Here is a 124,423-nt window from a genome sequence, read left to right as displayed (position 1 = left end):
TTGAGCGGGGCGAAGGGGGCTAAATCAGGGAGGGTTCCTCAAGGAGACGTTTTTCAAAGGGGCATTCTCTCCCCAGCACACTCAGGAGGACCCTCCAAACTGGATCAATGGTCTAGGGTTTTGAGAATTGTTCGGGAAAGTGCTCTATAAATGTAGAAATCTCCTAGCCACTAATGCATTTCTCAAGCACTTCTTCTGCCCAAGTGTGGAACCCTCCTGATGTGCTTTAAAGGAAAGCTGGGGGGGCGTGGACAGAGGGAATCACATAGTGGGGGAGGTTCTAATCCTGGCTCTAAGACTCGCTTTGTCTGCGACCTTGGGCTCCACACCCTACCTCTCTGGGCCCGTTTCTTCATCTGTGAAATGTGTGTGTCTCCTTAGAATTCTCTGGGCTGTGAAGAGTGATGAGCAGCGAGGCAGCGGGGACGCGGAGGGCACCGGGGACACTGGCCCCTTTTCTGGTCGCCAGGATCTAAAGATATCCAGAGAGCTCTGTCCCCTCTCCTCCCCCTTCTCTGGGCAGGGGTCACTTTCCTTCCCTTTGGCTCACCTCCTCCCTCACCTCAGCCTCCTGTTCTGAGAAACATGACCCCTGCTGTAAAAATAAAGTGGGCAGCTTTGATGCCCGCCCTGCTGCTCTAGTGTCCAGAATCTCCGGTGGGGAGGAGAGGGTGAGGTGAGCCTGGAGATGGGAAGAGACCGAGCATTTTTGGGTCACAGACCCCTTTGAGAATAATACGAACGCAAAGGTACTGTGCGCTCACCCTCTGTCTAGCACTGTGCTAAGCACTTTTTGCATAAAAGAATATCTCATTCAGTCTTCATCGTCAGGTCCGCTTCTGACGTTTGTAAGGCCCGGAGCAAGTGGACGAATGGAAATCACGTCTATGCCTAACTAGAAGTTAGAAGTCAAGATGCCAAGGTGTTAAAGTTTATCTGTTATCCTCCGAATGGATTAATTTTCCTTGGCCTTAATTCGAGGACCAGGTCCAAAAAGGATTCCCTGGGCTGCTTCTCGGCTCCTGCAGGGGTGGGGGCTCTCACGTCTGCCTGGCAACGTTCCACCCTGCATGTCAGGTTCTGTCCACTCCCCGGCCCCTGCAAACAGCTGGCCCTTGCCCACTCTCTGGGCCTACGGGTGCATCTGGCACGGTCGGCTCCTGAGGGGATGCGCCTGGGGACGAGGCTGGCCCCGGGTTGAGTCATCTGAGCAGGGAATTCTAGGATCCCGGATACCCGGAGCACGGTCTAGAAGAGGAGGTGCGTGGACCACCCTCCTTTCTGACACGCGAACTCCTTTTCCAGTGAGGAGATTAGGGCCACAGGAGGGCCAGAGCGAGTTCCTGAGGCCCCTCCCAGTGGCTCTGTCTCGGTAGCACTGCTCTTAACCATCCCACGAGGTAACTATCACAAAGTACAGACGAGGCTTCTGCAGGAGATTGCATAACTTGCTCAAGGTCGCGCAGCAGTGTGTGCTGGAGCTGGGATTGGAGTCCCCAGCGCCTAACCCCAGGGCCACCACAACACTGTCACGGCGACACGGAGGAAAGGCAGTGGGCCTCTCTCCTGGAAACACAGAGCATCTTCCCGACAACCTCAAGGAGCCCAGGATCTCTTTAAAGCCCGGCCGGGGACCCCCAGGTTAAGAAAGTGGGGGCACTGATGGGGCTGTTGCAGGGCTCAGGCCGTGACATGGGAGCAGGCTTCCAAATCTGAACCGGTGTCCAGACCTGCAAGGACTGGAGGGTCAGGGAGGCCGACAGCATCTGTGGTGGAGGGAGGGGGTCTGGGTGGCCGGCAAATAGCCCTACTCGCTTGTCCCTCCAGGTTGGATAAGGCTCCCTCCTCTGCCCTGGCACCTCAGCCCTCTGACCTGGCTGTAACCCCAAGCCGGGAGGCCTGCCCTGGGCTCCTTTACTCCCCACCCCCAAAAGGGAGACTCAGGGAATCCCTTGGAGGAGGGTGACAGAGCAGGTTCCGGGGGGACAGCCTGGGTGGGCAAAATGAGAAGTAGGGTGCAGCGGGCGCACATAGGGAGTGTCTGGCCTGATTCCCCAGCCAGGAGCATCACGATTTCGGGAGAGGTCTGTGGGCGTGGGGGCGGGGGCCGTTTGCAACTGGAGGCTCGGTTCTCCGGGCCCTGAGCGGCGGGGGCGCGGGCGGCGGGCGGCAGGCGCAGGGGGTCCGCAGTGGGCCAGCCCGCGCGCGCACTCACCCGCTGCGGCAGTGCCGGCCGCGGACGTTCGAGTGGTCCTTTTGCGGCCCCGGGAGAGGGAGCCGCCGCCCGACTCGCGTTCCCCAAAGCAGAGCAACACAGCCTTCCAACACCCGAAAGGCTCCACATCTACCCCCACCCCCAACTATCCTCCTAATTGGCAGCTCGGCGCACGGGATGATGCGGGCGGCTGCGGGTGGCCCTGCAGTGCTGAGCCGCAGCCGCCCAGCCCGCGCTGGGGAGGAAGCGGGGTGCCCGGCCCGCTCCCGGGGCTCCCGGCCCGCGAGGCGGGGCAGGGTGCGCAGCGGGCGGGGGCGCCCGGGGTTCCGCGGCGGCCGCCGCCCCTCCTGCGGCTGGAGCGCGTCCAGAGCCGAGGCGCAGCGCCGCTCCCCTCTGCGCCCGGTCGGCGATCCTCCTGCCCGTCCTCCTCCTCCTCCTCCTCCTCCTCCTCTTGCTCCTCCTTCTCCTCCCGGTGCCCTCAGCAGCGGCTCCAGCAGCCGGCCCCTCCTCTCCCTCCCTCCCCCTGCTCTTGCGCTCTCCCCGCTAACTTTCCCGAGCCCCGACCGGCGGCGCAGAGCTCGCGGCGGCTCGGCGGCCCACTGCAGACCGCGGGCCGCGAGCGGCTGTGCCCTGTAGCCCGTCCCCGCGCCCCTGGCGCGCTCCGGAGACCACAGGACGATGCCCGGGGCCAGGGACCGAGGCGCGGCCCCGGCGAGATGGCTGGGCACTGGGCTTTTGGGTAAGGCAGCCCCAGCTTGATCTCTTCTCCTCTTTCTCCACCCTGTTTCCCCAGGGGAGGGGACACTTAGAAGAGAAGTGCGGTGGACCGGGTGGGCTTTGGAGTGCGGCGGCACGGAAGGAGCAGCGCCGCCACCAGTTTCGTGCCGGCCGCCCGGCTCGCGCGGCTGGGCTCTCTGGGGACGGTGCGTGTCCCCCGCCCCAACGGCCGCCAGCCCCGTGATTAGCTCTTTGCTGTCCCTGGCGCCTTCAGCTCCGGGCTTCTGGAGCTGCATCTTGGCGCTGCAGCAGGGGTCTCTCGACTCCTGAGGTTTAGGCTTGCTGGGGGAGGGTGTCTGTGCCCCGGGCGTAGGGGGGATGCCAGGCGGGCTGCACCTGTGACTGTCGGGATGGTGGTTTCTCCCCCTACCCAGAGCTGTTTGCAACTTGGAGGCTTGATGCCCAGGCATCGGGATGCACCAGTTGGAGGGGGTGGAGGGGGGCTCCCCTTCCTGCTGGCCCTTTTCCCGCTTGTCTCTGCCCTCTCTCGCCTCAGTGCCCACTGTCTTTCCCGCAGCCCCACACTAGGGACTGGGGAGGGTTGGAAGGACTTGGAGAACCGTTCAAGCCCCCTTTTAGGAAAGATCTTTTCCTTCTCCTTACAAAGAGACACCACAGGGAGGACCTGTGTCACCTGCTCCCGGGCTCTTCGTCTTGGGATGAGTATGAAGACGGAGGAGACAGATCCAGGGGACCCCGAAGGAAGACAGTATTAATATCTATTAATATCCACGTGACAGTTTTGAGTGGCGAGCTCCAAGAGATTAGAGAATGGTATCAGTCCAGAATCTAATTCCCTCGTAAATCATAGCTGGATTCCAATGCACCTGCCCTTCTTCCTGTTTATATTTGTCAGATTTGGCTTTTGGCGGCTCCCCTCGTCAGGCTGGGTACACGATGTAGGCGTTTGTGCCGGCAACAGGGAGACCGAAGCTTTTAAGGGCGGCCGCTGCTGTGCGTGCAAATGTAAATAAACTGTATGCGGACCTGTGTGGCCACGTGTATGCACGTGGTGCGGAGGAGGGTAGAGTATTTCTTTCGCTCAGGAGCCACTGATTTACTTACATCCCTACAGCTGGCGAGAAGACACGGGTGTTGTCTCTCGTCCCTTGGGCGCAGGTTTGTGCTGCTTTCGCCGTGACCCTGATGAGGTTGGCGTCTGCGAGGCCTGAGGCTCCCTCTTCATCGGGTGGGCGCAGGGCCGCTGTGTGCCAGCTCTCCCCACGCCCATCTTGCCTCTGATCAGCCCGGGTGCCCACTGTGGCCACGGCAGGGGTAAGGGGTCCCTGGGGAAGTCAAACTCCTACAGTCAGTAAACCAGCCCACTTATCAATACCTCTGCCCTGCCTTCTGCCTGCGGTGGGCAGAGTCCTGGTACTTTGCTCCAGGTGGAAAACGTCCCCTCCGCCCTTCCCCCAAGGACTGTTCAGCTGGGTAGACTTAGGACCACCAGGGTCCCTCCTCGGACCCGGCCCAGGCGGCCGCTACTGAGCCCTCACAGAGGGCATTGCTTTGAGCTTGGGACACAGATGCCATCTTTGCTCCCAGTCCAGCGGGGGAGATGCAGGGGCAATTGGACAGCCAACTTGAGAAGCTCCCTGGCAGCATCCGAGGTGGCAGGAAGTTTGAAAACCGTATCACAGAGTTCCCTTAAGGATGAGGAAGCCAGGGTCCAGAGAGGGAAGGTGACTCACCCAACATGGCCAATTGATGGCCAAGTGGGACAGAATCCAGTTCTCTTGGGCTCTGTCAGCCCAACTTGCCTCCCAGTTGACTAAAGTCCGGTGAGAGGGAAGGTCAGCACGATTGTGTTCTTGAGCTGAAGAAGGGGCGAGGCCGGTAGGGATACAGGCTTGGGGGCCCAGACACCTGCAGAGACTGGGCACAAAGCAGTAAGCTCCCCGGGGTCCCCACCCCCCACCCCATGTCAAACTCAGTTTCACTTATTGAGACCACAGATTTCTCATAACCCCACAACATATCCCTCTCTTAAACAGAGAAGCAGTTTCCAAGGTCGTATTGTTGCGGCTGGGGTTTACGTGGGTGCCAGTCCCTTCCTGAGCTTGTAACTGGTAATATGTCTGTCCTGCCCGCCCCTTCCTTGTTCCCCGATTTGCTTAATTGCTGTGATCTGTGTTTAATTATCACTTGTGAGGGTGCTATGTTGCACAACCCTCTTTCCCTTGGTATGTATTTATTAAGGGCTTGTTTAATGAGAACACAATTAAGGAGAAGGTGCTCAGACCCGCTCAGAGAAAAGGAAAGGAAAGGGTGAGGTAAGGAGTTCACGGAGAAGAGGTCGGGAAAGAGGAGGAGTGGAGAGATGCCCTTGGTTTTGAGCTGGACTGGGTGATGGGCTGTTTTTCTGGAGATGCGGGCCGTGGGGGGTATCCCAAAGCCCTCCCTCCCCTCCCCCCCTAGTGCTAGGATCAGTGCGAAAGGTAGGCCCTGGGCACAGGTACTCCCACCCCTTGCTGAGAGTGCGGGGATCTCTGCATAAGCGCCGGCCGGTTGTGCCCACACACCCATTCCGTGGCTGCAAGGGGGAGGGGGGGCAGGCTCGCTGTTTGGACTTGTTGGCAAAGCTGGTTTTGCTGAGCATCCAGTACTCTCTCGGGGGCACACTTCTGTCTCAGCAAAGCTCCTGGGGGTGGGCAGGAAGTAGGCAGGTTGCCTAGGGAGAGGGAGCTGAAATCTTTCCTTTGTCTCTGGGCCCAGGGGCCTTGGTTGGCCCAGCCCTGCCTCCCACGGTCCCCAGGGCCCTGCTCCCCAGGAGGGGTCTTGTCCTGCTGCCTCGGCCCACTTTCTGCTACTCAGCTCTAACTTTGAGCCTGTCTCTGTCTGACTCCCCGGGGGCCAGGGACCGGAGCGTATCAGCTTCCCTGTTACAGTCAGCCCGCTTCCGCCTCCCATGCTGCCAGGCCAGCCCTTGGAGCTAAACTTAGAGCCCATGCCACCTTGCCCCCCTTTGCTCCCTCCCCTCTGGCGGTGTGTGTGTGTGTGTGTGTGTGTGTGAGTGATTGATCCTCGGGGAGAGGTGGCGGACCATTTCCTGCCTTGGCATTTGCCTTGGAATGTTTGACCGTGACCGTAAGATTCCCGCTGGTGTGAATATTTAATGATTACATCTGCATGCACCAAGGACTTAAAAAAATTTTTTTAATGTTTATTTATTTTTGAGAGAGAGAGAGAGAGAGAGAGAGACAGACAGACAGAGCATCAACAGGGGAGGAGCAGAGAGAGAGGGAGACACAGAATTGGAAGCAGGCTCTAGGCTCCGAGCTGTCAGCACAGAGCCCATCGCGGGGCTCGAACTCATACACCGCGAGATCGTGACCTGAGTCAAAGTCGGACGCTTCACCCACTGAGCCACCCAGGCGCCCCTAGGGCTTTTTTTTACTTTACTAAAACTTGGGCAGCTCGAGTGACTCCTCAGACAATACCCGCAGCACCCAGATGAGAGTGGAGGGGCCGAAGGCTTCCCAGAGGGCAAAGAAAATGGAGGCTCTGAGAGTCGCTGGGTAGTCAGGCCCTTTCAGGGAGCAAAGGCAAAGATTTGGGGCTCAGGGTGGTATTCCACAGGGTGAGACCTTGTTCATCGACCCCTGAGGCCAGAAAGAGGCCCCCAGTCCCAAATACAGGCACACACTGAAATTCTCAACAGTTGAAATTCTAAGCAACGTCTTCACTCCGGGGAAATGGCCGCACAGACACAATCACCTCCACGTGGTGATATAGGGCACGAGTACAAACTAGTGTGCGAACGGCCTGGGGGCATTTTCGGCTGACACCGGCCATTGACCTAGAGGTCCCCTGGTCGCGTCCAGACCTGTGATGGGGGCGAGCCCTGTCCCCCTCCCTCCTTTCAAATACCATCCTCCTCTCCCTGCGAGGTGCCTAGGTCAGAGGGGTGGCCTCACTGAGGCCCTTCTTGGGCTTTGTGAGCTCATGTTTTGTCTTTATACCAAGCTCAGGAGGTAGGAAAGACAGGCGTCCCTGGTCTGGGGTGTGCATGCGGGCTGTGGCGTCTCTGACTTTATCAAGGTCGGCAGGCAGCGTGGGGCCTGCTTGGCACCTGCTGACCAGTCCGCTCCTGGCTTGGTCATCCTACTGAAGCATTCTTCCGGGCGCCTCTAGTGGACCAACATCTGCCCTGGTTCCCTCCTGTCCCCCCAGTAGAGCATTGGCAATGGGAGAACACGGGAGACAGGCCCCTGGCTTTTCTGTGCACGAGCCTCCCAGGAATAGCGGCCAGGACTTCCAGACCGCTGGGAGGCTGTGCGGTGCAGAGCCCAGGCTTGCCCGCCGTCTCTGATGCCTGAACTTGGGCAGGGCTTTGGACTTTTCCGTGGAAGCCTCTCTGCCTTTCCTTTGTCCCCTCCAGGCTATGCTGGGAATGGCAGTGTTTCACTGTGGGAGTCCTGAGTGTATTAGAGTTAAGTCATCCACATAGGCACACGCTAATCAGGCAGAAATATGCATTGTCATGAGCTAGACCTTAAAGAAATAGCCTGTCCTCCGTTCTGGACTCTTCTTTGGCCCTTTTTGGCCTCTCCCTATTTAAAGCAGTCAGAAAGATTTTGCTTTCGATGCGTATTTTTGGTGTTCTTGGATATCCCATTCTGGCGGGGGTTGGGGAGGGGATGTGACCCTTGACTTGAGATCCCCCCCATCTGCCTCAGGATCTGGGTTCCTGGCCAGACGTGCCAGTGAGCACTGGAGGCTGGAGCTCTGGCTGTCCTTGGAGCTTGGGCACCGAGGGAGGCCTGTGGTTATTAGGAAGCTTCTGAAGGCTTCCCCGTCATAGTTCCGCACTCTGTTCCTTGGTGTGGGGGAGCGATGGGGGTCAGAAGCAGAGCTCGTGTTGCCTACAGAAGGGCCATCTTTAACAAAAAAATTTTTTTTAATGTTTCTTTGCATTAGAGAGAGAGAAAGAGTAGGAGAAGGGCAGAGAGAGACACAGAATCGGAAGCAGGCTCCAGGCTCCGAGCTGTCAGCACAGAGCCCGGTGCGGGGCTCGAACTCACAAACCGTGAGATCGTGACCTGAGCCGAAGCCGGACGCTTGCTCCTGTCTGGCTGCTGTCCCCAGACCTCTAGGGGAGGTGTGTTGCAGGGCAGGGGCAGAGGGAAAAAGGAAACCAGGAGCAGTGAGCCGAGCTAGCCTTGAGAATGCCGCTTACTGCACTCACCGGGTGTGTGGCCTTGAGCAAGTGATTTTCTCTGAGCCTGTTCCTTTCATTTTGTATATTAAGGATAAAAATAACTACCTCGTAGGATTATTATGAGGATTAAATGAGACAGGGCATATAACATGCCCTGGGCTCAGTCCCAGATTCACCAGTTACTATGTGGCCCTGGGCAAGTTATGTAAGCTCTCTGAACCTCAGTTTCACCATCTGTAAAATGAGAAAAATTATACCTACCTTATGGTGTTCAAATAAAAGCTGGCATTAATATGGATAAACCCTCTAGGACAGTGGTTTTCAAAGTGTTGTTGCTGACCAGAGTATTCCCTGAGAACATGAAGAAATGCAAATTTCTTTTTTTAAAAGTGTTTATTTATTTTGGGAGAGAGAGAGAGAGAGAGAGACTCCCCAGCAGGCTCTGCACTGTCAGCACCGAGCCCAATGCGGGGCTCGAACCCAGGAACCATGAGATCATGACCTGAGCCGAAATCAAGCATCAGAAGCTTAACCCACCGAGCCCCCCGGGCGCCCCTAGAAATGCAAATTTCTAATTTCCAGTAGGGTCTCTGGACTGAATCAGAAACTCCAGAGGTGGGGCCAAGCCATCTGTAAGTGTCCTCCAGGTGATCCCGATGCTGTCTCAAGTTGGAAAGCCACATTCTAGAACAATTCCTGGCACGTAAGAGCCGATCGAAGAATGAGGGCTAACTTCTCAACACTCAAGGGAACCTTGGCGGGCAAACCCTTCTCTACTAGGATGTGAGAAAGGAGTTTCTTGCTTTGGGGCTTTGGAATGCTGGAAATGTTTCTTGTTGACCAAAAGGCGAGCCACTTAACCTCTCTGTGCTAGTTGTCTCATCTATAATATGGACTTATCATAGCACGTCGCTCACAGGATGGGTATAGATCCGATGTGCCTGGCACATAGTACATGCACAGTAAGTATCGGCTGTGATCGACACTGGCAGGGGCCGCGATGGGTTCCTGGACCATTGCGTGTTCCTTCTGACCTTCGAGGCGAGAGCCCTCCACGTTGCCTTCAGCAGCTGAGGGGACGTGAAGAAGCTGAGTGGAGCCCTGAGTGCAGGAAGCGGGGCCGTTGGCTCTCCTTGGAGCCCTTCGCTGTCATTTAAAAAGCACTGCTTAGGTGCGTCACTACCTCCGGTGAGCAAAGCAAGGGGAAACTGATTAGGGACCATGAAGGCATCACGGTAGACAAAAGAGGTCCTTGCGAGTCAGGATGGGACAAAGAGAGAGGTTGGTGACCCCCAAGACAAGGACTGACCCTGGCTGTCTTGGGAACAACACCCATCCACGGACTGTCTGCAGAGCGGATCTGGGCTGAGGGGGAGGGGGGGTCTCAGGGGGCCCAGCCGTCACGCCCGGTCAGTGCAGCCAAGTCACTTCCCATGTGGGGCCTTGCTGTCCCGTCTCTAAGATGGGCAGTGAGAGTAACGGATCAGCCTGGGGCACTCTGGGAACGCCAGGCCGGAGGTCCAAGCAGCTGGGAGGAGCTGCAGTCTGGGAAGAAAACTCAGGGAAACTTCGGGACAGGAGTCAGTGCAGCCACAGGGCTGCTCCCTCCTGCCCGCTAGCTCTTCAGCCAGACCTGGGTTCACGTTTCCAGAAGCCCACGAGTTGTACAACTTTGGGCAACACGCTTTGCTTTTCGGAGTCTCACTTTTCCCGTCTGTAAAGTGTAGGATTGCGAATACCCACCTTTTTATTTGTAACGCTTATTTTTATTTTTGAGAGGGTGAGACAGAGCGAGAGCGGGGGAGGGGCAGAGCGAGAGGGAGACCCAGAATCGGAAGCAGGCTCCGGGTTCCGAGCCCTCAGCTCGGCGCCGGAGGCAGGGGTGGAACCCACAGTGAGATCCTGACCTGAGCCGGAAGTCCGGGCCCCTGAGTGGCTCAGTCTTACAGAAATACCCATCTTCCAGGTGTGAGTTGGGAATGAAATGGGATCACCCACGTGCGGCCTGTAGCAGAGCTCTGGGCCCAGGAAAAAGGGTCATTATTCCGGGGATGGCTGGGAACCTGAGTAGGACCCTCTCTGAGACCTCGCTCAGGGCGACCCCAGGTGCCCCTTTCACTTAGGGGCAAGGACAGCTAGGCATCTTATTCTGACGCCCCTCCTCCCCACGCCCCCTATCGCGGGGTCTCCTCAAAGGGCTCTGTAGGACAGGAGGAGGGCCAGGGCCACGAGGTGGGTCCCAGAGGCGAGTGGAGACTGGTGGTTCCCAGGCCCGGTGATGTCCTGAGTAGTGGGTGTGAGGTTGGGAGAAAGAGACCTGCGGCGGGGGTGGGGGGGGTAGGGGGGGGTGGTGGTGCTCGAGGAACGTTCCCGGAACGAGGGCCGAGAGGGGCCCCGGGGTGTGGGGAACAGTCCGGGCTACTCCGGGCCGGGAGGGGACAGCGGTCCGGCACCCTCCACACCGCCCGTATCCCGTGCATCCCTGTCGTCCGGACTCTGCCTCCAGCGGGGTCTGCCCGCTCCCTTTCTCTCCTACATTCGCCTGACCCGAGCCTCCGAGCCACCCCACCCCCTCTCCCGGTCCCCCGGTCCCCCCCCCCCCCCGTGGGTCCTGGCCCGGGGGGGGGGGGGTCGCCTTCCTCCTGTTCTCAGGATCCGGCAGGTGTCCAGGGGCCGTGGGACCGGGCCCGGCAGGCACGGTCCGGCGGGAGGTGGCCCTCAGCCTCTCAGCCCCTGGGGGCCGGTGCGAGGGTCCAGGGCTCAGGACGAAGAGGCCGCTGCGCGGTGTCGGGGACTGGGTTTGCCCATTTTCCCTTCTTCCCCGCGCGGGACCTCGCCTCGTCCCCACCCCCCAGTCCGGGAAATGTAACGAGGGGGCCGGGGGCCGCGCAGCGTCCCAGGGGCCATTCTCACCGCCAATAGGCCGAGCCCGTCCGGCACTGCGGGGTGCCGGGAATGGCACTTTCAGGGACTGCCCCGCGGGTTAGGGGGCGCCGACTCGCGGCGAGGGCCCCTTTTTCTTGGGTTGGGGTGACCCCTGGTGGTCATTCCGTGTGCCACAGGGGCGGCTCACCGGCCCGGCCAGGCGGGAGAAATGAATGAGGGCGGGTGGCTCAGGCAGCGTGAGCTGCAGTGAAGAGGACCGTCCTCCCCAAGTTGATACCGAGGGTGACAGAGACCTCCCTGCCCGGCCAAGCCACTCCTCCTTGCCCGAGTGTCCTCTTCCAGAGCTCCAGGCTGGGGATTCCCGTGGGGGTTTATTAAGGGGGGTGGTGTCTCTCACACAGGTCTCTTCCTGCTCCCCATGTCCCTGTCGCTGGAGGTGTCCGTGGGAAAAGCCACCACCATCTACGCCGTCAACGGCACGGAGATCTTGCTGCCCTGCACGTTCTCCAGCTGTTTTGGCTTCCAGGACCTCTACTTCTGGTGGTCGTACAACAGCAGTGACACATTCAGGATTGTAAGTCGTGGGGGGGGAGGGGAGGGGACAGCTCAGCTCCCTGTGCCTTACCCCTGCCTCCCGTTCCCCTGGTCTGGTCCCTTCTGGACTGACATCGCTGCAATGGTCCCCAGAATCCACCTTCTGTCACCCTTGCTCCTAGCATTCTTCCCAGAGCTGTCCCGAAGGATCCAAGTGGGAGGAATGCTTAGACCGTGTTTCCAGAATTGGGGGATTTGTTGGAATTCTTGGCTAGAGTCCTTGTCTGGTCTGAAGGAATACCTGAAACTTGGGTTGCTTGTGTGAAAATAATTTAAAACACGGGAGACAGAAAAGACCTCTGGAAGGCTTGGAGAGAGGAAATGAGAAGAGGCCAAGGGGAGAAGGGCTGGGGAGCTGTACCTGGAGGGAGGGAAGAGGAAGCTCTCCAGGAGTATCTGGCAGGGCTCTGGGCTGCGGGTGGGGTGGATCAGTCAACAGGGGCTTAGGGAGGAGTCACCGCGTGGTCCGGTAGGGGTCCCAAGGTGTAAGTAAGGAAGCCACAAGAGACCAACTCTGGATGCAATTAAACGCCGAACTCAGAGGCTGTTGATGGACGGTGCCGTAGGATTGGGACTGATCCAGGTCTTGACGGAGGGCCGGCATTCAGATGGACAGGGGACAAGGTGTCAGCAAAGGCCGGGGTGGGGGCTGTTGACAGAGGGAAATGAGTGTGGGATTCGCCGGAGTCATCATGTAAAAGGCTTTTAAGAAGAAAGCAGTAAGCGCTGTGCTGCGTTCCAGGGAGACCTTAATGACAGAAAATGGGTTTAGCGTGAAGCAAGCAAAATTCAGGTTAGACAGGCAGAGTCATCGATATTGGGAGGAAACCAAGTGGGGGCAGCATCTCTGGCGGCAGGCTCTTTCTGGACGTGGGCAGGGAGGCACCTAAGGGATGGGCTTGAAGTGATGCCATGACTTCTGAGGACTCTGATTCTTTCTCGGCCATCTCTTCCCCACCTCCTTCCCCCTATAGATCATAGATGGGACAGTGAAGAATGAGAAGTCTGACCCCAAGGTGAAGTCAAAAGACGATGACCGCATCACTCTGGAGGGCTCCACTAAGGAGAAGATGAACAACATTTCCATTCTGCTGAGGAACCTAGAATTCAGCGACACGGGCAAATACACCTGCCATGTGAGGAACCCCAAGGAGAATAATATTCATCACCAGGCCACCATCACCCTCCAAGTCGTCGATAAACGTAAGCAGTGGGGGCTGGGACAAGGGATACCCCACTCAGTGTCACGGTGAAATGGCAAAATGGACCCCACTGGTGTTTTCTGTTGTTTTATGCTCTCGAGAGTTACTGGAGTCACATCTGGGAGCTCAAATAACTGAGCAGGAACACTGAATTCTGCTGTTGAATAGCTCGTGGTATACATTTCGCTCCTCTGAGCCTGTTTTCCTCATCTGTAAAATCTGCATTCTCCTAGGGTACCTGTGACGAGTAGAGACGCGAGCTAGGAATGTTTCGTGGTGGGGAGGTTCTCTGGGTGTGCTGATTATTACTGCTCTTGTGGATTCCCTTAGCAACTGTTGATCGCACGCCAGGTAGCCAACCAAAAGGGCTATGAGTGATCCACGGTGTTGTTCCTTGAGGAATTTACAGTTCAGGGTAGGACAGAAGACAGGTAAGCAGAGAACTGAAAGAGGGGTGGGGCCTGCAGAGAGAGATGCCCGTGGGTTCACTGTTGGCCGTGTCAGGGGCAGAGCCAGCGGCCATCCAGGCAGCTCGCCATGAGCCTGGAGCCATCTGAGTCAACGCCGTGTATAGCATCACCTCTTCTACTACGTTTGGATGTCATCCCGCTTTGTGCGCAGCCTTTCCACGAGGGAAGAGGAGAGGCAGGGAAGCCACATTTTTGGAGCATTTCTGGGTGCCAGACCCTGAGTTAGGCACTGTGTCTTACCTTCTCTCCTTTGATCCTCACACATCCCTTTGAAGGGATCTTTTCTCCATTTTTATAGACTCCTTCATTCACCAGATAGTTGTCGAGTACCTACCGTGTGGTAGACGTTGTTCTAGGTGCCGGAGATACAGCACGAACAAGGTAGACAAAGTTCTGCCCTTCTGGAGATTTCCTTCCAGTCAGGGGAGATATACGGTAAACAAAATAAAGAAGAAAATGATGTTGTCGAAGAGAACATAGCTGGTGTTGTGAAGAAAAAGCAAAATGGGGAGGGAAAGAGGGGAAGGCCTCACCAAAAAGGCAACAGAGAAGAAGGACCTTTGAGGAAGCAATGGGGATATCTTTGGGAAGATAGTCTAGGCAGAGGGAACAGCAAGTGCAAAGGCCCTGAGGCAGATACTTGAACATCAAAGAGACCACTGTGGCTGGGAAGGAAAAAAAAAAGAGAGAGAGAGAGAGGCCACTGTGGCTGGAGCAGGGCAAATAGAAACGAGTCAGATTAAGACATATTGTGTGGGGCCTTACAAGCCTGAGGGAGATGGGAGCCACTAAAGAGCTCTGAGCAGAAGAGTTAACCCGGAACAAGCTCTCTGCGGGGCCAAGAATAGATGATGAAGTAACGAGTCCAGTTAGGAGGCTCCTGTAAACATCCGGGCCAGTGTGGCACTGAGAGGTCAGATTCTGGAATTTTTAAGTTAGGGCCGTCAGGATTCTCAGGTGAATGGGACGTGGGGTTTGGAGAAAGGAGGGGTCGAGGATGACCCCAAGCATTTTGGTCAAAACAACTGGAAGGGTGGAATTTTCTCGACGGAGGTCGGGGCACGGTGAGTGGCGGGGGTTCCGGAAGTCAGGAGTTCAGATGAGGCAACCGAGGTAGAAGCGTTAAGTGACCAGCTCCAGTTACCAGCTCGTTAGTGACTGTGGAAATCCGGTGGTTGAAATCCGGACGACCTGACCCTGAAGACTTCCTGCCGCATAGAAGTCGTTAGAGGGAGATGCTTCATCTTTCCTGCACGGACAAAAGAGGCCCAGAAAGAAGCAATGACATTCGATGTGGCAATTTGGGGGGTCGAAAGCCGCTGTGGCCCCGCGTCTGGATTATTCCAGAACGGTGTGTGTGTCTGTGAGAGGGTGTGTGCACGGAGGGGGCCGGGGGAGGGCCCCCTTCGTGTCGGGCCTTAGCCTGGTGGACGCCATGTTCCAGCTTCTACTTCCCGCTGCAAGGCCTGGGGAGGGCCGCGGACCCGGGGTCGGAGGGCTGTAGCCGCCGGGCTGCCCTAATGCCAGGCTCCAGGTGACTCCTGCTCCCCTCACCCACGCCCTCCTCTCCCCGCTCTGGCCGCGCAGTGGAAGAAGTGGACAACACAGTGACCCTCATCATCTTGGGCGTCGTGGGCGGGGTCATCGGGCTCCTCATCTGCATTCTGTTGCTCAAGAAATTCATCGCCTTCGTCATCAAGAAGACTCAGGAGAAAAAGTGAGTTGGCTCCTGTCCCCCCCACGGGCCCACCACCCCGTCCCGTCCTCTCTTGTGGGTGTGCCCGGCGTCGTCTCCTCCCACTGCCATCTGCCCCCGTCCGCCTGCATCCTTCCACGTGTCCCCTCACCCCGTCCTCGCTTCCCACTCCTACCCCTCCTTCCCATCCCTGCGCCTCTCCTCCCGCCTCCCAGCCCCTCTTCCTCTCCCTCCTGGAGGAATTTGTTGAGTTCCCTGAGTACATGAATACAACCTGCCCACTCTTTCTCTAGCTGTCTTCCTGTCCGTCCCGTTAGCTCCTCTCCTTCCATGTGCACCTCCCCAGCCTAAGTCCTACCAGAGGACTGAGGACGCCTGCTTTTTTGCATCACAGAAAATGCGCGATTCCGTGTACAGAAACTCTAAAATGGGAAGACCCTCATTCTGAAAGTTCACACGGGGGGAGACTAAAATCTAAAAAGGCCGAGCTCAGGTTTAAGACGGGTGGGAAGGGAGAGAGGGTACGAGCCCAGCCCCGGGCCCGGGGCCCGAAACTGTCAGAACCGCATCGGGCTCACGAACAGCAGGAGGAGAATGTAAAAGGGCCTTTGGAATGTGGGGCTCGAACCCATGGACCGAGAGGTCACGACGTGAGCTGAAGTTGGATGCTTAACCGTCTGAGCCACGCAGGCGCCCCAGAACTGCTCTGTTTCTCTTCCCGTCATTCCGCTTTGTTGAGAAGAGGGAGTTGGGCTGGAAAGGGCAGAAGCTGTACCGGAGAGAAGGGAGGGAGGCTGAAGGCAGGGGGGGACATTAAGGGAACGGCGCTGGGGGTGGAGAGCGGGAGGCTCGGGGTATCACCTCCAGCACTGGCTGGGATGAAGAAATCTTGGATTGTCTCCCTGCATCACGGCCGGGGTTTTGGAGAGTTTGGAGAGGGACCAGGAGCATGGAGTTGGACCAAATTTTGTTTTTAATAACCGGTCTTGCTATCGATGGTTAGCAAAATTGGAGAACGGACTGTTCAGCATACGGTTCAAAAGCATTTAAGCCCTGGGGAGGGTCAGGAGAAGGGCGTTCCAGAACTGCTGAGAGCAGAGGAGGACAGTCTGGGAGGAGGGACGTGTTTGAAGAACAAGGCATTTTGTTTGTTGGGAGAGCGGGGCGTGTGGTCGGGGCGGGGGGGGGGGGGGAAGGAGAGAAAAAGCCTGCAGAGGGGGCTGCGGGGAGACCCCTGGGGACCTGGGAGTCCAGGTTGAGCTCGGTTGTCCTTCTGGCTGCATTCGAGCCTGTGAGAGCTCTCAGGGCCTGGCATGATCAGAGAGCTTTGGAAGAACGGGTCTGGCCTCGGTGAGCACAGGGACTGGGGGTGGGGGGGGGCTGGAGGTGAGAGACAGACCCCGGGGAAGCCTGCAAGGGGTCCTCTGAGTGCAGGAAAGCCTGCGTTAACAGCAGAGATGGGGTGGCTTCCCGAGCAGGAGGGAGACGCCGGACGGCATCTCGGGATCAATTTTGGGCTTCTCCTCGAAGGCGCGGTTCCCTTTGCCTGGAATGTCTCCTCCCTCATCTTTGTGGGACTCAACTTCTGGGACACGTCCAAAGAGCCCTCCCTGACCCCTAGAAGGAGGCTTCCTCAGGGGATCCCTCCTTGGCACGCCCTTCATCCTATCGCTGTGTTGAGGTCGTGTGTTTAGTGTCACAGTCTCGGGAAGACTGCACATTTTCCGAGAGCAGGCACTCCGCTCCCTCTGGCCTGACACGATGCTCGGTACCGAGTAGATTTTCAGTAAAGAAATCGGGGGTGCTTGGGAGTACAATTAGGTAGATTGTGGTTGTCTGGGCTGTCTGTACCTTACGTGTAGGGATAGGTAGGTAGGCAGGCAGGTAGGTAGACAGACAGACGGATAGACAGACAGGTAGACAGCTAGATCCATCTGCATAGGGGTCTTTAGTGGTATGCCCCCGGGCCCTGCTTATTCATGGTTACTAGGACTTGAGTGACACCAGGAGTATCACATTTCCAGGAACCCAGTGACTGTTAGAGAACAGAATTGGGATCTAGGAGGAGCTCGATAGGCCGGAGCTGTGGAGTAAATTTTGCAAGACAGAATCGATGAGGACAAAATAGCAAGTCCTTCCCGAAGGCCTCGAAGCCGGCTGCACAAGTCCGGGGTGAGGCGAAGATAGTCTGTGGCCACAAGCAGCCATGAAAAAGCCTCGGAAGCTTTCACAAGCAGAGAGCTCGGAGTGATGTAGCGGTCAGGCCTTCTCTGGAGAGCCGTAGGCAGCCTGGGTACGGGCATTGAGGTGGGGCATTCTTTCTTTCTTTCTTTTTTTTTTTTTTTTTAGTGTTTATTTAGTTTTGAGAGAGAGGGAGAGAGAGCACGAGCGGGGGAGGGGCAGAGAGAGAGAGAGAGGGAGTCACCGAATCAGAAGCAGGCCCCAGGCTCTGAGCTGTCAGCACAGAGCATTCCTCCGCCTCTGGTCACAGCCGACGCAGGGAGCCTTGAAGGGCCCGCCGGGGGCCTGGGGAGGAGCTCTTTGTCCTTGACGTACTGCCCGCTGGCCTGGACCCTTCCCCTGGGCTGGGCCAGCCTGGGAATTAACCTGGCTTGGCTTCCCCTGAGCCCTGACCCCTGGGAACAGTGCCTGGTGCTCTTTCTTGCCTTTTGCCACGTTGGGGCGACTAGGTGACGGTGAGCCTTACTGGGTCCTGTCCGCGTGCCAGGCACCGTTCCAGGTGCTCGCCGATGCCTTGTGGCACCCCCCCCACGAAGAAGCTGTCATCGTTACGTCCATTTTATAGACGAGGAAACTGAGGCCCAGAGAGGTTAGGTGGCTTGACCTCTCGCCACCTTTGCCCTCCAGAAGGCCAGAGAGAGGGCCTGGGGCGGGTTGTGGGGCCCACCGCTCCTCTCCAGAGCTGACCCCTTACTCTTGCTCCTGCCCTCACCACCTCACCGGTGCCCTCTCCTGCTCTCTCCCTCTCCAGGAAGGAGTGCCTCGTGAGCTCCTCAGGGAATGATAACACAGAGAATGGCTTGCCTGGCTCCAAGGCGGAAGAGAAAGCACCAACCAAAGTGTGAGCCCTTGCTGGGGGCCGAGCAGCCGCCGGGGGCCTCACTTTCTGATGATGGAACTGATGCTTGAGCCGTGTCCGTGAACCCACGTGCCTGAGACACCTGCTGCTTGGCTCCAGCTGTAGTCTTTCTGGGGAGAAACCGGGGTCCTGGCCAGCCTGCCTGCCCCCTCCCAGCCAGGGCTCCCCAGGGATGAGGGCCGGCCAGGGGAGGGGGCTTGTGTGGAAAGTTCAGGAAAGGAAAGGAGGGCTCGGCGGTGTGGAAGGTGGGTCCCCCGACACCTGGATACACGCGGTCTTCTTCAGTCTCCCCACCCTGTATGAGCAACACCTTGGTTTTCCTCCAGATTTCTCTTTAAGAGAGGCTTGGGGGGCCATCAGTGAGGGCTGCCCCGGTAGCTGGACCCAAGTGAACAATAACGTGGAGATCTGGCCCTTTCTGCGGTGGCTGTGGCCTACAGGCCTCTGTTCAGGGTCGGGGGTGGGAGCCTGCTGGCGGGGGGGGGGGGGGCGGGGGGGCTACCGTGAGTGGCTTTGATGGACACCTGACCCACCAGGTCCCTCTGGGAGGCGCTTCCTCCCCTCCACAGGGTGTCCCACAGCCCCTGCCCCATCTCCACCCCCCCCAGACCCCCCCCCCCGTCCCCCACTGCTGCTTGGAGTCTGTGAACCTTCCCAACTGGGGCTGACCATCTTGGTCTTGGAGGGGGGGGGGTCCCGGCCTTCCTGGAGCACTGGGGGTGCCACTGAAGCCTTTCCTAGCATTTCTTCTCGGGGAACCAGCACTGTGGACGTGGGCGAGCCGGTGTCCAGGGCCCCTCGGCCACTGGGATGCCCACCCCGGCCCCACCAGTGCTGGCTGCCCCTTCTCCTCGGCATGGCGGGACCATGGCCGCCCCTGGAACTCCCGAGCTTGGCTCCCCTCTGCTCCTCTTTCCCTGATGCGTCAGGTGGCATCATCTTGCTTGAGGTGTTGCACTCTCAGAGCCTCCCCTCCCGTGGGCTCACTCCCCCACTCGTGCCCATCCATCACACCTTCTCCCCTGGCCCCGGGTTGTTCACCTCCAACCTGGGGTCAAGGCTTGCTTTCACCTCAGGGATCCTCTCGCTTTGGAAGAGAGGGCCCTTGGGTTTCCTGGCTGCTTCCCGTTCAGCTGTGCCACCCTCCCCCCTCGCCCCCCGAGGGTGGGGGAGGAGCAGGGAGAGAGTTCTCGCAGTCTTCTCTGCTTTTCTAAGAACTGGTTTGCACACCCCTGTGTGTGGGGCTGGACTGTGCCTTAGCTCCTCACGTCCTGGCTCGTCCCCTCTGTCCCGTCTCCAGCCTGGATGCGATGGCCATCTCTGGTGTAGTGCTGCCTCCTCCCAAGACCATGCTGGGGACCGGGGAGCTGGGGGGGCCCACCAGTGGCCCCTTGGACAGTGATGGGATCGTGGAACCGTCGGCGTCCCTGACAGGGAATTCAGCGGTGGTGTCCCCATGGGGCGGGAGGAGGGGTGAAGAGAGCCGTGTGCGGTTAGGGGAGGCCTCCACAATCTGTTCCCGCTCGCCCCCTCTCTGGCGCTCTGTCCTCTGGGCCTGGGAGGGATAGGAAGGGAGTAGCCCCCTTCCCCAGGGGTTAGGGGGCTGCCACCAGATTCTCCCTATCCAAAAGCGGCCGCGGGCTTCCCCCAGGGTGGAGGTGGGGGGCGCTGAATAACAGGTGCCTGGCTGTGACCCGTGGCCCTCACCCCGCCTGACGGGTTTACAGGGTCCCACTCTGATCTGCCTCTAGGGCTCCCATCCTTGGCCCCCCAGAACTCTAGGCTCGGGCTCAGATTTTTGCGGCTTTGCGAACACACAGACTGCCAGCCTTTTGGAAAACTTCTTGTGGCCACCTTCGTGAAAGCTGCTTGCTTCTCCTTCCCGGTTTCAACATTTGAACGAGCTGAATCCGAATCGGTTGGGCTCCTCTTACTCTCTTCAGAGGAGGCCAGGGTTTCCAGAGCAGGGGGGTGGTGGGGGGAGAGCATCCTGTCCGCTCCGGGGTCTACTGCTGACTGATAGGTGGTCACGCATCTGCTCTGGGCTCCGCTTTTCCCGTCTATAAAGTGGGTGTAATAATACTTACCTACCTCCCAGGACTGTTGTGAGGCTTGACGGGTTTTTGTTTAAAAAAAATCTCTTTGGCTTGGAAAGGGATCTAGGAGGCCAGGCCTTATCATTGGAGGAGTCGTTCCAAGTCTGTCCTGTCCTCACCTCTGTGTCCCTTCCCCACGAGACAGACACAGACCCACATCGATGCACACGCACGCATGCACTTTCTCTTTCTCACCCACTCTCGCTCTCTTCCCACTCCTCCCCCTGGGAATTATTTTAGTCTCTGCAATATTAGAAACCTTGGCTCTGATGCTTGAAGCTTCTTATCCACGGCTTCTGTTTGGGAGTTTTCAATAGAGGGGGTAGAATGGGGACCCGAGGGGGACACTTTGGGTTGCCCCGGTGCCTGGGGGCACCACGGGCATTGAGCGAGTGGGGACTAAGAATGCTCAGCTTTGTCCCCGCAACAGAGAATGTTCTGCCCCAGCGCTGGGAGGGCACCCGGGAGGCACACTGGCATGGGTTTGCCATAGAATGTAGACGGGCAAAGCCATGTTCCCAGGCCGTCCGTCAGTGCGCGCAGATCTCAGAGGGTGATGCGCAGGGGCTGGTGAGGGTGTCTCCAGGGCTCTTGGGCTAGAGAGAGCCATTCACAGAGTTAAGGTTGGGAGCCCTGGAGGCACGCAGCTGTGACCACAGTAAAGTCCGCGAGACCCAACACGAGGGTCTCTTCCAATTCCCCATCCTTGGCCTCAAACGAGGACGTCAGCATTCTAGGCCTTGCGTCTCTCCCTGGGCCGGAATTGAGCAAAAGGCCGCCAGAATGAACCTGTAAGGCTAGAGTGGTCTGGGAGAGGGGCCGACGGAGCGCAGGCTTTTCCCTCCCGGCTGGCTGACCAGAGCTGGGGTGTGAAGGGAGGGGTGTGAAAGCGTGCTCCTGAGATGGTGGCAGGTGAGGGTGTGCCCGTGGAGTTGGGGGGGCAGGAGGGGCTGTGCACGGAAGCGCGGTTGTGTAGGAGGCGTGTGTGAAGGCTGAGTGTGCCTGAGATGGGGGGAGACTCGGCACATTTGGGGAGTCATCTTTCCTGGCCTGGGCTATAGCTGTTGGGCCACCGGGAGGCTGAGAGAGGATAAGAGACAGAGGGGAAGAGCGGCCATGCTTCTGGGCCCCATTACCCCATGACTCCCTCCCACGGTCGCAGGCAGCTGCCATGAGTGCTGGGAGTGGGGGGTGGGGTGGGTGGGGAGGGCAAGGAGGGGAACTTCTCGAGAAAATCCTACAGCTTGCTTCACCTTACTCTGTCCCGGGTTGGAGTCCCTCCCCTCCCACCTGATATTCAGAGCTTTTGACTATCTTATGCATGGTTTATTCCTCTGGCTTGGATGGCAATACCCATAGTCAACTCTTTAAATATAACTATAGATCAAAACAGTGCCGCAATGGGTCCGGGAGGCCTCTGGTCCGTGGGTGCCTCTGGGAGGCACGGATATGCACACCCCCAGCCATGACTTGTGTTCAAGCACAGAATGATGGATGCAATCAACTCTCTTGCCTTTATACCACGTTTGGCATTGTAGAACTTTATTTAGCTTTGCCTTGGATGAAATAAAAATTATGTTTAATAGAAACGGCTTGGGGCTTCCATTTTTGGCTTTTGGGGAGTTGGGTTCCGGTTTTATTACCTGCCAGCTGTAATGGGGACAGGTTCCTTTACCTCCCGAGCCCCGGTCTCCCGGTCTGAAATGTCACCTGCCCTGGTATGATCATACGTGGAAAATGTCTAAGAACGCGGGGCACGTTCATTCACAGGGAAGTTGGGAAGCTGGCCCTTTAACACTGGAATCACTGCCAGGGCCCTCCCTGTACTGATGACCTTGGTGATGGTTCTGGTCGGGCTTTGCTTGGCTGGTCCCTCCAGCTGCCTGTTCCAGGGGACAGGATCTCTAGCGGTGGAGAGGAAGGGAGCTGTGGCTTATACCTCTGCCCATGCACATTCCATATTGTTGATCTGGAACTATCCTGAACATGGATGGATTACCCAAGCGTTCCTGACTTTAGAAGAGTTTCTGCTGGGCATAAGGCCAGGCTGGGAAGGAATTGGGGGTCGTGTGTGTGTGTGTGTGTGTGTTTGGACCCAACAGAGTAGAGTCTACTATGACTCCGTGCTTTTTTTTTTCTCACACCTGAAACCCTTTTATCAGCAGATCTCATCAGCTCTATGTTCAGAATACATCCTGAACTCAATTGCCTGTCACCACAGCCACCTGTGCAATCCGGGACCAGGCCACCGTTGCCTCTCACCTGCATCACTACAGTACCTTCCTCACCGCTCTTCCTCCTTCCGCCCTTGCTTGTCCTTGATCTGCCCTCTCGAGTGGTCCTTTCGGCACAAATTGAGATAATGTCATCTGTGCTTCCAGACAAGATAGAGACCTGGGGACCCTGTACCTTTGGACCTCAAACGGCTGCAACACTGGAAAGAGTTTATGATATGGTGGTTTTCAGAGGTAGGACAACAGAGGTTTCAGAGGGATTGGAAGACGGTGACTCCCGAGAGGGACAGACAGGCGAGGCGGCCCTACTATTTATTGGCCAAGCTTACAGCCTGGAGAGGATTTCCAGGCTGCAGTGCAGGGAGGGGAATTTCGGCCAAGCCCGGTGTTTCTCTGAGTTGATGAGAGGCGCTGAGAAACTGGAAGGTGAAGGCAATTAGGATTCACAGGGCCGAGTACCTGCCCACGGTCCTCTTGAGTCCTCAGCTGATACTCATGGTGGGGTGTGGGAGCAGACCACGTGAAGCCAGGGCGAGAACCACCAGAAAGGCAGGGGGGTGAGGACCCTGGGGCTGACGGGGCAGCCTTTCATCTTGGGGTGATCTCGCCCCACTACTGAGGCAGTAGCCTTTCAATACCCTTCCCATCTCCCATGAATTACAAAGTTTTCCCCTGCCAGTTGGTGGCAATGTTTCTATTCTGGGCCGGTGTGAGCTCCAGATCATTCTCGCCACCCCTCTCTGGTGGGTCTTTCTCAGTCCCAGGTGATATCCTCACACACGCGGCCCCCATTAGAAGCCAAAGACCCCCAGGGGACCCTCTGTGGGTCTCCAGAGTTCTCGCCGTGAAGCTCCCTCTGCTCCAGGACTTTCCGAGGTGAGCCCTACCTGCTTCCTACCCCCATCTCCTTGACTCCTGGAGGTTGCCAGGCTGTGCCCGGGCCCCCCTCCTGTACCGTAGGGTCCACCTCTCTCAGGGCTCACTGTCCTGTGTTGCCTCGTGTCCCACGTCTGAAAGCCGTTCCGTGTATCACTTCCCCAGCTTTTGAGTCGTTTCAGAGGGGAGAGTGAATTTACTCCCCGTCTTTGTCAGAAGAAATTTGTGAAAGGTTATGGGCGTGTAAAAACCTGTACGCAAATGTCTGTAGAAGCTTTATTTGAGATCGCCCAAAATGGGAACAACGCCAATGTTCCTCAGCTGGTGAACGGGTGGACAAACCATCGTACGTCCGTATGTGGCGTGCTCGTCAGCAATAAAGAGTTCCGTGTGCCAGTGTGGATGAATCTCTAATGCATTATGCTAAGTGAAAGACTTCAGCCTCAAGAAAGCGCCTACTATATTGTTCCAGTTCTACGCCATCCTGGGAGAAGCAAAACTGTGGGGACAGAAACAGATTAGGTGGGTGTGGGGAAGGCTGTAAATAGCAAGAGAGTCTTTTGGGGGGTGATGGGGCTATGATCGTTTGTTTGTACACAGTTGTCAAAATTGGCAGGCCTCTAGACTAACAAGGATGAATTCTGTGGTACGTAAAGGACGTCTTAAAAAAAAACCACAAAAAATTAGATCTTCTTTTGCTCAGAACTTTCTGGTATATTTTACCCCTCACAACTGCCTAGAAGGCTTTATTGTTCTGCCCCTGTTGCCTCTTTGATATCTTTTTCCAATACTCTCCTTCTGCTGACTCATAGCCTCATCGTTCTCGTTGCTGTGCCTCAAACATCAGGTCCTCTTGTCTCAGGGCCTTTGCACATGCTGTTCCTCTGCTGGAACGCTCTTCCCCCACATACCCACAGGAGTCATTCTCTTGTTTCAATCAGGTCTCTGCTCAAATGTCCTCTCCTTAGAGATTTCTCTGGCCATCGTATCTACAATCATACCTCCCACCAGCTCAGACACTTGCTCCTTAACCCGTTTGATTTTACTTCAAAGCATTTATCTCTAGGAGGCCTATGTTTGTTTACTTGTTTATTATTAGTGTCTTCTCTAACTAGGATGTGAATTCCATGGGAGCAAGAGCTATGTCCATTCTCTGGGGGAAATCTAGATTCCTCCCCCTGCCCTTTCCTTGAAGGGATGGGATCTGCAGAGAGGCCTGCGGAGTCTAACAGCGTGTCTTATCTGCTCCGAGGGAAGGCAGCCCTTTGAGGCCAGAATGGACTGTGAGGTCCGTTGTTCGAGCCCTCGACGTTGCAAGGCAGAGCATCTGGACATGGCTTTCAGGTGGGCCATGGGAGGGGCAGGGGTCCTGGACCCTGGCTTCTTAAAGTATGGTCTGGGGACCCACAGTCCGCTTGTTAGAAAGGATTTCAGGCCCCACCTCAAATCCACTGAAGCAGAATTTGCCTCGTAACAAGTTTCCCGGGTGACTTGTGCGCACATTTGAGAAGTACTAGTTGAAACTACAGGTGTGGGGGGGCGCCTGGGTGGCGCAGTCGGTTAAGCGTCCGACTTCAGCCAGGTCACGATCTCGCGGTCCGTGAGTTCGAGCCCCGCGTCGGGCTCTGGGCTGATGGCTCAGAGCCTGGAGCCTGTTTCCGATTCTGTGTCTCCCTCTCTCTCTGCCCCTCCCCCGTTCATGCTCTGTCTCTCTCTGTCCCAAAAATAAATAAACGTAGAAAAAAAATTAAAAAAAAAAAAAAAAAAGAAACTACAGGTGTGGGTCCCTGGCCCAAACCTGTCTCTCACCCTGGGCACTGCCTTTCCAGAGGCTTAGAAAAGCGGGGGGGGGGGGGGAGGGGGGGGCGCCTGGGTGGCTCGGTCGGTTAAGCGTCCGACTTCGGCTCAGGTCATGATCTTGTGGTTCGTGAGTTCGAGCCCCGCGTCGGGCTCTGTGCTGACAGCTCAGAGCCTGGAGCCTGTTTCAGATTCTGTGTCTGCCTCTCTCTCTGCCCCTCCCCTGTTCATGCTCTGTCTCTCTCTGTCTCAAAAATAAACGTTAAAAAAAAATTAAAAAAAAAAGAAAAGCGGGGGGTTTGTCCTGCCCAGTGTTCTCTTCTCCTTTGGCCCTAAACGGTAAGCACGGAGGCCTCTGGGAGCAAGCTGGAGAGACCTCGACCCTGTGTGGTAATGACAAAGGCAAATATGGATCGAATCCCTAGGGTCCCAAGTGCCCTTCCTACAGCATATTGAAGTGTCCTTGTATTCCTGGAAGGCAAGTGTAATTATCCCCATTTTACCCGTGATAGAAGCCAAGCACTGAGACGTTAAAAAGAAAACCAAAAACAAAAAAACAAACACCCTTCCCGAAGATGTAACTCTTGTGTAGCAGAACTGGAATTTAAAGCCAGTGCGTTTTGTAGAACAAGCAGACAGCCATTTACAGGAGTCTGTAAGTAATAACGACATGATCGTCACTGACCTACACTGAGCCCCTGCTGGACCAGGGGCTTCTCTGAGTACCTGACACGGATCTGGTTATTTAACTCTGATGGCGAAACCCTACGAGGGGAGCACCAGTGCTATTGGCCCCATTTTACAGAGGAGGAAATGGAAACCCAGAGAGGCTCAGTATTTGTACAGAGTCTGGAAAGATACGCATCCAACTGAGGTCAGTGGCTGCCTCTGAGGAGGGAGGTCGGGGATTGAAGGGGGAACTTTTTCTCTTTACTTGAACCCTTCAGCTTTATTTAGAACTGGGTAATCCATTCACAATACGCACACAGGGACGGAGGCAGGAGTTAGAGGGAAAGGGCTGGGAGGCAGGGAGGGAGAGAAAGCAAACGCAAGGTGAGGTGTTCTTGAGCTGACCACAGCTCCATAAGCTGACTCACAGGAGCGTCCCTGGGGAGCTAGGCTTCTCTGAATAGTTCCATCCTGGGAAGAAGGAGGAGTAATTTATCTGCTGGCTCCCTCCTGTCTCATCTTCCATTATTCAACATTTGTCCTGTAGATGATAATTTCCGTGTTTCGTTACTCAGCCTTTCCGGGCAGGCCTGGGGGAAGCCAGTGGGGACACAGTCTGCTGGCTCTGGGTGCTAAAGCTGCCCGTGGCTCCCAGCATGGTGGGCGCCACGAAGACCGACCAAGCCAAAGCCCGGCCCTGGCCCTGGCCCCAGCGAGGGGGTGGGGAGCCTGGTGCGGTGTTGGAAATGAGGGCAGTGCCCAGGTATCTAGAGCCGTGGACACGAAAGAGCCGGGTCCACGCGAGGCAGGAAGGTGGGGCCTAGAGGTGGGAGGGTGGGGGACGCAGGCAAGGCTGGGTGGGGATTGATGGCACAAAACGGGGTGTGGGGTGCCCATACTACTTCGGAAATGTGTCGAGACTTTGTGGCCTAGGACACGGTTAACTTTGTGCAAATGCGCTTGAGAAGGATGTTTATTTTCTAAGGTTGAGTGGTAGGTTCTACCCTTGTCTGTGAAGCCTGCTAATCGGATTATTTCATCTTCTATGCTGATACTGTGCCCGCCTGACCCATCAATAATTGAGAGAAGTATACTGCAGGCTTCCTCTGCGATGGTGCATTTATCGACCTTTCTTTGGAGTTGTATCACTTTTGGGGCTATTTTTATTCTGTTTATATAACTAAAAAAAAATCTATTTGCTGAGAAACATTTCAAACGTACAGAAAAGTAGAATAGTAAGTATCACTTCGATTTCACTCGATGACGTTTTGTCATAACTGTGTCAACTGTTACTTTTCCCCCAAAGTAAATGACAACTTCATGTTATTTTATCTTCTGCATGCGTGTCTACACATGAAGAATGTTTTTGTAAAGTATAATGTCATTGTCACACATAACGAACAATCCCTTCCTGTCCTCTAATCCCCGGATCCTATTCACGTTGCCCCAGTTACCCCTTTGCACAAATGTCCTTTGCTGCTGGTTGTTACGCCTCTTAAGAGCCTTTCGTGACATTGTCTTATTGAAGAGATTGGGCCACCTATGTGGTAGAATGTCCCTCCTTCTGGGTTTGTCTTCGAGCTTGCAAGTGGTATCATTTGTTCTTCCAACTTTTATATTTCCTAGAAGCTGGAAATTAGATGTGAAGGTGTAGGTTAAGCATTTTTGATAAGGTGCCTTTAGGTGATGCCACCTGCATAATTCATGCTCCTATTGGGAGGCGCATAATAGCTGGTTATTCCGCTGGGCGGTGTGATGGCAGCCTGATTCCTTGATTTAAAAAAAAATTTTGTTCATTTATTTTTGAGAGAGAGAGAATGTGAGCGGGGGGAGGGACAGAGAGTGAGGGAGATACAGAATCCAAAGCACACTCTAGGCTCTGAGCTGTCAGCACAGAGCCTGACGTGGGGCTTGAACTCCTGGACCGCGAGATCATGACCTGACCCCAAGTCGGATGTTTAACCGACTGAGCCACCCAGGAGCCCCTCCTTAATTTTTAAAGTTAGGTTTTCCTCTTGAGATCAGCAAGGCATCTGTGGGGTGACACTTGGGCGTTAAGCAAATATCCAGGTCTCCATAAACCTTTCATTTAATGGGTTTCGCCTCCACTGAGGATTCTTGCCTGAGTCCATTATTTCATTAGAAGTTGCAAATTTTCTATCATTCACTTACATTGATAAGCTACATTTTTCTGTAAAGAGCTTCCCCTCGCCACCTTGAGCCACCATGCTACCTGAAGGTAGATATCTTCTTTCTAAAGTACATACTTGAATTTACCCAAAGGATGCAAAAACACGAATTCAAAGGGATACATGCATCCCAATGTTTATAGCAATGTTGTTGACAATAGCCAAATTATGGCGACAGCCCATGGCTCCATCTACTGATGAATGGGTAAAGAAGATGGGGTGTGTGTGTGTGTGTGTATATATATATATATATATACACACAATAGGATATTATTCAGCCATCAAAACGAGTGAAACCTTGTTATTTGCAATGATGTGGAGCTAGAGAGTATTATGCTAAGGGAAATAAATTACAGAAAGACAAATATGATTTCACTTCTAATGTGGGAAACAAAATTTTTTTAAGAGCGCGAGCACGAGCAGGAGGGGGCGGTGGGAGAGAGAGGGGATCTTAAGCAGGCTCCACACTATGGGCACAGAGGCTGATATGGGGCTGACCCTGGGATCCTGACCTGAGCCGAAATGAAAAGTTGAATGCTCAACCACCCAGGCGCCCCTCGTATGTACTAAGAAACAAAACAAATGAGCGGGGCGGGGGGAGAGGGAGAGACAAACCAAGAAACAGTCTCTTAACCATATAGAACAAAACCGATGGTTACCAGAGCGGTGGGGGGGGGGGGGGTGGGGTGCTGGGTGCAGCAGGTGGTGGGGGTTAAGGAGGGCACTTGCGATGAGCGCCAGGTATTGTATGGAAGTGTTGAATCGCTACATTGTACACCTGAAACTAATACACACGGGATGTTAACTACCTGGAATTTAAATGAAAACTTAGAGTACATACTTTAGATTTTCCTTCAGAGAAGGCCTGTCGGGGGCAAACTCGCGGTTGTCATTTTCCTGAACATGTCTTTATTCTTGAAGGATAGTTTTGTAGGGTTCACCATTCTCGACGGACCTCTACTGTCTTGGCATACTGGAGACAGAATCTTCTCTTACGGCCGTGGGGGAAGTCTGCGGGCAGTCTAACTGGCGTCTTTATGGTGCTATAGACAGTCTGGCCTGTTTCCCTGGCTGCTCTAAAGAGTTTCTGTTCATCTTTGGTGTTTTGAAGCTTCACTACCCTCACTAGGTGAGGGTTTATTGGCATGTTTCTACCTTGTATGTGTATGCGCTATGGTAGCTAATGGGGTACATGTAGATTCACACCTTTTATTGGGTTCTGGACAGTCTCCGCTATTATCTCTTTAGATATTATTTCTCTTTAATACTTACATTCTCTGCCTCTGAGGGTTTAGCTGGATACGTTAGACTTTATTATTCTAGCCTCCACTGTCCCTAGCCTTGTTTTTGTATACATGTATATTTTATCTCCTTATCTCTTTCTGCAACAACCTTAGTGACTTCAATCTACCTTCCAGAGTCTTTGTCTCCATCTTAAACGCTATTTACCCCCAACATTCTGTTTTTCATTTTAATAATTATAGTTCTTCTTTCTAAGGGCTCCATTTAGTTCTTCTTCAAATCTGCTTGTCACATTTGCTTGATTATTAAAATACCTACTTTCTTTTTTTTTTAACAGGAAGTAAGCGTTGGTGAGGATGTGGAGAAATTGGAACCTTGTGCACGGTGGGTGGGAACGTAAAATGGTGTGATCCTTAGGGAAAGCAATGAATGATTAAAAGCCGATACCATATGATCCAGCAATTCTGCTTCTGGGTGTACACCCAAGGAATCGAAAGCAGGATCTTGAGACACGCATACACCCATGTTTAGCCCAGCTTATTCACAATAGCCAAGAGGTAGATGCAACCCAGATGTTCGTCAATAAATGGATGGAGGAACAGAATGTGGTATAAATAATGGCATATTATTGACCCTTAAAAAGGAAGGAAAATCTGGGGCGTCTGGGTGGCTCAGTCGGTTGAGCGTCCGACTTCGGCTCAGGTCATGATCTTCCGGCTCACGGGTTCGAGCCCTGCATCTGGCTCTGCGCTGACACCTCAAGAGCCTGGAGCCTGCTTCAGATGATTTGTCTCCTCCTCTCTCTGCCCCTCCCCTGCTCATGCTCTCTCTCTCTCTGTCTCTCAATAAACAAACATTAAAAAAATTTTTTAAATAAAAAAAATTTTTTTAAAAAAGAAGGAAAATCTGATACATGGCTATAACCATGGGTAAACCTCAAAGACCGTGTGCTAGCTGAAATGAGCCAGGCTCAAAAAGGCAAATACTATATAATTTCACTTACATGAGGGACCTAGAGTCGCCAAATTTATAGAGACAGAAGGTAGGAGGGTGGCTTCCGATATCTGGGGGGAGGAAAAGACCGGGAGTTATTGTTTAAGGAGATATGGAGTTCTGGAAGGGAAAAACAGTTCTGGAGATGGACGGGATTGATGGCCACACAACAGTGCGAATGGACTTAAAATCATTGAACCATATCCTTAAAACGTGGTTAAGATGGTAAATTTTATGTATGTTTTAAAAGTGTTTAAAAAATATTTTAAAATGTGGAAAAGTGCCCTTTTTTTTTAAAATTTTTTTTTCAACGTTTATTTATTTTTGGGACAGAGAGAGACAGAGCATGAACGGGGGAGGGGCAGAGAGAGAGGGCGACACAGAATCGGAAACAGGCTCCAGGCTCCGAGCCATCAGCCCAGAGCCCGACGCGGGGCTCGAACTCACGGACCGCGAGATCGTGACCTGGCTGAAGTCGGACGCTCCACTGCCTGAGCCGCCCAGGTACCCTATGGGTTATTATGATCTGATAATGCGAACATGTAAAGTGCTTGGTTTTCTGATGATTTGTTGTTTTTGATGATTCCCACCGTGAGGTTAAAAAAAAATTTTTTTTTAATGTGTATTTTTGAGAGAGAGAGACAGAGCACGAGTCGGGGAGTTGCTCTGAGCTGTCAGCACAGAGCCTGATGCAGGGCTCGACCATGAGGAACGGTGAGATCTTGACCTAGGCTGCAGACCGATGGAGCCACCCGGGCGTCCCTCATGGGGTTTTCTTTTTGATAAATCTTGGCTGATCGTTGATTCTGAGCACTGGCTCTGGGTTTTGAGTTCTTGTCTCAACTTTCATATAGGTCTTGGTCTCCAGGACAACCCAAGATTTTAGTTAGCTCTTGCTCCCAATCTCTACCTTCGTTTCAGCTCGTGATTCTGATACTTTTGTTCATTTATTTATGTATTTATTTGCCTTTGAAGATTTTTATTATTCCTGAGAGCCTAGTAAAGCATCAACAAGTGTATTTATCTACAATCCGACCGAGAGGGTCCTCAGAACGCCTGGGCCTCCACACAGTGGCCCGAGAAGTCCATGGGGCTTAGTTCTGTGACCATTTGAGTGCTTATGGTCATGCTTATGTCCCCAGAAACCCACTTGGTGACCATCTCAGACTTTGCAGGTGATAAATGTCTTTTCTTTAAAGGAAGCAAGCCAACTACGCCCTGGGCTCTCCAGGCAGGACTCAGAGGTGCAGTACCTCTTTGCAGCCACTGGGGGAGCCATGATTGACTTCAGCCTTGAATGCCTAAATTACCTCCCTCCCAAATCCTAGGTGTTCTCTCTGGCCCACGGCTGGTAGGGCAGGCAGGAGAACCCGGGAGGAGGGCAGTGGGAGATGGCCTTGTGTGGGAAGGAGCCGTGCTCACCCTGGCTCCCCCAGTCCGCAAGTTCACTGTTGCCCTCGCTCAGCACCTCCAGTCTTGGGTCTCCTTTCTCCTTTGAGAATCATTGGGCTCCCCAGGACCTTTCCCTGCCCAGGCCCAAGGATGATGCAGTAGCGGTGCAGTAGTCCTCGCTCAGTTCTTACCATGCAGCCCGGTCAGCCTGTGTCAAAGGCTTCGCAGGCCTTTTGAATAGCAGCAGCCACGGGCCTGACAATGACAACAGTAACATTAGTTGTGTTAACAGCAGGACAGTGCATCCTACGTTACGTTTGGTTTCTTGCTCTGAGTGTGCTTGGGGATGCGTGGAGGAGGGGAGGGCTGGCTCAGACCTCTCCTCCTTCCGCTCCGGCCCTTGGTGATCTGGGTTCTCACCAGAGAGCCTACTTCCGTTCAGTAGAGGAGGAAAATTTCTTGGCTTGGCAATGCCTTCTGAGACCTTGGCGGGAAGGCTGGCCTGTTCAGTCTTTCTCCTTGGGGTGCCTGGAGCCCCAGGGGTGGCCGGGCTGGGGCTGCTGTCTTTCTTCTGGGGGCCTGTGGCCTGTGAGGTCTTTGACAGGAATGGAGGCCCTTTACTGCACCAAGAAATTCTGGGGCTGTGGGCAGAGAGGTGCGCCCGAGGGGGCTCTTGCTCCGTCTGACTTCTGGGGGATCCCCAGGGAGGCAGGACACGGGGGAAGGAGCTCCCAGCAGTACGGAGGGGCGGAAGCATCATAGTGTAGACTGCAACAAAAGACCAACAGAGAGGCAGGTGATTTGAAACTGGACAAGGTGGTGACGTGTGCAAAAATAGCCTGCCTTTTCTGAAGCGCTTTGCTCCTCTCCCTATTTTCGAGGAAAGTTTCTTAAGCCTTTGCACCCTCCTTCTCAACAGAATCTGTTCTCTGGAAACTCGCTGATAGTCGCATTCTGCCAGGGAATAGAGAGTGATAAAGCCGGGTGTGTTCCGTACCCTAAGCCATTTGCACTGAAGGGGAATCTCTGATCCTAGGGACTTTCAGTTCTTCACGGTGGAATCTCAGGCTGTCACTGGTAGGGAAAATTACTTAGGATGCAAGGCGTTATCTCGGAGCCATTTGAATCAAACCTGAGGATGGTTTGATACCTTGAGGGTAGAGGAAGGGAAGGAGGACACGACAGGGAGGCTCACCTTCCGGACACTGTAGATCCAGTCGAGATAGCTTGTGACCTTGGTGTACACTCCCGGGGTACTCGGACCTCCACAGCCATGGCCCCAGCTCACGATGCCCACCACTTGCCACAGGTCAGAGTGATACATCAGGGGCCCGCCGCTGTCACCCTGTGAGACACCAGGACAGGGGCTGCTGGAGAGGGCAGGCAGGGGTGGGGTGGAAGGGTGGGCTTCTCTTTCCCGCTCTCCACCCCCACCCCCTGGCCTTGACCCATCTGTTCTCTGCTTCCCAGTGCTCTGTGCTGTTCTGCCCTCACTGACTTTGCTCATGCTGTTCCTGCAGCCTGGAATGGCCTTCCAGTTGGGGCAAAAGGGTCTGTTTGTGGTCCAGTAAGTTGTCGGCTGCTGTTAGCCTTCTCGCAGGCATTCACGACACACACTAGCAAACTGAAGGCTCTAAGGGGTTCTGCGGCGAGAAGCCTGATTATCTTTGCTTAACCTAGCGTTTCCCAAATTTATTTAGCTACTCTTGGGGTGCCTGCTGTGTGGCACCTACTGTTCTAGACAACTGGGATTCGATCAATGAAAAGAACAAAGATCCCTGTCCTTGGGGAGCTTAGAGTCAAGCGGAGAAGAGAGAGAGAGAGAGAGAGAGAGAGAAAACACAACAAAACAGATTATGAACATGGCAGTGAAAAGTGTGCTTATTTGGGTGTCTGTCCCAGCTCCTAGAGCCCCCGAGACTTCCTCCCCCCAAAAACACCATAGCCTGACTGCTCCTTCCCCCACCACTGTGAGCTCCCTGAGGGAAGAAGACACTGTCCCCCAAACCTATTTACCTGGCATTCAAGAGATGACCAAGAGATCCCTCTTGAGTGGAGGAATTGAATGACCGAGAATGGGGGCGGAAATAGGGCTCGGGGCTTTAATGCAAATGGATCGGGAGATCCTCTGGGAACATGTATTCAGGGACCCATCGGTGGGGTCGGTGGGGGGAGTTGTGCCAGGGCTTATCCAGCATCAGATGGTTTTCTCTAGGGTAGTTAAGCATCTTGACGGTTCTGGAGAACATAGACCCGGTGTTCCTGCCCTCGAGTGACAGGAAGTAAGATGAAGGGAAGTAAGAGCAGGTGAGGCGGGTGACGCCATCTTTGTATGCGAAATACACATTGGAAATCTTTCTGCTTGTTTCCATCCTCCCATCCTTGCCTTCTCTCTGTCCCCCTTCCTCGCACATTGAGTGCCCACCGCACGCAAGGCCTCAGGCGGGGCAGTCCGCCTCTGGACTTTGTCTCTCCAAGACTAACATCCCATCCAAGGAACTCCCTCGGGATCCCACCTGGCAGGTGTCCACGCCGCCCTCCAGGATGCCCGCGCACAGCATCTTCTCGGTCACCTCCCCCTGGTAGGCGTCCTCTGCGTTGCACCGAGCGTGGTCAATTACCTGCACTGACGCCTGCAGCAACGTGTCAGACATCTTTCCTAGGAAGTTGAAAACACACTCACGTTCCCATTTTTGCCTTCTACCCCCAGCCCAGGACAATTCTCTGGGTTGCCTGGCACCTTGGTGCCTGGGCTTCCAGGATGATTTTTCTGAAGCACGGCGCTCCTTCCCATCACTTCCAAGAGCTGCTCCCTCAGCCCTGTGGTCCCGAGCCCAGGACTCACCTCCATCCTGCTCCGTAAAGCCCCATCCAATGACCCAGAGTGGGGTGGCTGGAGGGAGCTCCTCATCAAAGAAGGGAAGGCAGATGGGCCTGACTGTGCCTGCCAGGAGCAGAGAAAGAGGGGGAGAGCCTGGTGGCTAAGCCCTCTGAAAAGGTTGACAGCAGGGTTTCTAGGACATATGTTCCAGAGGACGTTAACAAAAATGGCACGAGAAAAAAAGTTCTGTGGTCAAATAAGTTGAGGAGATAGGGGTTAGACATAATAAAGCAAATTAAATATTAAAAAAAAACATATCTTTAATACACTAGTATGGCCCAAGAAGAGAGCTCTACTATAAAAACGTTTCCCAAACTTACTTGGGGCATAGAGCCCTCTTTTCTCCCAAGGGACGAGTGTCCTGTGGGAATGACATTTAGAAGTGCTGATATAAATACTGTGCAAGCATGAGTCATCTACCAAGCTGTTCAAAGATTCCACGGGCTGCCCTAAAGGTAATGAGCTCCCCATCCCTGGGGGAGACCAGATGGGCACAACCCCTTGGCAGAGATATCGTGCGGGCTCTTGGCATTGGTTGGGGTGGCGGATGGACTAGATGATCTGTTAGGTCCCTCACGACTCCGAGATCGGATGAATCTACGGTTCCCACTTGAGGTGCTGCACATGGAGAAAACAGACCCCAAAAGAACCCAGCAGGAGCTGACGGCTTGAGGGGGCCTCAGGGCATCACTGACGTTAGGCTGGTATATTCACGGGAAACAAATGCGCAGCTGAGGGCTTGAGAGGACAAGTGAGGGGCCGAGGCCACTTGGTGAACGAGTGGCAGGATGGGAGAATAACCTGCCCTACGGGGGTCTGTTCCCAGATGCCGCCTCTCACCGGAGAACGTGAGCGGGAATTGCAGCTTCACGAGGGCAATGTCCTTCTCTTTGGGGTACGTGGTGTTGAGCTCGATGACGAAGATGTCGGCCACAGGCAGGGATGGGAAGTTGCCCAGTTTGTCCGAGCCAGCCCTCACCTTCCAGTTGGGCACATCGAGATGCTTCCTAGGGGCAGAGACGGCAGGGTTCAGGCCTGCGCTGCGCAGCCTCTGCCAAAAGCTGGGTCCTCAGGGCCCTGGAGGCTGGGGTGCTACATGTCCCCGCTTTAGGAGACAATGATGGTGTCGGCAGGGGTGGCAGAGAAGGAGCGGGTCTGAGGAATCGCCTACCAAAGGCCCAATTCTAAAAGGGGATTTGATCCTTTCCCCTCGTGAAATCTCTCCAAGGAAGCTTCTAACTGGAGGCCTGGGGAAGAACTGCTCCCTGTGCCTGAGCTCTGGGGTCCTGGCGCTCTCTCCCACGACGCTTTCTACGGTCTGTGTTACTCACGTGGTACTTGTCAGTTGCGTCACGTACTTGGCTTTCTTCCTCCTGACTCCGGACACTCCTGCCCGCTGAGTGTGTGGGGGCAGGGGCGGGGGACGGTTTGCAGGCAAGAACTTGGAGTTCATCAGATCCCAGAAAAGGTTAAGAATCACCGGCCTACCCTGTGAGTTCCTCTAAGGCACCGATGGGGTCTAACACACATGGGCGCATAATATAGTACTCATCATTTGACGTTGAGTGGAAGGAAGGAAGGAAAGGAAATAAGTGAAGAGGGCCTGGGAGTAGTCCTTCCCCAGAGGTATGGGCAGGGCTCTGCTAACCTGTAAGGGAAGGTGAGGGCATCGAAACACAGGCTGGGAGACAGGGGACCCAGGCACTCCGGCCCCTCCAAGGCCTCCTTGCAGCGTGGGCCTCACCTGAAGCAGTGGGCTGCGGTGAGGATCCAATGGGGGTCCAGGATGCTTCCTCCACAGATGTGTTGTTTGTTGTACTGGATGCTGACCTGCCAAGGCCAAGAATCCACAGAGGCCGCCTCCCCGCCCACCACCCGAGGGGACTTCAGGCTCTCCCCGCAGGCTGGAGGCAGGAGGAAGGAGGGAGAGATCAGAAGTCAGGCTCTGGAGGGGATGGCCTCCCCCTTGGAGCCCAGAGTCTGTCCCCTTAGAACAGGGCCCTGATGACGGGGGCCTGGAGGGGTGGGGAGGACCAGGCCAGTTTTGAGCTATTCGTAGGAAGGCTGTGAGAATCTCCAGACCATAGGCTTCCCCCCGCCCCCCCCCATCTCCCCCCTCCTTTGTTCAGCTTTGGGTGTGTTGAAGAGTTTCTATCGTGGGAGTGTCCATTGTGCTGGGAATTCACGACCTTCCAACCAAACAGGGATGCAGAATTAGGAAAGTCCTGCCCAGGTGGAGTGTCCCCAGCCGTTGCTGCTGAGTGTAGGCAGACAGATGCCCACGAACCGTCCTGGGAGAGTGGGAAGGAAGTTCCACACACTGGATCTTCCTATCTTAAACTCCCCGCTCCCGAAGTCCCTTCCCCCCCCCACGCTGTGTGAGTCTCCCAGTTTGACACCTTTCTTTCCCATGCTACCGTCCTTGGCTTTTCCATCGTGCCCCTCAAGCTCTTGCAAAAGCCTCCGTTCCCGCCTCCCTGACCTGCTCTCCGCCTCTCCAGTCCTGGAGGTCACTGCCACAGCCGTGCTTCTCAGAGGAAAAGAAAAAGCCTGCTATACTTTCGGGACCTGGGCTAGCCAGGGGCTTTACGGACACCTCTTATTCCAAACTCTGCTTTCTCTCTGAGTCACCTCACCTCCTCAGAGCCCCGAGGTATCTCTCTTTTGAGGGTAGAGTTTAAAGTCCCTCCTCCGGCAGCTGCCTGCTGTCCTTCTATCAGGTTTCTGTCTAGCCGAATTGATCTGCTTATAGCTCCCTAGAGAGTCATTCTGTTTTTGCTCAAGGAAGCCCCTGTCCCTGAGATGCCGTCCTCTTTGCTGTTTATCTAAACCATTGATTCATTCGGCAAATTTGTATTGAGTGCCTACTGTGTTCAAGGATGCAGGGAAGAGAGCAGAGGACCAGACAGACCAACAGATGTGGTCTCTCCCTTCTGGGAGCCTACAGCTCAAGGTTCGGCCTGGGCACCACCTCCAGGCCACCCAACCCCCTGGGGATTTTTCTTGGCTTGGAATTTCCACAGCCTGTCTTGGGCGTCGGCCAGACGTTCATTTTGGCTGTGCTTCAGTCTTCCCAGTGAGACTCAAGGGAGGGTCTGTGACTTAAACCTCTTTGTGACTTCAGTGCCATTCAGCGCAGACCTCAGATGACGTGACGGTTCGGTCATTGGCTAGCCACCACGCGTCAGCCCACCCACGCCAGGGATCGTGGGTGTCACATAACAACAAAAAGTCTTAACACCCAATGGGGAAGCATGTATACTGCCCGACTGCAAAAGCAGTGATGATGACCTCGTTCTACTCAGCCCGTCCAGTTTCTGGCCATCCTTCCAGGCTCTGCTCGGGTCTACCATGAGGCTGATTGGGTGAGCTGGACCACAGCGCTTGTTTTCTCTTCTGATCTCCTCTGTAAGAGCAGGGAGTCTCCCAGGATCCCCTTGGGCCGTTGGACGAAAGGCCTTCTTGGGAAGTGGGACCTCACAGAGGTCAAGTGCATTACTCAAGGTCACGCTGGAAGCCAGTGGGTCTCCTGGCCTCCGCGAAGCGCTCTCTGTGGCATGTCGGCTGTGGCCACTACTCAGCTGGGGGCCACACGTGTAGCCTTGCCTCTCGCTCTCTGCTCAGACATAAGCTCCTGAGGAGAGTGGCCATTTCTTTTACTTGTCGGGTATTTTCTATTGCTCAGCAGCATCTGACCGTGCTAGACATAGTCTAACTGTTCGGTGTATTTTTGCTAGACTGGATGTGGATAATTTGATCTTGGATAATGGGGCAGACTGTGACCCAGTGACTGGGGAGGGAGCCTGGGGCGGCCCCGTTCCGTCCTTTCCAGTTTTCTGTTCCCTGCTGGCTCTCTGCTTAGGTTGTAGGGATGTGTGTGGATGGTGTGGAAGAGTTCTTAATGGCACCCACTTGAAGGAGCGTTGACCTACAAGCCCAAGGCCCAAAGAAGGAAGTTTGGGATGAAGCGGAGAGAAACTTAGTCTGGGAGATCTAAGAGTGAGGCTGAATGTCTCCCTGCTCATTGCTGGCCCAGGGCCCAAACCCTCAGAGATGGGGCGTACTCACCAAGACAGTGCAAGGAGACCAGGGAGCCTGAGAGACAGGGCCTGGAAGGGACAGACAGGGCCTTGTGGTTTCTGTCGCTCCCTTGGATGGGAGGCGAGGGCTCGGGTCCCCTGACACTGTTGACCCCAGCCCCCTCCCGACACTTGGGAAATCTGGAACCCACATACTGGGGGACTGCATGGAGGTGGCTTGACCACTTAGTACAGTTCTGCCTGTGTCCGAGCCCATCCTGAGCTCTCGGCAGCCTGGAGTGGAAGAGGAGAGCCTGGGACAGTGTCTGTTGTACTGTGGGCTTTCCAAATGGACCAAAAAAAGGGGGGGGGAGGGGATTTCAATGGAATTAGAGGCAAAGGATCATTCTGCCACCATCTTGGTCCTTTTTAAGAGTCACTCTTTGATGAATAAGCAGCCCTCAGCAGCATCCTTGAACGCTAAGAAGCTCGCGTCCTCTCTGAGGCTCTCTGCTGCATTGTGACAATTTTTATCTAGCTGCTGGGCTCTAATGCAGGGCAGTGAGGCATAGGAACAGGCCACTGCCGAAGGCCATGCGGTCTTTTCTCTGGAGAGCTGGGAGTATGGAGAGGTCTTCCCCTGGCCTGGGTGAGTGGCTGGGAAGGACAAAGTGGCCTTTGGAGTCTTGCCTATTGGGTTTAATCGGGAATATAAAGCAGTAGGAAAAATTTTGGTTTTAGCCACCGACATGTGGACTGCACTCTTTGTCCTGCTCTCTATTATATATATAAAAAAGGGAGTCAACCCAGAAAACCTCTCAGAAATCTGGTAATCTGATTCCCTAGCCCTTTCTGTCTAACCATCTGCATGGCCTGGAGTTCGTCCCGTTGTCTGGCTTACGTCCCCCTTTGCTGCACCTGCTCAGGGGAGTCTGGCTGCCTCCCTGATGGCAGCCTCTGTTACCAGAGCCTCTTGTGGGCCAGAAGGCGTTTTCTCACTTACCCACTTAGGTTTCGCACCTGAAGCTCCTGGCTGTTCTCTGTGATTCCGACAACATCCAGATCTTGGTCTGGGCCAATCCCCACAGCTTTGAAGGAGGGTTTGCTGTTCATGTCGGGAGGGAGAGAGATGTGAGGTGGGGTGGGAGATTAGAAGGTGCTGGGGGCGGCCCCCACTCCCAGGAGACAGGGGTGGTAAAGAACACATCCCAGGACACTGCTCTGGGCACAGCGTGGATGTGGTCTTGCTTCTCCAGTAGCAAGGCAAGTGGGGGAGGGGGAGAGGGAGAGAGAGAGAGAGAGAGAGAGAGAGACAATATGAATATCCCAAGCAGGTTCTGCACTGTCAGGGCAGAGCCTGATGCGGGGCTTAAAACTCACGAACCGTGAGATCATGACCTAAGCCGAAATCAAGAGTTGGACGTGCTTAACTGACTGAGCCACCCAGGCGCCCTGGTGCTGGGTTTAAGAGCCCTGGAGATGGAGGTTCTTGTCCTGGCTCTGAGACTGGCTTGATGGGTCACCTGGACAGGTCACACACACCCTTCTCCGGGTTTCCTTAAGCCTCAGTTTCTCCCTCTGTAAAATGATAGGTGGACCTGATGATCTCCAGAGCCCCTCCCACTTTGAACCATCTAGGGTCTTATGGTCCTGAGATGAGAAGGGCTTCCTGTCTAGGCGGAGGAAGGAAAGTAGAGAGATCTAGACCCAGAAGGAGGGACGGGGGTGGAAATGGACAGTCCCAGGACAGTTGACCTCTGTTCACCACTTACATCCTAACGAATGACCGGCCAGCTTTGATTTTGTAGAAGTCAAGAGCCGGCTGGTTTGGTGCATTAGTGAACTCTGGAAGGACAGAAACTCCAGGAACCTATTACCTTAAGGAGCCCCGGAGACACCTTGGTTGCATAACCCAGCCGCAGCAGCCTTTGCAGGGCTGGGCGCTCCTGCTGCTGACGCCGCAGTGGGCTGGGCTGCAGGGGGGAGGAGGGGCTGGCTGCCGGGGAGGCTGGGCTGGGTGGCTGCTGGAGGGGCCCAGGGAAGAGCAGGGGCAGGGCGTGCCTTTCCAGCTCGCCTCAGAACTGAAGGAGGCAGAGGTGTCCTGTCCGGGGCTGTGCACTGTGGCCAGCGGGGAGCAGCAAAAACCTGGTAACCAGGAAGCAGAGGGGGCGAAACGATCTGATGGATCAGTGACGCTGCCTGGAGCGTTTATTGTAAGAAGGACCTCGAGGCTGCTTTAAGGGTCGACAGGAGAGGGTTCTGTGATTGATTGATGATGTCTGCCTGGCATTTCTCATTTTTGCCTCCACTCTGGGTCCAGTTTCTTAGAATCCTTGGGGCTTGCCAGGGAGCAGGTGCCCCACTCTGCAGCCGAGTAAACGGGTTCTTTTCCCTCCTCTCTGGTTAGGCTCTCTGATCAGTGGCCTCCCCTCTCCTCCCTTTACAGGTAAAACCTTGGGAGAGGAGAGAATGACCCAAGCTAGAAACAGAGATGCTGCTAGAACTCGGGATGCCCAGGAGTTCAGGGGTCTTGGGCATAAATTCCAGGCCTCTCCTACCCAAGCAAGTTACTGATTTTCGCCAAACCTATTTCTAAAATAGATACAATAGAAACAACCTTTTTGCTTTTGCCAGGATCAAACGAATATAAACTCATCATGCAGATACCCTTGTTATGATTACGTAACTCTTCATCCACCGAAGGTTTGAAATTGCTTTTGAGATTTGCTGAGAGAGCTGGGGTTGCTGATGGGGCTCAATGAAATCAGGATCATTTAAACGAGATTTTAATTGATGGGACATTGAATAAGTAAATGATATTCTGGGACAGGGTGGCCTCCTGCAGAGCCAAGAAGGAGCGAAGCTGGCAAGGAGCCAGAACTGTGCGTTGGGGGTCATGGTGAGGCTTACTTTCTCTCGCTGCACCTCACAGGCATCCTATGAAGTTGCTGGTACTTTCTCCAATTGACTCTTGGGGAAACTGAGGCTTATGAGATTGAACTTCATGTTGTTGTATGTGAAAGTGCTCAGATTCAAGACTGGTTCTGTCTGACTCCAGTATCTATATTTTTGGGAAAGGAGGAGGCAGGGAGGAGGTCCTAAGGGTGAGGGGACAGCCTCTGGAGGCTTGGGCTGGGTACCTGTCATAGCCCATCTGCCCACAGGCTATCTTGGCCAGAGCTTCTGTGAAGTTGTCGAAACAGGCAGAGACCCAGCTTCTTGTGGCCGGGTCTAGCACCTGCAGAGTGGATCGGTCCCTGGAGAGGCGGACTGAGAAGGCAAGAAATTGGGTCAGCTGCATGTGGGGGGGGCCCGTCTGGCCCATCTCCCTCAGAAGTCATCATGAGACCAGCACACCCTCCCTACACCCAGACCCTGGAGCATCATAGAACCCCGACCCTTTCAGCCCCAAGGGAACTTCTTCCATTTGGCTTTGCCCGATTGAGCCTCGTATTGATGGTAGCTAGGGTGACCCGATGTCCTGGGAACAACCTCCATGTTGACCTATTGTCCTGGGACAATTACTAATAACTTTTCCTTTGGCTCTTATAGGTATCCGTTTTGGTGATAGGTTGTGGCTCTCCGCATGGTTACACACAGCTTGCCCAGCCTAGGGAACTTCTCAGTGAGGAACCTAGCTCCTTTTTCCACGTGAGGTCAGAGGGAGGGGTTGAGAGGGAAGTACTATTGGCAGCAGAATGGCAGGTGCCCATATGCATTTGACTTCTGGTTAAAAAATAAAAATAAAAAAGGATATATGCAAGAAGTCCCTTCGTCCTGCCCCTCAAAAGCCCCAACACCCATCTCCTGGGCTATCCTTTCTCTCCAGAGCCCAAGTACTAGACGGATGATGCCGGGCTGGCCCCATCCAAGAAAGAATAGGAGTTTTTGTTTGAAACCTCCCCTATTCCTTTGAAGGACCTCAGTCCTAGCTGCATAGCATCCTTGTTGCTCAGTCTTGTTGCGTAGCATGTTACAGTGAGCACTTACCTAACGGATAGAGGAATCAATAGCTAGTCAATGGCTATGGCTATTGACCTTACTTTCCTAGTCCCCTTTCTGGTCTCCTGTAGAGAGGAGGAAACTCCCCAGGGTCATCCAATCCAGCCCCCTGCCTCAGTTCCACCCCGGTGCAGCAGAATGGGACAGACTGTGTTGCCATTTCCTGTCCCCTCTGGTCCCCCACTTGTTATCAGATAGTCACTGAGTCTTTGCTGCGTGGTAAGTACTAGGATCTAGTTGGCGAGACCTGGTCCTGTTCTTGAGAACCTTACAATAAGGATGGGAACTGACCAGTTGGCAGATGCTATGCTGTGGACCAAGGGGACCTGAGCTGCTTTCCTGCTGTGCCCGCGCCCCTGGACTCACCTGTCACCGGGGACCCATCGGGGAAGTTCTTGACACAGAGCTGCTCATCCTCCCCTGAGGCACAGTCCTGCTGGCCGTCACACACCTGCTTCCTCGGGATGAAGTGGAGAGGCTGCCCGCACAGGAAGTAGTATTTGTCCAGAATCACCTTGACTGGAAGGCAGGGGCAGGGAGGGGGCTGTGAGGGCTGACAGTCAAGCAGGCAGCCCGGGGGGTGGGAGAGGCTGTGTGTCCCCTAAAAATATGCTGGGCTCTAAGGCCGATGAGGGTTCCAGACCCAATTATTCCACTTGCTAGTCCATGTACTTGGTCCTGAGCCTCAGTTTCCTTGGATGTCAAGTAACATCCGTCCTGTACCTGCGAGATGGGTGAGGAGTTCAGCGAGAGAATGTGTGGGAGAAATTTAGAAACAGCGCCCACTGGCCTCCTGCCCTCCGGTGCTGGTAACGAAAAGACAGCACTGGGCCTGCCCCCTCCTGTGTGACCTTAGACCCATCAATTCCCCTCCTGGGGCCTCGTCGCCTCATCTGAGCTGAGGTTGTCGATGGCATTTGGCAAGCTGGTGGTTGTGTCTTGTAACTGTTAAGTGCAGTTCTAGAACTGGGTGTTTTTATCTGGGACTGAAGGACCCAGGAAGAGGCTGGTGTTTTGTCGGGTCTTCTGCCCGCTGCTTTCGAATTTGGCGGCTCCTTTGCTGTCTCGGGCTGATGGGAATGAGTCTCGCGTTTGTAACTCTTCAGGGAACAGATACCTCAACACATTTCTAGGTCTCCTGGTAGGAAGAGAGCCTGTCGCCTAGCTGAACCCTCCTCTGGCCCGAAGCTCCCCCCTGCAGTCCACCATCACTCCTGGCTTGGCCCCACAAGTGGCGGTCATCGGTCTGACCATGGCCTTGCTTGTCACTGCTGAGAGCTTTCCCTGCACTGCCTCATGTAATCCTGACAAGTTCGGAGGCAGGTGCCGTGAGGAACTCACGTTGTAAGGGACGACACTGATCCATCAGCTGATGAATAGATAAAGAAGATGAGGTTTATATATACAATGGAATACTACTCGGCGATGAGAAAGAATGAAATCCTGCCATTTGCAACCACGTGGATGGAACTGGAGGGTATTATGCTAAGTGGAAAGAGTCAGAGAAAGACAGATATCATCTGATTTCACTCATGTGGAACTTGAGAAACTTAACAGAAGATCATGGGGGAAGGGAAGGGGGAAAAATAGAGGGAGGGAGGCAACCCATAAGAGACTCCTGAATGCAGAGAACAAACTGAGGGCGGAGGGGGGGTAATGGGTGATGCGCATTGAGGAGGGCACTTGTTGGGATGAGCACTGGGTGTTGTATGTAAGCGATGAATCACGGGAATCTACCCCCCTCCCCCAAACCAACAGCTCACTGTATACACTGTATGTTAGCTAACTTGACGATAAACTTAACAACGTAAGTGAGGACGCCGAGGTGTGGAGAGTTAGGGTTGATTTCCCAAGGCCACACAGCACTTAGGTGAGAGCCGGGATCCCAGCCAGGGTCTAACTCCAAAGCTCGCTCTCTCTCTGCCTCTCCACACCTTTCCTGAGGGGTTTCGCGATGAGATCCACCGGCCTTGATGGCTCTGGTGCGAGTGAGCAAGGGAGGAGCAGGCCGAGTATTTCCTAGACCTTCAGACCTTCAGGCTTGGGTTCATGGTCCGGAGCCAGGGTAAGGCAGGATCACTCCAGCTCCTGGGATAAAGCCAGGACACCATGCCGCAGTCGAGACCCCGGAAACCAAGACGTTGAGGGAGCCTAGCCTGGGACGGAGGCTCAGGTTACCTCCTCTGGTTGCAGAACCTGGGGGCCCAGGGCATGGACGCCCCACAGGGCCTTGTGGGATGGGGAGACCCCCGTTCTTACTCTGGCCCCACTGCCTGCCTGGCGTCCCCTGGAGGAATTTGGCTCCTTTGTCCCTCTCCAGTGTGGCAAGACATGTGTGCAGAGAAAGCAAGCTTTCCTTCTTACTAGTCTCCATAGAACAGACCTAGGACCACAGCAAGTCTGCTGCTGCTGCTGAAAACCCATTGCCAAGGCCCCCCGTGCCCTGCTCCCCACCCTGAGTGTGAGTATGGGGAAGTGAAGGCAAAGACAGTCACAGGAGTGGGAGCTGCGAGGAGGGACTGCTGGCATCACAGGTCATTCGGGTCACTCTGTCACAGAGTGCCTGGGGGAGATCACACGGGGTCTAGGCACTGGCCGAGAGGAAGACAGCGCTAAAGGCAGGGATGGTGTGCTGTCTGCCCCGGGGGGCGCGGTGGGGGGGGGTGGCTTCCCCAGGGTCTTTTCTCAGTGTCTCTATCTCACAAGCCAGGGGGCTCTCTGCTGCTCTAGCCAGTAGGGCTGCTCAGGGCTCTGCAGACCGCCCCCTCCCCCGCCGGCCCGGCCAGCGGCCTGCGTGGGTTTGTAACATGTGCTGCTGTGTTTTCCCCATGGCAGAGATCATCTGGGGGTAGGTGGGGGCTGAGCTCACCTCCCTCTCTCACTCCCTTCAGCGCAGGGGTGGATGCAAAGCACACAAGCTTTATGCAGATCCCCTGTCTGTGACTGCTGGCTGGAAGGGTGGAGGGTGGGACTGTGCTCAGAGAGGCGGGTGGGGGCGGCCACTTACTGAGGACAGCCGTGATGATGATGGTCGCCAGGCTCAGCAGTGCTGCGATGATGGGGACTCCCACCTTTTTGAAGGTCTCCAGGGGAGTGCGGGGTTTGTGCAGAGGGGTGACATCTGTGAGACGGAAAGAGCCTACGGTCAGCACTTGAAGACTGCCCCTGCCAAGGCCCACAACCTCCCTGCCCTGTGGCCCTGGTGCTGAGCCCCAGGATGCTTTGGGGACGGTTTTGCTTCGCACTGGGGGTTTCTTCCTGCAGACTGGGCTTAGCTTCAGTGGCACAGGGTCACTCCCCCTCCTTCACTTACCCAGGCTTAGCCATCTTTCACCTGCGCCCTTCAAATGAGCCTCCAGACCACGATGCCCTTCCCTTGTCTTGACTTAGTCTCTTCTGGGGTGTTTCACCCTGTCCCGTCTGCCCCGTGCCTGCCCCAGGAGAGGCAAGTACTCACTTTCCTATCCTCGATCCTCTTTTCTGACTTCTCTTTTGATGAAACTAGAAGCTTGCGGAGGGCAGGGACCTGAAGCTCTTAATGAATACTTGTGAATGAATGTGTCCTCGTGGCCTCCATCTCCAACTCAACAAACCAGTGAGTCCCTAGAACGGTCCTTGTCTTTAAGGCGATGGAGGTTTGGGGGAAGAAGCAAACAAGGACGTAGTTGCCGCTAACCCCAGCTATCATCAGAGCTCTTAAATGGGTCTCTGTAGGTGGAGATGGGTGGGTGGGGGGCTAGGCCAGCTGGGCAAAGGCCCGGGGGTGGGCCTCCGTGAGCTCCCCATGTGCCTGGGATGTGACGGGGGCAAACGCATGTTGTGGAGGCAGGACTGGCCTCGTCACTTTGTAGAGCGTCTTGAATACCACGCCAGGAGTTTGGATTTTATGCTGAAGGCAGTGTGGAGCTAGGGGAAGCTTTTGAGCAGCAGAGAAACACGATCCCATTAACGCTTAGAAAGATGAACAAGAGTTGGAGTTAGGAGTTACAGGTAGGAGCCTGGAGATGCCTAAAACGGAAGTCACAATGACTGTCCATTTCATATCGTTATCCAAGGAGGTGGTGCGGGGGCAAAGATTTGAAAAAGTTAAATTCTCAGGAAGTTTCCCAGAGCGATTGGTTCTCTGACACCCCCTCATCTTGCAGGCAATAAGCTGGAGGAGGTGCCTCGGGACTTCTCCTCCGGGGCGAGCTAGGACAGGAAGTGTGGCAACCCTGAGAATCCCTGGAAAACAATAGGTCAGCTCTCTGCCCCTCACCTCCCCATGGCTTGTTCTCTCATCTTCTTCCAGTTATCCTTCAAGTGTCACCTTCCACGTGAGACCTTCTTGACCTCCCGTTTTCAAAGGTAATTCTCCAACTGCCTGTCCTCCTCCCCTATTTTTTTTAAACACCTATCAGCTCTAACACACTCTATAACTCTACAACTCTAACACACTCTGAAGCGAAGGCTCCACGAAGAGAGGGGTCTTTGTCTTTTTTGTTCACTGCTGAGTCCCTGGTGCCTCAACAGGTATTTGCTGAGAGAATACATGAATTGTTCTTGGCTTGATCTTGTAAGTATATCCTTTCCGTCTTTCTTACGGGTCTTGTTTTCTGGCTTGAACGATGGCTAGTTCTAGGTCTGTCTTGCTCTCTTTCCTCAGCTTTTCATAAGCAGAGAATGGCGCCCAGCCAGAGACTGGGAGCCCAGTAAGTGCTGACATCATTGAATCTGCTGAAAGGGAAAGCACAGAAAACTTTGTGTTTCCTCCAAAGGGAGAGTTTAAACCTTAGACGCAGAGCTCAGGCCCTGGGGGGTGTGGGCTGGTATTGCCTGTTATCCCCAGGAGCTCGCATGAAGGAGGCTATCAATCTCTCTTTTTTTTTTTTTAAATTTTTTTTTCAATGTTTATTTATTTTTGGGACAGAGAGAGACAGAGCATGAACGGGGGAGGGGCAGAGAGAGAGGGAGACACAGAATCGGAAACAGGCTCCAGGCTCCGAGCCATCAGCCCAGAGCCCGACGCGGGGCTCGAACTCCCGGACCGCAAGATCGTGACCTGACTGCAGTCGGACGCTTAACCGACTGCGCCACCCAGGCGCCCCTCTCTCTCTCTTTTTTTTAATGTTTATTTATTTGAGAGAGACAGATGAGTGGGGAAGGGGCAGAAAGAGAGGGAGACACAGGATCCGAAGCCGGCTCCAGGTTCCGAGCTGTCAGCACAGAGCCCGACGCGGGGCTCGAACTCACTGACTGTGAGATCATGACCTGAGCCAAAGTCAGTTGCTCAACTGACTGAGCCACCCGGGCGCCCCAAGTGGAGGAGGCTATCAATCTTAGCAGATATTGTTTTAGAGTCCCAGTGGTCAGTGTGCAGAACTGTCCTCTTTCCTGTGGCTGTGGATATGGTGACATTTTGCTCATCCATTCATGCATGATTTCTTTACTGAGCACCTACCACTGGGGACACGAGGTGGGCTTGTTTTCTCAGAGGTGAATCATCTATGGGGAGCCCTTCGATGAGTTCCCGTGTCCAGGTCCTTCTGTCTCTGCGTCCCTGAGGTTCTCGGAGAGCATCACCAGGACGGGTAGAGTTTTCCTGGTTTGCGTTTCATACTTAAGGCTAACAAAGCCACCGTGAGCTATGAAGAGCCTCCCCGCCTGCCACTGTTCCTTCCTCCAGCCTGCCCTGCACACTGCTGCCAGATAGAGCCCCCCCAAATATCGTTGCCCTGTCATTTCCCTGCTTGAGAACCCTCCATGGCTTCTGTCTCTAGACCACACTCTTTGCCGGACTTTGAAAGCCAGTGTGATTTGGCCTCCCTCTCTTCATCACGTGGACTCCGCACTGCCCATCCTCGCCAGCCCCCGGCGCCACGCAGGCGACTCATGCCCTGGTCATTCTTCCCTCTGAACCTTTGCACCTGTTCTTTCCTCCGCCCCTGAAACCCCCATCATTTCCTTCTGATCCTTTACTCCCGTGGGGACTTCGTCAAAGCTCGCCCGACCCACGACGCTATGGTCTCTGATCACTTGGCACTAATCTCTCGCTCTCGAGCTCCCTTCACACGGACGTTGGTGGCAAATTTAACTTGTTTTCTGGTTTGGCAGTTCTCGGGCTTTCTCAGCTGGCGGAGCGCTTGGATGTCTGGTGTTCTCTGGGGACACTGTGGTGTTTTGCTATATCCGGTTCCAAAGTAGGTACCATCTTACTTGTGGGAGATTGTGTGGTTTCCGATCATTATTAACTTGGGACCCCGAAATTGTTGAAGGAAGTGGGATCAGTTAATTCCTTGTTGATCTGCCGTATTAATTTGTTCTTTGCTCCCTTGTTTCGCTGATACAGCGGGCTATCAGGAGTAGCTCTCAATGGTTTAAGAAAATGGAATGGGAGGGGAAAAAGCCCCCTAAATTTGGGAACACTTCATCTCTTAAATTATTCAGGCAAACACTATACTTTTCTAGTCTAGCAGGGAAAATAGCTTTGTCCAGCTTGTTCCGTGGCAGCATGGTCAGACTGTAAACTTCACGAGGGCAGGGACTTGGCTGTCTTATCTCCTGCTTTAGTCTAGCACCTAGCCCAGAGCCTGGCACATGGCAGGCACCCACAGTGCCGTTGAATGAATAAGAAAAGCAGAAACTGAACGAATGAGTTGGAGAAGAACTGCTTTTGGGGGTTTAGGTTTGTCGGTCCTATTTCTCCTATTTGCTTCCTACTTCTAGAATTATCCTGGACCTTAGAGTTGCTTCATACTTTTTTGTTGAATGATGAATGGGTGGGTGGATGGATATCTTCCATGCCTTTAGCCGTCAGCGGTGGCAGTGAGGGCCATGCAAGAGGGGTTTAGTACCTATCTGGTAACTGATTGAAACTTGGAGGCTGAGGTGATCAAGGGAAAGCCGGACCTGAGCTTACCGAAGCTGTTCAGGGGTTGATCGCTGCCAGGATCCTGTAATTGAAGGAAAAACATTCAGTGAGTTGAGTGAGGGAACCTGTCAAGCTGGGGCTAAGAGCCCAGGGGAGGCTCTTGGTTCTTATCTCCATCCCCTTTTTCCTGCTGAATCTAAGTGGGGAGGGCTCTGTGGGCTCTGTGATACCTAATTGGTTCAAAAAATAAAACTCAGTTAGGCATCTATATTACCTGGTACAACTCGCTTACTAATTGTAGCAACTAGTCGGCAACTGTAGAAATGACTGGCCGTTGGGTTGTGGTATTGCTGAGTCTCTGAGGACGATTCTCTGCTCTGCTGTTTTGGTCAACCATTTGTCTACTTCAGTCGATGTTGTAGTTCTATAAATACTTGGACACGTCACAAAAGGGGATACTTCAGTGGCCAGTCGGTGCCAAAAGGCGCTCAGTATCCTTACTCGCCCAGGCAAATGCAAATTCACACCGCAGTGAGGTAGCTCTCCACGGACACCAGAATGGCTAACATTAAAAAGACTGACAGTGCTAAGTGTTGACGAAGATGTGGAACAGTTGGAGCTCTTATACTTTGTCGTTGGGAGTATCAATTAGCACGGATACTTTGGGAAATGGTTTGGCTGAATCTGCTAATGCTGTATGACTGTTCTATGGTTCTGTGACCCAGGAATTAGCCAAGAGAAATGAGTGGGTGTGTGTCTAGCAAAATATCTGTATGTGAATGGGTGTAGTGACTGCACTCATAATGGCTAAAAACTGGCAAAACCCACCGTCAGTCATTGGTGGAATAGATACATAAATTGTGGTATCTTCATATCATGGAATGTGTTTCAACAATAGACAAGCATAACCTAGTGCTAAGTGTAATGAATCTCATAGACATAATGATGAAGGAAAGAAATGCGACACAAGAGAATATATTCACTATTTCATATATATGAATTTCACAAGGTAAAGTTAATCTATGGTGATACAAGTCAGAATAGGGATTACCACTGGGGGGTGGGGCAGTTATTGGAAGCAGCACGATGGAACCTTCCGGAATATCAGAAAACACATAGATCTTGATTGAAGTGTTGGTTACACGGGGGTACATATGTTGAACATTCATGGAGGGGGGGATACTTTAGATCTGAGTACTTGACTGAATGCGTGTCATGATATCATGACATCAGTTATTTACAAGCACACAAAAAGCCATACCAGAGCACTACGGCATTTCTGCAAGTGTTGCCTTAGGTCACCGTTGACGCACATCCCCAAATACACACAAGCCTCTGTTCTTCCACTTACACCACTTCACGTGTGCACTCGGCACACACACAGCCACACAGGGTCACACACAGGAGCCGCGCACGCAGGGCTCACATACGAAGTCCATACACCCCCTTTCCTGCAAAGCGAAGGTTTAGGGGAAGCAGTGCGTGCGGGGGGACTGCCAAGGCTCATGCCTCACTCTTGTTCCTCCCAGAAATCTCTCCTCTCTGCTCCGTCTCCAGCTGGTATAGGATCTGGAGTCCTTGGGCTGGGGGAGCGGCGGGCCTGCCTGAGGTCTGGGTCTCCATCCTGGGACCGGTCTGCCCATTGTGCTGAGGTCATGACGGTTCCACTGGCCGGTGGAAGAGTTGCAGGACCCCGAACACTTCCGCCTGGGAGTTTTTCTCATCCCGTTTGGGAGTGACCGGGCTGCTTCTAACCCCTGTGTGGGGGTCCCAGATTAGGTCTGGTGGGGGTGTGTGCGTGTCCCTGGGTGTTTGCCATGGCTGAGCGTGGCAGACATGGTCTTTGGGAGAGGGAGCCCCTTCCTTATCTCCCGGACTCTCTAACCTGCTGGAGGGACGTGCCTGGCTTGGCCCTTCGGTGACGTGGGGCCTTGGGCTGCTGGGGGACGTAGCAGAGACAGCAGGCTGTGGAGTTCGCAGGGGCTGAGTTGGAATATAGGTCCTGCGTCTTATTACGTGTGAGCCTTGGGTGTAAGATGGTTAACCTCTCCGAGCTTCACGTTCACCCTCCTCAAAGTGGGGGAAATGACACCTACTCGGAAATGCTACCATGAGGCTGAAAGTGAGACGTGGAGCGGAAAGGGGCTGGCTCACGCGTGGGAGCTCCCCTCCCTCCTGGGCCCCCTGGCATGTGCTGCAGCACTTTCCCACTGGGCACCCGCTTATTGCCTTTGTGCCCTCAGAATTTTGCACCGGGCTCGTCCCCAGCAAAAGACCGGATCAATGGTTGTTCGAGGGAACTGGACTCTGGGCTCTGTCCGGTGGATGACTCCCAGCCACCTCCCCTCCACTGTCTCCAGGGCCTGGGTGGGGACTATTTCCAGGATACAGATGAGCACAAATCCTGCACCACTGCATTGCTGTGGCCGCAGAGTTGGGTAATAATATCATCAACGGTACTTAATCTACATCTTGGCGTGTAACGCTTCACCAGATTCTTTTGTCTGACTCAGTTCAAGTTCAGGGGTGCAAACGATACCAGCTGTCTGATAACCAGTATGGGTAGTTAAGTGTTCAATTAAATATTTGACCAGGCCCTGCTCTAGGGGCTGCGGATTCAAAGACAAATAAATAAGTACAATAGGATGGGAGAGGTGCCCAGACAGGCCGGGCCGGGCCTGTCCTGCCCTCACCTCTGGGGAATGGGGGAGTAGAGGGTGTTGGGAGGCAGGGGGAGGGCAGGTGTGAACAGATGAAGCCCGAGTGGCAGGTGCCATGCAGAGTGAAGTGGGCCATGGGAGAGCACGCCTGGTGGGTGCTTAGGGCCGGAGGCCTAGGGAAGGGGCCAGGGTGGTTAGGAACTGACTCTCCGGGCTGAGATCTGAATGACAGGGAGGAGCAAGGTTGACACGGGAGGGACAGAAGATCAGCAAGGACAAGAGGAAGGAGAACGAGGGTGGTGGTGGGGAAAGTCACCGTGTGTTTGGAAGAGAAAAGCGGCAGCCGTGGCCAGTGGGTTGGACGCTCTTCGGTCTTGAGTGAGCAGGTAGGAAGGTATTTGCTGAGATACAAGGGCTGCAGGGGGGGGGGCAGGTTAGAGGGGTCAAGAACACCCATTTAGTGGCCCTTCCCTGTCCGCTCATTCTTTTTCACTCAGTCTTCCTGTGCTTACATGCCTGCGTTAGTTGAGGTAGGTAGGGCGAGTCTCTTTTGTTTATTATTAATTCAGCAAATATTGACTGTATGCCTTTGACGGGCCCTGAACTGTGCTGGAGGCTGAGACACAGAGGGAACAAAAGAGGCTTACAGTCTGCGCTCTCTTGGTTCCTCGTCTGTGAGTGGAAGTGACCTCAGTGCCCCTTTAGCTGATACGTGTTCGACTGCGGCCCACGGAACAGTGTGGTTGCACAGAAAACATCCCACACCTTTTTGAAAACAGAAAATAAACTAAATCAAAACCACAAGCTTGAATTACAGACTGTGACTAATCGGTAATTATGGCATCCCAGGTGTCTCCTACGATGCCCGGCATAGAGTGGGCGTTTAATCAATATTTGTTGGGCGAAAGACTTAAGGAAAGTATCCTGGTTTCAGGGCTCAGTCCCAGGCCAGCCTTGAAGAAGCTGACGGTGGCATATGCATACAATGGAATATTATACTGCCGTCAAGATGAACCATGGGGCTACAGAATAGTACGGACGGCATTAGTAATTTAACGTTAGAGGAAAAAGCAAATCCCAAAAGATGACACGTAACACAGAATCTTTTTCATGAGGGAGCAAGGAAATGATCAACATGGGGTTGGGGATGGTGCTTACTTTCAAGGGGGCTCCTAGCACATTTCCTGGCCTCGCAAAGATGCATAATCAGTATTTGCTGAATTATTAAACATCAGACTTGCCCACCCACCTGAGCAGGGGAGGGAATGTGTGTGTTGGGGTGGGGGGGGGTGTGCAGGGGAATCTCATGGTTAGATGCAGCTTTTGTCTGGGGAGGTGGATTTATGGAGGCTTACGTTGTTAGAGCCATCTAATGAGCTGGAGAGTTACAAGGGGGCCCTGCAGGGACCGACAGTGGAAAAAGAAAATGGCATGAATCCAGGATTAGGATTTGTCCTGTGGTGTGCACCTGAGGTTCAAAGAGAAAATAAAAAAGCAGTTGCCTGGCTGTGCTGAGGGGTTAAGGAGACAAACTCCTATCTTCCCATCCTCCTGAGCTCTACTCTGACTCTCATGCTGCCCAAGTTCTTCTGTCAAGTGGCCTGCTCTTTGTCTGGCTTTCTGGAAGCTTCTCTGGCACACATCTCGGACACAGTGAGATCAGAGATGCTGGGTTGCTAAACTTCTGGGAAGGGGAGCTGCTGAAGGTCACAAGCATCCGGGGTCATGGGCAGGGAGGTGGGCACACTTAGGTCTAAGAGTGGCAACTGGGGAATGTCCATGCCAATGACCTTCCTGAGGAGGGTGGAGATGGGAGGGGATGCACGGTAGCTGTGTTGCCTTTCAGTCCAGAATCCATCCCGAGCTGGGGCCGAGAGATGAGGGCACCAGGTAAGATTCAGGAGCCTGGCCATCCCCCATCACTGGGTGAGTCCATGCCGTGATCAGAGGGCACAGAGCCGAAAGGGGTTGTGAGGACCATCCCAGGCAACTCCCTCATTTCCAATAACAGGCCAGATGGGGGAGATGCCTAGCCCTGGAGTTGACAGAGGGAAGGAGATTGAGAGGCCACCCAAGACCAACTGTGCTGCCTTCTGCCTTGTGCGAGGTGTCTCAGTTTATCTCCAACTTGAACTCAGCCTCAGACCACAACTGACACAGTCCAAGCCCAGCCCAACCCTAGGAAAGGCACCGGCCTTTCCCCTGTTGTTGGGGCTGCTGGCGGGGCAGGCCTGTCTGCTGTGTTGATTCAGTCTGCTACAGAGCCCTGACTCATGGGTCCAGCCCAACCGGTGTCCGACTTAGGGGTTCATCTGGGAAGGAAGCTCCTGCTGTCTGGATTACAGTGGAAGGGCAGGAATGCCTGGGCCCCCAGAGCCCAGGAGTGCTGGACTGGACAAGGTGGGGAGTGGGGAAGGAGAAGTTAGCAGGTGGGTGTGAGAAGGCAGAAAATCACCTATTGATTGCCTCATTGCTCAGAGAATCACCTTTCCCTGTTTTTCGGTTGGTCACTGGTCACGAAAAGATGTTAATCCAAAACCCAAAGGTTGAGGCAGAACAATTAACTACTGCATTTGGGGATTATTACAGAGCTTACGGTATCTTTTGTAAATGCTGTCCCTTTTTTAAAAAATATTAAAAAAAATTTTTTTTAAGTTTATTTACTCTTGAGAGAGAAAGAGAGAGAGAGAGAGAGAGACAGAGACAGAGCATGAGCAGGGGAGGGGCAGAGAGAGAGAGGAGGAGACACAGAATCTGAAGCAGGCTCCAGGCTCTGAGCTGTCAGCACAGAGCCCGACGCGGGGCTCGAACTCACAAACTGCGAGATCATGACACGAGCCGAAGCCGGAGGCTTAACCGACTGAGCCACCCAGGCGCCCCTAAAAAATACTTATTTTGAGAGAGAGCACCCCAAGCAGGCTCTGTGCTGTCAGTGCAGAGCCCAACGCAGGGCTCAGTCCCACATACCTGGAGATCGTGACCTGAGCTGAAATGAAAAGTCGGATACGTAACCAACTGAGTCACCCAGGTACCCCAGTGCTGTCCCTTTTAATCTTCAAAACAACTCTGAGAAACTGTCCCCATTTTCCAGAAGAGAAAACCAAGCCCCATGTAGATTAAGTGGCTGCTATAGCCTCAGAGCAAGTAAGTAACCGATCCAGCTCTTGGGGCCAGGGTTTTGGACTCGGTGGACTATTATTTTCACCCCACCTCCCCTATCCAGTTGCAGAAACCTATTTCGGGAAGTGACATTAGCTGGCACTGGGTCCTTTCGGTTCTCTACTCCCTGGCACGAAGTTTGGTTGCATATAGTTAGCGTGCAGTTGCCGTGCAGAGGTCACCCCGGCATCTCCTCCGCCCTTCATCGGTTTGAAGGCAAACCCCTGTCTGCTTGGTTCCTGGCTCTGCCGAGTCTTCCAAGAACGAGGGTCAGAAGTCCCCTTATCTGGGGAAGGCGCTGCCTTGCTTGGTGCCGATAGCAGGGACTTCACTGTCCTCAGCGTCCCTTCCTCCCTCTCTTCCGTTAGGTTTGCACATTTCTCCGCTCCTCCTCCTCCCCTCGCTTCCCCTCAGCCCCTGGTGTTGCAGATCTTGGAGAATCCTGATTGGCTTTAGCTCGGCTTTAACCTTCCAGCTCAGAGGTGATGAACCCAGACACCAGGCAGCTCTTGTTTTTAAGTGTGCTGCAGAGACGACCCAGAAGACCGGCCCGGGGAGTAGAAGTTCTCTTCCTGCCTTGTCTTGTGACTCCCTGTGTGGCCTTGGGAACACCCCTCAACCTCTCTGGACCGCAGGGTGATTGGAAACTCTCTTTGAGGGATGGTAAAGCGGGTAAGAGGGTTAATAACCACACGCCGAAACAGGCAGGCGCTCCACCAGCCTAATAATGAGGGGAAGCGGAGGTGACCGCTCGTAGAGGCCGAGGGAACAGAAGGCCTGGCCAGCTCTTTTGTCTGCTCTCCTTGCCAGGCAGCCTGCCCCTGGGCCTTATTTCTCTGTTCCTCTCTGCAGCGCTGACTCTGAGCTTCTTTGTTCTGGAAAGAAGTCCACAGGGGCAGAGCTCGGATGACCGGGGGTGTAGAGGAAGGGAGAGAAGCAGAGGCCCGCGGTGAGGGGCTTTCTGGCCCTGCTCTGGTGTGTGACAATCTCAGGCTCCCATGGGGGCTCCAGCCCCAGCTTCCCACGGTCTCCTGGGGAACACCTAGAGGCTAGAGGCAGGGATGCTGCTGTTGCCAGGTGATGAGATAAACAGGCCTTCTGTGGCTCTAGCAGGTGGCGGCTGTGTTGCTGAGGTCAGGGACACGGCAGCAGGGGCGACCCAGGGGACCAGGTGGGGAGAGTTCTCGGGTGTGCCAGGAGACCCAGAGGTTGCTCTTTGCTCGCAGAGAAGGGCTCGGCCACTGGCTGGCTCAGGGGCTGCTCCGAGGGTGCCTTGCACGGTTCCCTGACCCCGAAAACACATCCCGCTCCCGACCTGGCAGCAGGTGGCTGTGAGCTCTCCACCTACAGCAGAGATAGGGCTGTTTGATGCCTTGACCGGGGCTGAGCAAGTACCCTCTGTGTTGGGTGCTTCAGCCATGACAGGTAAGGCGAGGAGTGGGGCCATGAGGGCTGGGCGGTTGTGAGTCACAAGCGGGGGGTATGAGTTTCTGGAGATGGGCCTGGCTGTGACACGGCAGCCCTGAGTGTACGGAAAGTTCTCAGAGATGGAAAATCAGGCCGGCTCTCCAGGACCTTCGGAACTATCCAGACAGGTCCCCACCCCTCCATCCATCCGGGGCCACACACGGGTGGGTAACCAAGCTCTCCCTTGCAGGGGTCTCTGCGAACGTTCTCACTCGCTCTGCCTTGTGCCAGGTGCCCACGGCGGCGCGTTTTCCTTCAGGGCTAACCTCCGCCTCGGCTGCTACCTGAGAAACCGCTGGGCCTTGTTCTAAGCCACATAGGTGCTGACCTGTTGGCAATCGGAGCCGAGCACCTCGACCCCCACGGCGGCACACAATGGCTCCAGGGCGGGGCCTGGGGCAGCCGGGAGGTGTCGGGTGACCTGCCATTATTCTGCTGCCGGCCTGCTGCTCAGCTGCCCTCCTCTGCGGATCAGACCTTGTGTTTAGGCGTAGCTCTTGATTCCAGCTGGGGTTACGGGCGAGGTTGAAGGTAGAGCAGCTCTTCTGGTTTCACAAATGGGGAAACCGAGGCACGGACTCGTCCTGTTGGCTCTCCCCGGGTCACGTGGCAAGACGACGTGCCGTGCCAGAGTGAGGTATTAGCACATGCCCCTTGGGTTGAGTTGACCTTGCCTCCAGGTGATGCTATTGTTAACTCTAACGGGTACCAATCCCTCCAAGGTCCTTCTCGTGGTGCAGGGGTGGGGAAGTAGCCCCGTTCTCTGCAGCCTGAGTTCTCCACCATTCTATTTCATTCTACTTACTTTCTGCCCTAGGGTGGCGGGCCAATCCTGCCCCGCCTTCCCTCCCAGGAAGGTCTGTTGGAAAGGAGGACCTTTGCACACCCGAGGGCACTGCCTGGGCAGTGGCTGAAGGGGCCATGAGAGAGCCGTCAGGAGTCAGGCCGCTCAGATCGAAGACGACCCCAGGGGTTTGCCTGATGGGGACTCTTGGAGGTCTGCCTTTAGGTGGTGCTGATGGAGCCTAAAGTTTGGGGGAGGGTTGTTTCCAAACACTGCAATTTACCTGAACTAAAGAGCTGCCATCCCAGGTGGAGTCTGGCGTTTATGAAAGAATCCCGTGAATTTTATACTGCATTTGAAAAATCATGCTCTCTTCTGCTTATACCAAATTGCCCTTTAAGTAATGGGGTGAGAAGAGGGGCTCTGGGGTCATAAAGTCAAACTCTACAATTTACCCGCTCAGCAACCTTGGGCAAATCACTTAACATCTCCCGGACCCCGTTTCTGCCTTTGGAAGTGGGTGTGATAAACCTGTGATGATAAGACCAGAGAGAGAGAGAGAGAGAGAGAGAGAGAGAGAGAGAGGGAGGGAGGCTGTGGGAGGGGTTCTACCTGCCAGTGATGACGCGCGTTTTCAAGGTCACAGGAACCCTGTCTGGTCCTCTCGTGATTTCACAGACTTCCTCACGGTCGCCCTCGGTTGGTCTTTGCAGTTCGAGGGGTCTCAGCTGCTCTGGGCAGATGGAGGGTTGACCCTGTGTCTGCTCTTCCGAGCTCTGTGTCGGGGGCTCTGGCCTGAGTCCAGCTCTGGCCCTGACCGCTCATGTGCTTCTGACACGTTCGTTTGCTCATCTGTAAAGTGGGTAGAGCGTGATCTGCCTCCTGATGTTGTGGGTGAGGATGAACAAGGTAGTGACCCTGGTGAGAGGCTCAGCATAGAGACAAACTTAAGTTTAGTGCTTGGGCATTGCCCTCGGCTCCGATTACCTTGGAGGCTTGGGGAGCAGACCTCCACATGGCGTTCAAGGAGGGTGTGCATGGCGGTGCTGTTCAAGGGCAGGACTGAGTGTTCCCCAGGGGCACTGGCTTGGCTGCTGCAGCAAAGAGCCGCCGTCTCCTGGCCAACGTCTGCAGTGACTCCTGGGTCTCTCCTGTGAACTCTGAACTCGTGATCCCGTAAAGAGTGCTGCCGTGGTGTTCCAGTGACTTCTCTGCAGCTAGTGCTTGGTGATTACATAACCGAAGCTCCCTTTTACCACTTTGACCGCCTTTCCTGCCCACTCGGTAACTCAGTGAGGCTTTGTAAGATTTTCCTCTCCCGTCTGCCGTTGGCTACGCAAGTTATTTAGGCACTGGGAGCCACATGTGTGCGTGCGTGCGACAGAGAGATTGATTCTAAGTCGTCTTAATGAGACCCAAATATGCGTAGCCTATAGCGCATTGCCTGGTATACAGTAAGAATGCGATAAATGTCAGTAACAATAAAAATAACCACAATAAGACTGTTGTATCCATCCAGCGAAGCCCTGTTCTGGGGGCTGGTTATACAGCAGTGAATGAAAAAGGCAAAGTCCTTGTGCCCATGAAGCATATGTTCTGTTACTTCTTATTAGTAATTAATAACTATCACCATAGAACAATTACTATAGAAGCTAGTAAGGGCTTGGCATAGCCCATGCTAAAAAATCATTAGTTATTAGTGGGAAGAGCCTGGCAGGGGGCCTCACACGTAACAGGTGCTGGGCAGATGGTGGCCATTTCTGTGATTTCACTGGGCCCAGAGGCCTGCCTTCAGGAGGGAATCAATGAATGCAGTGGAGCGCACTGGGTGGAGAGGCGCCAGGGCAATTAGGTGTCTTGAGATGTCACCTGACCTCTCTATGAACAAAGGGAGGAGGCTTCAGGCCAGAGAAGCAAAGACCTTTGGTAGCACAAACATGGTCCTTGACCATGTGGAGGGCTGTATCAAGGAAGTGGCCAAAGGGATGCCCAGGATGAATGAGGGGCATTACAGAAAGGAAAGATCTCTCTCTCTCTCTCTCTCTCTCTCTCTCTGTCTCTGTCTCTGTCTCCCCCCTCCCTCTCTGTCTCCCCCCTCCCTCCCTCTCTCCCCCTCCTCACTCTCTCTCCCTCTCCTCACTCTCTCAGTGAAGGGCAGATCATCTAAGCAACAGAAGGTGTGTGAGTAGAAGCTCATGTAGATGTCCACAGTAGACAGGGCAAGGCCAGACGAGAGCTCTATGGCACCCCTGGGGACTCGATGGAGACCCGTGAGGTTGTTGCAAGAGGAGGGAGGAAGGGCAGGAGTGGGTGGGGGTCTGTTTTCCATGTGGGGGTTCTAGGTTAAATTTTGCTGGGCAACAGGGTCTGAGGCTGAAACAAATTTAGGGAACACGTTGACCAAGAAGACCTCTAAGGTCCTTTCCTGAGGGCCTGTGACTCCAAAGAGCTTGCTTGATGTTAGCCTGCAGGTTCTGTTGCCTCCTCCCACAGAGAAGACTAGTTCAAAGCCTGATTTACTTATAATTTCCTCTCTTTCACTTAGTTTTCTATCCTCAGTGATCTCATGGTAACTTGCGTGTTTATTTCCCAAGCGGCTTTGGGTATGAAGCTTTTTCCTGGTATTCTTGAAAGTCTAAGTTAATTCTGTCCGTTGGTTTCCTTTGCCGTGTGTCCTTTTCCTCCTAGTGACCTTTGGCTGGGTAGTGAGGGATGAAGGTCTCTGGACAGAAAGGACATTGTCTTTCTTCCACTTGGTCACGCCAGCTGATACAGTCTTCACTCAACGCACACTTTATATTACAAAGTTGATCAGCTTCTAGGTAGGGAGATACGGGGCTCCCTGGCTCTGCAGTTTCCACTGCAAGTTCAAGTTCGAGGTCTAGTCTCAAGTTCAGGTCTATGGGTTCACATCTGGGAGGAGAAGGAGGGCATTATGAAAAAATCTGAGCACTTGATATTGAAGTCCCAGAGCTTAGAGATCTTGGCGGAGTGACCCTTTCAAGTCATGAGCCTCTTGAGTCTTGGCATTTCTCATCTCTAGAACGAGGATGATGATGTCTCGGCCGGTGTAAGATGCGGGGAGATTCGGGAGGTGAATGTGCTTCTCAGGCTGCACTTGCTGCGTTCAGGTAGGGGTGACACATTCAGCGAGTCCTACTCACCGGGAGAGGTGCTCCCGATGGCCTGGTGGGGTACCCTCCTCCTTGGGGATCAGAGACGTGATCATGAGAGAAGGCCCCGGAGTCAGGGTGAGAGTAGGCTGGGGTGGGGTGCCCTCAGCTGCTGCATCGTCTTTGTGTTGAGGTCTGTGGGTGACTAAGGGGCCTGTTCTGCCTGGGGTGGGGTCAGCACTCGGCTCTGCCTCTGTTCCATCTGTACGGAACCGAGGGCTTCGCTTGTGTGTGTTCTTCTCTGAACCTTCCGGAGTCTTGCCAGTGCCTGGCACGCAGTTGATGCTTGAGGAACACGCGACGAACGAACGAGTGAATGCGTATTGTAAAGGAGAAATTGAGATCCCAGGAAGTGCCTAACCCTGTGGCGAGCTCAGCCACACCAGCAGGCAGAGGCCAGCCTGACCGATGCGCGGGACACGGCACAACGGGAGACCGCTGCCGCCCTGGACAGGTGCCGTCTCAGCCTCTCGCCCCCCTCCCTCAAGCGTTCCATTCATCCGCTACCCCGTGCGCGTCCCTGCTTGTGCATGGATTATGCCGGGGAGCTGGAAGCTGCTTTGGGAAGGAGTGGTAGGGGAGGGGTGTTGCGGTTTTGAGGCTTGTTTACAGATTTCTCTGCTGTAATCAAGACAGAACCGCAGGCTGTGAGGTGGAGTCCAGCACGTTGCAGAGCGATTGCCACATTGGTTCTGCTCAGACTCTCTTTCCAGTCCCTGGGGTTTCCAGACAGGCTTGGGCTTGTCTCTCTCCACTTCCACACCCCCCGCCCCCCACGTCTCTCCCCCCCCCCCCCCGCCCTGATTGGGATGAAAGCACTTTGGTGACACCCCTGGTAGGTTCTGGCGTCTTTTCCAGTCAGACTTGACTGACTTTGTTATCAGTGTCAGATACATCAGCAGGTTCTGGGAATTCAGTCTTTTGTCACTTACTTGTTATTCACTCGCAAGCATTCATCACATGGCTATTGTGTGTCAGGCCCTGTGTCAGGTTTGGGGCTAAAAGTGGGAAAAACCCAGTCCTCAAGAAGCTCCCAGTCTGGCGGCCACACGTTTACATGAAAACGTGGCAGCTGAATGCATTTTAGCTTGTGAGGAATTCACCGTCTTGGGGATGGTTGCTTGGGCATTTGAGGGGTGTTATTGGGTAGATGTTTTTAGGTGAGCAAGAAGGAAGCCCCAGGGGGAGCTGCTGGGAAATGTGAAATGCAGATTCTCAGGCCCGAGAGCCTCTGTCTCATGCCATCTCCTGCCATCTCCTGCCAAGTTTGTCCAGAGTTCCTGAGACCCGTTTTTATGTCCCCCCCCCATTTTCCCCCTTACTCTTCCCCGCCCGCCGCTTCCCACCCTATCTGCCTGGAGAGAGCCTGTTCATCCTTCAAGTTCCAGTGCAAATACTGTTTCTTCTGGGACAACTTCACAACCACCCTGGAGAGGATTCACTGCCTTCTCTGCTCTAGGGGTCCCTTGTCATCACCTCTGGTATTGGACTTGCCACAGTCTCTTCGGATCTTTGGCTTAAGGAGCTCTCCTTCCTCTGGATTTGGGGAAGCTCCAGGGCAGAACCAGGGCATTGTACCCTTGTGCCCCCCTTGCTGCCTTCAGGGGGCTGGCCAGTTGTAGGGACTGATTAAATGGCTACATGGAGGGAGCTACTTCGGGGGTCACAGCAGCAGCAAGCCCCCCCACCCAGGTAGGGAGGGCACTGGGGGAGCAGGCAGGGGCCTTAGCCCTTCTTTGCCGAGCTTGCCCTCTAGGGTCTTTCCAGAGCCCAGGATGGCATCACCAGGGCTGAGTGGTGGGCCCGCCCGTGCTCCTAGACCCCCCACTGCCACAGGCTGGCCCACTGACCTGGCACATTCCTGAGTCCCAGCCAAGCCTAGCAAACTCCTTGGTCTGAACCAGCTGGAAAAGGGGAGAGGGAAGGAAGAACCTGCTTCCTCTAGAGCAGCCAGAGGGCTGGGACTGACCTTGGGTGTTTAACACTCTACTCTGGTGGCTCATGGTCTGGGGCCTCGTGGGCAGTAAGGAGTCAAGACCAGGATGGCCAGTCCCAGGGTCCCAGGCTCCCCTCCAGGCCTCAGCAGCAGCTGAAATATCAAGGGAAACATTCCCCTCGGGGACAGAGATGGGGCTCGGACCTCTGCCCACTGCTATGAGGTAGTAACTGTGCAGGACTTGTCTGTCCAGGGCGGGGCTGGCAGGGGTGAGAAGAGGGGGGGAGGGGGAAGGAAGGGCTGGGCCCCAGCATGAATTGTTTCATCTTTCCCCAGGGCTGGGCGCTATGGCCCTCCCAGCCTCATTAGAGGGAAATGACTGGGTTATTAGGCACAGGTGGTTTCACGGCTGGCTCAGGGGCCAGAAGCTCTCTGGTCCTACCCGGGACCCCGGCAGTGCCACTGCCAGCAACGCCCAGCTCCTTGCCTGGCTGGTGAAGTTCAGTGGGGCCGTGCCGCCCACCTGTCACTTCCTGGAGGGGATTCCTCTTTGGCCCCACATCCTTAGGCTTACTAGCCCAATCGTTCCACTAGTCTTCGGCATGCATAGGCGTGGCATGGATAAGATTCCCATTTTACAGAGGAAGAAAATGAGTCTCAGGAAGAGCAAAGTCTCAAGAATTATACGCTAAGAAGGGAGCTGGCCGTTCGACCTTTTGATTCTCCAGTTTGTGCTCTGGTTAAGTGCCTTAGAAACTGCCCCCTCCCACGTCACTCCCTCGAGAGGCACTCAGACCGCCTCGGTGTCACCAACAAGCAGCTCACAGCCGCACAGGCAGGCAGTGCCTCCTTTCTCTCCTGAGAGCCCAGCAGGGTGCAGCTTCTAGGTGCTTCCTTGGATGGGGCTGTGGGAAGCTGGTGCTTCCATCCTGGCTGGATCGCAGAGGAAAGCAGGCAAGCCCTTCCCCTCTCTGGTCCTCAGCTACCCCAGCCCTGGGTCTAGAGTTTTGCCGGGAGAATGCCACTTGGGGGGCCCCAGCAGGTCACCTCTGTTCCCCTTGGACGGAAAGCTTCCCCTTCCCTCCCCTTTCATTTTCGTGTTGGTTTTTAGGCAACTGCAGCATCTTTGCCAAGAATTAGAGATGGAGAGATTCCCTGAGTTCCACCTCAGACTCGGATATGATCTCTTCCCCTCCCTGTCCTCAGATGTCCTTGAGAGATGGGATTGATTCTCTTTGTCCCAAGACAGTGCAGATGCTCTGGGCGTTCGGAGGAGGGGGAGAGAGGGCATGGTCTAAGAAGAGGCCAAGTGGATCTCCACAAACACCTTAGATTGTTTTGAGGCAACTGTCCCTTGTTTTCTGTAGGAAGAAAGGGAGTCCATTTCCCCACGGAGGCGGCAGAGGGCCATCAAAACAGCCCGTTGCCCTTGGAAAAACAGTGCCAACCTCCAGCCAACAGACCAGGAGACCTTGGACAAAAGAGCACGAAGGATTTAGGAGGAGGATCAGGGAGGCGAAGCCTGGCCTCTGTGTCCCGGCATCCTCGGTGCTGGTGCAGGGGCTGCTGGCAGGGAAGGGAGAGGAGGGCAGACGGGCACGGAGACTTGCAAGGGCTGGCATGTGGGGGTGATTCACTGTCCCCTCTTTTTTTTTTTTTTAACCTGGAAGGTGTTACAAAACTCTCAGGCTGCTCGAAGGGCCCTTTCTGGGGAGACCTGCCCTCCCGCAGGACTCGGAGCAGGGGACCCCCACACTCACCATGCCGGTTCTGCGATCTTCCATATTTCTCTACAGGCCGGAGCTGAGGTTGGCAGCCCGTCGGGAGGAGGACCTCCTGGGATCGGGCCCTGGCTGGTCCGCGGGTCAGAGCCGCCCTGGGCAGCACTGGCCGGAAGAGGTCTAAGTGCAGGGCAGGCGTTGGTCCCGCGTGTCGGGCATCCCTCTCCCCTCAGCACCCCGCTGCCTCCACCGCTGCGTTCCAGGAGTGATTTGGGGACTGCTGGCCAGTTGATTAAAACAACCCTACAGGTGAAGTTGCCAAACTGGAATGATTAAGTGTCTTGTAACCTCACACCCATTGTAGGGGCTGGGACACACCTGGAGTCATTCGTGGCCTTTGGCCCCTGAGCAGGTGACACACCTAAGATGTTGCAAAAAGCCTTCCCGCCTGAATGACATCCCCCCCCCCCCCCAGCCGGGTGCTGGCTGGTGGAGATGTCCGGAGGCGTGCGCGCTCGCTCCCTCGCGCTCTCTCTCCAGGTTGCGTGACTTCTCCATGTGTGGGTGCTTTTGACTGGGGTTGCGGGGAGGTGGAGGAGAGTGGGGCGCTCAGCGGAACTGGCTCGTTGCCACGTGTGGAGCAACAGGATCGGAAAGCCCATGGGGCGGTTTCTACCCCGTCCCTTGTCCCCCCCACCCCCCGCGCGGACCTGGCCCGCGCGGGACTCATGCCCAACGTCCCTGCCAGCATCCCTCCCAAGGGTTTCTCGCCCCGCCTCACCGGTTATTACTTATTTGAATATCTTGGCCTGAGTTGGCCCCTGGCCAGGGGATATACAAGGTGAAACCTTGACCCACAGAGCCAGGGAGCTGGAAGGAACCGGGGTGACTGTCTTCTCCCATCTCTCCATTTTGTGGGCGAGGAAACGAAATTCCAGAGAGGCGAAGCCACATAGCTCAGATCCCACGGTAAATTAGCGCCCGATTCCGAACAAATCCAGACGCTCAATGCCTCCTGGAGACCAGTCCAGGGTGGACATGTGCCTCGTCCCTTCCAGCGATGGCACGCTTGCCGTCCACGTGCAACCGTGTGAGGGACGTTCTGTGTCGCCAGTGGAGGAAATCCGAGCTCGTGCACAGGAAGTGACCGGCCCCCAAATCACACCGAGGTTTTGGCAGAGTTGGGACTTGAATCTGGTTCCCCGTGTGGACGGGCTGATGGTAGTACAAGTGTCTGAGGCCCTAAGTCCACGGTCTGGGGAGATATGGCGCCTGGATGACTGTAGTGACGTCTGAGCGGGAGGATAGTTTGAACTGATTGTTGGCTCCACTACCGCTGCTCAGTGTGGTGTGGCCTTGGACTTGTCTCTGAGCGGCAGAGACCCAAGGCTGGTCTGGAGGGTCTCTTGGGCCAGTATGGCACCAGCCCTTTTCCCATCTAGGGCAATGGGCCATTCATTCACTCATTCATTCATTCATTCATTCATTCAATTATGAGTGTTTTATGCTTTATTTATTTATTTATTTTAAAGGTTTTTTTTAATATTTATTTTTGAGAGAATGAGAGAGAGAGAGAGAGAGAGAGAGACAGACAGACAGCGAGTGGGGGAGGCGCAGAAAGAGATTGGGAGACACAGAATCCCAAGCAGGCTCCAGACTCTGAGCTGTCAGCACAGAGCCCGACGTGGGGCTCAAACCCACGAACCACGAGATTGTGACCTGAGCTGAAGCTGGACGCTTAACCGACTGAGCCACCCAGGTGCCCTGCTTTATTTATTTATTTTTTTAAAATTTAACAAGTCAGGGGCGCCTGGGTGGCGCAGTCGGTTGAGCGTCCGACTTCAGCCAGGTCACGATCTCGCGGTCCGTGAGTTCGAGCCCCGCGTCAGGCTCTGGGCTGATGGCTCGGAGCCTGGAGCCTGTTTCCAATTCTGTGTCTCCCTCTCTCTCTGCCCCTCCCCCGTTCATGCTCTGTCTCTCTCTGTCCCAAAAATAAATAAAAAACGTTGAAAAAAAAATTAAGAAAAAAAATTTAACAAGTCAGTTAACATACAGCGTATAATAATTTCAGGAATAGAATTTAGCGATTGATCACTTACACGTGACACCCAGTACTTGTCCCAACAAGTGTTCCCCTTAATGCCCCATCACCCCTTTAGTCCTTCCCCCCCATCCCACACCCCGCCAGCAACCATCAGTTTGTTCTCTGTATTTAAGTTTCTTTTTTGTCCCCCTCCCTGTTTTTATATTATTTTGGCTTCTCTTACGTTCATCTGTTTTGTATCTTAAATTCCACACGTGAGTGAAATCACATGATATTGTCTTTGATGGATTTTACTGAGCATAATACCCTCTAGTTCCATCCATGTTGTTGCAAATGGCAAGATTTCATTCTTCTTGATTGCCAAGTAATATTCCATTGTATACGTGTACCACATCTTTTTATTCATTCATCAGTCGATGGACATTTGGGTTCTTTCCATACTTTGGCTGTTGTCATTAGTGCTGCTTTAAACATTGGGGTGCATGTTAGGGCAGCAGGCTTTAGAATTGGAAGTTTGGAGTGAAGTGGCTATGACCTTAGAACAGGTGGCTTCAAGGGACAGGCTGCAAAGACCTAGGCAGGTGCCTCCCTTTTCAAAAGAACTTCCACAGTCAGATAATGAGGGGCCGATGGGCCATCCTGCACAGGCTTTCCCTGGGCTGGAATCCTCTATATGCCAGTCTAAACATCTGGCCCCAGGTTTTGAATCGCCTTGCCGGGCACTCAGGTGATGAACAGGAAAGAGCACTGCACAAGAGTGCTGCTGGGTGTGACGTGTTGGAGGGAGGATTATTCAACCCTGGGGCCCAGCTTCCAGGTGGGTCTGGGAGCCCGAGGAGAGACGGGGATGTTGTGATACCTGGGGAAGAGGCTTGCAGAATCTACAGGGGGAGGCACAGAGGCTGGAGTGAGCAGGGAGCCCACACCTCCCAGGGCCCAGGCAGGGGGCTACCACTGGACCCGCCCCCCCCCCCCATTCGTCCAGGGGCAGCCTTAGCTCCCCACTCGACCTCTTCTTCCTCCCTCTTCCTTCCTTCCTTGCTTCCTTCCTTCCTTGCTTCCTTCCTTCCTCCCCTCCCCTCCCCTCCCCTCCCCTCCCCTCCCCTCCTTCCTTCCTTCCCTCCCTCCCTCCCTCCCTTCCCTCTTTCCCTCTTTCTCTCCTGCCTTCCTTCCCTCTTCCTTCATTTTCCCCCAGGACATTTTTACTTGGATATGCAATTTTTAGGACAGTGTATTAATTTGCCAGTTGTTCTGATGGCACATTCGACCTTCGTATCGGCAACCATCCACTCATCCATCCAACAATTATTTTCTGTGGTGGTAAAGAGCACTGTGGTTCGATCTGTAGTTGGAAAAAATACATAGCTTGTACCTTGGGAAGCTCAGCCTGCCCACGCCCTGCACGCCTGCTATGCAAGCAGGAGCTTCTGAGGGCAGCAGGCCTTCCAGATCCTTCCTGCTCCAGGTGTGTCTGTGGAGCCACCAGCATCCGTGCATCACCTGGGAGATTGTTAGAGAGGCAGAACCCCCACCCCCCCTCCCCCTTGCCCCGACAGACCTACGGACTCAGGATCTGTATGACAAGATCCCTGGGAGATTCGTATGTACCTTGAAGTTTCAGAAATGCTGTTCCCGATCTCTTCCCACGCTTGGGAGTGGGTAGAGGCTGTTATTTCTGGAGTGAGCTGAATTTAGAGACTGGAGCTTGCCATCGATGAACCTCTGGGGTTCCTTCCAGCCAGCAGAGCCTATGGTCCTTTCCTCTGAGCCCAAGTACTTCGAGCTCGGTTTCAGCGACAGACCCTTCTGTTGGGACCTCTCCCGGGAAGTTCTGTGGACAAGGACGCAGACGGTGGGTATGTGCCAGCAACGGCCCATAGCATCCAAGCCAAGTGGCTCTGAAATGAGGCGGATGGGGGAGGCAGTGTGTGTCTGTGGGGACAGAAGGGACGCCTTGGCTCACCGTGAGGTGTGCAAGTGTGGCTCTCTGTGGATTCGCTAACTTTTGGGAGAGGATTTTCACGGCTAACCAACCCTTCTCCCAGACATGGTTCAGGCCCCAACGCTGTGGAATGAAGCCTCACATGTCTGCACCAAAGAGGAACCGGGGACGTCGAGAATCCCTAACTGTGGCTGATCTGTTCGGGTGGGAGCTGACCTTGTCTTGTGGTCCTTGCTGGGATCAATCCCCCTCAGGCTGAGGGTAGGGAGTGGGGGCAGACAGGAGTATCTGACAGAACAACAGGTCACGTTTGGTTCAATAAAGCCGCGGAAGTAAAACATCGCTAACATGTAACGTGTTCCTGTGTGCCAGGCTTTTATGCCGGTGTATAGAAATTGCATTACCTTATTCAGACCTCAGGGCCACCCTAGGATGTGGGTGCTTCCGTTACCTCCGTTTTGTAAACAGGGAGGGGGTGCCTGGGTGGCTCAGTCAGAAGTGTCCAACTTCGGCCCAGGTCATGATCTCACAGTTCACAGGTTCAAGCCCCGCATCAGGCCCTGTGCTGACAGCTCAGAGCCTGGACCTGCTTCAGGTTCTGCGTCTTCCTCGCTCTCTGCCCTTCCTGCGCTTGTGCTCTGTTTCGCTCTCAAACATGAAAAAAAATCTTTACAAAGGGGGAAACTGAGGCCCAGAGAGGGCTGTGCCCCAGACTTGTGTCACCTAGGACACCTGGGCCTTTTCCACTTTTTCATGCATGGTTGGGTCCTGCATGGGCCGTGGAGAGGGTCTGCAAGGGCCTCGGCAGTTCTCCAGGGCCCTTGAAAAGCCACTCACGCCCCCGTTGCCCCAGAACTCTGGGCTGTCCGGGGGACAGTTTCCACATTGCCCATGTATTTCAAATTGGTCTCAGAAAAATACCTTGCCATTCGGCCTTCTCCCCACAAATTAGGCAAAGACTGAATTTCCCATTATTGCCGAGTCCAGCCTTTCTTTTCAGGTGTCTCTAGAAGATGCTCTGAACTTTACCCTGGAGCTGCTTGTGGTTGAAAGAAATAGGGAGGCTGATGGGGTGGGCGACATTGCCTTTTGTCCTAACTGCTATGCATCTGAGACCATGAACATATAGAACTTGCATGATTTTTTTTTTTTTAAGAGCATGGTTAGAAATTAAATTGTATAGATGAAAACTTTGCTACATTTGTATTCCCAGCTTGTACACGGAATAATCAGCATGCATGGTGTTACATCTTTTTAAAATCTTTTCTTTGTTGAATGTTTGTTTATTTTTGAAGGAGAGAGAGAGAGAGACAGCGAGTGAGCAGGGGAGGAGCAGAGAGAAAGGGAGACACAGAATCCAAGGAGGACTCCAAGATCCTAGCTGTCAGCACAGAGCCCGACCTGGGGCTTGAACCCCCAAAGCGGGAGATCATGACCTGAGCCGAAGCTGGAAGCTTCACCGACTGAGCCACCCAGGAGCCCCTTGTGGGCGTTACATCTTAACTTCAATGGCTCTGTCACTTTCCAGCTATGTCACCTTCAGCACATTATTTAACCCCTCTCTGTCTCACTTTCCAAATCTCTGAAGTGGGTGGCAATAAATAAGCCCTACCTTCTGGGGCGGCTGTGAGGGTTAAGTGACTTAAGGTCGAGAAAGTGCTTACGGCAGGACGCGGCACACAGTAGGTGCCATGGAAATACTGCCGGTGAAGGAAAATGAGGATGATTTCAGTTGTGGGTTGATGAATCGTCACTCTTAGAATGTGTTTTTTGATTACCGTGGGCCCTGTATTCTGTGCACGTCGTTCATTCTTTAAAGCTTCATGAACAGTACGTGTTGGTAACTCACGTTCCAGCCGCATCTTCTGCCAGTTGTGTGGGTGAGGGAGGGACCCTTACCCCTTTTGAGTCTCTTCACGGTCTGCCCTGCAAGGTGGCTAGGAACACGGGGGAGCAACGCGGGTGGGGAACTTGGGGGAGCAACGTGGGTCGGGAGGCTCCGCCCACCCCTGAGCGCAGGCAGGCGAGGTAAGTGACTGGCTTGAGTAAAGGCCTTGTGAATTTCAAGGACCCGGATGTAGATCCCTCCGCCCGCTGGGGGAAGGGCTGGACTGTCCCGCAGCTGCGCCCCCTCTCGGTTCTGAGAGCTTCTCCGGGCTTTGTTCATGCTGTGCTGGGCTCCTTCTCTGGGCTCGTTCTGCACCTCACTGCCTCTGTGAACCGGGCGGAGGCTTCACAGGACAACACCGCCGATTCCCTGTGGCCCAGCTGCTTAAGGGTGCCGTCTAGAAGCCCTGAATCACAACATGATCCAGCTTTGACTTTCTGCAGAGGTACGTTGGCCAAGGCTTGTTCGTGTGATCAGGGCAGGTGCTCCCAGTTCACCCAGGGAGCCGGCTCGTGGCTCATGCGAGATTGGCCCCATAGTTGCAGAGGGTATTCTGGAATGTAGAAACCGTGGACCTAGAAAGGAGGCAGGCAGAGTATCGGTGGTGTCTTACCTGGCATTGTTGAGGGAAACATCACCCGTGTTTCCCGGTACAGAGCTTTGCAGTAACCAAGCTTTTTCTTACACGGCCTTCAAAACCGACCTTGTGCAGTTGATCAGAGAACTGAGGCTCAGAGAAGCGGAGTGACTTGGCCGGGGCCACTGAGACGTCCACCTGGAACTGACCCGTCCCAAACCCCTTCACATGGTACTTTCTTCTTCTGCCTTTTGTTGACAACCGGGCAGGATAGCTTTTTGCTGGGTTGGAGGGTGTCCTCTAGGAATTCATGTTCACCCGCATGCTCAGAATGCGACCTTATTGGGAAGCAGGGTCCGCGTAGGTAGATGTTGTTAGCTAAGATTAGGTCCTGTTGGAGAAGGATGGGCCTTGAATCCAACACGATTCATTAGAAGAGACAGGGATGGACATGCACAGAGGAAAGAAGATGTGAAGACGGAGGGATTGGGGGAAGACTGATATGGGGGGTGGGCAGAGATGGGGAGGTGCAGCCACAGTGGAGGAACACCTGGGGCCACCGGAAGCTGGAGGAGTCAAGGAAGGATCCTCCCCTAGAGGCTTCAGAGGGAGCCTGGCCCTGCCAGCATCTTAATTTCAGACCTCCAGCCTCCAGAACCATGTAACCCTAGGTCTCTATCGATTAGGCCACCTCATTTGTGGGCCTTTGTCACTGTCGCGCCAGGAAAGGAACACAGCGGCAGCTCCCAGGCTTGTGTCTTTTTCTTCTCTGTGTTCTTCCTCTTTCCTCTAGAGTTGCCCTGTGTCCTTGGGGATTATACACACAGAACAGCTAAGTCCTGGCAGCTTGTGTCCTCTGTGGACAGGAGTTTTGATCTTTGACCTAGATTACATGTGTTGCAGCAAATTCACTTGTTTACTCCTATTTGGCTCTGGCTTTTTTTTTGCCGCAATGTAACTTGTACCACGTCAGCTACACCAAGCCTCCTGCATCCGGGTGAGATGATGTCTGGGGGAGGGGGTAGGCAATGTGGCCATTGCCCATTGGGGGTGGGCTTTTTTTCTCGCAGCCTGGGACTGGTGGTCTCGGGCTGAGGCTTGGGGCTGTGCTGGCTCTTGCTCTTGGCCTTCGAGTCCAGGCTGGACCGGTACTGGCTGGCTATTTGGGGTCCTGGGCTGGTTTCTCCTGAGGTAGGCCTGCTGGGGGGGGGGAGGCCCTCCTGGGCGGGGGGGGGAGGCCCTCCTGGGCGGGGGGAGGCTCTGAGCTTGCTCACACTGCCACCTAAAGGGAAATATTGAGCAGGGAAGTGACCCCCCTGCCCCCTCCAAAGGCACTTCCTCCACCAAAGCCATTGAGCCGGATGGTTGGAGATGTTTGAGTCCTGTCCTCCGCCTGTTTCTGTCATCGCCCCTGGACAGCCTTTTTTATGCTGGGACTTCTGCTGCTAGTCCTTGTGCTGAAGGTGGGCTGGGAGGGAAGGGGGGGCAAGCGAGGGGCGATGGAGATGGGGTGGTGACCAGTTCGAGTCCTAGCTTAGTGCCTTGTACAACAGCCTTAAGTACTTAGGGACCCTGCGCAGCACTTCCTAGGAGGGGCCGCGTGTATCTTTATACCTGCAGCCCCAGTTTGGCACGCGAAAGGCGCTGAAACGCTGCTTGGGTAAAAGTAGCTGAAAACACAACTCCTGCCACAGGGGAAGATGATTCTGGCAGCCGCACAGGGCAGAGGAGGGAGGTGGGGAAGAATTGGTCGTAGTAGTTGAGGTGAAAGATGGAGAAAGCCTCAATCACTGCTTGGTCCACAGGGCCAGGGAGGATGGAGAAAAGGAGGAGACCTGTTCTCTCTGGCTTTGCACTTCGCGTTTTGCCCTGTGCTGCCTGCAGTGGGTGCCGTGGCTGCTGTCGTCCTAAGAGCCTTGCAGGCTCCGTCTTCCGGTTCCCATGATGGCCGCAGAACGGAGGTGACCGGCCTAACAGCCCACAGCCCATACCGGGCGGGCCGGCCTGGGACCCAAGCTGGTGCAGGATGCTGGCGCAGGACCAGAAGGGCCCCCTGGGGGAGGGGTTGGGGGTGGCTGAGGCTTCTGTGTGGCTGCCGGTGTTGACGGGGGTCCATTAACAAGTGAGTTCGTTGGGTTGACCCAGTTGGAAGCAGGAATGCTTTTAGATTGCCTTTGTCCGGGCTTTGGCAGGTCCCCCACTCCGTCATTTAATGATGGTGCTGGTGCCTCTCCCTTGACTGAGTGCTTTTGGCCGCAGAGCGATGCTTGGGGGAGAGGTTGCTTGGCTCCTTGAGGCTCCCTGGCCTCCGTGGGGTTGCAGGTGCCGCCACGGTGCCTCCAGTGCTCACTCCCTCGCCCGGGGTCCCTACTTCTCCAAGTAGGCTTCGTGTCTCGCATGGAATGCCAGACTCACGAAGGGAGCAGACTTCGTGAGGTTCACCATGCAGACATGGTCCTGGATGTTCCCCACACCATCTCCCTTGGCCCTCATCTTCTCCCTGCCCGTTGCCCTGAACCAAAGTTCTTGAGCCTGGAAGTCTCTGGCCTGGACCATCCCTTGACCTCATTCCTGGCTCTGTGAATCTCTGATTCATCAGACATGGACTGAGAACCTACAGTGTGCTGGGCACTGGGGACACTCAGATGAAGTGCCTTCCCTGCCTCCACATCTCTTGACCAGGGTGGAGAGGTGGGTGGCGAGTGACTGGGTGGGTGGGGGTGACCTGGCCCAGACCCCGCCCTCTGATCCGCAGGAAGATGCTGTACTGAAAGAACAAACAGAGCCCGAGGTCGGGGCAGCCTCCCCAGAGGAGGTAACATTTGAGTTGAGCTTATGAGGCTGAACAAGGACTTGCTAAGTGAAAGAGTCCGGGCTCTAAGGGGGAAAAGAACATTCACAGCCCAGAGAGGAGGCTGTATGTGTTTGGGGAACCAGCTATTAATTCCACAAATATTTACTGAGCACCTGCTCCACGCCAGCCTCGTGCTGGGAACATAAATCCTCCATAGCCCCGATTATGAGAAATTTACAAGACATCTTCTTTGGCGGGACCTTTACACAAAATGAGGAATTTGGACGCAGACCTTTTGTATACACTAGAAGTTCTCAAACTAGGGTTTTTGAGCCCTGGGATTAGGCAAGATGATCCACTGGGAGAGGAGGAAAAAAATCGAAGCCTCTATTTATAAGCGTTTTTTTTTTTAAAAAAAGAATTTGAGCTTCTCGAATATTTACTGTATGGGTTGACCCTGGTGCCTGCCCTTAGCCCCTATGCCGTGCATGTTGCCTATGTCAGGGAGGGTCCTGGGGAAATGGGGTGAGGGGGTTCCATGAAATCGACAGGGGCTCCTTGCATCCTCCCTCACTGTTAGCACATTGTAACATACTTACATCTGTTCCTGCAGTGGATTTATGGGTGCTCTTATCTGACTTTAATTAGCTGACCCTCACACAATGGACAAGGTCTGAACAAGTTTCCTGGAAAGACACTGGGGGCTGGAGAGAGGGTGGGTCACCCAAGCGCAAGCGGGACAGCAAGAACTTGGCAAGGCTGTTGCTCCCTCCCCCACCCCAGCCTGCTCTCAAAGGGCCCCTTGTCCTCTTTCCATCCTGAGTTAAAAGTGGTAACGATCCAATTGTAACCAGTGGAAGCCAGACCAGCAATAGTCAAAATTCCCAAGGTGATTGGCAACATAGATTCAAATCTCCTGATGTCAGTAATATTCTTTCCCTAAAGGTTTGCGGTCTTTTAGATACTGGCGGGGGATGATGGCACATGTAAGTGCACAGACACATAGATAAAAACACACACCTTAGGGATGGATACCAGCATCTGTTTGATTAGACACAGCAGTCAAAGTAGTTTGGACATCGTGACTCTAGGCAGTGAGGAGCCAGTGGAAGCTGTTGAAGCAGGACGACGACTTGTTTGGTTCATTTCGGAAGCCCTTCCCTGGCAGTGGTGGAATGAGAGACTAAGAAGGGCTTTTGCAGAAGTCCAGGTGAGCGAGGATGAGGTCCTGAACCCAGGTGAAGGGGACGGGAGAGGAGAGGGAAATTTTACACGTGCACTGGACTCGGTGACTAATAAGTTTGGAAAACACGGCAGGGGGAGGATCCAGGGTGAGCCCCGGCTCTCTGCGTGACTGTGGGCGGGTAGTGGTACCGTTGACCGAGGGGGCAGATGGTGGTGAGGGGTGAGTGTGGGGAGGGAGATAAAGAGTCTGGATTCGAGCAGGTTGAGTCAGAGATGCCCGTGAGAGCGGTGGGTGGAGCTATCCCGCTTGGTCGGGCTTCGGGGGGGTCTTGGGCTGCGGGCACCCCTCGCCCAGGCAGGGCCCAGGTGAATGAGTGCTTGAAGGAAATGCAATGAGTTCAAACGTGATGAGTTCATAAGGCAGTACTGGTGTCTCCTGTCCAGTCTCTAGCCTTCCCGGGGGTCAGACCTCTTCCATATGGTATTTCTGGGAACCACCCAAAGTGTAGGTTCCCCTTGTTTTCTTCCTCTTCTGAGCCATCTTAGGCTGTGGGCAGGCTCCTACTCGTGGGGCTTCAGGCAAAAGTAATTGGGAAAGCCTGATGAGGCTGGGTGTGCCCTTGCTCTCATCTTCTGGTGTGAAGATAAGCAAAGTGAAGGGCAGGGGAGGAGCCTGGTGGGGCAGGAGGGGGCGTGGGTGCCGAGCAGGTGCCAAGGCTGGGATAGGTGTTGGGTCACTGAGGCTCCGCGGGGGCGGGGGGGGGTGGGGGCGTCATTTCTGAGTCCCGTCATTTCTGAGTTGCAATTTCTGGGCTGTCCCCGGTCAGGATGTGCTTGTCTGAGGGTCCACCCGGGGCTTGACACGGAGAAGGCTAGTGGTTTTGTCGGTGACGCCTCTGAGGACGGCATGTGGAACTACCAGCTTGCCCCCCTGGTGGGATCCCGGGCTCTGTGTGTTTGGGGGGCAGGGTGTGTGACGTGGACCGGAGGCTCGTGGTTGTCTTCTTCCGTTTTAGTATTTTCCTTTGGCAGGGAAAAGAAGAGAAGAACAGATCGGGGGGGGGGGGGGAAGCAAGAGAATGAAGCAGAGTTAGGAATGAAGGAAGAAAAATGAAGAGGAGAGAGGAAGGGAAACGGAAAACAGGAAGGAGAGAAGAAAGGTATCTAGGAAATTCCTTCCCCGCTGAAAGAAACGGAAAGATCAGGATTGAGACGGGAAGTGAGGGCCATGGACAGGAAAACAGAAGGCGGTGAGAAGGCAGAGGCGCAGAGACGTGGACGAGACAGAGGGCGAGGGGTGGGGGGGGGCGGTGCGGAGGGAGGGATGGAGAGAGGCCTGCTCGGATAAAGCGCTTGGCCCCGCCTTCCTTCTCCCCCCACCATCTGCCCGCTTCTCAGTTGCAGAATCAAAGGGGCCAGAGCCCCAGCCAGCTGCCGGGTCTCCATTCCCGACCCCCCAGCTGGGCCGCGGGAAGGGGTCAGAGGCGGTGTCACCTTTGCTTCTGCTGGGCAGGGGGCCCTCAGGCAGGGTCCGGAGAGGAGCCAGGCTGACCCGTGGTCCCGGCCCCTGTGAACCAAAGGGGTGTCTGCCTTCATGCAGTAGTCCTTCCTGGCTGCTTCTCTCGACTTGCTTTTCCCTGCGATGGAACAGAACCGTGAGCCCGCGTGCCGGGTGGTCTGCACTTACAGTGCAGAGCGGGAAGACTGGGTCATAATAAACCGGGGCCGAGGCAGTGCGTGGGGTGAAGCCCTTCGTAACCGTCACACCCTGTGCGCGGCAAGCGACACACGCTTGCACCCCGACAGCCGGGCCGTGGGCTGCAAAAGCGGTGAAGCCTCTGAATACTGAGGGCTGGTTTTCTGAAGCCAACTCACAATGGGAAGAGAAACGCCATCTCAGAGGCCCGGGGAGCAGGGGCCTACTCAGGCTTTAGTCGGCGACACACGTCTAGACAGAGAAGGCGTCGTCACAAGGGGGATCCCGGGTGCACAGGAAATAAGCTGCGTGGCTCTGAACAAACCCAGGTCAGAGGACAGGGCCTGGGAGTGGGGGATGCTGGTAGGTTCCTGATGGAGAGGAACTGTGGTGGAGCCCTAGTGGAGCTTGCGGGGCCTTTTCAGAGAGAAAATTTCCCTCACACGCCCCCCCCCCCCCCCGCCTTGATCTGATTGTGTGTTCATCTGGTGCCCAGTTACTGATTTGGCTTCCATGGGACCCTGATGCCAGGAAGGTCATCTGAGGTGGGGACTCATCCCGCTGGTCCCTGGAGTAACTATTTTAAAAAATCAATACGTTGGCATAACCGCAGCAAGAAATGCTGCTTGTCGAGTGAGAACTTACCAGACTCTGCTGAACGCGTCGCGTGAATATGGCACCCAGTGTTGCCAGCGGTCTCGCCAGGCGGGCGTTCCTTCCTCCGCTTCGTAGATGGGAAGCCGGGCTCGGGTCCGGGGTTTGCGGCAAGGCTCTGGAGGCCAAGAGCCTGGTCTCTTCACCCTTCTCTTCTCGGAGGGGGTGGGGGCGATGCTGGGCTCGGAGCCCGGGCCCAAGTACGGCCTGAGTCACCCCCACTGGACGTGGGCGGTGTGCATCTGCCCCTGAGAAGGCGGTGTGAGGAGCCCCGGGTCTGGACAAGCGGGACTCGGGCCACCTGCTGGCACCGGCCAGTGCCTCGGGGGGGTGGGGTGGCGTCCCTGGGAGGCTCTGCTGGCCCGGGGGCCTCCCCGCTGGACTCCCCCAAACCTGCAGCCAGGACCGCTGCATCTGCAGGACACGGGGCTGGATTTGTAGCGTGGAGGTGCTCGCTCCGTCCCTCATTCTGGGATCAGTAAGGGAAGATGAAGGGCCGGCGGCAGTGTCAGCCTAGGGATCCAAAGAATGAGGGCAGCCGAGCAGGAGGGGAGGTGATGTGAGGGCCGGTGTCTGGCCGAAAGGAGATTTGGAAGCCAGATTGGAACCAGCATTCCAGGGGACCGGGAGCTGGCAGGGGACCAGAGGAAGAGAGGGGAGAAGGGGATTTGCTAGAGGTGAAGAAAAGAGGGGGACCCTCTGTAGGCCCGGGGGTGGGGCTCCAGCCAGCCAATGGCAGCTGCTTTTGCCCCACCTGGGACCCAGGGGCGCAGAGGACCCTAAGCTTGGGAGGGAAGTGAGGCAGCCACCTCTGGGTCTCCACCACGAATGCTTCCTGGGGCTGCCGGCTCCTGGGGAAGGGAGACTGGTGGCAGCTTTGGCTGCTGCCCAACCCTGACTCATGCCTTCCAGAGCCACCACATCTTACTTTAACACTTCCCAGGGCTGTCATCGGCACCAGGAGTCAATTGCAAGAGGGCTGTGGGGGAAGTGGGAGAGGGTGTTCGCACTCGGAGCACGGAAAGGGGCTGGGACTCCTGTTGCTGGAGGAGAGCCTCAGCCTCCCTCCGCCTCCCTGCTCTGCAGGGCGGTCAGGAGAGGAGATGTCTGGGCTCTGGGCGCAGACTCTAGGCAGGCTCCCCGGGGAGAGGCACCGGAGTGGACACACAAGGTCCTGGCTGCGTTTGCCCCTCGTCCCACAGAGGCGGGCATGCAGACGCGGCTCCCAGGCTCGGGGTGCAGAGATAAAATGCTAATCGCATTTTTCTCCACCTTCTGGGCCTGCAGGGTTTTCGCTTGCTTCATGGGGCCGGTATTCCCCTTCCGCTTTCCCTGCCAGACAGGGAGTGGGGCGGGAGGGGGGTGGGCACTGATCATCTTACCCAGCAGGGGCTGAGCACCTCCCCCTGGGCCCCCAAATCCAGAGGCTCCCAACGACACTCCAGGGTTTCATCTGGGCCCGAAGTGAGTGGGGCCATCCAGACTGCTTTTCCAGGCAGAGCAGCAAAGGAATAGAGCTAGAACTACATCTAGAAGGCCCGGGGACCGGGGCATCCCGATGGTGCCCCGGTGCACCCAAAGGCCCATCATTTTGCTTGTCCTGGGAATGGAACTCCTATTTTTATATTTCCTTCCTTCCTCCCTCCCTCCCTCCCTCCCTTTTTGAGAGAGACAGAGCATGAGCTGGGGAGCAGCAGAGAGAGAGAGGGTGACACAGAATCTGAAGCAGGCTCCCAGCTGTCAGCACAGAGCCCGACGCGGGGCTCGAACTCACGAACCAAGAGATCATGACCTGAGCTGAAATCAGACACTTCACCGACGGAGCCACCCAGATGTCCCTTTTATATTTTCATCACTGGGGGCAAACGTTTGTGCAGTGCTCGGCAGCTGGCAAAATTCTTCCACAGGTTTTCTGATTTAAGCCTTAAAGTGCTCCGTGAGGTGGGCCATCTAAGGCCACTCGTTGACCCAGATGAGGGAGGTGACGCCCCAGTAAGTACCAGAGCCAGGACCCAAACCAGTCTGAGGGCTTTGCGCTGGGAGGGCCCTGCCTCTGAGATAAGGACCTGGCCCCGTGAGAGCAGCCTCACCCCAACGATGCCTGGGCCTCTGGCGACATGTCTGTTCAAATTGTAAAGTGTCCTATTTTGACCTCTCCTGCTTCTCTAGAGTTACCAGCGAAACCTCAGAAGCACAGTTCTCTGCTCTACGGACAGGGAAGTTGGGGGGGGATACTCTGAAGTCATTAGTACCTCTCCTGCAGAAGGGCGTCCACACCCCGTTTCTTCCCCAAGTCCCTAAGTCTGGGCTCGTGGTCAGATTCCAGAGCCTTCTCGCCCGGGGGCAGAACACACACTGTACTCCAGTCCTGGAGTCTGAGGTGGACCCAGCCCTACCCCTACCCCAGCTCTTGGCTCCCCAACTCTCTCTCTCTCTCTCTGTTTTTAAAAGTTTTATTTATTTATTTTGAGAGAGAGCAGGGGAGGGGCAGGAAGAGGGAGAGAGAGAGAGAGAGAGAGAGAGAATCCCCACTCTTGGCTCCTCAACTCTGTCCCTTTTTTTCCCCCCAAGTTTTATTTATCTATTTCTTTAGAGAGCAGGGGAGGGGCAGATGGAGGGGGAGACAGAATCCCAAGCAGGCTCCGCACTGTCAGCACAGAGTCCGACACGGGGCTCGAACCCACGAACCAAGAGATCATGCCCTGAGCTGAGATCAAGAGTCAGATGCTTAACTGATTGAGCCACCCAGGCATCCCTCCCTGACTCTCTTTAATAGACATGCCTATACCCGAGTTTCCTCAATGTGTGTTTTCTCGCGTTCTTGCAAGTGGGTTTCTGGTTTGGTCCCTATTTCAAGCTCTTCTTCCAGGATTCTGCACTCATGCCACTTTGGTCCCTGACCCTTGCCTCTCACCCACACATTGGGCACCCCTTCCTGAGGTCTGTCGTTTCTCCTTGTGTCCATGTCATGGCTGCCAGACCCTGCCCACAGGTGCCCAGGCCTGCGTCACCTCCTCCATGGGTTCCTTTCCAGCCCTGGCCCTGGGGTGAACACTAAACCCGAGATTGGGCTAGGAAGAGAGAGACCTGAATGGAAGGAGGGGAAGACCTAGGAAAGGGGGCAGTGGACCACCACCCTGGGGGCTACAGGGAAGCCCTGAGAGGGACCTGGCAGAAGGGAGCCCAAGAGGGTGGCCCCTCTGCTTCTGGGGCCCTCCTCTCTTGGCCTCCAGTGTAACAGCCCCCATAACAGAGTGGCTGGCCCCCCAGGGCACGGGTGCCTGAGATATTTTTAAAAACCATTACGACAGTTCTAATTGGGGAGAACCAGCCTCCAGCCAGGCCATAGGGTCAATAGTGTTTAATCTCCTGCCTGTGATATTTCCGCTCTTGTGGCCAGCTGTCAAACGATCAGCTTGGATCAGCTGAAGATGGAAATGTCATTATTTATTTTGAAGCCGTTCGTGTTTAATTCCACAAAAATTGCGCCACAGAGCAGAGGTTATGGGGGATTACTGGAAAAAGGGAGATCGGAGTGACTTCGGGCCTGATTCACATCTGCCTCCCTTCCAACAGGTTGGCCCCTTGCAAGGGACCATTGGTTTTGATGGATGGCTGCGTGTGTAGGCCTTGCCTTATAAGACATAGATGCTTCAGGTCTCTGTGCCTTGAGCAGTGGGAAGTCGGGCGGGAGGCCTGAGCCCTGTGCTTCGCCAGGGTGAGTGCTCGTCTCCTTTTCTGTTCTTAATCATCCTAGTGACGGCATGCCCTCAGACTGCCGGGAGGGCAAGGGGGGGGGGGATGTTGGTGCCAAGTTGATTGACTGGAGCGTGTGTGCGCGTGTGTGTGAGGTTGGATGGGGAGGAGCGGGGTGGAGCGAATCAAGGTTCCATGCAACCCGGATGTGGTTGGGGAGTGATGGGGAGGCCGTTCCCTTGGATGGACAATCCACCTGGACAGCAGCAGCTCTTTCTGGAGAGGCATGGGTGGCCCCAGGAACGTGGTCTGCTGCTCTTTTGGAGTTCTAGGCATGGGGGGCTGGAGCCTGGATGGCCCTGAGACCTGTGACTGGGATTTCTTGGGGGAGGTGGGGGCCGTAACCTCTCCCCGGCACGTTCAGTTTAGAAACCCATGGGAAGGGTGTGCCGTCCGGCAGGTATCCCCAGGCCTCTGTCCTCAGGGGCCTCAGTCTGTTCTGAAGTTAGAGTTCTGGCCAGTTGTCCCCTGGCCTTCTGTCCCCGTCATCCAAATTTAAGTGCTAGATGCAGGCTGACCGCAGCTCTCTTCTCTCCATGCTGCTCTGAGTTCCTCCTCCCCTTCCTCCTCCTCTCCATTCTGGGAGAAAGACTCTGTGTTCTCAACATTTCTCTGGAAGCCCCCTTGCCTTTCCCACACTCAAACCTGAGGACCCTTGGCTGCTTTTTGTCCACAGCCAGTGGTTAGTCTTCCGCTCGTCGTGTTCGAGGAGGTAGGAGGGAAGACGAGGGGGGCAGTATTCTTCCAGCTCACTGTTGTCACTGCCTAAACATTTCTACCTCCCAAGGCCACGTGAAATAAAACCCTTTCGCGTCTGGGACTTCGAGCCTTCGGGCAGAACCATCCGTGACCCCTCCTGTCGCGTCTCCCAGTGCTGACCCCGTCACTCTTTCAAGGAAGAGGCTGACGTCTCTAAGTCCAGCCCCCCTCCCTGGGTGACGTGAACGGATGCTTCCTTGACTGGCACCTTAGCCCCCCCCCCCCAATTCTTGAGAAACCTTCACCTAGGCCTCAGCCCCGCTGCCCGCCATGTTGCCCACGGCCCGGTATCTTCTTGGCCTGGTGAAACTCAGGCGCCAGCTGTCCGTCCTCCCGCCTTGCTCTCTTGTCCTCCCGCCCTCCCACTCCCTCGTCCTCATCACGCCTGCTCCTCAGTGTCCTAAAGATCCAGCTCCCGGACCGTCCAGTCTCTCTCAACCCAGCAGCCCCTTCTTGGCTTTGCCCCCACCCAGCCCCCAAGGCCAGTGCCCTCAGCACACCTCTCTCCTGCCAACACCTGGCCAGCCAAATGCCAGCCCTCCACCTACTCATGCCTGCACCTGGGATGCTGGAAAACTTCAGCCTTGGGGACGTGACCACAGCAACAGCATTGTCTCCGACCTCCCGGCTGACCTGTCCCCCGCCCCCGACGATCCCTCTCCATATCCATGACCGGCACTCTCCCCATGGTGGCTCTGTCGAACTTTCAGGGCTCTCAGGTTCCCCAGCATGCTGCCCGCTCCCCCAGTCCTCTCAACCAATGTTGGGACCGCACAGGGGCAGTAGAGACCTTCGGTTCCTTGCCTCTCTTCACCCCTCGCACAACCACAGACGGATCTGTGTCCAAAACCCTCTGTAACTTTCCTTCGGTTGCAGCAGAAAGTTCTTCATCCTTTCAAAGCCTTCTGAACCCCCCTCTCCAAGCATTAATTAGCCACCCAGGTCTCCAGCACCCCTTTCTACGGCGTGTAGCATCATCCAGGCCTCCTCCTGTCAACTCCCTGGACTCTGTGTCCAGCTCTAACCACTGCTAGGTGGCTTCCCTTTCCCTCACTGCTCAGCCAGGGGGAGAGAGGTCAGCCCCCTCTTCTCGTGGAAACACGTGGTCTTTCTGTGGTGCCCCGCTCTCCGGCACCCCTTCTGCCCACGTTCGCTGCCACCCACGTGGTCTGGCCCCGCTCCCTTCCTTCCTTCCGCCGGGACTGCTCCCGCTGAGGCCTGACGTCCTTGGTGTTGTGACCACTGCCAAGTGCATGGTGGCCTCGCCGCACTTCTCTGCAGAGTTTGCCTGCCGCCCTGGAGACTTTCTGCTACCGTGATCCCCGTCGCCTCCTGGTTGGATGATCTTTTCTGTCTCCTCCACCTGGTGGTTGGCATTCCTTCGGGCTCCCGCTGTGGCCCTGCCTTTCTTGCTTGTATCCTCTCCCTGGGGACTTCGTCCACTTCCAAGGTTGCATCTGTCACCTGGGTGCTGCTCTCTCCCGAATTAAGTTGTCTAGTCCAGAGAATTGTCCTAAGCGATAAATCCGTATTTCCGTTGCCCGGGAGACCTCTCTTGAAGGTCCAAAGGTACCTGGAATCCAACAGGGCAGAACGAAATTGCCTTCTGCTGTGAGCGGACTGCCGGCCCCTGTTGCCCACATCAGCATCCCAGGGTTGTCCCCCCTTCCTTACTTGCATGGAGCTGATTGCCAGACTGGGCTGCCTCCCCACCTTGCCTGCCCTGGACCGGGCTCCCAGCATCTCTCTCAGCAGCAAGGCCCCTGGTGACCTGCCCTTGGCCACGACTTGACCCTCAAAGCCTCTGACCACACTGAACCTTCAGTGTCCGTCTCTCCTGCCTCTCGTTTCCTTGAGCTTAGAGCGCCTTCTTTCATCACCTCCTCTGCATGGCAGCTGATGACTTAGTCGTCCTTTCCAACTCTGCACATGTCACCTCATCTGGGAGCACTTCTGTGACACCACCCTCGAATCGGGTCTGTGCAGCCCTCAGTGCCCTTAGAGCCCCCCTGCTCACCTCTTAAAGCACCAGCTGCCCTGTAATAACCACTGTAATATCACCTCTGCCCCTCTGTCTCCCCCACCAAGGTCTGGGGCTCTCTCATTCCTGTGCATCAAAACAATGCCATATGATTATTGAGTAATCAAGGAGGACTTCCTGGGAGAGGTGATTGTTAAGTGGCATTTTGTAGGCAGCCATAAAATGGTGCGAAAAGGAGGATATAAGTGAACTGGGTAGAGTGTGTGGGTGGGTGGTTAGTCTCAGACTCTGACTTCTTCAGGAGTAGGGAAGATAGAGAAATGACTATATTTAATTGGCGGGACGGAGGGTGGGGGACACCGGCAGAAGGCACACCTCAGTGACTGGCATCACAGTCTGGAGAAAGCACAGGGGTTTGCTGTTGCTGGTTTCAGGTGGCAGGGCTGGGGTGGGGGGTGGCACCGTGTGGTACAGATGGAGGGAGGCAGTTGGGATAGAGCCGCTGGCGGGCTCCTTTAGAAACCAGCAGGTGGGGTGTGACTTTGCCCACCCTCCCTGGCACGACTCCCAGGTGTCTTGGAGGCGCTAGGCCTGGAGGTGCTCACTCGCAGGCTGCCGGGCCGGCCCCGGAAGCCACAGGTGGGCATGTTGGACCAGAGACACAGGAAGCAGGGACGCCCTTCCCTTTTCTTCTCTGAGCCCTCCTGAATGGATGGAGCCCGCCGTCCCTGAGGGGGAACCGGGTCCAAGGTGGACGGGGTGTTTGAGACCACAGGTGAGATGAGTCCTGTTGTAGTCCCTTCCAGGCCAAGGAATTACAGACTTGAGCCTCCATGTGAATAAGACGCAGGTAAACCCAGCACGCTGGGTGGGGATCAGGCATCTGTGTAGATGCTGGTAGAGGAGGTGCTGGTGGCCGTTTCGGCCACAAGAGGGCGCACAGGCTCCAGGAACGGTTTCTCAGGGCTGGCCAATAAGGTGTCCAGGAGGGGTGGCTAGATGTGAGAGCATTGGCTGCAGATGGGACACCGGGACTCAACTCTCACCTTTCAGAATCACTCTGTCATTGTCCCTAGCACGAGGGCCATTCGTGGGTTCATTGATGTAAGAAGCATTTGCCGAGAACCTGGGGTGGAGGTGGGGCCGGCTCTGAGCCAGCAGGCTCTGGGGAGGTAGAGTCAGACAAGCCCACGTGGATGTTGTGGGGGAGCACACACTCTGGGCAGGGACTCTGACCGTCAAAACTGCAGTCTCCGTGTGGCGTGTCTGTGCTGTGACAGAGGGACATGCCGAGTGCAGTGGGGGCGAGTGTTGATTCTGCTTGCGACTTGGGAAAAGGCTTCCCGCTGTGGGTAGTATTTGCTGTGGGTCTTGAAGAGTGAGTAGGAGTTCATCAGGCCAAAAAGTTAGGGAAAAGGCAGTCCCGGCAGGGGAATGTCGTGAGCCGGGGCCTGGAGGCAGGAACCCAAGCTGGCTAGGCAGGTGAATGTCCGCTGGGAGGAGGCTGGCTGGCAGAGGGTGTTGGCTACTGGGTTGGGGGCGAGATGGGGAGGGAGGAGTCTGGGCAGATCCAGGTTGTGTGGGGCCGGAAGCTTCTAAGGTTTTGGAGGCTTCTTGGAACACGAACACCAAACCGGGCAGAGGGGCTTGGAAGGGTGCACGTAAGCGAGAGATCTGAGGCTTAAGCTTATTAGCTGCATGGAAAATCCCCCTGTGCGTGGGAGACACATCTGTGACATCTTCCCTGCTCCCTTTTAGATTTCCTGCCTGCCCTCAGCAGCTGGCTTCCCTCGGGCAGCAAAGAGTTTCTGCTTTCTCCCTCCCTTCGCGGGTGCCCCGGAGCCTCCGGCAGTGGTTCGGGACCAGATTCAGGAAACCAGAGTCCGGGGCTCTCCTGGAGGCAGGGAGGCCGCGCTGCTCTGCTGGTGGAGGGGGCTGGGGATGGCTTTTCACACCCAGTCTATGCAAATAGTGGCCCACAATTTTTCCACGGGGCGTCTGTAACTCTGTCCAGGTTAACACCTTAAATAATTCACAGGTGTGGAGCATTTTCTGTGGCCCAGGCACTTTTCACACCTTGCCGCACCCGGGTGAAGGGCAGGTAAACCGTTCCCGCCGCAGAAGGCTCATGATTGGCCCGAGGATACCTGGCGTGCTGTACCCTGGCGGGTGGACCTCACGCTCGGCGCCCTCGCTGCTTCACCCTGTTGCCTCTGGCTCGCTGTCAGCTCGACAGATACTTAACCCCGAGATGGCTCTTCTCGGGCACCTGCACAGGGCAATGATTCACCATGGAAGTGAAACCACAAACGACGTGGCTGGCTTTGATACTCTCCTGTCTTGCTGTGTTTTGATGGTAAAGGCATACGCACAGGTAGGGTGGAGCTTGACCGCCTTTCTGACCCCGTCTGTGTCGACACGGTGGTGAGAGCACGTTCTCACCTTTACCCCCTTCCTGGGCTGATGGGAGCGCTCACGCCTGGGTGACCTCTCCATCTCAGGCTGTCACCCGTGCAACAGATCTCTGAGACTCGGCACTGATTTGCAAGATGTCCTAGGTGGCTTGAAGCCTGTATTTGATTTGGGCGTCTCGGCCAGGGCAGGGCGAGGAGAGGGGTGGCTGCTAATTCCAGCGGCTTTCATCAAGCAAGCGGTACTAAGCATCTGCTGTGTTAGACACTGCGCGAGCCCCGTAAGGATAGAGCTGAATCAGCCGCACCTTGTCCTCGCGGCTCGCTTCGGCATCTGCCTGTTCCGGGTACGGAACTGGGCGGGGAGACGGCGACATGGACGAGCAGCCAGCCATGTGTCTGTGCACGAGAAGCTCACGGAACATTTCAGGGTGTCAGCAGAGAAGAGGAAAAGGCCTGACGTCATCTTTACAAAACGGGGAAGGACAGTTTCTCTGCTTCTGGTGCCATCAGCTTTAGTGAAAAGCAGTGGCTTTGACCTGCCCTGATTCTTGGCCCCAGACACAGGCAGAGATGAGCCTCTGACCATCTTCACAGAAATGTAGAGTAGAGCCTTCTCTCTCTGTCTCTCTCCTGCTTCCCCTAATGGCAAGGATCAGAAATGGTGGAGTATGTGGAGTCCAAGCGTATTTCTGCTCCTGGACAAGTTCTTTGGCAGGGACTTAAGGAAATAGGATGGGAATGGGTCAGGGGAGGTCAGTGGAGACATTTTCTCCAAAGGCTGCACAAAGGTTTGGGAGCCTCTGGTGTGGGGTTTAGTACACATCAGGGTGAGTAGGGCTACAAGAGAGAGAAAGGGGGGGGGGATTCACCCAAGGATTCAAGTGTTTCTAGATGCTTCAAGGCCAGATGCAGAAAACCCCAAAGCCTCCGAACCTGCAACCGTACAAAACAGCCCGAGTTTAGTGTATTGTCTGCAACGTGCACGACGCAGCCTGTGCTGTGGCCAGGAAGCAAGAGGCTTGGGTGATAAGGGTCACCTCTGAGGCTAGAGGACCCCTGGGGTGCTCACAATGAGTACCTGCCTCTGTGTGTGTGTCAGCTGTCTCCCCTCCTCCCTTCTCCCCCTAAACATCTGGCAGACATCAACAAGAAGAGTCAAAGAGTGAAAGCCTCCTTGCCCTCGAACTTTCCCAGAAGCTGCGGGAGCCTGGAGACAGCAGAGGTGGCTGATGGTCGGTATGAGTGGCTGAGAGCCAGCGCTCTAGCTCGCCTGGGCTGTGCATGACTTCTGGTCCACTCGAGCAGGGGCCTGGCTTTGTCTGGGCAGGGGCCTCAGCGCAGGTACCCCTGGCTGGCCCTGCAGCACCTGCTCTCTGCAGGCTTTGGAGCTTTGGGACCTCTGGGGCCACCCCATGCCTAGGATAATACCTGGGAGAAAGAAAATGCTGTGTGATTTCCCAAAGCCCTTTTGTCTTCCCTCGTATGAGTCTCTCAACAGTGCCACAAGGCATATATATGTCAGTTATTAGCTCTTCATTTGACGGAAGATGAGCTTGAAGTTCCCAGTGGCTCACCCAGGATTGCACACTAGTGTGTGCTGGGGCTCCAGGGCGCGTCCCTCGGAAGGTAAGCTCTGTGCTCCGTCTGGGACTCTGAATGGACTTTACAGAGCCTCCCTAAACCCTTTGCTCCTGAGAAGCCTGGGTCCTCCAGTCCCTAGAGACCCTGATGCAGCAGAAGGTAGTGTGAACTCAGTGGGACGGGTGCCCCAAACAACTCCTCAAACCCTCCCTCCCTCCCTCCCTCCCTCAGCATCTGGTCGGGGAGATACAGTTTACGCAGAGGAAGTGTTGACGGCAGTCCGGGCAGGTGGAGTCAGATCCTGCCCGGTTTTTGATCCCACCTCCCACCCATAAGCCATTTTGAGTATACACTTGGGTATTTACGTATTTATAAATTATATTTGTATTATGCTCTAGTATAAATGGCCATTAATCACACACACACACACACGCACACACGGGAGAAAGATGGGACAAACCTGCAAGAATACAGGATTACAGCTTCCTTTGAAACGCTCCCAGAGGGCGAGGGCGGTTTACCTTCGCTCTTTGTGGACTGCCCTCTCGCCCCCCCCCCCCCCCCCGCCCCCAGGCCAGAGCTGTTCCCTTCTCTGGCTCACCGTGGCGTCGTCCCCGTTGCAGCTCATGCCGGGGCAGTGGCCACACTCCTGCCCTTGAGGTAGGGCTCTCATGTCCAGAGCCTGCTAACAGCATCGGGGAGACACTTGTCTCCTGTTGCCCCGAAGGCTGCTGCTTGCAATGTCCCATGGAAAGTTGAGTGAAATGGCACTGTTTTTTTTTTTTTTAAAGCTAAAATAATACTTGTTACAAAAGTAGCACGTTATGATTATTGACAAAACTGCTGTGGTTTTTACTTGTTCTTTTTTGCAGCTCTTCAGCTTGGAGGCAGGCATGAGTTGTGGGCGGAAGGAAATGTGAGGGGTGGTTTCCCCTCCCTAACCTTACCCAGGGCCTGTGGCATATTGTTCCTTGAGGACATTTTCCTTCCCAGAGGGCATCTCTCTGTCTTCTGGGCTGGCCTGGTGTTCGGCCATTACTCATAAGCTTAATCCAGAGCTGTGGTTTTCCAGCCACTTTGTCACCTGTGCCTTACCCCCAAGCCACTTGTACTGTTATTTTTTTTTTTTCTTAAACCTGGCTCACTTGCAAGAATTGAATCTCTTGTTTCTTGAAACTTGTCCTAACTAATGAAATCCACAAAATCCAGACCTGCTGTGCTAATTTCTCTTCTTAAACACATTAAGATACATGCACGACTATTAAAAACATGGCACCAGGCACCGGCATAATCTCCTCCTGATCGCCCGTGGGTGCACCCACGCTCTGGGGAAGACCGATGTGGAGGGGCGGTGGGGGAATCCTTGGCCAGGTTCCGTCTGAACCCGAAAGCCACCTCCTAAAACACCGTTGACAAGTCTTGAAACACTCAGGGATGCTGTCTCCATTCCCCACGTCCCAAGACACAGACCCTGCCCAGCAAACCTTAGGCACTAAAACTGGTGCCCCGGGGTGGGGGTGGAGGGCTACAGTGATCCCCAGCTCACAGCAGTCATTTACTTAAGCTGATGTAATGGCACCTTGGCCTTGAGTCCCCTAAGGTGAGTGACCACAGCTTATACCTCAAACTGGCTGAGACTGGCTGCAGATGTATGACGTATGCCTCCCCCTAGATGATGTTTTGGCTCTACTGAGACACCGTCAAGGCTCTGTTCGGACCACAAGAGCTTCTGGGTGTCATTTGTCACGAAGGCCCTAGAATGTCAGCCTTACCACCCTAGCTCAGGGCCAGGGCTCCGTCTATGTTTTCTCTGTCTCTGTCATCAGATACCCATTGGATCCCTTCTCTCAAGATCGCCACGTGAGGAAGTGTCAGTAGTCCGCGTGCTCCTAGCTGTCAGTAGTCCGCGTGCTCCTAACGTTCGCTTATTAGAAGTGGGGCTGGCTTCTAACTTTCTCATTGACTTTATCTTGCTCAGAGAAGTATTAAAACCAAGTATTCTTGGGACTAGAATCTATCAAGAAACCTAAATAGCTGTTTATCTTAAAGGCTCACTGAAAACAATACATTTACAAACCTAAACATCTTTGTGTCCAACCTTAAGTATATTCACTATGACTTTCTCACCTTCTTCCTCTTCGGTGTGAAGTAACCAGAACGATTTTCTTTGGGAACCCCCTATGCCCTCATATAATAGACTTTGGTGGACCCATCGTGCTGTCCTTCACACCCAAATGGTGGCAGTCTGCCTATAAGAGAGTTCCCTTGGGGGCTTATTGGAAATTACTGATTCCTGGGCTCCCACTCCGCAGAGTTCGAGTAGACAGGTCTGGAATGGGTTCCAGGTAGCTCCATTCTTGGAAGGATCCTTAGGGTACTCTGAAGCATTTGGGGGCACCTGCTCTCCACTTGCCCTGACTTGCCTAAATTTTGGAGAGAGCTTGACTCAAGCCTTAAGCTGGGGTCTGTGTTACACAGGGGTGTATTGAGGCCCAGGGCTGAGTAGGCAGGGAACCAGCTGATATCAAGATTGCATTTCTGCCTGGGCAGTTGGTTACCAGGACTAAGAAGCTGTTGAGGTTTCCTCCTCCATAAACCCTACCATTACCATAAAGGGTGATGGTTATCTTCCTGTGCGCTTTGGAAAGAGACTGTATCCATCTAATCTAAGAGTGCCATCAAATCATGTGGCGTCACTTAAAGAGCAAGGGCCCCACCGCTCAGCCTTGTAGGTCCTGCGAGATGGTGATCCGTCTGGAGACCATTTCTGCCTACCCTCATTCTTATATTGGAATCAAAGGCAGGCTTTTGAACAATGTCGTCAGATGGTGATTGCTGTGTGGGCTCATGTGGCTTGGTGCCTAGCTGATTTCTGTCCTGGGGGTCAAATGCAAAGATAGATGAGTGCAAAGCTGCTCACTCTAATGCTGTTCTAGATTTGACCTTCCGAAAGAAAGTAACATACTGAATATCTATTACATATCGGTACGTGTATGTATCCTACTACCCCCCCATTCTCCCACATACCTCCTTTCAATCTCCACAATAGCCATTGGAAGTTAATATTTTTATGTCCACTTTGATACAGGCAAGGATTGAAACTTGATCTTGTTCAAAGTAACAGTGTTTCACTCTGCAGATGGCCTGGTGCTCTCACGCCATAATGTCATATCACTAAAGCGAGTACTCTGGTGGCCAAGAATTAGGAAGAGCCGTCTGAAATCTGCTGTCTGCTCATTCGGGCCACTGGATCAAAAGAATGGGAGAAAGGTTAAAGTTTGAGGGGCAGTAAACGTATCATTGTGTTTTATTTTTTAATTAAATTTTAAGAACAGTTTTAGGTTCCCAGCAAAATTGAGAGGAAGATACAGAGATTTCTCATAAACACCAGTGGGGACACTTGCAGAGCTTTCTGTAATATTAACATCCCAGAATGCTACATTTGTTACCACTGATGAAGCTACACTGATGCATCATCATCCCACAAAGTCCATAGTTTATACTCCATAAGCATTTCTTTTGTAAAAAATAAAAATGGTATGAAATTGCTGATATCTGTTCTTGACTTACAAAAATGGCAATTGTATGTGGTTCACTTAATACAAAGGCAACGTTGAAAATCTCTCTTCACTCCTACCCCTACCCCTACCCCACTCCCACACAATTAGAGTGTCCTTTCTGTGTGTGCATGCGCACCAGTGTGTGTATAAATAGGATCATACTGTATCCTTTTGCGATTTGTTTTTTTTTTAATTTTTTTTTCAACGTTTATTTATTTTTGGGACAGAGAGAGACAGAGCATGAACGGGGGAGGGGCAGAGAGAGAGGGAGACACAGAATCGGAAACAGGCTCCAGGCTCCGAGCCATCAGCCCAGAGCCCGACGCGGGGCTCGAACTCACAGACCGCGAGATCGTGACCTGGCTGAAGTCGGACGCTTAACCGACTGCGCCACCCAGGCCCCCCATCCTTTTGCGATTTGGATGGGTCTTTTAAAAATGGAATTGACTTTTTAATTTGGAGTAATTGAAGTAAAAAAGAAATACAGCTGACCCTTGACCAACACAGGTTTGACCTGCCTCTGTCCTCTTATATGCAGATTTTTTTTTTTTTTCTCCTGCCAAAAGCTATACTGTTTCCATTTGGTTAATGGCTTGGGCAGGGCTAGAAAGCTGCCTAGGGGCTGCTGGTAGAGGCTCTGGCAAATCCCCCACTCCAGGAGGTGCAGAAGGGCCCCTCAAAAGCCGTGGGCTCCGGAGGCTGCTAGGGGGCAGGAGGGTGAGTCTCTGGAAGAGACGCTGCGCAGCCGGGCCCCCGGAGCTCAGGCAGGTGCACCCCATCTTCCTGACGAGGTTCACCTGCTCCTCTAGGATCCGGTTTTCCGGCAAGACCCAGAGTGTGTGTGGGCGGGGCTTGCAGATCCAGAAGGGCCTGCTTCGGGGTTTTCTCCTGGGCTGGGGCGGCTTCCACTGTGTTCGGGGTTTTGCCCTGTCAGTCTTGGGAGGCTTCTGCTCGTCCTGGAAGAGGGCACAGCCGCGGTGCGGGGTTTGCATCGAGGGGCTGTCAGTGCCTTGGCGCTGGTCCTCCGCCCACTGGCGGAGGAAGTGCCCCAGCTGTCCAGAGCCACACCGTCACGGTGGAAATAGAAGCTGGGAGGGAGGTGTAGGGTAGGAGGCCCGCAGATGCAGGTAGACCGGGGCTGACCATGGCTGGCACTTGGGTGGAATAATTCTGCACATCTGGAAGCTCTTGTAGCAGGTGCAGATAAGGGGCAAAGCTCAAAATCTGGTGTTGGCTGGTCCCGGAGGCAGGGGGCAGTGAAGGTGGTGGGGAAGGTAGCTCCTATCGAGGAGGTTGGAGGGTGGTTGGAGGCTGGAAGAAGGGGCGTCCCTGGGTGGGTTCCGTCCAAATACTGTTGCAGCAAGAGACAGACCTGAGGGACCTAGGGTCACACTGTCTGTATAGGTTTGTTTGTTTGTTGCTGCACCGTGCTGCAAACGTATTTTCCTTATGGTTTTCTTAACATTTTTCCTAAGCCGAGTTTATTGTAGGAATGCAATCTATACGTGTTATATACAACATGTGCATATATATGTATATACATGTGTACGTATATAACACATTTACAAAACATGTGTTAATTATGTTATCAGTAAAGCTTCTGGTCAACTATAGGCTATTAAGTTTTGGGGGGAGTCAAAAATTACACTTCGCACCCTTAGCCCTGAGGTTGTTCAAGGGTCGGGTGTAAATTTTAGGGTTCACAGTTCAGAATGAGTTTAAACAGATTGAGAGAAAAGAGCTGAAGTTTGCATCATTTTATAGCATTGTTTGATAACAGGAACAATGAAAAAAAGTGGGGGGCACTCTGGGTTCCAACTGCGAAGTGTAGGCTCCATAAAACTTGATGTATGGGGAAGCAAAGGGAACCAGATTTACCAAAAGTCCCCGGAGGTCTACACATCTCGTTTTCTGTTGCCAAAGCTGTACCCTGGCTGCCCTTTGTGGCTGCTTTCACCGTTAATCCGAGTACTGAAGCCTGGGTCTTGCCACTAGGGTTCATTATACCGAAATTTTGAATTTTAACTCTTCGGTCTGATTTTGTTTGATGCGGTTGCTAATTTTACTGTTTGTTTTTAAGCCCCTGGCCGCAGGAAGCTAAAACCTAAAGAGACCCAACTACCTGTTAGAGCTTCCCTCTAATTGATCAAATTGGAATTTTTTTTTTTTTTTTTTGGTCAAAATAAATTGGTAACTGGGAGTTGGAGGACAATCTGGAGGGAAAATCATGGTGTAGGTGGGTGGGCTAACCATTTGCAAACTTGGGTGGTTTTGGGTCGATTCATCTGCATGGTTTAGGGAGCACTGTGTTGCATAAAGAGTCATGGCTGCGTCTCCCCAATCCTGGCAGATTTCCCAGTGACCGGGACACCTCTTCCTAGAACATGAGCAGGTGGGACCCTAACTGTAAGGATTTTGGCACCTCGGCTTTTTGCATGGGCTCTAAATGTTACGTGCCTGCACGATACCTGGATCATACACAATCCATGTTAGTGCCTTTCTTCGAGTTTAAGGATTTAGGGACCTCTTCTTTCCAGCTGCGAGAGGGCATAATTAGAGATAAATGTAAGCTGGCATTTCATTTTTTAAAAACAGCTTTATTTAGATGTAATTTACATAACATACAAGTCGCTGTTTTGGAGTATGTAACTCGGTGATGTTTAGTGTATTCACACGTATCTGCCACTATAGTCACAGTCGATTTTAGAATGTTTTCATCACTTCAAAAGACCCCCCCACCCACCAAATCCCATACCCTTTATCTATAAACCCCCTTACCTTCCCGTCCCTCCCACCTCGTACCCCTGAGCAACCAATGACTGGTTTCTGCCTCTGTGGATTTCCCTGTTCAAGACTTCTATATGAATGGAACTGTATAATATGGACTTTGGTGACTGACTCCTTTCCCTTGGTCCAGCCAAGTAGTTTATCACGTATCAGTACTTTATTCCTTTTTATGGCCAAATAGTACTCCATTGTGCGGATATAACACATTATGTTTTTCCGTTTGTTGTTGATGAACATTTGGGTTGTTAATGTCTTTCAGCTATTAGAAACAGGGCTGCTGTAAACATTCATGTACATATTTTTGTGTGGGTATGTTATGTTTTCATTTTGGGCTCCTGCCTGGGAGTGGAGTTGCTGGGTCGTGGTAACTCTGCTTTGAAGGGCTGCCAGATTATTTTCCAAAGAGGCCGCACCATGTTATTTCTGTCAGCATTGTCTGAGCTTTCTAATTTCTCCACGTACTCACCAACGCTAACCTGACTTTGTGATTCTAGTGGATGTGAATCGGTATCTCTCTGTGATTTTGATGAGCATTTCCCTGGTGACTAATGATGTTGAGAAAATCTTTTCTTGTGCTTATTGGCCCTGAGTATATCTTCATTATAGAAATATTTATTCAGATCGTTTGCTTATTTTTATGTTGATTTATTTGCCTTTTTATAGTTGAGTTGTAAGAGTTCTTTTTTTTTTTTTTTTTTAACGTTGATTCATTTTTGAGAGAGAGAACATGAGCAGGGGAGGGGTAGGGAGGCGGGGGGGGGGGGGGGACAGAAGATCCGAAGAGGGCTCTGTGCTGACATTAGCAAACCTGATGCGTGGCCCAAACTCACTAACCGTGAGATCATGACCTGAGCCGAAGTCGGACACTCCACCAACTGAACCACCCAGGCGCCCCTGAGTTGTAAGAGTACTTTATATGTTTTGGATACAAATCCCTTATCAGATAGATGATTTGCACATAATTTCTCCCAATTTGTGAGTAGTCTCACTTTATTGATGGTGTCCTTTGAAGCACAAAAGTTTTTCATTTTCATGAGGTCCAATTTTTTTCTTTCATCGTTCATGAAATGCTCACTCACACTTCGGGTGTCTTATTTAAGAAGCCGTAACCAAATCCAGGGTTGTATTTACCCCTTCATTTTGGTCTAAAAATTGTGCAGTTTTAGCTCTGTGAGGTCTTTGACCCTTTTTTGAGTTAATTTTTGTATATGGTGTGAGGTAAGGGTCCAACTGTGTTCTTTTGTATGTGGCTATCCAGTTGTCCCAGCACAACTTGTTGAAAAGAGTTCTTTTCCCATTAAATCGTCTTGGCATCTCTGTAAAAAATGAGTTGATTATGGTTGCATGGATTTATTTCTGGATTCTCAGCTATATTCCATTGATCTATATATTTATCATTGTGCAAGGCTGCATTGCTTTATAGTAAGTTTTGAGATCAGGAAGTATGGATCTTATTTTTTCTTCTTTTTTCAGGACTGTTTTAGCTATTTTGGGTCCCTTGTAATTCCGTGTGAATATTAAAATCCACTTGTCAATTTCTACAAAGAGGTCATCTGGAATTCTGATAGGGTGTGTTGAATCTGTAGGTTAGTTTGGGGAGTATTACCATGACATGCCGTTAACAATGAATTAAATCTTCTCGTCCTTGAACGTGAGATGTTTCCCATCTGTTTAGATTTTCTTTTTTTTTTTTTCAACAGTGGTTTGGAATATTCAGAGTTTGGTTTTACACTATTTTTATTAAGTTTACACTGTTTTATTAAGTTTATCCAAAGCACATTATTCTTTATGGTGCTATTGTGAATGATGGGTTTTGTAATTTTGTTTTTGTTTTTAAATTTTAACGTTTGTTTATTTTTTGAGAGAGAGAGCTGTGGGGAGGAGCAGAGAGAGAGGGAGACACAGAATCGGAAGCAGGCTCCAGGCTCCGAGCTGTCAGCCCAGAGCCCGACGCAGGGCTGGAACCCACCAACCATGAGATGGTGACCTGAGCTGAAGTTGGATGCTTAACTGACTGAGCTGCCTAGGTACCCCTGTAATTTTGTTTTTTCACTTTTCATTTCAAGGGTATAAAAATACAACAGTTTTATTTATTGACCTTGTATCCTGCAGCTTTGCTGAGCTTGTTTCTTCTAATAATTTTTTAGCAGATTCCGTAGGATTTTTTCATATGTAAGATGATGTCATCTGTGAACAGAGATGTCATTTCTTCCTTTCCAATCTGGATGCCTTATATTTCTTTTTTTTAAATTATTTTTTTAACGTTTATTTATTTTTGAGAGGTAGAGACAGAGCATGAACAGAGGAGGGGCATAGAGAGAGGGAGACACAGAATCGGAAGCAGGCTCCAGGCTCTGAGCTGTCAGCACAGAGCCCGATGCAGGGCTCGAACTCATGAACCACGAGATGATGACCTAAGCTGAAGTCAGACGCTCAACTGACTGAGCCACCCAGCCACCCCGAGGATCCTTTATATTTCTTTTTCTTGCCTTTCCTGCCCTGGCTAGTACCTCCAGTACAGTGTTGAACAGAAGTGGTAAGAATGGACATCTTTGTGTTGTTCCTGATCTTGGGAGGAAAGCATTCATTGTTTTTACCATTAAATCTGATAATAGCTGTCTCATAAAGGCTTTTTTCAAGTTGAGGAAGTTCCCATTTATTCCTAGTTTGTTGAGTGCTTTTATCATGAAATGGTGTTGGATTTTGTCAAATACTTTTTCTGCATCTATTAGATAATCATGTAATTAAAAATTCTACTGATATTATGTGTTATATTTATTTTCAGATATTGAACCAACTTTGCATTCATGGGATAAATTCCACTTGAATGTGGTATATAATCTTTTTTATATGTTGCTGGATTCAGTTTACTAGTATTTTGTTGAGGATTTTTGTGTCTATGTTTATAAGGAATATTTGTCTGTAATTTTCTTGTGATATCTTTGTCTGGTTTTGGTATTAGGGTAATACTGGCTTAAAAAAACGAGTTGAGGGGCACCTGGGTGACTCAGTTAAGCGTCTGACTTAGCTCAGGTCGTGATCTTGCAGTTGGTGGGTTCGAGCCCCACGTCTGGCTTTGTGTTGACAGCTCAGAGCCTGGAGCCTGCTTTGGATTTTGTATCTCTCTCTCTGCTCCTCCCCCACTAACGTTCTGTCTCTTTCTCAAAAATAAATAAACATTAAAAAAATTTAAAAAATGAGTTGGGAGTATTCCCTTCCCTTCTGTTTTTGGGGAAGAGTTGGTAAAGAACTGGTATTAACTCAGAAGCGAAGATATTTGGGCTTGGTGGGCTTTTCTCTGTGGGTAGATTTCTGGTTACTAATTTTTTTTTTAACGTTTATTTATTTTTGAGACAGAGACAGAGCATGAACGGGGGAGGGTCAGAGAGAGGGAGACACAGAATCGGAAACAGACTCCAGGCTCTGAGCCGTCAGCACAGAGTCCAACGCGGGGCTCGAACTCACGGACCGCGAGATCATGACCTGAGCCGAAGTCGGCCGCTTAACCGACTGAGCCACCCAGGCGCCCCTCTGGTTACTAATTTTAATCTCTTCACTTGTCATGTCTACGTAGGTAGTCTACGTCTGTCTACTCAGGTAATCTATTTTTTCTCGAGTCAGTTTTAGAAGTTTGTGTCTTTCTAGGAATTTGTCCATTCCACCTACGTTATCTAATTTGTTGGTGTACCCTTGTTCGTAGCATTCCTGTTAAGCCTTTTTATTTCTGTAATGTCAGCAGTAATGTCCCTTTGTTCATTTCTGATTTTAGTCATTTGCGTTTAGTAATTGAGTAATTTTTTTTTTTCTTGGTTGATCTAGCTAAAGGTTTATCAGTTTTGTTGGACTTTTCGAAGAACCAACTTCTGGTTTCCTTTATAATGTCTGTTTTTCTATTTTCTATTTCATGAATTTCCTCCCTTCTGCTTGATCTAGGTTTAGTTTGTCCTTCATTTCCACTGTCTTAAAGTGGAAGAGTAAGCTATTAATTTGAGATCTTTCTTCTTTCTTAAAGTATGCATTTACAACTGCAAAATTCCCTCTAATCACTGGTTCCGCTGCACCCCGTAAGTTTTGGTATGTTGTGTCTTTATTTTCATAAATAATTGTTCTATCCAGTATTGAAAGTAGGACGTTGAAGTGTTCAACTATTACTGTTTAGTTGTCCATTTCTCCCTTCATTTCTTCCAGTTTTTTACTTTATGTATCTTGGTGCTCTGTTATAATTATTATACCTTCCTGATAGATTGACCCTTGCTTGGATCATTACGCAATGTCCCTCTTTATCTCTAGTAATGTTTTTAAGTCTATTTTATCTGATATGAGTATAGCTACTTCAGCTTTCTTTCAGTTGCTCTTGGTATGATCTTTTTCCATCCTTCTGTATTCCACTATTTGTTTCTTTAAATCGAAATGCTATCTCCTGTAGACAACGTTTAGTTGAACCATGTTGTATTTTTAAGCCAGTCTCGGACAATTTCTGCCTTTTTCTTTGATTGTTTCATCCACTCCTCTTTAATGCTGTTATTGATACAGTCGGATTTATGTCAGCCCTTGTACTTTTTGCTTTCTGTGTGGTTTGTGTCTCTTTGCTTATCTAGTCCTCCTTTACTGCTTCCTTTTGCACGAAATGGATATTTTCTAATGTAGCGTTTTAGTTTCTTTAATGTTTTTTCACTATTTAAAATTCTTTTTAATGTTTATTTTTTTTTTTCAACGTTTATTTATTTTTGGGACAGAGAGAGACAGAGCATGAACGGGGGAGGGGCAGAGAGAGAGGGAGACACAGAATCGGAAACAGGCTCCAGGCTCTGAGCCATCAGCCCAGAGCCTGATGCGGGGCTCGAACTCACAGACCGCGAGATCGTGACCTGGCTGAAGTCGGACGCTTAACCGACTGCGCCACCCAGGCGCCCCTTTAATGTTTATTTTTGATAGAGGCGCGAGTGACGAAGGGGCAGAGAGAACGGGAGACACAGAATCCCAAGCAGGCTCCGGGCTCTGAGCTGTCAGCACAGTGCCTGACACGGGGCTTGAACTCATGAGCTGTAAGATGATCCCAGCCGAAGTCAGATGCTTACCTGAGCCACCCAGGCGCCCCTGTTTTTTCAGTTTTTTAAAGTAGTTGCTCTAGGGTTTACCATACACAGTTTAGCTCACCAGAATCAGTTTCAGATTTACACTAGCTTAATTGTAGTGACCTACTACATTTCTACATACTACATAGAAACATTATTTCTATATAGATCTATTCCATTTTCCCTACTTTTGTGTATTATTGTTATACCCATCACATCTATTAACGTTACAAACCCAAGTATATGTTGTCATGTTACTTTACTAATTGCAGTCATTTCCTTAGCCCAATATAGCTTTGCTCCCACCCATCTCCTTTGTGTTGTTATTGACAAATATTACATTTCTGTATGTTATAGGCCCAACATGTTAACTCCTACAGTTGCTTTTCAATTAGTTAAAAGAAGGAAGGAGAGAAATGTGCACTTATACTTTAAACATAATTACCTTTATTCGTGCATAATTACCTTTGTTTTCTTTGTGTGGAGTCACATAATCATGTAGGATCATTTCCTTGCAGCCTGAAGAACATCTTTTAATAGTTCTTGTAAGGTGGGTTTGCTAATGACAGATTGTCTTAGCTTTTGTTTATCTGGGAAAATCCTTACTTGGCTTTCATTTTTGAAAGATAGATTTACCAAATATAGGATTCTTGGCTGATGCTTTTTTTGCTTTGAACAGTTTGAATGTTGTTATTTCACTGCTTCTGGCCTTCATTGCTTCTACTGAGAAGCTAGCCGCTAATCTTTTTGGGAGTCCTTTGTAGGTGACGAGTCATTTTTCTCTTGAGGCTTTCAAGATTTTCTCCTTGTTTTTGACTTACAGCCTTTTTTTTTTTAAATCATAGCATATTTGTGGATCACTTGGTGTTTATCATATTGGGGTTTATTGAGTTTCTTGGATGTATAGATTATTTTTTTTTTAATTTTTTTTTTAACGTTTATTTATTTTTGAGACAGAGACAGAGCATGAACAGAGGAGGAGCAGAGAGAGGGAGACACAGAATCTGAAACAGGCTCCAGGCTCCGAGCTGTCAGCACAGAGCCCGACGCGGGGCTCGAACTCACGGACCGTGAGATCATGACCTGAGCCGAAGTCGGACGCTTAACCGACCAAGCCACCCAGGCGCCCCGTATAGATTATTTTTCAATACACTTGGGAAGTTTTCCCGCCATTATGAAAAAAAATGTTTTCTTTGCTTTTTCTCTCCTCTCATCCTTGTACTTCTATTACATGTATGTTGATGCACTTTTTGGTGTCTTCTATTTCTCTGGGTGTAGTTCATACTTCTTCATTCTTTTTCTTTCCTGTTTTTCAGCTTGCATAATCTCTACCAATCTAGCGATTCATGTTCTTTAATTCTTCTGCTGGTTTAAGTCTGCTGAGCCCTTCTCATGAACTTCTGATTTCAGTTTTTGTACTTTTCACCTCCACAATTTCAGTTGGACTCTTTTTTATATAGTTTCTGTTGCCCTATTAGTATTCTCTATATTGTGTGGCATTGTTATCATCCTTTACTTTTTATTTTTAAAGTTTTATTTATTTAGAGAGAGAGATTGGATGAAGTGCAGAGGGACAGAGAGAGAGAATCCCAAGCAGGCACCTCGCCATCAGCACGGATCCCCACGCAGGGCTCGAACTCAGGAACCGTGAGATCGTGGCCTGAGCTGAAACCAAGAGTTGGACGCTTAACCTACAGGAGTCCCTATTTCTTTCTTTATTTCTTAGTGATTGGCTGGATTATTTGAGTGAAGCCTATTTTTCCCTGCTAGCGTCCAGCCTCTGATGCCATTTGCTCCTCAGGGAGACGCAGCTTCGAGTACAACCACAGTTACCCTGGGATGACTGGTGTTTATAACGCTCTCTTCCTCGCTTTTCTTGACCACGCCCAGCTGTGCAGCTCCACTCACGGCTGGTTGATGGCTCTATTGTTTTCAACACGCTCAGAGGTGTAAATTGCCCTACAAATGAATCCAATCAAATTGTGGCTCCTTGGAAGGAATAGTTTCTGAGGTCTGTGTTTGAAATATGGTTGGGCCCCGCAAAGGTTTCTCCCAGCTGTCAGTCCTGCAGGCTAGCTAGCCTGCAGTCGAGCTGTCTTATCTTCAGTAAGTCCCTGAATCTCTCTCCATTTGCTTTTCTCTGCAGACTCCATTTGTGTAGAGAGCAGATCTTAGGTTTGAACTCTGTCAGGTTCTGCTGCAAAGGAAGTCTGCTCCTGTGGGCAGAATACTATGAGCTGTTTTATGCCCCCGCCCCCTGGGGAGAATTTGAGCCAAGGCTATGGAGCTGGGGATGGGGACGATGGCGAATCCCTCTCTGAGCGCCACCTTGCCTCTGGGAGCCAAGCACCAGCAGCCTGAGGTCCTCTTGGTTTGCCTCTCCTGGTGTGGAAGCTCTCTCTCTCAAAAGCTGAGCCAAGAGTAATCGGGGGGATGAGGTTTGAGGGTGACGGTGGGGTTCATGGGGTTCAGAGCTGACGGCCAAGAAAGATTGCTTGAAGATGTCTTTGGTGCAAAAAGGTGATTTTATTTATTTATTTATTTTTAAAATTTTTTTTTTCAACGTTTATTTATTTTTGGGACAGAGAGAGACAGAGCATGAACGGGGGAGGGGCAGAGAGAGAGGGAGACACAGAATCGGAAACAGGCTCCAGGCTCTGAGCCATCAGCACAGAGCCCGACGCGGGGCTTGAACTCACGGACCGCGAGATCGCGACCTGGCCGAAGTCGGACGCTTAACCGACTGCGCCACCCAGGCGCCCCAAAAGGTGATTTTATTAAAGCACCGGGATAGGACCCGTGGGCAGGAAGAGCTGCCCTGGTGTTGTGTAGAATGGCTGGTTACCTACCGTGGACTTTGGGGGCAGTAAAGTCAAAAGAGAAGTTTCCAAAGAGTCTTTCATAGGCTACAGACTTACAGATGATTGGAGGCCTAGCTGTTGTCAAGCTCAGGTGGTTTTTCCCTCTAGCAAAGCATTAACAACATTAAGACAGTAGGGAGTCCTTGGAGAAATGTTCCACTCCATACTGGCTCCAAGTATTTGTCAATGGGGCTGCAGGTTATAAGAAACTTGAATTTTATCTGCTGGTTTCCTTCTTGCCTTTGTTCCCCCTGTCACTGTGGAGGGGTGATGTTGGGGCCCCAGGAAATTGAGTCTGTAGGTTTCTGGAGATTAGGCTATTGATAAGATAGCTGCTTTCTCGTAATTTGCCGAGGTGTTTGTAAACTGGTGGAGACTGGAGTTTAACCGTTTGTTTTCGGTCCTTTCCTTTATGCGTGGGCAGCCAGGAGCACCTGAGGGATGTCACACATATCCCGCCTGGGGGGTAGGGGTGATGCCAGCTTGTGCTTGGCCCTCAGCTTGCCTTATTGTTCCTCATCAGGGCGCCCCACCCCCCCATATTCTCAGCATGCCGTGCCCGTCCACTTCTCAACTGCACTCACCCGGAACTTAGCCTCAGCAACAGTGGCGAGGGACAGGATGAGAAGTGCTGAGGTCCTGTTCCTCCTGGGAGGAAAGCCCTCTAACTGGGCTCGATGGGAGAGGGAGCCCTATGTTCCTGGATGCAGCAGTCGGGTCTGGAGTGTCTGCTGAGCCGAGAGAGAGGGGAGGGAGGCAGTGGTCTTCATTCAAATAGCACATATCGCTGCCTTTCTTATCAAATTTTCGTAGATTTTCTCGCGTAGATGTTTCGTCCTTGGCTGTTTGCCCTTAGAACCATCTCCAGAGCTTTAAATGTTTTTGTTTGTTGTTATTGTTGTTTTAGTTTTTCATCAGTTTCATTGGAGAAGGAGCAGTGGATCTTCTCATACTGTCATGCTAGAATTTTCTGTCTCTAACTTCTTTATTCTGGAACAACCTTAAAAGAGGCTGCTACAGAGCTCCTGGACCAAGGCAATCAAATACTGTTTTGGCCCAATCTAGTTTCCTAATTAACTGAACATAAGCCTTAATACGGTACCTCTTCCAGCAAAGCTACCTGTTCGACTGCTGGGTGTTCGGTTTCCTGATTCCGTGTACTCCATAGCCGAGATGATAATTACTCAAGCCCCTCTCTGTCTGGTCTCCCTGCCTGTCTGTTTGCTCTCCCCTAATTTATTCTGCACACATCAGTCAGAATGGTTTTTAGAAAGAACAGATTTGGTTACGACATTACACCGCTTAAATGTTTGATTGGTTTCCCATCTTACACTAAAGTTCAAAATCCTTACCGTGTACTACAAGACCCCATTTATTTCTTCCATTTCCTCCTGTGCCCCTTTCTCTCTGTGCCCCACTTCCTGCTGCTTTTCTCCCCCCATCCCACACCAGCACATACTCTAGTCTCACAACTAGCCTTTCCAGTTTCTCTTGTGCACTTCCCTTGCTGTGTTCTATTTCAGGCCCTTTGCACCCAGAGTTCTCTTTGCCTTAAGCTTCTCTTAACTTCTGATTCAGTCTTGCTTGAATGTCACCTCCTCTGAGGAGGCTTCCCTCACCTCCCAGAATAGCTCAGGTTCTCCTGTTCTGATGGCATTCTGACACACCATGTTTCCTAGAATGTGTGTTTTTGATCAACTGATTACTAGGATGGTTATTTAGCCTACGTCTTCCCTGTAGAACACGAACTCGTGAAAGCAGGGATCCTGTCTGTCTTGACCACTCTATGCCCAGTGCCCCTGGCACAGAGTAGGGACTCCATAAATACTGTTGAGTGTGGGAATGAATGCTGTATGGGGGCGGAGAATGCCAGGTATGGGAGGGTGGTCCTGGGGCTTGACGTAGAGCTTGATAGGGGACCAGAGGAAAAGTTCAGAAGAACGCTCCTTGCCACTTACCTTCATGACTGCAACCTGGTCTTACCCAGGGTCTTCTACCCTTGACACTGTGGTCCCTGAGCCTGCTTTAACTCAGATTTGGAATCGTGAGGTAGGGAATATAGATTGCGACAGTGATGATTTTTATTAAAAGAAGTAATCAACAACAACAACAACTATAATTTCTACTTTTAAGTGTGCTCTTTGTGATAGACATAAATTATTTCAAAGCAATCTATATTAATTTCAGGCAGTAGGCGCTTTTATTTCCATTGGGTAGATAAATAAACTAAACTTTGGAGACATTAAGTACCTGGCTCAAAGACACATGATGAGTAGAGATTCAAACTCCTGTCTGTTAGGCACCAGCAGTCAAATTCTTAACCTCTGTTCTGTATTGCCAAGGGATTCTAGAGTTCTGTAAGTGATTTCTTGCTGTCTGACGGTCTCCTGAAACTTATGTGAACTTTCATCTGAAGTGCCTTTTGAAACTTCTACCTGTAAGTGCCTCGAGAGAGGGAGGTTTTCTTTTCATCTCTTATCATGAGATCATTGAAAACTAAAATCTCTTCGAAGCTTTCTGTGTTTGAGTAGACTTTCTTACTCTAGACTTTCTTGATTTTACACGGACGTTATCAGGAAGCCAAACACAACAAAAACAGTAGGAAAAGCCCCTTGACTGTACTAATAAAGCAGCACGTAAACAAAGGTGGAAGAGAACACGCAGGGGTTTTGTCTCATCTAAGCCCTATTTAAACTTACTACCTCTAAAATCTTTTAAGTTGGGAAAATGCTTCTCAAAGGTCTTAGAACCAAAAGGAGGGTAGGTTTGAAACCCTATCTACAGGATGAGGTTTTGGGGAGATAATCAGTGAAAGCACAGACTTAAATTAATAAATGAGAGGGTTGGGGCACCTGGGTGGCTCTCAGTTGGTTAAGCGTCCGACGTCGGCTCAGGTCATGATCTCGCGGTTCATGGGTTCCAGCCCCGCGTCAGGCTCTGTGCCGACAGCTCGGAGCCTGGAGCCTCCCTCGGATTCTGTGTCTCCCTCTCTCTCTGGCTTGCCGTGATCGCGGGCTCTGTCTTTCTCAAAAATAAATAAGTTAAAAAAAAGAGGCTTCTTTTCTTAGCAACGTGGTAACTGCCTTGAAGTCCTCACGTTCTAGAATCCTTGCTAACTGGTCACTGAGAGAAATTCCTCGGATAGATCTTTAAATTAAAAAGCCCAAATTAAATAAAACACCGGGTAAAGTCTTTCTGCCGCCAGAATTGTTCGAAACTTGACTCAGTTGAAGATGTCTGATCCTTGTTTAAACTTCACCCTAATTACAGACACTTTTAAAAGTGTATGCGTGCCAGTGCTTAACATATTTATTCACTCACTTGAATGCATACAAATAGAAACAAAAATGGCGCATCATCTCACTTTCCAGAAGACTTCTCCTGTTGTTGTTTTTTTTCTAAATTAGACTAAGATACATACCTGGTAATAAAACGTAAACCATCCGGGAAGATATAAAAAATAAAAGCATCTTCCCACCATCACCCAGTCTCTCCACCAGGTCACCCCATTATTTTTCTTCTGCATCTCTCCAGAAAAACTGTGTGTACCTGTGTAACAAAATATATTCTTGCGAAAAAGAGACCAAAAATATATAAATGTATATGTGCAAATGTATGTACAAAGTATACACACATAAGAAAAAATATATTCCTTTGAAAATCAAAATATATAAATATATTTGTACAAATATATGTGTGAAACATATACATAGACATGCCACATTCTTTTAAACTTTGCTTTTTCATTTTTAAAATGCCTTGGCGATCTTATAAACCAGTAAATAGAGGCCAACTGTGTTTTTAAAATTTTTAACTATTTTTCGACATGATTACAAGCTTATAGGAAAGTTGAAACTAATATACCGACATATGAAGCAAATCACAACTTTTTCCCTGAATGATTTGAGTGTAAGTTACTGACCTGATGCCCCCGTCACAACGGAATACTCTAGAGTATGTTTTCCTGCAAAGATGCTTCCCTACATAACCATGATACAGTGAGTGATCAAAATCAGAAAAGTAGTATCAGTATTAATTACTTTTGTCTGATGATTCCGGTTTTGTCTGTTGCCCAACCATGGCTTTTATAGCAGGAGGACCCAGTTCAGAATCACAGGGCGCGGTTAGCTGTCCTGTCTCTGTAATCTGCTTCAGTCTGGAGCATGCGTCTTGCATTTTGTGACTGTTACACTTGACAATTGCAGGCCAGCTCTTGGGTAAAATGCCCTCCATGTGGGTTTGTGTGTGATGTCTCTTTGTGACCAGACTCCGGCTCCACATCTTTGGCAGGAAGGATGCACCGTGTGTGTGTGTGTGTGTGTGATTGCTGATGATGTTTGCTTTATCGCTTGATTAGAGTAGTGTTTGCCAGGCTTCCCCTCTTTGAAGTTACTCCTCTTTCTCTTTGTAATTAATAAGTATTTGTGAGGAGGGACCTTGAAACCGTGTACATATCCCGTTACGCGCTAAACTTTTAATTAATTAGTTAATATCTATATGGATGTAGGTGTCTGTGTTTTTCAAGGGGTTGTTACTGCTATTATTTCTTTTGATGCTCAAGTTTTCACGATTTGGCCAGTAGAAGCTGGCTTATGTGTCCCCTCCCCTTTTTAAAAATAAGCTCTACATTCAAGGTGGGGCTTGAACTCATGACCCTGAGAACAAGAGTTGCACGTGCTCCTGCTGAGTCAGTCAGGTACCCCTGTCCAGGTCCTTTTGACACGTCCCAATTATTCTTTAGGCCCTTTCCTTTTGTGGGGAAGCAGGAGACCAGAAGATTTACAAGTTCGTCCTGTGCTTTGCATGCCAGCCCTGGAATCAGCCATTTATCCAAAGAGCCCTGCTTTCCTAGAGCACAGACTGGTATTTAGAAACCAAGATTTTGGTGTTAGATGTGTTCATTGATATCGGGGCACTGCTGTTCGCAAGCCCTCTTAGAGGACAGAGCTACATACGTACGCATTTCCATTTATTTCTGTATCTTTTCGTATGTAGAAAATCTGAATTTGTATCCATAGCTCCAGTTCAGCACAGCACCAGAGGGTGCTGAGAGATTTTACATCTCTCCCTTTTTGTGTGTGTAACTCCTTTATCCAAGAGTGAGAAATCTGGCCTCGATTATTAATATATTTATTTATTTGGTTAATTCCCCGATGTATTCACTTGCTCATGCTGCTGCCCACCCGCTCTCTGTCCCCATCCTCTTATCACCCTGCTTGGCATCTGACGCCTCCTGTTGGGCTGCCCCATCGTGACTTTTCAACTCACTCTGTGTGGGCTCTGACCCTGTGCCAGGCCACTTCTCCAGGGGTGGGGGTGGGAGGGGGCTTGACTCCCCTTGCTGGGCCATCCCCTTCAACCCCACCATGGGTGTCTTCCTCATTCTGCTCAGGCTCTGATTGCATGTGCCAGGTCACCCCTTCAGGAATACCCTCCTTACTTTGCTTGGGCTCTGGTGTCTCATGTCAGGCCGCCCTCGCCTCCCGCGCGGTCTCCCTCCTCTCTCCACCTGACCCTGACTCCTCACACCAGGCACCCCCTCCTCGTGGATACCCTCCTCACCCCACATGGAATCTGACACTTTGCACTGAGCAGCTCTCCTCCACAGACACCCTCTTCACCCCGCTTGAGGCCACCATGGTACCGCTCCTCCCACCAAACTGCTGTTAGGACCAAAAAGAACGTGGGGGTATTCTATTTCTCCAGTTCTTTCATATTTGAGAGTGTCTGCCTGCTGTTTTCATATTTCAGCAACATCTTGGCTGGATAAAATATTTTTGGGGTTTCGCTTTTCCCCCTTAGAACTTTCTAGACATTGCTCCATTGTCTCCTGGCGTTAAGTTTCTGTGAAGAAGTCTGAGGTCAGCCTAAACGATGTTCTATCCTCTTGCTCTTCCCCCAAGAGATTTTTATATTTCTGCCCGTTGGGGGGGTTCAGTAAGGAAACAGAAATCACACCAAGTATCGTAACAGAGTTTATCCCAGAGGATTGCGAAGTAGGTAACTAAAGCGGCAGGTAGAGAACACGAAGATGTCACGGAGGTAACAATCACAAGAGGCAGCCACTACCCTCTGGACTGACTGGGAGACCAAAGGGAAGAACTTGGCAGTGTTAAAACAGAGCTTTGAGGGGAACCTCAGACCTCGGGGGGAGGGGGCTTTGGCAGTCTGGTGCTCATGTTTCTGGAGTGGCGGGTGGGGAGAAATGAGGCTGGTTTTATGAATTTGAAAAATTGCAAAGCAGACCCGGTGGCTTGTGGAAGAAACAGCTGGGATGAGGCAGCGGTGGGTGGTGCTGACAGGAGGAGGCACTCCAGGAGAAGACGGTGAGAAGCAGACAGGACAGTGTAGCAGGAAGTAGACAGGTGGGAAGTAGTTACCCCCTAGCCTTTCAGTCTCCTCCCATCATTCCCTATTGGCAGAACCTGCCGCAGCTGGCAAAGGAGAAATGTGGTTTGCAGGGTCCCAACTGCATCATCACAAAGCTGAATATGGGGACTGGCCTTGAGGTTGAGACACGATAGCTTAATAACTGGAACAGCACTTTAATTAGAATATACATTGATCTTGAGTGTTTCCAATCAATTTTTTCCCTGGAGCCTAGTATACTCTTAGTCTTCATATGCTACCCAGCCTTTTCAGGGAAATTCACTTGTGTCCTTTAAAAAAACTTTTTTTCTTTTACTGTTTATTCGTTTTTGAGAGAGAGAGAGACAGACAGACAGGGGGCAAGAGGGCAAGGGGCAGAGAGAGACAGAGGCAGAGAGCAGGCTCCAGGCTCTGAGCAGAGCCTGACGTGGACCTCAAACCCACAAATCGTGAGATCATGACCTGAGCCGAAGTTGGATACGTAACTGACTGAGCCACCCAGGCACCCCTCTTGTGTCCTCTGTTTTTGCAAATACTTTCTATTTAATTTATTGGGTGCTCAACCTCAGAATTACCAATTTTCCTTTGATTGGGTTATCTTTGTCTTCCATAACTGTTAGCTTTTTCTCTAATTGCTTTAATCTCTGAGTTTTTCTTCCCCATCCTCCATGCTTTTCTTTTTTTCTTTTTCTTTAATTTTTTTTTCAACTTGTTTAAATTCAAGTTAGTTATCCGAAGTTTAGTATTGATTTCAGGAGCAGAACCCTGTGATTCATCACTTACATATGACACCCAGTGCTCATCCTAACAAGTATCCTCCTTAATGCCCATCCCCCTTCTAGCTGATCCCCCCCCATCCTCCCTTCCAGCAACCCTCAGTTTGTTCTCTGTATTTAAGCGTCTCTTATAAAAAAAAAAGTCTCTTATGGTTTGCCTCCCTTTCTGTTTTTGTCTTATTTTTCCTTCCCTTTCCCTGTATTCATCTGTTGTGTTTCTTAAGCTCCACAAACGAGTGAAATCATGTATTTGTCTTTCTCTGACTTATTTCACTTAGCATGATACACTGTAGTTCCATCCATGTTGTTGCAAATGGCAAGATTTCATTTTTTTCATTGCTGAGTAATATTCCATTGTATATATGTACCACATCTTCTTTATCCATTCATCAGTTGATGGACATTGGGCTCTTTCCATACTTTGGCTATTGTCGATAGTGCTGCTATAAACACTGGGGTGCATGTGCTCCTTTGAATCAGCATTTTTGTATCCTTTGGATAAATACCTAGTAGTGCGATTGCTGGGCTGTAGGGTAGTTCTATTAAACTTTTTGAGGAAACTCTCTACTGTTTTCCAGAGTGGCTGCTCCAGTTTGTATTTCCACCAACAGTGCAAAAGTATTCCCCTTTTTTCCACATCCTTGCTAACATTTATTTCCTGAGTTGTTAATTTTAGCCATTCTGACAGGTGTGAGGTGGTATCTCATTTTGGTTTTGGTTTGTATTTCCTGGATAATGAGTGATGTTGAGCATCTTATGTGTCTGTTAGCCATCTGGATGTCATCTTTGGAAAAGTGTCTGTTCATGTGTTCTGCCCATTTCTTCACTAGATTATTGTTTTTTTTTGGGTGTTGAGTTTGCAAATTACATATCAGATAAAGGGTCAGTGTCCAGAAACCTCCATACTTTTCTTAGGCATTGTCTCTATGTCAGTAATGTAGTTTTTTTAAAAAAAAAATTTTTTTTAACGTTTATTTATTTTTGAGACAGAGACAGAGCGTGAACGGGGGAGGGGCAGAGAGAGAGGGAGACAGAGAATCGGAAGCAGGCTCTAGGCTCTGAGCCATCAGCCCAGAGCCCGACACGGGGCTCGAACTCACGGACCGTGAGATCGTGACATGAGCCGAAGTCGGACGCTTAACCGACTGAGTCACCCAGGCGCCCCAATGTACTTTTTTAATAATAGTGATTCTATTCCTTGCTGTTTCTGTTGAATATATCATCTCCATTGTGATCTTATATGGTCCTCAATTTGTTTCCTTAATCTTTCTTCCCCTGTAACCTTCCTTTATTTTAATGCATGCTTTTAGTAAGTGCTTCTAAAGAGTGAAACTGTTTTGAGGAGTTTCATCCTACTTTTTGAGTAATGTTCTGTTCTAGGTTGGGGTTTTGGTCCCTTCTTTGCATTTGGTTTCATTTATATACTTACGCTACACTTTGCATGTGTGGTTGCTATGCCGTTGATTTGGGTGGCTAAGTCCCGACATTATATTTGTCCGACATAATGGCAGCTGACTGTATTCTTCATCATGATTCTGTTTTCAAAAAGGGAAATTACGATTTTCATCCCAAACTATATATATATTCACTCATTTCTTCATCTTCTCTTAATTCTCTTTTTTTCTCTCTCCACCCCTACCTCCTTAATACCTCTCACTCTTCTTTGTTCCCAGATTCTTTTTTCCTCTCTCACTTTTTCCTCTTTCTTCCTCACCTTTCCAAATATATTTTCTGCCAGTTTTCTTCCTTACCAAAAACCTGAGTTTCCTAGGTCAATATTTTATATAAGGACAAGCATAGGCTTGTTTGTGAAGTCAGCGTGTACAGGTTTTTTAAAAGGCGTTTTAAGGAATTGATGACTTTTTGGCCATATCCAGAGATATAGAAGCCTTACCACAGATGACACAAAATCTCCAAGATGTCCATAAAGAAACGGGAGGCACATGTTAAAGTAAGATAAAGTAATATCATATTAGAGGTTTTGCATCTTAAGTCCCCACCGGTCTAACTTGCAAACTTGGCGGGAACTTGGCTGAAGATGCTTGGGGCATTTTTCCCCCCTCCTCCTTACCCAAATCCAAATCCAAATCCAAATCCAAATCCAAATCCAAATCCAAATCCAAATCCAAATCCAGAATCTTACCATGCTCCGGCCTGTAAGGACAGGGAACTGTTGTAAGGAGAGTGCCTGAGCCTAAATGAGGGACGCATGATGGATAGACTGGGTCCTTACTGCTCCAGACACATGGAAGGAGGAAGTGGAGCAGGACAGCCATCACCATGGTCTTTTGCTACTCACTGACCCAGCCCAGTAGAGAACTTGGGCCAGTCAGCCTGACTCAGGGGAGTAGTAAAGTAGGTTAGAAAAGAAGATGTCAAGGGTAGTGTTGAATGCATCTCTTTCCTTAGAGCCCCACGGTCCTTGTGTGATCAGACTAATAAAATATTGTAATATGGACTCCTTATTAGCCTTTGACTATATGGCCACTGAGCCACACACAAATCTGCCTCTTATCGATAAGAGTGGGGAGTTGAGAGAAATGGCCTCCATTTTTATTATGAAGCCGTAGTAATTAAGATAAGGTAGGGGTGTTAATGTGATAGACATTCAGACCAATAGAAGGCAACAGAAAGCCCAGAGAAGAAACATACGTGTACGGAAAACTTCATACACGAAAGTGACAACAGTGAAGACCATTAGGGAAAAGTACGGAAAAATAATTTTCCATATAAAACTTAGATCCTTACCTTACACTGGATCCAAAAAAATGAATTCCAGGTAGATTACTGCTCTGTGAAAAACATAACTTTAAGACTTGTAGTAGAAAACTAAGGAGTAGGGGTCTTGGAGTAGAGATGGATTTCTTTTAAATAAGAGTTGGAAAACCACAACTCTATGCCCTAAGCAAATTTGTTTTTTATGTTTTTAAAAATGTTTATTTCTTAGAGACAGAATCTGCAGCAGCCTCTACACTGACGGCAGAGAGCTCGATGTGGGGCTCGAAATCATGAAAAGTGAGATCATGACCTGAGCCAAAGTCGGACACGCAACTCACTGAGCCACCCAGGCGCCCCCCCACCCCCACCGCCCCCAAGCAAGTTTAAAGGACAAATCACAGCCAGAGACACCAGGGGACCCCTTTGCAGACTTCTGGAAATCTCTCTGTGCAGCCAGCCTTCTTCTCTGGTGTTCTTGTCCCAAAAATTTGAACTGTGGTGGTCTCCTGGATGCCAGCTTTTTTTTTTCCCCTCAGCCTGGACTATTGGACTCTCTTTGGGTCTCACCTCCCTGTATTTGGAGTTGGGAGCCTACCCCAGGCAGTAAGCTGGACAGTCACAGAGCATACCCCAGTTCATCTCTGCCTCTTGGGAATCATCCTCTTGCGTGACCTTTTCTCCATTATTTTACCTACTTTTGTCTGGTGTTCTGGTGATTTAAGCAGGGAGGGGAGTAAATCCGGTCTCTCTTCTTCTGCCACGGCCAGAAGTGGAAGTAACCCTCCTATCATTTTTGTAAAGTTTAAAAAGCAGAACAGTGATACAGATAGATACACAGACACAAACACATTTAATGGGAAAAAAATGAAACCGCATAAAAAATGCCTAGGGCAGCTAAACATCAAATTTGAGAGAACAGTGTCTTAGAGGGAGAGGTGGGAGAAGGCTACTCTGAAATTAAGGTGATAGACAATAACGGCAGAACTTTAGGATTCTTTGAAGCTTCCTAGGAGGTCCCTGGAAGTCCACCATGTTTTTCTGTGTAGTTTCTGTGCGCGTGAAGTCTAAGAAAAATGGAAAGGTATACCAAAGGGAGACTAAGTACAGAATGTTAGTTCCAGAGCATTCCAGAGAGATGAAGAAGTGAAAGAGAGTAGTAACTGTGTCTGGAAGCTACCTAAGCCAGAAGGCACCGTTGGTGGGGACAAAATCGCAGCCACGGAGCTGGTGCATCTCCTTTCCTCACCAGCCGGGTCTCCGGAAGGCCTGTGATTTCCCTGCTGGTGCTTTCCTCCTGGTACTTTTCTGTGATGAAACCCTTCAAAATCTCAGCTTCCACGAACACCACGTTGCTGAGTCACCCATCCACTCACCTCTGGGTCGCTCCCCCTCGCTCCCAAAGACTTGAGCTCTTGGGTCGTCGTCACGTTCTCTGTTATCCCCACGGATGGCCTACTCTCCGACTTTGGCCTCTGGGTTTCTCGCACCACTTTCCTCCAGTGAGCGTCTCCTGCTTGGAGCTTCGCGGTGGCCCCTTGACTGGTTTCCCTTCGTCATCATCATCATCACACCCCTCACCCCGCTCCAGTCTGTTCTTCGCACGGTAGCCGGCAGAGTGTCCTTTTAATACAAGGTCGTGTCCTTTCTCTGCTCCAGATCCTCTGGTGACTCCTGCCCCTGCCCGCCACTTGGGCCTCCTCGACCCTCCTGGAACCTGCTTGGCGTGCCCCTGCCTCGGTTGTATCCACTGCCCCCTCTGCCTCGCGTGTTTCTACTGCAGCTACCCACGTGGCGAGTTCCTTTCCTCAGCTTCTGTGGCACCTTCTCCTCAACTGTCCCCTTCTTCACGAGCCTGCCCCTGACCGCTTTATTTAAAACTGTACTCACATCCCCACAGATCTTTCCGTCTCTTCCTCTGCTTTCTTTCCTTCTCCCTGCCACCTATCGGTATGCTATAATTTATGTATTTACTTTGTTTATTGTCTGTCTCTCTCCACGGGAATATAAGGTTCTTGAGGACAGGGATTTTTACGTTTTACTTACTGCCGTAATACAGGTGTCTACAGGCGCCTGGGCGGCTCAGTCGGTTAAGCATCCGACTTGGGCCCAGGTCGTGATCTCGCGGCTCGCGTGTTCGAACTGACGGCTCAGAGCCCGGAGCCTGCTTCGGATTCTGTGTTTCCCTGTCTCTCTGCCCTTACCCTGCTCGCACGCGCTCGCTTTCTCTCTTTCTCTCTTTCTCTCTCAAAAATAAACATTAAAAAGAATATAAGTGTCTAGAACAAGGGCCTGGCACAGAGAAGGTGCCGTTAGTGGCTTTGGGGATCCCTGTTGCCCCCATTTTGGGCTTTGAGTATCAGCTGTGTGGGGTCCTGAGATCCCAGCTGTGTGGCTCCTTCCATTCTCGAGGGTCTCTCCGTGACCCCCCTGCTTCTCCTGGGGACACACAAACCATTTGGTTGCTCCCGTGCCACGAGGGGACACAGCAACACTTCAAGGCTGTCTGAGGCTCCATCCGCCGAGGTGCTCCACGAAACTCTTCCTTGCTGGGCTCTTGTCTTTTCTGGGGCACAGTTCTGGCTCTCGGATCCCACAGCTCTGCCTGGACGTTCTATTGCCTTTGGCTCAGGGAACAAGGACTTTCTCTCTGGGACCCTGTTGACATCTTTTCAATATTTTCCCGTGCTTTTTTTCCCCCTTTCTGGATCTCGCTTTTTCCCTTCCCTCCCCCAGGCGGGAGACTTTTTTCCCTGGTGTGGCGAGGAGGGCCGTCTTGCTTTGGCTCATCTCCTGTCCAAGTTGTGAATCCGTCCCATTTTTCTAAGGGCCTGGGCTTTTGAAATCTAAAACTACGAGGACGGGCCCTTTCTTTCTGCACTGGGCTCTCCCCTTCTCTTTGCTGAGTAGATACTCACTGGTAATAACCGGGATGCTTTTCTGGAAAGAAGGGGCGTGGGAGAAAGGAAAGGCTAGGGCAGGGGAGATCGTGAAGTATTTAAAAAATACAGTCCCTCCATGTGATGATAATACCGACAACAATAATGTCATTAATGTTGTTCACCCTAGTCGTCTGAGTGCTGTCTGTATGACGCCTCCATTAACCATCACAACGACTCCATGGGTATATGTTCTCATGCCTTTTTTTTTTTTTTTTTCCCATAAAGGCAAGTTGAAGTCTAGTGAGGGAAAGGGATTTGCTCAGGTCCCACATTTGGCAAATAACGGACCTGGGCTTCGGAAGCAAGCCTGCTGTGCAGAAGGCTGTGCTTAGCCACTAACCTCCTGGCCCCTTGGCACCCTGCCCCTCTCCCCCCACCGGAGCCTCGGGACCCTGGGCCATGGAGATGGGGGGTCGGTTGATTCTTCCACGCTCCTGGCACTCATCCAGCAAGAATGGCGCTGGCCTTTCTCTTCCCTCCCTGGCCGGGCAGACGGGTCTCTCCATGGTGCTCCTGTTGTCAGCCTCTTCCTGGAAAGCTGGCGTCCCTCTCTGCTTCAGGCCCACGTCATTTCCCGGGAGGTGTCCAGTCCTTCTTCCCCCCTCCCCCCTCCCGCCCCCACTCCCTGCTTCCCCTTCCCCCCCTCCCTCCACCTTCCCTCCTTCTTCCCTTTCTCCCTTGGGTTTGGCTTTACAAATAAAACATAAATTTAACTCGTACCACAAAAAGGGAAGAAGAAGCGATAAGTATAAGCAGCACACAGTTTAAAAGTAAACACCCTCCCATTGGGGCCACAGGCTTTGCAGGGAGGGTACCGAAGGTCTTGAGGTCTCTGGGCTCTCCTTCTCCACCACCCAGTGAGGCTGAACAGAGACCTCCTGGCCTCTCCCCCCAAACAACAGTGCTTTTTCCAACAAGCAGAAGGCCTGTGGCTTCAAGAGGCCCTCCCAGCTCCATACTGTCTCTGTTGTCAAGGGCTGTTCCTTTGGGTAAACAGGCTAACTCTCAAAATCTCCAGTATCAGACTCTGTATCAGTCTCCAGTATCAGTCTTAGTATGACTTGGCTCATCTAGCTAGCTCAGGTCAAGACTCCTAGGGGGCAGTGGGGAGGGAGGGGAGGAGACTTGGGACATGGGGTGGGGGACTGTGAGAGGGCTCTGGGCAGCCGACCAAGGGTGCCGTGTGTGTCTCTGCAGGTGAGGACTCCATCAGCACCCTGGGCCTGATCCTTGGCGTGGGGCTCTCGCTGCTGCTCGTGTCCGTCCTGGGCTACAGCCTGGCCAAGTGGTACCAGCGTGGGTACTGCTGGGAGGGTGAGTGAGCGCCGGACCCTGCCATCCCAGCCCCTCCTCTCCTGTCGCAGTGGGCAAGTTCGGGTGCGGCTGCACACCCTTCAGCGTGGCATCATGCAAAGATATTTCCTGTGGTGGCTGCAGTAGTTGAAGACTTGAGTGGGAGTGGCTGAGCGCTTGAGGAGGGGGGTGTGGGGTACTGGGCTTTTATTGAGGGAGTGAGGGCTCCTCCTACCCAGCCGGTAGCTGCCTTTCTTTTCCCTCAGAGCCCACAGGAGTCCATCCCCAAGGCCCGTGTGGGGCCCGAGGCCAGGGGCCCCACTCGGGCTCCTTGTGTCTCTTTTCCCCTGCCCGCGGGTCCTGGGCACCCCCCTCCCGAGTTTGCTTCAGCTTCCCTGGGAGTCTCCTGGAATTTGCTGCGGGACTCCCAGCTCTGAGCCACACCTGTGCTTCCCACAGGACCGGGGAGAGTTGGCGGGGCATGCGGGAATCCCCAGAGGGAGAGAACATTCCTCGGGTCTGCAGTGGATGCCCACAGCGTCCAAAAATGTTTGTTGAGCACCTACTATGTGCCAACGCGCTTTCGCCCAATACGATTTTCTTTAAAATTCCACGTAAGGATGGGATTCTTAGTCTCTGGTTTTTTTTTTTGTTTTTTTTTTTTAATTTTTTTTTTCAACGTTTATTTATTTTTGGGACAGAGAGAGACAGAGCATGAACGGGGGAGGGGCAGAGAGAGAGGGAGACACAGAATCAGAAACAGGCTCCAGGCTCTGAGCCATCAGCCCAGAGCCCGACGCGGGGCTCGAACTCACGGACCGCGAGATCGTGACCTGGCTGAAGTCGGACGCTTAACCGACTGCGCCACCCAGGCGCCCCAGTCTCTGGTTTTTATAGACGAGGCTGGAGGGCCGAAGTCACAGGGTTAGAGACAGGCGTAGTCCAGGTTCAAGCCCAGCTCTCCTTCTTTTGGACTCTAAGCTAGGACTGTCTCTTTCCCAGGGTAATCAGTACCGGTAATGGAGGGGGGGGATGCCTGGCGGCAGGATCTGCCCCCCAAAACTGGTGGTTCTGTCTGGGCAGATGGGGTACACCAATGGGCCTGGGGCAGGCAGTAGACAGTGAAGCAGCGTGGGACCCTCCCACAGCATTCTGAGGTCCAGCCCAGCCACCCCCCTCCTCCCAGATGGGGTGAGGGAGCACCAGATGTTCCCAGACAGCTGATGGGCAGGCCTCCCTGGAGGTACTAACTCTCTCTTTTCTGACTGTCTTCCTAGGGCCAAATTTTGTCTTCAACTTGTATCAGATCCGGTAAGTAGATCCACGGCAGGGGTGGGGTTAGGTACGGAGCCAAAACTTACGGTTTCTCTTCCTTGTCCCTTCCCCATCCCCCTAAGCACACCAGGGAAAAGGAAGGAGCCAGGGTCTGTTTACAAAGTGTCACGAATGAAAACTTGAACTGGGACCGGATTATGTAAGACCATGCTGATGGTGACCCCCCCCCGGCAGGGACCAGTCATCCATTCCTTCATTCACTCATCATTTATTCAGGAATGATCTATTGTCACAGGGGCTGTGGAGTTAGTGTCTAGGGGTACAGTGAGTGTGGTCTCTTGTCTTCAGCCATTTCACTGCTGGTGGTGGACACAGGCCTGACTACAAATCAGATAACCTCGGGCACAGTGTGACGTCAAAGGAAAGGAACAAATGAAGACCACCAGGGATTTAGGGAGTGGGGGTCAGAAAGTCCTCCCAAGCCGTCTTGTCCACTCTCTGCCACAGGGCAGGCCTCCTCCTCCTCCTCTGGCCCCAAGTAATGGTCCTACTCCTGTTCTGGAACGCAAGTCAGTCTGGGAGTCACTGCCGGAAAGTTGTTCCCATGCGCTGGTCTAGGGAGCTGTGGTCCCAAGGAGAGATCAGGTTCTCAGCCCCAAAAACCCGATGGGATCATCTTTCTCAGGAACCTGAAGGAGCCGGAGGCGGGTCCACCCTTCACCATCAGTGGCCACATCAGCAGTTCAGATGGCGGCTACGTGAAGTTCTCCGACAGGCTAGTCTGATGGGGGAGTGTCAGCCTCTGGAGCCCTGGAGAGGTGAGTGAAAGGTTGGCGAGCTCCTGGGTGAATCTCCTGTCCTGGTCGGGTCCACAGATGGTCGAGACACCCAAGCACTGCTCGGAAACCAAGAGGTGATTCTCTTCATCCCTCCCCACTTCTTGAGGGGTGGGGTCTCTGGGAGGTGACCTCAGGAACTGAGGCCTAGCGTCACACTGTCCCCACCACCTGCCAACACCAGACAACTCCTTTCCACCTGTGCATTCAACCCGTGTCCTGCCTTCCCTTCCTGGGGAGGTTCTGTTTCTAATCAGATGGCAGCTTCTAGAGTCAGGCTTTCTATCTCAACTCTTTGCTCTGAGCCAAAGGTTCTAGATGGTCAGTCTTTCCAAGAAGCATCACTCCAGAGTGTCATTTCTGAACTGAATGCCTAGGAGCCATCTCTGCTTCGTAGCTGGCTGGCCCTTGGGTCACATCTTCCCTCTGCCTGCCTTCAAGCCCCTCCCCCTCCACATCGCAGTTGCTTTTTCCCATCCACCTTCTCTCTCGAGCAGTTCCTCATGGACCCTCCCCCCCTTTTTCTCTCAGCTTCTCTTCCTGCCTGGGAAAAACCTCGCCTGATGCAGTGATTTAGAGGAATTGTTTCCAAACCTCATCTCTTTGTTGCTCTCCCTTTGCTTTTTCTGCAGGAGAAGGCTCCTGACTCAGCACCTGCTCCTCCGGGGTCCCCGGGCTACTTTCACCCTCCTAGGTCTTCAGGGTCTGGCCTGGTCCCTTGTTGTGGACAGTGAGGAGTCACTCTGGGTGCACCTGGGAGAACCCCCAAGAGGGGTCTGGGCTCTGGAGACAGTCTGGTAGAGTAGCAGCGGCTTTCTCATACAAACCAAAATGGCAGGCATTGCCTAAGAGTAAAGACTCCTTCCTAGGTGTCCCTGGGGTTCCTGAGCCTGTGGAGGGGTTCCGGGTGTCCTGGAGAACAAAGCCCTCCCAGCTCAGCCCTGTGTGACCAGGGCCTGCAGACCCAGAAGGGTGCTGTGCATGGGGCGTCCCCAGTCACTTCCCCTTAAAGGGCTGACTCCAGAGGCCGGAAAACCAGTCAGATCTTCAATAGGCAAAGTCATGTGGGAGTGGAGGTGATTCCAGATACTGTTTTTAACCTTCCTACCATAAACCAACTTCCTCTAAGAGCTGAAGGCTGAGCTTGGCCTTTGCCCTGCCCTTCCCCGCTCTGTGCTCGGTTCTGGTGCTTTTCAACCCTCCCGTGCCCCTGTCCGCCACCTGGGTCTGTTTTCCCTGCTGCTGACCAGCCGCCGTGCCTCCCAAATAATTTGGAGGTCGCTACTTAAAATAGTCTAGAAACATGATCTTACTCGATTTTCTAGGCTCCTGCAATGGGTGGGCATGCGTTGGCGGTGGAGAACTCTCCCTGTGTTCTGCATTTCCTGTGCAAGGCTTGACCTGTGATGGGGAGGGCAGACCAGAAATGGTAGGAGTCGGGGAGGAAACCAGGCGAGGCTAAAAAAAAAAAACAAAAAACCCAGCTAATGCGCGAGGGAAGTCACGAACCAAGTGTAGGCTGATGGACGGTAGAGCTGTCTGCCTTGGGAGTCATTACTTGTTCCTCGGGTCTGTGCCCTGCTCGACCTGAGGTGGAGGCTGCCCTGGGGTGTCTTCTTAGGAGGCCTTTAATGCAGAGTCGTTCAATCCAGAGAGACTGAGCTCCTGGGGCAGCTGTGGACAGAGCAGAGCCTGAGAGAGGCCCTGCCAGTGCTGCAACCTGAGTGAAAACAACCTGCCGACGTCCCAGCACCAAGGCCAATATGATGCCGGAGCCCAGGACGGTGATAGGCGAGGCGGAGAGAAGTCATATTATTCGTCTTCCTGTCCTTGCTTCCTCAGGGCATGGTTTCTTTCTTGCTTTGGGTTCTAGCCGATTGAGAAAGAAGGAAGGAAGGAGAGGGGGCATTACCAGCCCCTGTGCCCTCCCTCCCTGCCGGGATCCGGGGGCCATTCTCTCAGCGTAGCCAAGCTCTGACTTAGTAAACCAAATCTCTAGATTTGGAGGTCTTCATCTGGGCCCCAACTCTCCTATCCCTGAGTTGGTGAGAGCCGGGCAGAGCCTTCACAGGCTTTCTATCCCTCTCTCCCTTGAGGGCTTTATTGGGAGAGCGGTGGGAGAGCGGTGAGGAGGTTTGGATGGGCTGACTTTGACATCCTTCTTGGGTTTCAGTTCTGAGGCTGGGCCCCATTCCTGAACTCATGGGGCGTCCAGCCTCAAAAACACTCTCGACAGTGCCCTGCTCAGCATGGATCTGGGTCTGCAGCCCGTACAGGTCCCTGAATGTGCTCAGGGCCTCAGCAACCTCAGCAACTTTGGGGAAACATGAAAGGTCGGGGCCCGGGGCCCAGGTGGTCCTGCCCCAGGTTTGGTGGCTTCAGGTAGGGAGGCAGGAACAGCTGCTGAGGGCTGGGAGAACGGAGGGTATTTCCCATCCTTGGGAGCGGAACTGAGACTGGGCTACTTCCTCTTTTAGGGTCCTCTGACGTGCTCCCTGTCCCCTCTGCCTCCTTCTTGTTTTCCTGACTTCCGCAGTCCTCTGGGCTAACACAGCTTTAGCCTTGACCCCGGGCCTCACCCAAGGATTTGACCTGAATTTTTTGAGAGCCCTGAAGTGGCGGCTTCCAGCGTATTCAGGAACGATTAGGGAACAGATGCCTGGAAACCTGGCTACTGGTCCGGGTGGGCTGGGCACTCAGACCCATGGCCCTGCCGGGGCCTCCCCCTCAGCCGCCTCTTCCTCTTGACGATCCTTTCTGCTAGCCCCAAGAGCCAGGATGCAGTCAGGAGAGCCAGCAGTTCTACGGGCTGGCCATTCCCGGTCCCTCTGCCACCCTGTTCCTCTTTAGTGCCTTTGCCAGGGCTTCCGGAAATGTCTTCTCCCTCCCTGCGACCCCCTCCTAGCCACAGCTAGTCTCCAGGGTTGCCCCAAGTGTCCTCTTCCCTGTGGCTTCCTTCAGGATTCCCGGCTCATTGTCACCCGTTAGATCCTGATGGGAGGTGGCCATGTGTCCTCCATTCGTGCTGTTCCCCAACCGGGGTGAGCCCTTTGTGGGCAGGGTTATTGTCCCGTAGGTCTTTAGTAACTGCCAGAAATAGGCCACGTAGGAAGTGCTCCAGAATACAGTAGGCACCCCCCAGCGTGGCTCCGGAGGGCTGCCTTGTCCTAGAGAAAGACACCCAGTGACCGGAAGAGCCACACTGCTTGCACAGCACAATGTGCAGAGAACAAATTATCTTCACGCACGTCGCTGCGACTTAACCCCTGTGGCAGCCTTGTGACGTGGGGAGTCTAGTAGTGGCCGCATATTGCCTCTGGTGACACTGAGGCTCAGAGAGCTAGCCTGCCTTACCTGAGGCTGCACAGCTGCTGACTGTCCGGGAGCCTGAGTAGAGTTTGAGGCCTCACAGATGGAGCCTGACCCACAGGCTTAGTGGGCTGACGAATGAACACTGTCGAACAGGGTCCAGCCCTGGCCTGCCCTGCCGTGCTGGGTGGGGCCACGGGCTCATCACTTCACCATGGATCTGTGTCTCTGCATCTGGAAATCGAGGGATCGGACTATTTGTCTAAGGCTCTGCTCTCTTACCTGAAGGAGCAAAAGGATCGTCTGTTTTTGTTGTTGCTTTTCTCTCTGTGTTGTGTCTAGCGTGAGACCTGGCACATAGTAGGTGTTCAATAAACAAAAGATGCAAATACAGAGTATATAGTTCTGATTTTCTAACTTAGGAGGTGGGCGGTAAAACCTGACTCCTGTAGCCCCTTTAGACTCCAGTGGTCTAGGATCCAAAATACTACTCAGCCTCTGACCAGCATCTAAGACTGGACCATTCCCAACCGAAACTTCTTTATCAGCAAACTAACGTTTGCTGAGCACCTGTGAGGGCGGGCAGGGGCTCTGTACGCACAATCTCCCTTCATCCTCACAGGGGAGGGAACAGAGGATCAGGGTCTGGTGAAAGGATTTGCTTAAGGCCAGGCAAGAATGTATTTTCTTTATAATCCTTTGTCAGCCACTTTGAGCCTCGGTCCAAGCTGGCAGCTTCCCTGAGTCCCTGGTCGCCCAGGAAGCTGGCCCCTCCCACTAGCTTCTGATCTCTTTCCCGGGTCCTCTGGTGTGTTGAGAAAGGGCCCTGTCCTCAGTTCTGAGCTTCTCATTGACCCATTCCTTAGTTTTCCTTTTATTTTTTCTTACACCCCACCCCCCCCCCCCCCAGCCTCCAAATCATCAAATTCTGCCCCTTCTTTATGCCAGCTCTATTTTCACTTCCCCACTGGTGGGTCTTGTTGTCTTCTCAAATTTAATTACAAATACTCTCTGGCTTCCTTAACTGAATCATTGACTATTCCCTTCTATTCATTCATTCACACAGCTTCTCTAATAGGCCAGGAACTGTGTGCCAGGCACCGTGGGGGTCTCCCAGTCTCTCTTGAGATTAACTGAGCCCCCTTCCTGTTTGATGGGTACTTTGCCGCAGGCAAAATTCAGGCCTGACACCTTTTCTGAATTTTCTGTGGCAGCTTGTATGGTCTGGCCATAGCCAGGAATGTCTCAGGAGATCATAGGGAATATTGCTCAGTCTTTTCGGGGAACCTTGGGCTTTGCTTGATCCCCAGTCCAGCTTTGGGTGCTCTAAAAACCAAGGCTTTTGATTTTCTTTGCTCGTCTTCAGTCACGTGCAACCCTGTGGCCATCATCAGAGCACACACGAATCAGAGCACACACTCTGGACCCAGAGCACACACGAATGGTGACTTTGTCTGTTTAAGGGCTACCTTAAGGAAGGGTTGAAACCAGGAAGAGGCTGGGCAGGTGAGGGGTCTCGGCTCCCCTCTAGGTTCTCTCTCAGTCGTACTGATCTTGCTTCCATGCTGGTGGCCATGCGGGGCCAGCTTCTGTGGTGCTCTCTCTCTGCCCCAGTGGTACGAGAACCTCCAAGTGGGGGCACACGGGAGTATCATTACCATATTTAAAAAACTGCTTAGTGATCAAAAGCTGTCTAGAAGCAGTGGTATTTAAGCAGATCTGGTACAAAACAGGAAGCCAGTGGCCTGGTGAATTCTCACATTTGGGGACCAGAAGTGAAAATGTTCTGTCTGCCCAGAGTAGCAAACAGGCCAACAAAACAACAGGTGGGGCGGCGCTGGATGTCAAGGCCTTGGTGGGCTCCCTGTCTCCTGGATTTTCCCCTGCAGAGCCGTGTGTGTGTGTGGTGGGGGGGGGGGTGTCTCCCCACCCCCCAAAGCCTAGGATAAGGCTTTTCATATATAAGCTGGGAGCCTTTGGGAGGGAGATGGGTGGAAAATGTAAGAAGCCTCCAGTTTCATTGTAGCCCCAGTAGCTGGTGGGCCCCAGGTGCCATCGGACCTGAGCACAGTGAGTTCCCTTCCAGCTGTGAGGCTCTTGCAGAGCGTGGGTGACTTCAGTGCCACGGTGCTGGGGGAGGGGAGCAGGGGAGGAGGTAGGTGGAGACACCTGTGCGTGTGCGTGCGTGCGTGCTGCAGAGATGACTTAGCCAAGGAGGAGAAGGATCTCCATTATCGCCCGCTGTATTCCCCGAGGGCCTGCCCGTGGCGGGTGCTCAGTGAGTGTTAGCTGAAGGAGTAAATGACTGCATGCTGAATATCGTCACGGTCCTTTGCCTTGCCTCCTGACCACATCCCCTTGCATTAGGCTTCCTGTTGGGTCTGTAGCCCCGAGTTCCTACAGTACCTGAGAGCCATAGGGTGCAGATTGCAGGGAAGGGCATAATCATGGTATGATGTGACTAAGCTAAGGAGACAACAGGCCTGAAAACAAAATTTAAATCACATTTATGTGTATCGCCTGCTTTCTCTTGGGCTCAGTCTAGTGTGTCCCAAGGAACCACGCGGCTTTAGGTTACGTTCCCAGCATTGCCATATGATACGTTTGGACATCAGACATCTTCACCGTCTGTCATGTGCTTTTCCTTGTGAGGAAATCCCTGCGTTTGTGCATTCGTGATTCATCAAATTTACCGAGCACCTAGGCATCGGCGGGGCGTGAAGGATACAGAGATGTTTCTGCTCTCCAGAGCTCTTAGTGAAACGAGCGCTAAATGTAGTGGTATATTATGCCCGGGGCACGAAAGAGAGAAGTCAGAGTGAAGCATACTCTCTGCATTTGGCTGGGGAGACTGAGGGCCCCGCGTTGATACGACGTGACCTAGCTGGGTGATCCGAGAACCCAGGTCTCCTGAGTTCCGGGCCAGCCCAGTGTTCTTTCCACTTGGTGGCTCTGTGGCCTGTTCCTCTTTGTGGGCCATCTCCAGACTGACAGCCTTGCCATGGAAACTTGGCTGTGGTCCTGTCCGTTAGTCTGAGGGACTGGTGGTCACTCCCTCCGTGTGAGGGTCCTATTTCCTTCGCTCCAGTGCATTGTGCCCTCAGCACCTG

At 52.6% G+C, this 124,423-nt stretch overlaps 3 protein-coding genes across 4 annotated transcripts; 2 read left to right on the top strand and 1 right to left on the bottom strand.

The window, feature by feature from the left end:
• Positions 1–2,893: 2,893 nt before the first annotated feature.
• On the top strand, positions 2,894–18,294 carry SCN4B (sodium voltage-gated channel beta subunit 4). 2 transcript variants are annotated; one of them, XM_047070090.1, is made up of 5 exons: positions 2,894–2,954; positions 11,444–11,616; positions 12,611–12,839; positions 14,896–15,025; positions 17,997–18,294. In XM_047070090.1, exons 1-5 carry the CDS (start codon positions 2,894–2,896, stop codon positions 18,088–18,090), a joined length of 687 nt encoding a protein of 228 aa, XP_046926046.1. In that variant the 3' UTR covers positions 18,091–18,294. The 2 variants fall into 2 exon arrangements, with proteins under 2 accessions (XP_046926046.1, XP_046926047.1); XM_047070091.1 differs by lacking the exons at positions 11,444–11,616; positions 12,611–12,839.
• An 8,053-nt stretch (positions 18,295–26,347) lies between these two features.
• Positions 26,348–73,188, bottom strand: TMPRSS4 (transmembrane serine protease 4). The gene is made up of 15 exons (XM_047071936.1): positions 73,111–73,188; positions 72,687–72,748; positions 70,272–70,443; positions 49,393–49,426; positions 45,502–45,615; positions 42,861–43,013; positions 41,633–41,762; positions 39,496–39,597; positions 38,542–38,582; positions 36,218–36,377; positions 35,314–35,480; positions 34,438–34,536; positions 34,109–34,251; positions 32,743–32,937; positions 26,348–26,596 (listed from the first exon to the last, which is right to left on the bottom strand). Exons 1-15 carry the CDS (start codon positions 73,186–73,188, stop codon positions 26,348–26,350), a joined length of 1,899 nt encoding a protein of 632 aa, XP_046927892.1.
• A 13,118-nt stretch (positions 73,189–86,306) lies between these two features.
• Positions 86,307–119,306, top strand: SMIM35 (small integral membrane protein 35). The gene is made up of 7 exons (XM_047071935.1): positions 86,307–86,328; positions 88,139–88,175; positions 91,885–92,052; positions 115,459–115,589; positions 115,798–115,914; positions 117,171–117,204; positions 117,854–119,306. Exons 1-7 carry the CDS (start codon positions 86,307–86,309, stop codon positions 117,951–117,953), a joined length of 609 nt encoding a protein of 202 aa, XP_046927891.1. The 3' UTR covers positions 117,954–119,306.
• The last annotated feature ends 5,117 nt before the right edge of the window (positions 119,307–124,423 follow it).

This window comes from Lynx rufus, unplaced genomic scaffold, assembly GCF_022079265.1.
Source record: "Lynx rufus isolate CCGP_SWC_20201006 ecotype Redwood Valley unplaced genomic scaffold, mLynRuf1.p SCAF_9, whole genome shotgun sequence".
Taxonomy (NCBI): Eukaryota; Metazoa; Chordata; class Mammalia; order Carnivora; family Felidae; genus Lynx; species Lynx rufus.
This window is presented reverse-complemented; position numbering and strand designations above follow the sequence as displayed.

Coding starts and splice junctions, on each gene's coding strand:
- SCN4B (XM_047070090.1), top strand. CDS start 2,894: ATGCCCGGGGCCAGGGACCGAGGCGCGGCCCCGGCGAGATGGCTGGGC. Junction 2,955..11,443: donor GCTGGGCACTGGGCTTTTGG/GTAAGGCAGCCC, acceptor TCTCTCACACAG/GTCTCTTCCTGCTCCCCATG. Junction 12,840..14,895: donor CCTCCAAGTCGTCGATAAAC/GTAAGCAGTGGG, acceptor CTGGCCGCGCAG/TGGAAGAAGTGGACAACACA.
- TMPRSS4 (XM_047071936.1), bottom strand. CDS start 73,188: ATGAGGGCCAAGGGAGATGGTGTGGGGAACATCCAGGACCATGTCTGC. Junction 45,616..49,392: donor TCAACCCCTGAACAGCTTCG/GTAAGCTCAGGT, acceptor TCCGTCTCACAG/ATGTCACCCCTCTGCACAAA. Junction 38,583..39,495: donor CAGGTGCGAAACCTAAGTGG/GTAAGTGAGAAA, acceptor TGTCCCTTCCAG/GCCCTGTCTCTCAGGCTCCC.
- SMIM35 (XM_047071935.1), top strand. CDS start 86,307: ATGGACGAGCAGCCAGCCATGT. Junction 92,053..115,458: donor TGGAAGAGGGCACAGCCGCG/GTGCGGGGTTTG, acceptor TCCACCACCCAG/TGAGGCTGAACAGAGACCTC. Junction 115,590..115,797: donor GTCAAGGGCTGTTCCTTTGG/GTAAACAGGCTA, acceptor GTGTCTCTGCAG/GTGAGGACTCCATCAGCACC.